The sequence below is a fragment of the Lytechinus variegatus genome, chromosome 3, assembly GCF_018143015.1.
Source record: "Lytechinus variegatus isolate NC3 chromosome 3, Lvar_3.0, whole genome shotgun sequence".
NCBI classification, from domain to species: Eukaryota; Metazoa; Echinodermata; class Echinoidea; order Temnopleuroida; family Toxopneustidae; genus Lytechinus; species Lytechinus variegatus.
In genome coordinates, this window is record NC_054742.1 from 9,707,980 (window position 1) to 9,829,875 (window position 121,896).

The 121,896-nt window shown below is 36.5% G+C and overlaps 2 protein-coding genes and 1 long non-coding RNA gene across 10 annotated transcripts in view; all 3 read right to left on the minus strand.

Moving 5' to 3' along the window:
• The window catches only part of LOC121410177, a 6,777-nt gene extending 2,059 nt beyond the window's left edge, over nt 1-4,718 (minus strand). Inside the window, exons 1-4 of the long non-coding RNA XR_005969283.1 lie at nt 4,413-4,718; nt 2,944-3,090; nt 1,856-1,980; nt 1-473 (exon numbers count right to left, since the gene is read on the minus strand). The exon at nt 1-473 is cut by the window's left edge and continues 2,059 nt beyond it. This is a non-coding gene — a long non-coding RNA (uncharacterized LOC121410177). The remainder of the gene's footprint in view (nt 474-1,855; nt 1,981-2,943; nt 3,091-4,412) is intronic.
• A 33,872-nt stretch (nt 4,719-38,590) lies between these two features.
• Nucleotides 38,591-69,812, minus strand: LOC121410178 (heterogeneous nuclear ribonucleoprotein A3-like). Of its 8 annotated transcripts, XR_005969284.1 has the most exons (11): nt 69,674-69,811; nt 59,312-59,433; nt 56,422-56,566; nt 53,715-53,898; nt 52,613-52,714; nt 51,104-51,175; nt 50,329-50,475; nt 49,920-50,057; nt 49,340-49,512; nt 44,954-45,033; nt 38,591-42,456 (listed from the first exon to the last, which is right to left on the minus strand). XR_005969284.1 is itself a non-coding variant. In XM_041602087.1 (10 exons), exons 2-9 carry the CDS (start codon nt 59,431-59,433, stop codon nt 49,343-49,345), a joined length of 1,071 nt encoding a protein of 356 aa, XP_041458021.1. In that variant the 5' UTR covers nt 69,674-69,812; the 3' UTR covers nt 46,327-48,256; nt 49,340-49,342. The 8 variants fall into 8 exon arrangements, 6 of the variants coding, with proteins under 6 accessions (XP_041458021.1, XP_041458018.1, XP_041458020.1 ...); XR_005969285.1 differs by lacking the exon at nt 49,920-50,057 and having other exon boundaries at nt 69,674-69,812; XM_041602087.1 differs by lacking the exons at nt 38,591-42,456; nt 44,954-45,033 and adding an exon at nt 46,327-48,256 and having other exon boundaries at nt 49,929-50,057; nt 69,674-69,812.
• A 9,034-nt stretch (nt 69,813-78,846) lies between these two features.
• Nucleotides 78,847-110,306, minus strand: LOC121410179 (nascent polypeptide-associated complex subunit alpha-like). The gene is made up of 7 exons (XM_041602091.1): nt 110,199-110,306; nt 101,136-101,215; nt 99,492-99,689; nt 96,963-97,075; nt 89,194-89,334; nt 81,399-81,521; nt 78,847-79,370 (listed from the first exon to the last, which is right to left on the minus strand). Exons 2-7 carry the CDS (start codon nt 101,188-101,190, stop codon nt 79,353-79,355), a joined length of 648 nt encoding a protein of 215 aa, XP_041458025.1. The 5' UTR covers nt 101,191-101,215; nt 110,199-110,306; the 3' UTR covers nt 78,847-79,352.
• Nucleotides 110,307-121,896: the final 11,590 nt, after the last annotated feature.

Genomic DNA, 121,896 nt, shown 5'->3' on the forward strand with positions numbered 1-121,896 from the left:
TGTTATACATGTATTTTGTTTTGAGCTTTGGTCTACCTAAAGTGTCCTTCTTGGTCTCTAAATGCAACAAGAATTTACCAATTGCCCTTGACAGAAATTCACAGTTAATCTGTTATACATGTATTCTGTTTTGAGCTTTGGTCTACCTAACTGTCCTTCTCTGCCATGAAAACATTTTAGACCATATCACGTGCTCTTTACAGACAATACAATATACCAGTCCAAATAAGAACTGATATATTGTGTTTTGAGCTTTGGTCTCTGAAGCAACAAGAGTAGTTATCACATGCTCTTGACAGTAAATACAATATCAGAGTTATTGTGAAGACTGATGTTTACTGTCTTGAGATCTCTCTATCAATATCCCAAAGGAAAACAAGTTCAGTCAAACCACAAGAAATGTATACCTTTATCAGAAGAGATCGTGATTTTCCTTCATCTTCAAAAGTGGAGTCTCCAAAAATCTCTGAAACCTGCAATTGAGCAAGCAAAAAAAAAGAAAGAAACAAAAGATTATTGAATTTACTTGTTTAGAGCAATACAGTGCAATGTGTCATTAAAACATTATCTACACATATATTATTTCAAAGTTACATTAAAAATCACGTTACATTAAAAATCACAACTCATTAAGCAAGTTGAGGTGCTTAGTGTGGCAGCATACGATAGAAGGCCTGATATTCAGGATGAGCAATGACTGCTGTTTCACCAATGCAGAGGGTCATTAAGTCTGTGTACTTTCCTTGGGAGAGCTTGGGGTTTCCATTTCTGCAGCATTTAATTTACGCCATTTTGCATAGTAATGAAAATGGAGAATACAAGTTTGTTTTGCTCTATTTGGATGCAAGCAAAGTTGCCAATATTGATAAATTGACAATTGAATATAATTATGAATAATTTTTTAAATTCTATTTTACTACTTACTGTTCTTTTTGCCTTATAAGCTGAACAGCTTGACAAATCAAGTTTGTAAATTTTTACTGATAATCAAATAGAGATAGATATGGTCTATTATCAAAAGGTACTTAGACCTATATATAAACATTAATGAAAGCCACTTTTTTGGGGGAAGGGGGAACTTAATATACATTCGGTATATAAAGTGTGGAGACTAACATTTCTATATCAAAAAATAAGGTAAATATAACCATTCCAAACCATTCCAAACCTTCCGTCCATCATTCTTTATTCCTTTGTCATCATTTGATAATTGAGGTCAATACAAAACATTTCAAAGATTCATTTTTGCAATATGTTGACTACAACTTCAAACTTAATATCAATACTTGCATGAATGATTCCTCGGGATGGCCTGGGCTATTCACACTTAATAGAGCTTGATTATGCACCACAGACATTTGTTCAGAATCCGCCATTATTCCCCTATACAGTGTGATGTTCTAAAAGACCCTCTTTTAAATCTTTCACTTCTTCCATCTTCATGTGTTCCAGGATGACCTACATACATGTACTTACCACTTCTTATGAAAACTACACTGCCCAACTTTGGCAAAAGGAAGTAAGTGACACATCAGTCAAATTTGAGTTATTGTTGTTTCTGAAACACCCTTTATATGCTGCACATTCAGGCAAAATTTGGGGAAGAAATGATTGTTCTATGGAAAGATATTGAAGAAAATATGCTGTTAAATTGCATGGATGCCCATGTAAATGACCAACACACGTTGCTCATTTCCAACAAATAATACTCTTGTAACTTGCTTCCTTTTGCCAAAGTACAGCAGTTCAGATTTCATCCAATCGGCCAACATCCTTCTGGTGAAGATTAGTTTAATGGTTCTCAAATTTAGAAAATCTTGATCAACACAAATGAGTACAAAATAAAATCACTTACATCTTTCACTCCTGGAATGCTTCAATTTATGGAATTTCAGTAGTAGCCCTTCACCAGACAGTCAGACACTGAGCATCTCGTCCCCAGTAGAATGAACAATTGGAATAGAAAGTAACAGTCCACCACTGAAAAGAAATATGAAAAAAAAAAATTGACAACTTTTCAGCAACTTTCTAATATTACTTAGTCATGGAACATTGGGGGTGTAGTGATTCGGACTCTCGTCTCTCAACCAGAAGGTCATGGGTTTGAATCCCAGCCATTGCATGTTTTTCTTCAGCAAGAAATTAACCCACATTGTGCTGCACTCAATCCAGGTGAGGCGAATGGGTACCCGGCAGGAATACACTGAGTGCTGGAAGGCAGCTCATGCTAAAGCTCAGAAGTGGTATTGGTGCTGTTTGATTTCAGTGCGACAATGGATACAATTGATTACTTTTACAAAGAACGAGGACTTATTTTGTAATCAGAGGAACTGTTATTCCCATATAGTATTGATAAGTAACTGGCAAATGTTTTTCTTTGCATGATCAATTTATAAGTCATGCCTTAAACAGGCTTATTTTTGTTTATATTTTTATACATATTTTTCTCTACTATAAAGCGGATAGAGAAACATGTTTTTTATATAGCATACTACAAAAAAACGAGGAGATTGGTGGGGCTAAGAGGGGCCTTAGCACCACCAATTCCCCGGGGTTAAGCTTAGCCCACTTTGGTTTCCCACTGCATTTTATGAAAGAAGGCTAGCATGGTAAAGAATATTGTACTATCTAGCCCTGCTAAAAAGCAGGTTTAGCCTGATTATTGTAGTGCTAAGCAATGCAGTGTGAAACTGAACAGGGCTAAGGAAAAAGGTGCGAAGCATTATCACAGATAAACATACAAAAAATATTCAAAAACAAGTCTGTTATTTCTTCGAGTGAGAGTTTGAATTCTATTCCAAAAGGAAATTTACATTATTTTCCTTTCAAACCCCTACCCCCCCCCCTCCCCCAAGTGTAATTTGGACATTGTACAATGTCAATTCTCCCATATTGATGTGGAAGTAAAGACAATAGCCAAATCTTTGTTGATGAAATACTCACCAGATGCGTTTGAAGAGTTAAGAATCTGTTCACTCTTAAAATCAGGCAACAGCTCTGGAAATCACCAAACAATGAACGGCGAATTAACTGTCGAAGGTATGGTTTGATGAGACACCCATTGGTCTACCTGAAAGCAACAGTTTCCAGCTGAAATACAAAGAGTATTTATAAGCATTTAGGCCTAAACTCTTAGCATTTAGGAGATATATTTATTCCTTTGCTATCTAACTTTAGTCTGTAGATCTCACAAGTCACATTAGACTAATAATGACAGTTAGGCACAACTTTAGGCCTACTATCCCACTCCAAGTACCAATGGGGTCCGAATATACATGTACGGACCTCATAGGTGACAATAGCACATGAACGGGTCGATGAATTCACCCGCGGTAACACAGTGTGTTGGCGAGTGGCGACACAGCTTGTGGCGGGGTAAGCTGTCTAACTTAGATCTCTAAATCTACGACTAGTGACTTTAATTTTTTCTCTCTTTTTAGTTCTGCACTTTTTTGAGTGAAATTAGATCTAGTTAATGTCTAGACTGTCTAGATAGATCTATCACAAATTATATCTAAAGTGAAAATTTTGATGAAATATCTCGGTGCTTGAGTGTGAATAGGTCTAACTTAACCATGTTAACTGTTAGATTTAACTTAAAGTTCGAGAATCTACATGTAGATCTACTACCACTGCCAGCTTTCTTTCTGGACACGAAGCAATGGCAATGTTCCCTAGAATTTATTATCCTACAGAGTGGAGTAGCCTAGATCTAGTGTGAATCATTGCCAGTTAATAATACATAGGCCTACAATAAGGTTACATAAGGTTCAGTTCTGGACGCAGGATCTCCTGTTCCAGGGCTGCAAACTCTCACTCATTTAGAGTGAGACTCACTCATTTTGGTCTTTTCTCACTCTCAAATTAAGTTCATTTGCATGTGTTTCTATTGATCTCACTCATTTTGACCCCAAAATATATGTTGTTGTTGTTTTAGCTTATACGGCGCGTGTCATTCAGTAGTGAATATTGGCCTATGGGAGTCTCACTCTAAACTATTTTAGTATTTATCCAATGTTGGCAGCCCTGACTAGAGGTCGACGTCTATCGAGTCTAGATCAGCATAATTCTAACAGCAAGTAGATCTTACTTAGTCAGGAGACTTCTAAAGAATAAAAATCATTCACTAACATGGGCTTACTCTTTAGAAGTCTCCTGACTAAGTAGATCTAGGCCTAGCTCTGTAGACACATATTCTACCGTTAGATGCTTAATAGTAACACAGATTAGTACGCATGGGGCTGGACTATAAAAAAACTTAATGTCAGTTATTTAAGTGGTTTAATTTTCGTCTTATTTTGATGATTTTTAAACAGAAAATTATTTGATTTTGATCACAAGTATTAAAAGATAACTACCAGCTATTTTTCTCCAAATGTTTCCTTTTTAAATAAGAAAAATAAACAACTTACCTGATGCAAGTTTGAACAAGCTGACGCCTCAGGCCAGATCGTAAAAACGAAGTTTCAGCAAACAGACGATGCGAGTCGGCGAGCTAGCTGCGGCGCGCGTATCAAGCCGGTTCGTAAAAACGGCATTCGTCCATTCTCATGAACCCAGAGCGTCTCATGACGTCAAAAATGACGTAACGAAATGGTTTTAAGACCTACAAATTTGTGAAATAAAAGATATTTGACTATTGAGTCGAAATACTGAAAAAAGTCATTTTATATTTTTTCATCGATTTTGGCTTCCAGGCCGGTTCGTAAAAACGATGACGACATGTATTATGACAAGAGCCTTAATGTATGCTCTCTGACGTCACGAGTATACGAATACACACCACCCACCCTCCCCCCCCCCAAAAAAAAAAAAAACACACACACACTCACACCCTATTTATTATAAATGATTTATAGATTCCCTCGAAGTAGCTGTATAACAAATTAGTTTATCATGGTAGCCTCTCATTTGTTTTCATCGTGCTTGCTTTTAATCTATTCTTTATTTTTTCCGATTATAAGAAAAGGCGCGAACATTTTACAGCTTCGCAGACATATGCCAATACGACTAACCATTTTAAAACAAAATTTATTCATTCAGAAAGGAGAAGATTTCTGAGCAGAGGAATGGATGTTATTTTTTGCCGCAGCTTTCCTAAACGAACAATCTATCACAGTTGTCAAACAAAGTTAATGACTTTGATCTCAACTCGAGAAATTCGCTATTCACAAATATTCAACGTTGGGAAGAAGCAAAACATGTTTCGGGTTTTATTTTCGTTGGTATTGAAATCAAAGAGAAATTTCAAATTTTGTCTTTTATTGGAACAAAAGGTAGCCATCTTCATGCCATTTTCCATGGAACAATAATTTAGTAGATGTTTTGATCGCAAGTGTGTCAATTTATCTCGATGTGCTGTAATGGCGATGCCTCCTGGGGCTACTGTCTTGACATTATTCCTGTGTGATTTTAAATCAATAATAAGATATTCGAGAGCGCCAAGTATTGGCTTTAACATTGTCATCTAATTACCTTTCGTTAAATGAATAAACCTACAATCATGAGGATTGTCATCGCATAGTCAAGATTTCCTTTTACTCCAGGCGATGAAATTATACTTTGATGTTCAACCATAACTCCATCTGTACGCTCGATATCAGATGTGTATTTTTAATAAAAAAAGTGGTAACAATCGTCTTTCTTTCGTAAACACCTCGTTGGAGAAAAGCTATTCGGTTTCCATGAATCTGATTCTTCACATCTTAGGTTATCAATTATTCATTTTCAATTCGAGGACAGCGGTCAGTATTCAAAGAAAGCGTTTTATTTTTTTTCTAATTATACAACTTTCTAGCAACAAACTCCTCGCACGAGGAATATTATTTTTGTAATCTGTATTCAAAAGTACTTAGAAATGAAATGTTAACATGTCATGTTTTTAAGAAACGAATGATAAAAGAAAACAAACACGAAACTAGTCCTATCTGATATTTTTTATACTATATCGGGTTGTTTGAGATGATTTAAGACGACTTTTTTTATAAGAACTTTTAAAGATGTTGTCCACACCTTGTGACGTTAAGAATTTTTTTTGGATACAGACAAAAGTATGAATGAAGGTTTCCAGAAAATTAATCTGAGAATAAATGAAAATAAAAGTAAAATAAGGGTTTCAATTTGTGTCGTCATATCATACGAGCAGCTTCCCTCCTTAGTACGCCATGTAACATAAAAAGAAGCCATTTCTCGGAAGGTTGAGCATTATTTTACCCTTATAATATAGTACTGTTATTTGATACACACGTTGGCGATTACATTCAAATCACATTGACCCGTTACAAATTGGCATGATTACCTACCATTTTGTATTACGCAAGTGACGTCACAAAATGTATATTTCGAAAACTCGTATTGCCCATGTCCAGCTAGAGGACAGGGTGGACTTCCTGTTTAAGAAGATTTGAAAAACAAGATTAGTTAATTTTTTTCATTGAAGTCAATCAAAATGAAATCCAAAATGCAATTCTAAAGTGGAATTGACACAACATTGAACATGTTGAGAGGACCCTAGTGTGTGTGCGTGTGTAAGGTTTGAGGATGTGGGTGGCTTTGAAATCGTTTAAACGGTCACACCTTCACTTAACATTTTGAGCTAGTAAAATAATTTCACGCTCTGTATGGTATAGAGCGATCCTCATCGTGTTGGTGCATAATTCTATATTACCCGACATCGATTGGGGTCGACATTAATACCGCATCCGTACATACCCCGTTCGCACAAACGAACAGCGGGCGGAAATCATCGCTGACACTTTCTTTTCTCGCGGTCTATGATTATGGCACAAATATAGCAGAATGAAAAGTTCATATGAACTATCAACTGATCATGAATGTCCATTCAGAAAGATTCTAGAGCTTTCATGTTTCGAGAAAACTCATAGATTTTTTTTTCTAAAATCATTCATGATTTTAGGAATACTGAGCAAGATCAAACCTGCATTATTCCAATCGATCCGATCGGGCTTATGATTATTCTATCCCTTACACAAGTTTTAACGAGGGCAATGTTTAGTTTTACTATATTAATTTAAAAATATCAAGTATAAAGTAGATGATGAAAACACAATACAATGTACATTAAAAACGTTAATCTTGATTTAATACGTTGAAACGATGAAGCATCTTCATTCGAAGAAAATCTACCTTGGAAAAGTCTTATCTAGACAGTCATTGCATTATCTTAAAAGGCGTAACCCAATCGACATTGCTGCCCTGAGAGCATTTTGGGGGAGCATTTTATTTAAAGAACAGTCAGTGACTAATTGTTATAATCTACTGAAGTCCTTGTATGTGATTGGCTTACTGCTAATAGTCAGTGCAAATTATCTTTTTTTTTCCAAGAATGCTTCCATTGTATATGTGATTGGCTCACTGCTAATAGTCAGTGCAAGTTATCTTTTTTTTTCCAAGAATGCTTCCATTGTATATCACTGACTCATAGCCTGACCTCTTTCTTTTTATTTATTTAACAAATTAATAATCAACACTAATCCCGTTGAAGTTTAATAATGGTTGAGGTAATGCTTTGATTCAATTTGATCTGTAACCAGTGACAACATGCATGCCTTAGGCCTTGGGGAAAGTTAAAGCGTTGTTGATGGATACAGAATATCTAATCCATAAAATAAGCCTTTGAAACGTAATCCGAGAGTGTTCGCATTTAATCCCTATATCCATTTGGTTTGATTTCCAATATCAATTTTGCTTCCGCGGTCGTATTGATTATACACTCAATTTCTACACAAGCTATTCTTATACAGATCGTCTGTTTGCCGGTAAATCAATGTTTTAGCCACTAATTGGCCGGTTCCCACGTCACACCTAAACGTTAACAATTAATTAATTGCAATCAACAGGGTAGAAATGAATATTTTGATGCAATATGAAGTTCAAGTAACCGGCTGCTAAAATCATCTCTACTATTGAATGAAGTAAAAATAACTTGTTGTTAACAATTAAGTAGGGAGAGTGAATGAAAGAGTTAAATAGTTAAATGATTTTTTACTTTACAGCTTCAGAAGTTAAGCATGTTTAGAGAAGTGTGTGATCTTTATCCCTTATCATCCCATAAATACAGTTTTTATACCTCAATAACAATGAACATGATGAATAAGCAATTCTTACTTTCATCATGGCAAGCTAAGATCCCCTTTCTGTGGAAAACAGAATCACTGTAATGATGACCACGTTTACTTTAGAAGAAATAGCATTAACTTATTTATATTATTCAAGGTAGAACATAGTTATATGGCAAGGAACGTGATGATAGTCACGAATAATGTTTACCTGTCATGCAGGTCATATAAAGTTTATTCAAATTGTCATCCATACTATCAACTTAGTATGTTACTTCCCTATAGCTCTAGACAGTGTCATCTTTTCTGGAGTTAAATGGTATCATAGAAGTGCAATCAAAATGTAAACTCGAATGCAATTAATGTTATATACATGTACATGTATATTCACTTCGTCGTTTATTATTTGACGGCGAACCGTAAAGAGACATTATCAGTATGTATCTTGTTCCCCCAAAACCTTTTAAGCCCTCTTAGTAGATAAAAATGGTGAGAAAATGTCACCAAAGTGCATTTTATTGTATACGTATCGGAAGATCAGGAAAATAGAAAGAAGTCTGATCATTATGTCGCCCACATCTACTCTGAACCTATCAGATCAGACAATAATGCACATTCCTTCATATAAGATTCCATTATCATGTCGAAATAATTCATGAGAGCCGAATATTATTTTAGTTGTCTTTCCAAATAACACATTATAAATCATCACACCTATTCTATTTCCCACGATGGTGTTACCCGAACTCTATTCTACAGATTCGGTATCCATAATGATTTATTTGAGAATGCCATGAAAGATTTAAAGGTGCATGATTATTATGATTAATGTGCTTTTGCATGCAAGAAAATTGTACTCCATGTTTTTTTTAAAATAAGATATGCAGTTTTATCAGGTTGAAGTGACTGCTTGAATTCGTGGTTTCAATCGACTCGAAATTATTGTTCCACATGCAAGCATTAATTTCGTTCAACTAAGAGAGAAAGGAAGGGGGAGAGAGAGAGAGAATAAACACAAGCCTATTGTGTTATAACAAAGTATTTCTGGCCCTTTTTTATCAGTACCTGAATGATATACAAGCATTGGCGGCGGAAGCCAAAAATTTTAGGAGGGGACAACAAAAAAAAAAAGTTCTCGACTCAAAAATTTTAGGGGGAACGTAGGGAAATAAATTGACAAGCAAAAAAAAAAAAAAAAAAAAAGGTCATCAACAACAAATTTAGGGGGGGGGGGACCGTCCCCCCCTCCTCAAATTTAGGAGGGGACACGTCCCCCCCGCTTCCGCCGCCTATGTATACAAGTGAAGTATGGCTGTTTATTATTATGCAGACTACGTTAAGAATGTTTTGTGCTTTATCCATGTAATACCACAGTTTAATGCGAAATGTAATTCATTGTAAAGATCAAAGACGAAAGTCATACATATATGTTGCTTCATTTTTATGTTTAAATAATGTTGATGCTGGAGACGTTTCAAGAATGTTTGACGCCCCGTGTTTAGAGATACATTTATTAATATACAAGTTAAACAAAAAGAAATCCTATTTCAACGAGGAATAGATCAAATGAAACTGTGAATAGATACATTTAATTATTGCATTCAGCAAACCTTCACGCGGACATTTCTGGCAGAATTAGTGGTAACCTTAGTGCTTATAACATTATGCTGCAATACGCTTAAATCGAATTATCTTTATTGAGCTCAGTTTGACGTGAGAGATGGTAAGTATTACAAATTCTGATTTATTAACCTGAAAATTACTCACACCGAACTTTTCAACCCCCATTATAAATTATTTCATCATTTGCGTGTATATTAAACAACAAAAACTATTCTTAGCTTTTTTGTGCTTTCAGTATCAATTTTCCAACGCAGCGCTATAAAACACATTTTGAATGGTTAATCAAGAGGTTATGTTTGTTCGAACCAACTGTGTTGTTCTTTTATAGATAGTAGTAAAGAATGTTTATTTCAATGACGGTGAAATATCTCCGATCATTAATTGTTTCGATTGGTTATTAAATTGAAAAATATTTAGATTTTCAATAGACAGAAAACCTACAAAATTGATACAAATATCATTTTATGAACGTCATTAACCTATATTGAGGTAGAAAATAATATAATAGCAAACTTCTTAAAGACATAAGTGATGACGTAAATATTAAAACCCTATAGCAAGGGCATACGTGGGTGTTTTATAAACTGTTTGAAGTTAAGAGCGCCTTAAAGAACGACTGGTTAACCTTTCTTACGCGCTAAATACTCACCAAAATAATGGTAAATATCACTTACCACAAGAAATTATCACCAGTCGTTCTTAAAGTCACTCTAAACTTACAAACAGTTTTATGAAACGGCCCGGTCTTGTTACATTTAAAAGATAATCCTTGAAATAAAAAAAACATGGTCCAACCATTCACAACCGATCGGGGTTAATTTTTAATCCTTGAAATTAAACGTGTACTAATATTTAAAATTATCTAGCTATAAATGTTCTTGTCGAAAATTAATACACCTTGTGTAAAATTGATTAAAACATTTCGGTAGGCCTTACACAAGGGAAGATACGTGTTCATGGAACATGATGACCTTCACTCAGGATATCAATGATTGAAAATAAAATCCTTGGCCATGTTGCCTTCCGATTGTAACTACCATTGTAACCAGACCCAACAGCCAATCAAAATCCAGGATTTCATGAAAATACCATTGGATTGCGTACATACTACAAATAGTAAGTTATATGCAACGGAGCCTTGATCGGCTTTGAAGAGTGACCAGCCGAATATAAGATTAAGATTTCATTTCTTGTGAATTGTAATTCAAAGCTAAGAGATTTGAATCGAAATTCTTTGATAATTAGAAGCATAATTATTAAAACTAAATGGAATTTTCGAATTGTAGCTATTCACAGCTGATCCTCAGTTATTCAGTTAGATATATGACATTTAAAATGTAGTCAATTCATTCAGATTTGGTCATTTTCACAAGAATTGTTACTTTTTAAGGTCATATTAGCACGCGATAGATCAGCTAATATTATAGTCAAAATATCGGTTTATCATATTTTATATATTTCATTATGAGCCTCAGATTTTAGGGTATACGCCTTCTTCTTTAAACCCGACATGTACATATTTATATTTTTCATGACAAATTTATTTTTGTATGAATTAATGTTTACGAAAATAGTACTGAAATGGAAGATAATAAATTTTATTTGAAATGAATTTGAAGTGAGTTAATTATATTTTCTTTAAGAAGCCAAAGTGTCGCTTTATCTGAGGTAGCATATAAATTATTACACAATAGAATTGGGCCATAAGTACAATGGCAAGGTGAAGATGAACAATTAATGCATGCATACAGGAGGGGGGGGGGTACGGATATTGCTTTGTAATTTAAGTCATAATTTCATTTAAAGAATTATATAGTTTCGTAGAATAAAATTATTACATGTATCTGAAATCTATTTGTAAAAATGACGTACATGTAATTAAAAATATGTACTAATTTTTCAAGCTCTATAAAGAATGTTTTATGTCATGGCCTCTTTTCGTAATGTTGATGCATCTAGAATTAATTTCAAACAAAAGAGCCTATTAAATCAGCTAATAAATATAATGATGGCTATTCATATCAAACTTATCATCAAGATCCATATTTTTTTCTGGTGAGCCCTTTTTACTGAAAGGAAAATAATTAATATCTAAATCCACTATGACACAGTGGTTTGAGCCAAAACGCGTGTGAAAATTTATTGCACTTTTTGTTATAGCAAGCGATTAATATGCATTTGTAACGCACCGTTGCATTTTTTTAAAGGAATAACACTAATCCATTATGCCAGCCTGTTGATTTCTTTTATTTGTCGGTTTAGCAAAGGAATATAAGAGAGGTGAAATTGGTGAATTAATTTCTGTTCTCTTTGGTAGACTAACAATACAAAGACCCCCAAGGCGACGTAAGATATTGATCTAAATGGGTCTTTGAATGTACCGAGATACGCTACAAATTAGTTCCATACACTCCTGATGACGATGGCTTGATCTTTGCTGAATTTTCTCTAGTAATATCCGAAATGGTCTCTACCATCCAAGTTATATGAGTAGATACATGAGTTGGCGCCTATTTCATGAGAAGCGAAACAAGAAAAGAGGATAGGAAATAACAATAAGCGGGAGAGATACACTCCCCTTCGGTTGGACACGAAACTCACTTTTACCCAAGACAACGATGTAGTTCCATGTATTTGTCATCAGGATGATTTTGATGATGATTGGTTACTTATATACATAAGCATATTGTGTCCTTTTTACAACTTCACACAACTCCTTTCCTCGTCATTTAAAACATTTTAGACTATTTCATTGGATTTTGGTATCACCTTGGAACCTTTTACATTTTTCTGGTGGTCTAATTATATGTTTTCCCTTTGTGCCTTTTGAAATTTGCATCTGGAAGCATGAAAACAAAATCGAAATATGTAGGAAATTGTTTATTACATGTTTCCCTCTCCCATTTGGACCACGGTTGTGATAATGATGATTAATGTGAGAGTTCTAAAGAACTAATGTCTTTGAATAAATATTAGACTCCTATACGGTGATTATGACTTGGTGATAATGGCATTTCCCGCTACCGTCTGTACATAGAAATGGGATGTGCAATGTAAATGACAGTTCAGTTCTGACCCGAAATAAATGGGGATATGACACCCAAAAAAATATCTAGGGTAAAAACGCGATAAAAAAATAATAAGGATGGTTTTTCAAGTTCACATGTACGGTTCTGAAATTCATCACTTGCGGACGCTTTAAAGGTACATAACGAGATGACGAGATGTTTCATCTTGTCAAATCCGACTTGATAGCCTTATCATGTCGGTTTATTGAATAAAGTTGAAATTCAAACAAGTTGCATGTCGCCATGGAGGTAAAGAGTAAAGAGTTGTCAAGTCAACTTACCCCGCCCATTCGTCAAATTTACAAGATATCTTGTCGCCAATTATTAGAGGACACGACATATGCTCCTGCGACAATATTGCTCAGGGCTTAATATCGTCTAAGATTTAGGGTCAGGTTTAGGGTTGAAATTGTTTTGTTTATGGTATAGTGTTAAACCCAGGGTTGAAGTTGGTCATTCGATTAGTGTGAGGAATTTAGAGCAGAGCAATTGTCGCCAGAGCAAATGTCATGAAACCCATTATCTTTTTAGAAGTCAGTATAGCAAGCAGTCTCATATAATCATGACGAATATTTAACTCTTTAGAAGTCAGTATAGCAAGAAGTCTCATCATGACGAATATTTGACTCTTCAGAAGTCAGTACAGCAAAAGTCTCATATAATCTTGACGAATATTTGACTTTTTACAAGTCAGTATAGCAAGAAGTCTCATAATTGTAATCATGACGAATATTTGACTTTTAGAACTCAGTACAGCAAGATGTATCATGTCGTTTTGACGAACATAATTATGACTTTTAAAGGACAAGTCAACTCCAACAAAAAGTTGATTCGAATTAAAATAGACAAATCCAACAAGCACAACACTTAAAATTTCATCAAGATTGAGTGTAAATTAAGAATGTTATGACATTTTAAAGTTTCGCTTAATTTCTCAATACAGTTGCATGCACATCCCGGTCGGTATGTAAATGGAGGAACTGATGACATCACTAACTCACTATTTCTTTTGTAATTTTATTATATGAAATATTCTAATTTTGTCCTCATTGTTCGGCGAAAAAAATGCCCTGAACATGTGGAATTACCATTGTTGAATGGTTCCGTCAATTGGTCCTTATTGTCAAATCTGGAAAAAATTGAAATATTGTGTAATTCAACCAATAAGAAACAAAAGAAATAGTGATTGAGGGACTCCAAGGAAATCATCGATTCTCTCATTTGCATGTGACTAAATAACTATGTTGTGAAAAATAAGCGAAATTTTAAAATATTATAACTTTCTTATTTTACATCCGATTTTGATGAAATTTTCAGCATCATGCTTGTCTATTTTTTCTCTATTCTTTTAAATCAACAATTTTGGAAGGAGAATTGCTCTTTCTTTAAGAATTAAGTATAGCACGTTGTATCATGTCGTGACGAAATCAAATTTTATCGAAGTCAGTATAGCAATACGTTTCATGTTGTGCTGACGAAATTTGACTTTTCAGACAGGGGCCGCGGAAGCGGCGGTTTTTCCAAAACCGTGTACAAAAACGTAAAAATTACCATAGGATTGTGTTTTTTGCATGGTCAGCCCCCCCCCCCCACTTTGAAAACCGTTCCGCGGTCCCTGTCAGAAGTCAGTATAGCAAGATGTTTCATGGTATAGCGAATATTTGACCGTTTTAGAAGTAATTATAGCACGATATGTCATGCAGTCATGTAACTTCTTGGAAGTCAACTTGACACTATAGTACCTTGTCGCTAAGGTGTAGCTTTTTAAAAACATTATGTCGCCAAGTCGCCATGTCATCTTAGAAAGTAAATAAGTCGACATGATAAAATTATTCACCTTGACCATGTTGACAAGATGAACATGCCGTCATCTTGTCAAGGAGATGACACTGAAGTTTTTGTCCATTACATAATATACTCAAACAATATGAGTTAGATTACAAGCTTTTGACTGCTTGTCAAATGCAGAAAGTTGACACTTGTCAATAACAATAAATCGAGCGTTTTGTTATTATTACGAGTTCGTTTGTTATCCTATTATCTTGCACAAATCAAGAATGATTGCAAGCTGCCTTCAGGCCAGTCTTTCACTGTTCGAATTCTTTGATCACTAAGATAGATTTTCGCGGTGTTGTACTTCCATATGTTAAGCAAAGTGAAAATGTTTATTTGTATTTTCTGCAACGTTGTTAATTTTTATACGGATTTGGCCATTGGTTGCCTCTTTTTTTTAGTGAATCACAGCTATTTTATTTTACGAGAGTAGAGGGTGCATTATATTTATTCTTGTTTTATTTATATATTCTTATCTACATCGTCGCTGTCGGTAAACAAAAGAAAATAAAAAAAAAGATTATTCATTAAGATTTAGCAATAAAATAAGTGGTTGATCCAGGTAGGAGCATAGCCGGTCCTTAAGGAATATTGCATTTGTGCCTCCCCCATCTGTGAAAAACCCTGAATCCGCCTCCGAATAAAATTTTATCCTATTATAAAATAGATTATGAATGTTGAATGTCGGTACCTCTACAATGCTGCCTGCCAGTTTCTGTTAATTATTTTACCAACAACAATAAGAAACGAAGAAGATTAACGATTTAAAAACTGCTCCTTTAATTTTGGGATATGTTTCAAACGTTTACAGTATGTCTTTTGCAAAGATGTTGATTTTTTTTTACACAAAATATTCTCATTAAATCGATTAAACAAGATTCGGTGTGGAGAATGTAAAGACAAATATGATCATTTCAAATAGAATATGACAGGCCTAGTACAATATTTTGAGAGAAAATGGGCAATGATAAGAGACATATATTTATGCATTAGGTTTACCAATTCATGATTCTACCGTTTCTATTGGTCATAAGAATTGAGGCTTTTTATCGGTACGCTTTCTCCGATGGGATTAACGTATCGGATTAGATGTGAAATTCAATCCCGTATTTTCTCGTCAATTTTTTGAGGCATTTGGATGGAATGTACAATTCAGGGTGACCGATCGATGCTGATTTCCTTGTTTGTTAAATATTTCCACTCTAAGCGCAATCGCTCATTAAATAATTCTAAGAAAGAAAATAAGATGACTTATTAACGTTTTTTTTTTTAGTTATTTTTCTTTCTTTTTTATTTTCTCAAATTCTCGATTCTTTTCTTTCTTATTCATCATCTCTTTTTTACCTGTTTAGAGTTTTCGCTTTCTTCTATTCTATTCATATTTCTGTTCCTCATGTAAGACTTTGATATTGATTTTATTGATACATAATCATATTTTGTTAGAGTAACATTAATACAAGTACATAATTATAGTGCATGTGATTAGTTTAGAGTTAAACGTTTTTAATCCACAGGGCCGGGATTCGGACAATATGCCTAGTATGCATGGAAATATAGTCTCCCCTAACAATTTGTTTTGCCACAAACATTAAAGGAAGATGACTCGTAAGATAGGTTTCTGTGAACGAAAACAAACGAAAATCCATATTTCATTGTTCGAAATAGACATGGAATGAGATAATCCGAAAAATTTGCTTTGCCCAATAAAGGCCCGGCAGCCGCTGTGCAGCGCCAGATCGACGAGGCTCTATCCCTTTAATTCTTGGACAAACAAGGTAGCAGCAACTCCCACCTTTTAGCGTCTTTTGGTCTGACACGGCCGGGTTTTGAACTCCCAACCACCCGGCTATGAGACGAACGCTCTATCAACTGACCAACACACCGATTAAAGCGATGAGTCGTATATGGTTAGTTTCCCTAAACATTACACAGATGGTAGCTAAGATTAGCTTCCTGTTAAACTATCTAATGAAGATGTGAAATAATTATATTTCATTGATTAAAATAATGGAATATAGTAAGCGGTAAAAACATTGAAGCCATATAGCGTACCATCTATTTCAGGAAATGATATTTCAAGAAATCACATCAGGAAGTGATGGTAAGGAATAAAGTGGAAACTGTGGCGGAAACAGAAGAGTTTACTATGAACAAACGAAACGAAAACTATATACCAGTAAACTATGCTGATGAGAAAATAATGCATTTTTATGGAATGTTAACTTGATTTAAAATTGACTCAAAAGAGGTGCTACGTCCAATACCACTTCATAACGACATTTGCTGGAGAATGAAAGGCTAAGAAATTATTTGCTATGTTGTTGTGCCTTTAGCTAGGTTTCAACTTTAAACTGAAACTAAAGAAGATGAGATGAAATAACGATGGCAAACATACCTTGACTATCGTAAAATCTCTTTCCCCATCTCATAAATTTGTGTGGTTTTCCACCAGGTGATCTGATCTCCTGAGTCGAGGCATTGCCAGACCCACATTGAAGGAGCAAACAGGTGAGAAGGAGAAGAAGAAACATGATGGTAGTAGATGACAGGTGATGAATCCTCCATGAGAAACCAGCTCCAGATAGATGATGTCTGTGACCATTAACTGATGGGTACATTGTTGGGATGGAAGTATTGGACAAAGCGGATTCTTAGAGGGAAGTTCGGAAGCTAATTTGGATTCGTATTCCTAGCAGATTGATATGGTCCAATTATTATTTCATTAATAATCTATGTTTGAATCAGGCTGGTATAGCTTTCGCGACTAATCTACAATCCGCTTATAAGGATAAAAGTGTTAGAGAGATTGGAACTCCTGGCTAGGACCCCCGTATTAGATTTCAAAGAACCAGACCAAACCAACTGTTGAGTGCTCTCCGCATTAGCATTTACTGATATTGAACGGCCTCTCTTTGCTTCCAGCTCGTTTCTGCACGCTGAGTTTCCGCGGCACGTTATGCTCTTCTTATTGGTATCCCCCGTGGTGTGCGTTTTGACGTATTTCGTTTCTGAAGGGCCCTCAAAAACAGAGAAATCAATGAACTTAGAAGCCAAAATGTCTTCTTGAGGCTTGCTAGCTCCCTATCCCGGTAGATTTAAACTACAATCCCTTCTCTTTTTGTGAATGTCGTCTTGTTCGATCACTGTTCGCTTCTACTTCTTTTTTTCTAATACTGCGACCCGTATTGGTTGTTTTGCGGAGACGCAGATCTGTCCAGGTTCCGTGTCTTTATATACTCTTAGCAACAGTTTGTCCATTATGTCTTCGCTCTCGCTTCTGATTGGTGGAGATAAAGTTTGGCTGATTCCAACGTTGTAATATGGTGACGTTGGTAATTAGCCTTCGTAACTACAGGCCTCTTCCGTTAATGAATGTCAAAACATGTCACTTGACATTCTATTATAGTCAAATTCAATTGGAGGAGACTATATATGAAATGAAGATGAAAGGGTATAGGTTTATAAACAATTTTATTTATGCAATATACATTGTAATACATGATAATATGTGATACAATCCAAATTTCTCAAACCTACATTTTCATCTGATATGTCTTTATTGCCTTAGAGATATGGTAATTTAACTAGCACTGGCGTAAATCCGGGGGGGGGGGATACATCCCCCTACTTTTCGGAGAGGGGGGAGGTTGCACGTACAATCACCCCCACACATACACGTTTCAAGATAGCAAAAATATATGTATTTTTTAATCATCAAATGGTGAATACTAATGTGCGGATTCGTCTTTAAATGCAGTCAAAGTGCTTAAATTGGCCTAGTTTTGCATTCTACAAATGCGAAATTTTTAGAATTTTGGGGCAACATTCTTTCTTCCACCTATTGAAAATTTGCTCGCTCACTTCGCTCCCTCGCATTTGACTATTAATTGTAGTTCAGTAGTTTATAACACAAGAAATTAATTATTTTAGGGATTAAAAATAATCCTTAGAGGCCTTTAACTAAAAAATAAAAGGACCCAGTATAGCCTCAGGTGTGGGGGTGTTCCCCAATTTTTTTTTATGTTTAGGTCAATATGTTGTTTTCACTCCCCCCCCCATTGCTCGGACCGGATTTACGCCAGTATTAACTAGAAAGTGATTTTGGTTCCAGACGGGGTTCCAGAATGATACAGATATCCAGTCGATATAGGCCCAGAGGTGGATAATTAAAAAAATGAATTGAAATGTGAAAAGACAAGTACAGCAATACACAAATAAGCAGAGCATACCATCAACATTCATGGTGTAGGCCGAGTCGAGTGTGGGAGAATGTCAGTTTTTAGGTCTTAATCTCAGCGATTATTATTGTTCATTGGATACATATTGTTCTATTTATTGTAAAAAAATGCTTAAACTATCAATTTCTTCATATTATCGGAATATTAAAGAAAGGCAAAAGTCAACTCAAGCTTCACGCTCGCATATGCTTTAATGATATTGGTAAATCCTTGTAACAAATATGCTAAAAATCTTCGAATATTTGGTATCAAGGACTAAATCTTGAAAAAAAAAATTACCTGACGCTTCGCGCTTGCATCAATAATATATTGTTTAATTGGATACCCATCCTGATCATGGTTATAAACAGTGCTTATAATGTCAAGTTTTCAGGTAAGAATGTCAACAAATATCAGCGCTCGCTTCGCCTTCGCACATACCCATATCCTGTAAAACTATTAAAAAGGTGCCTAGATTGTCCCGTTTTTAGATCTAAATCGCCCAAAATTTCACCTCGCGCTCTGCGACTGCATCATGGTTCGGTTAGATTATCCAGTCCCGACTATTGTTACAAAAGTACTTGTAAATTTATCAGGTTAGATTAGCAGACGTTTTCAGCTCACCTGTCGCTCTTGCATTATTTTGTTGGTGAGATGTAATTATATATCATCGTCATGAGTCACTGCAAACGTTCCGAACGCAGATCCCTTTTCAGGTCAGTATATTAAAAAAAAATTCAGCCCTCGCTTCGCGCTCACAATAATATGAATCGGAAACTATAAAAGGATCACTTTTTATAATTCGGTACCCCCTCCTAAATGGCTACGGGCTTGTTCATTCAGCAAGGTTTGAAATGACAGTAATTTATATTTATGACTTTTTGATGAATTTCATGAACAGTTGCAGATTCTTTAAAGTTTTACTTCCATAAATTAAATCTATAAAATTAGGGTTGCAGCCATCCATGACCACTTATGTATGTTTGCTCTGATGTCAGTGTTTTTTTAAGCAACGCTTGACTTACGAAAATTTAAAGCCTTCTAATGACATATACTTAAAAATGAATTATTTAATATTTCGTACAATATCAGAGAAAATGTAAATATTGTTGGGTGATATTATCGGTTTTGTGAATAACCATGGACCTCAACAAATACTTCATACCATTATAATTTTCTTAACTTCGGATTTCGATGTAATTCTCAGTGTTTAAACTTGTTCTATTGTTTTCTTTTTATTAAAATTGATTTAATTTTGGAATGAACTTCGCCTTTTAAAAAAGTTTTTTCCTCATCTACAATCATTTTACGCATTAAGAAGTAAAAGAGGAATGGTTGAAAGCTAATTGAAACAATATTATTTAGATTCTCGACTGAATGATATCATTCCAATATTCACTTTTCTTTCTGGACATAAATGGATGGATTAGCTAGAGGTAGTTATGATAATGATTTTGGTGTACAAAAATATGAATGACTATCTTATTGTGATTTTTCCCTAATAATTATCAGCCCCCACCAGTGCTAGGGTGGATATTGTTGTGTGGGAGGTAGAGAAACAAATGATTTCCCACACTAGATCAGGATACGACATTAATATAGGCCTATATACATCCGGCACATCAGTGCTGATATATAACCATATATTACTTTTGATATTTTCACCAGGCAACAATCTCTTTGTTATGTGTTTAATGATTAGAAGATTTTTACACTTTCTTAACAGACTCTCACATCCATGCAAAGACGGTCATTTCTTGAGATTTTGTCCGTGGGGGATGGCCCTTTCCCGAAGGCGCCTTTACAAAATTTGAAAATTGATGGGTTCCCCGTCCCCCCCCCCCCCGATCCTCGCCAATGTTCACGCCCCCTCTTATCATTTACATGCATGACTGTAGTCTTCTTCGACCATGTTGAATTGACATGCGCTTGTAGAGTCAACTTGGAGTTGCGCTCACCAGTATTCTTCGTGTTTAACGTTTTCGGGCAATGTGCCAAATGAGCCAAAATCCATGCGTTATACATTCATTTTAATATCTTTCAATTTAAAAATTCATTGAATTAAATATTCAATCAAGTGAGAAAAGTAAAGGATCGAAGATAGTGGATAGTTCTAAAGCAAAACTTAACTGTGGTGTAATCATGTGAATTGGTCCCCTAGGAGTGTAATATTGTCGATAATTCGAAGGAAACTAGCAATCGTATATTTTAAGTGGTCTTGAATGAATGATTTCTCTTGTAATCGAATCTCGTTCAAACGAGTCTGTATATTAATATTTTGCAACAGTTTCCATCATAAAGTTTATTTAAAGATAACAGTCAATAAGAAATTCTCAAATTTTATTCGCATCAATTTCTTGCGATAACTCCTTTTCATTAATAAAGATTAAGAATAAAATATTATGTATATAAATCAAGAAAAAATATATGAAGGCAAACAAGAAGAAAAGAAACTTAGCATCATATAGAGGATTCTTAGCAAAGCATTCCAGAAATGTTGAGACAGAGGCAAATGCCATATACACATTTTAGTGTATAGTCCTGAGATTAAATTCGAAGCATTGATGAAAGCCCAGCCGGGCATAGAAGGGAAGTGAAGAGTCGACGGGTAGTGTAGGGAGATGAGAAGGAGGCATAATGATATTGAGAGAGTGAGAAAGAATGTGACAAGACTGGCAAGCTAAGGGTAGGCTGTGTATTGGATCCTTTATTTGAAGTAGACCCCACCCCCTTCACTGAATCAATGTATTCATATAAATATAGTCCAATAAAATGAGTATAAATGCTTCTTCATCTGGTGAAAAATAAGGAGCAATGACATTAATATGGCTAATTTCATAAATGTCATTATAAGTACTCATTTCCTCTTTTCCACATGTTCCAGGAACATAACAACAAGCATAAATTTCTTTATTAGTATATGCTAGGCCTGATATATCCCCACCCCTGGCGAGCGCTGGTATTGATCAACTAATTACTTTAAATGTCGATGGTCATACGTGGTTCATAAATAACAGCCATTGGAGTCCAGGGCCCTGCCAAGAGATTGATCCAATCAATCGTAAGTCTATGGAAATCCATCAGGATTTTTTTAAAAGGAGAATTGAAAAAAAGCAAACACACCAAATTGTCAAGAAAACAGTGGATTTATGAATATACATCATAATCTAGAAAAATATTTTGAACAAACATGTAATTTAAGATGTTGCTGGCTTTCAATTGTTTCGATTGATCCATCCATATAATTGCGACTGATCGGACCAATCGAAACTCTTTGTAAAGGCTCCCCTCACACCTAAACAAATTGCCTGAAAAATGCCTTGCGATGGCTGGCGAAAGTTCTTTTTTATAATCGTTCTCAATGGTAACTGATAGTAAATCATATTTAATTAGCAACATGCGAATGTATTTAAAGTCAAAATGCAACATATACCTTCATAAAGCATTCATTGATGTGCTAGTCACAATGGTCCATATATGCAATTTATACAACCTGCTATGTCAGGCTATAGCTTACGTAATATCTTGCTTTGAAATTTGCCTAACCTGGTGGAATATAGGAGAGGTTGATTGGGCAAACTTGCCCATGAAGTAATTCCCAAATGTTCTATCATTTTACGTTGGTCCTTTATTTAAACTTTTCATTTCGCTTTGATTATACATAATCTACGCTCGTGATGCAGACGCAGTGGTGGATACAAACTCTGCAACGAGGTTAGTTATAATCTTTGCTATACCAAATTTCTACAAATTGATATAATGTTATATCATTTAGTTAATATATTATCATGATCATTGAATAAATGCGAATTCTCTACAGGAGTATGCCTCCATTTCTTCTGTTTGCTGACATGATGAGGCAAGATTTATTTTAAGAAGCGAAACCTTATATGCCCTTAATATGTTTTACTTTTCAATTTTTGGTTGATGATGTTTTACGTTGTTTCATTTCCATGGTAACCACGACGCGGTTGCATTGACCTGACTATAAGAACACGTCAAATAAGACTACTGAATCAATATAGGCCTATACCTTTACCTTAATTACTTTCTGTTGTATATTTGGAATATAAAAATAAAAGAAGAAATGATAATAATAAGGTGAGTAACCATGACTGGTATTAAATATTTGTGTCATCTTATTTTTGTTGGATATACACACATACATGTTCATAAAAGCAGAAACGCTTAATTCATACAGAACACAGTTTAAAAGATTCCTTCTTGAGAAATATAGTGGGTGAACGTATACAACTTGTATTATTATAATTATATATATTTTAGGGCATGATATTTCTTTGTGATTTGGTTTATTGTTTATGTGTCTTAGTTATTTTGTTTGTTTTAAAACATGTTTTTGCTATAACTTTTATTGCCTTTTCTATGCCACATGTTGATTTGAAAATGGGTCGGCCTGATAAAGTATAAGTACCTTTTTTCCCTTTTTGGCTGCTACCCCTCAATACGATTCTGAACCATTATGCAATTTCAGACTTATACACTGAATACATGTATTTTATTTTGATATTATTTTGATATTACAACACATTTTTGCAACCTAACTTAAACTATTTACCACTGTATCAAAATTTGCGGTGTATGCAATATCTGAACATATCTACATTGAAATGGAATAGAATAAATAATAATAATGATAAAGAATCATCCTTCATATGTACTCCCGGGTGTGTACTGCGGATGAATGAAGATGATTTATATGTCATCTACTGGTTTCTATGCACTAGACTTTATGCAAGTCAGAGAGCATTGAGAATTGTGTGGGTTAAAATGTAAAAAGTATGGAAGTATGAAGTAAATAAACAGCATGAAAAGAATAGAGTCAGAGAGATTTGATGGTGACAAGTTTGGAATGAGCATTGTTCCGCACTGGCCCGCATACTTCACGACATAAACGACATGGCAAGACTCGATACGTGAACTAGTCGTGAACTATTCGGGCCTCAAAATCGTGCAAGTGTATAGCTGCATCAGTCAATGCTACTTGGTTCACGACAAAAATTTGCACTTTGCAAGACAAAAATTTCAATATTGTATATAAACGGAAAATCTAAAGCATGTGTAAATGAATCTTAATGTCTCGGGGTCATTATTGATTCTCTGATCTAGACTTCAGAAGCCATACAAAGTTGCAAAATATTTTAAGCAAAAGTTAGATATATTGAGGAGGTTGAAATCTACCTTCTTCGCAGAACAATTATCACAGATTTACTGTAGATATAACATGCCATACATTTTCCATTGTTGTTATTATTGTTGTAATGTATGGACAGGAAGAAGTTATGTCAATTATGATACCCTTAATCGCCTCCATAAAAGAGCAGTATACTTAATTTCACGCTTTACCTGGAAAACCCCGTCCATTGAAGCATTTATCGAATTATCCTGGCCAACATTGGACAAACATTTTTTATAAAAAATGCCTGCATGTTGTACAATGTTCAAAATTATTCTTAAACTTGCCCAACTATACTTTCATGCAGAGTTGTACTTCTACACACAATATGACGAAAAATTCCAGACGGTCCAATAAAATGATTTGAAACTCCCGAAATTTTCCACTTCTTTCAACCAAATCTCTTTCCTCTATTCTGATGCCACAAAGTGGAACAATCTACCCGAATATACGCAACTAGAAAATCGACCAGCATCCTTTGTATACTTCTTGGATAATCTTTAATACAATCATGGATATAGTGACATCGTTTCCCATACTTTACAGCCCATGCTTATACAGGGGCGAATCCAGCCTTCGCCAATAAAGGGGGGAGGGTGTGGATTTTTTTTAGCCATATTTTCCCCGATCGTCCGCTCGAAGATGATTTTTGGCCTTCTGAAGGGGGTAGTCCTAATAGTCACCTCTTAGTTTCATTCTTATAAATCAACATGAAATTTGATCATTCTGGGCAATGTTTGTTATCCTGAAAAAGATGTGATGCAACTAGATATTTATTACGAACGCGAAGCGCGAGCAGAAATGAACTGATGAAAAGGTATCTGTTAAAAACTGCATATTCAGTTAGCCATGAAGACGTTACATATTAAAAAAATCAAATAATGCGATTGCGAACCGCGAGCTGAAATTTTTTGACATTCTTACCTAAAGAATAGAATTTCTAAGCACTTTTTTGTAAACAGAATAGGTATATATCTAAACAATTGATGCAAGCGCGAAGCGCGAGTGGAAAATTTCGAGATTTAGACCAACTGAACGAGACACTCTATTCATGTTTTGTGAATCATGAAAAGGATGAGTATTGGGGATCTTCCTTACATTAATAATGCGAACACAAAGCGCAAGCAGAAATTTTTTAATATTGTGATCTGAAACTGGAAATGGTTTAGATAGAGAACAAATTGAGTATCTGAATAGCATGCGCGTGCGTGTTTCATATTTAGACCTAGAATTTGGGCATTCTTAATACATCTTTTATCATGAAAATCAAATTGAGCGCGAAGCGAGCTTAAATTATTTGATATTCCGATCTGAAAAAAGAGTCAATTTCAGCTCTATATTTCAAGCACTTAGTAGGCAAATTGTGAGGGGGATATGGATCACACTTAATAAAGAGCTGATATTTTTCACTATAATTACTTTGAGTTTTGACATAGGACCGGGATATGTCATAATATTATGAAAATGATGAGTCTTCCTATTCCGCTTACTAAGCGCGAGATGAAACAAAAGGGACAATTCAATCAATATCTTGTAATGCCTAATGAGGGCGCGACATCTGATGATATTATGGCCTGAAAACTGGACATTTCAAGCACTTTTGTAATTACAAATAGTGTGCATCAGGTGATATATTTTTAACTATTAATGCCAGCGCAAATTGCGAGCCTAAATTTGTATACACTGTCATGAAAAGGGTATTTTAAGTAGTTTGTTGTATAATCACTATTTAGACATACATAACTCGCCAATCAAAATGCAAGCGTGCAGCGCAAGCTGATACGTTTTGACAATCAGACATGAAAAGGGATATTTTGAAAACTTAATGGAACACTGGCGTAAATCCGTGTTGATGGGTGGGAGGATGACTGAAATATTTTGGCATTTTTTTGCATTCATGTTTTTAGATATGCAAGGAATTGTCATTGATATGTCCACACTGGCGTTCCGTGGGTCACGGCATTGTGGGGGCACCAGCAATTTTTTTTGAATCACTGAGTGAAAGCGCGAAGCGCGAGCTGAAATTTTCGTATATTTTGACCACAAACAGCGAGATCTTAAGGAATATATTTTAGGAATCCATTAAAAGTATGCATATCTCACCATAGTAATCTAATGCAAGTGCCAAGCGCTTGCTGATTTTATTAGAATTACATCTAAACACATGAAACACTCTTTGTAGTAATTGCAATCATGATTATCATACGCATCTCACCAATCAAATATTGCGAGCGCGAAGCGCGAGCTGAAAATTTAGATAATTCAGACCTGAAGTGGGGCATTCTAATGTTTCTTTGTAGGAATCAACTAGGACCATATATAGGTATTTATTAACCAAATGATGCGAGAGCGAAGCGCGAGCTGAAAATTTTTCATATTCAGATCAGAAGAAGGGACATTTTAAGGACTGATTTTAGGAATTCACGAAGAGCAGACATATCTCACCAATCCAATAATGCGAACGTAATCACGGACAGGAATGTTTATATACAGAGACCTTAACAATGGGGCAATCACTTTTTGAGTCATGTAAAAGAAGCATATGTCAATATATGACAACTCAAGTGCTAGAAAATATATTTGGTTTATATTGACTTGAAAACGTGATGTTTTAGTACAACAGGATTATATATCTTGTTAAACAGACAATGCGAGCACCAGGAACAATGAAGACGTAGGACCTGGGCAAATTATGTTTCATAAAGTTATGATAAAAATGTTTCTTATGTAATGTAACATAAATAATTATAATATAACATTATAATGAATTATATTTTCTCTTTCCCACTACGTTTCTCCTCCTTTCTCCCTCATTTCTCCTTTCCCCCGTTTTTTTTTTTTTTTTTTTTTTTTTTGGGGGGGGGTGGTCAGCCGATGGGGGGGGGCATGGGGGCACATGCCCACCCCCCGTAGTTACGCCACTGTGTGTCTATATGGCAAATATCCCTCCGATATTGTTATCTTTTTTACCCCATGATGGTTTAATGGTTTTATTAGAAATCACATTAAAAATGTTTTGACATTCCATCTTATTCCCTCCCCCAAAACCCCAACATTGATGAAATGGAAGAAACGGGTGTTTCTATTCAGTGTTATAATAAGGACAAAAGTATCCCCCCACTTTTTACGGAAGAAATGAAAAAAAATCACAAGAGATAATTGTTTTGTTGGTGAAAATTCTTCCTAATATACCGCTTAACAAATAAAACAATACCATTGGATCATAAAATGCAAATAAAGAGCCAGTTCACCATTTGCAAACGAAATACTTTTGTCCTTATTATAACACTGAAAAGAAACCCCCGTTTCTTCCTTTTCATCAATGTTGGGGTTTTGGGGGAGGGAATAAAATGGAATGTCAAAACATTTTTAATGTAATTTCTAATATAACCATTAAACCATCATGGGGTAAAAAAAGATAACAATATCGGAGGGATATTTGCCATATGGACACACAGTGGCGTAACTACGGGGGGGGGGGGGGCATGGGGGCACATGCATGGGGGGATGTTTGTACAGGCCATCCCCCCTCCTCGAAAAGTGGGGGGATATATCCCCCATCCCCCCCCGGATTTACGCCAGTGTTATGGAATACACGGAAATAATAGGTACCTGATAAATCAAAATTGGCGAGCGCGTAGCGCTAGCAGAAAATGTTAGAGTCCAGACCATAGAATTAACATCTTTACTGAGCACTTTTTAAAAATCAATTTGTAAAACATATTTAACACATTCTGTAAAGTCTATGAACAGAATAGGTATCTCACTAAATTAATGCGGGTGAAAAGCAAGGACTGAATTTTTTATATTTTTCGTCAAGTTTTTAGCACTTTCTTATATAAATATCCGTGTGCATAATAGTTAAATAGGTATCTAACTAAAGAACTAAAGAAAATTTTCATTTACCGACTAGAAAAGTTGATAACTTATGAGTAGGCCTACTTTTTGTAGGACTGAAGACAAAGAGTACCTGATCAAACGATTGACATGAAGCGTGAAAGGATTTATTTTTCAATTTTACAACCTCACAAAGCGGACATTCTGACCACTTTTGACAGGATTGATACCTAAAATAGAAAGGATAGGTATCTTCACTAAATTAATGATTAATTTTTTTATATATTTCTATCTAAAAAAGACATTTTATTTGTCTTTTTGATAAAAACACACTGTGTAACCCCAAATAAAAATACAGGCAAGCGCGACCTAAGAACGACTCTTAAGCTTTGATTCCTATTCTAATTGTTTTTCACAAAAATTATTTCGCTTCTTTTTTTTTGCACCGCCGTGGGGAGGGGGGGGGGGCGGCCGCTTTTCTCCTGTGATCATTACCTAGTGAAAACTACAGTGAGGCTAAGGCTTAAAGAGAGCGCCAAAAGCAAAAAATGACATCAGCAGAATACGGTTTGACACTAACAAGCACAAGCAAGAAGTTTTTAGAGCCAGATTTGCCATAACATCAAGGAACAAATTCGAAACTCTGGAGGATGAGGGGGAGGTGATGAGAAAGAAGAAGATAGCCATAGGATATAGAGAAGTATTACATTGAAACAGCGAAAGGTGTACTTGGAAAGAAACAGAGGAAGAAAGAGCCATGTATTTCTGAACAGTCTTGGGCACTAATTGAACAGAAAAATAATCTGCATAAGAAAATCGTCGGGACAAGATCTGAAAGAATCAAACAAAGAATGAAGGATGAATACAAAAATGTAAACAGAGAGGTAAAAATGCAAATTAGAACTTGTAAGAGACTGGGCTGATACCATAGCATCAGAGGCAGAAACAACAGCTAATAGCATCAAATGAGAACACACTACATGCTCACAAATGTTATGTGTAACAAACCACCAAAACAAAGTGTGACGGTGGAGGACCAGAATTGAAACTTAGCAAGTGAGACAGTGGAAACCCTGAAGAGGTGGAGGGATCACTTCAAGGAAGTTTTGAACAGAGAAGAACACAACCAACCCGTCCGCGACGATGAAGTAAATGATAATCACATAGGTATTGAGGAAATTGATACAAGAGAACCAAGCAGATTAGAAATAAGTAGACATTGAACTTGCAACAGACAAAGTAAAACAACTTATCGATAAGATATGGAATGAAGAGAGAATCATATCTAAGAAATGGAAACTGGGCCTGATAATAAAACTACCCAAGAAAGGAAACCTCAAACAGTGTAAAAATTGGAGATGAATAACACTATACTACCAATCATGAGCAAAGTCCTTAGCTGAGTTATCATTTACATAATAAGGAGAGGAGTTGACGAAAGCCTTAGACGTGGAACAGGTTGGATTTAGGAAGGGAAGAGGAACAACAGAACAAATATTCATTCTACGTAATATAATTGAACAAGTCAACGAATGGCAAGCAACATTATACCTTAATCTTCTTGATTTCGAAAAAGCATTCGACTCCGTGCAGAGACAGCCTATGGAGTGTAATGAGAATGAATGGTGTACCAGAAAAGTTAACCAACCTTGTGAAAGCTTTTTACGATGACTTTAAATGTGCAGTGATACATCAAGGGGAAACATCAGAATGGTTTGACATCAAAACAGGAGTAAAACAAGGGTGCAATATGTCAGGGTTCTTGTTTCTCATGGTGGTTGATTGGGTCGTGAGAAGTGTACAATGCGGTGAAACAGGAATTAGATGGAAATTCACAACAAAGTTAGATGACTTGGACTTTACAGATGATTTGGCCCTATAATAGCATCCACAAAACAACACATCCAATTGAAAAAAAAACACAGATTATGTAGAGAAGCCCAATGAGTTGGCCTAAAATAAATTCGCAGAGAACAGAAGTATTAAGAATTAATGCAAGAAATGTTGACAGAATTCACATCAATGGAGAAAAGGGTCGAAAATGTCGACAAATTTGTGTAGCTGGGTTTAAAAAATCAGGCGGAGGAATGGGCGACATGGAAAACAGAATTTCAAAAGGGAGAAATGCATACAGGCAGCTCAACAAAATATGGAACAGTAACAAAATCAAGAGAGCAACAAAACTTAGGTTATACAAAACATTGGTAATCTCGGTGTCATTTTTATGGATCTGAAACATGGAAAATGGCAAAAGGGGACGAAAGGAAACTCAATACTTTCCAGACGAAAATTTTAAGAAGAATAATGAGGATAAAATGGCAAGAACACTTAAGTAATGAAGAGCTCCTAGACAAGACCAAAATGGAGAAATTGAGCACGACAATAATGATCGAGGAGAAGATAGACATTTATTAGGCACACACTAAGGGGGGAATCTGCAAGCATCTGCAACACAGCATTGACCTGGGCACCAGAAGGGGAAAAGAAAAAGGGGCAGGCCCAAAACAACTTGGAGGCGAACAGTGAAAAAGAAAGGACCCTGGCTGGATGGAGGAAGTGGACAGAATCCAGAGCTGTGGCCTCTGATATAGGCAAAGGTGGAGACGTTCGGTGGAGGTCATGTGCCACTAGGCATATGTAGGATAGGAAACAGGTATGCCTTACATAGCAGGATGCAGAAACTGCATAGACCAGATGTCGACAATAACACAACAATGAACTTTCCATTAAGGTATTTGTTGCATTTCGACTTTGAATGTATTGGCAATGTGCTTTGCCAACTGTGACATACCTGTCGCTAGTGCGGACACATTGTTATTTTTGTGGATCTAAAGGCCTGGTCATACCGCCCGAGCGTTGTTGGAGCGGTCGTGGAGCGGAGAGAAAAAAATCATCACCGCTCGTTACCGTTCACCATTTTCGATTTCTATTCCCCCCCCCCCCCCCAATTTTGAGTGCGAAATTCGACCCTCTTTCCCTACCGCTCCACGACCGCTCCAACAATGCTCGGGCGGTGTGACCAGCCCTTAAAGTGGTGGACACACTACCAGAACTTTGCTGGAGCGGTGAAAAAAATCATCACCGCTTGATATGTTACCGTTCACCATCGTTTAACCGAAGTTGGCCACCGTTAAGGCAATGCCGTATACGCTCGGCCATCGCTGATGATCTCTCCGAAAGGTTTGAGCTGCACAAAATATTGCGAGCGGTGAGGAGTGGGCAATTTTCCGCTCCCACAAAGTTCTCTCCTCACTCCAACAAACGCCCAGTCAAAGTTTGGCACCGCGATACACAAGTTCGTGGACGCTTGGGTCCGCTAGGCCAACGCAGAAATATTGAAAGCTGGATCACCGCTGCGGTGATTAAACGTTGCACAGACTTTGGGAGAGCGGTTGTATGTGTTTTACGAGCGTACAGGGGATTGCTGGAACGGTTTCGGGCGTTGAAGCAGCGATCCATTGCGGGGATGTACTTTGGTATGGAGTTGTCACCGCTCAACCAACACTAAAGCAACACCGGCTTCAGCGGCACACTGCTATAAGGCAACGCCCGTGTTTTCGATTTGTTTTCCATTTTGAGCGTGTTGACGAGCGCTGTCGAAATTCAACCCCCTCTCCCTACCGTTTAAGGACCGCTCCACTTTTGGTGGTGTGATCACTACATGAAAAATACAATTCAAAAGAATATATGAATAATCAAGACATCAAAGTTGGTGCTTATCTCATTAAATGTTAAATCACCATGCCACTTAAATAGTACGAATTACCTTCTTCTGATCATGCGCAAAACGGAACTCCGAATATTGGCTTATTCGGCGCGCCCCCTAGTTTGAACATGAATCCGGCGCTCACTAGTTCGAACATCAGTTCGAAGCCCCTTAGTTCGAACATCAATTCGGCGCCCCTTATTTCGAACATGAATTTGGTGCCCCCTAGTTCGAACATAAATTCGGCGCCCCTATTAGTTTGCACATGAATTCGATCGACACCCCCTCGTTCGAACATCAAGTTGGCACCCCCTCATGCAGTTCGAACATTAATTCGGCGCTCCCCTATTTCGAACACAAATTTGGTGCCCCCTATAGTTCGAACATCGATTCGGCGCCCCCTAGTTCGAACATGAATTCGGCACCTCCCTAGTTCGATAAGAATTCGGCGCCCCCTAGCTCGAACGTGATTTCAGCACCCCCTAGTTCGAACATCTATTCGGCGCTCCCTAGTTTTTGAACATCAATTCGATGCCCCATAGTTTGAACATCCAAGTCGCCTCCCCTAGTTCGAACATTGATTCGGCGTTCCCCCCCCCCCTTTGTCCGAACATCAATTCGGCGCTCCCCAATCTTGTACATCAATTTGGCGCCCCCTCCCCCGCACTTAGTTCGAACATCAATTTAGCGGTTCCTCATTCAAACGTCAAATCGGCGTCCGGTCAACACCAATGGGCATTTCCGTTTATTATTTCCCTCCCCCTCTCTTTTTTCCCTTTTTCTTTTCCTCTTTCCCATTCTTTTTTCCCCTTCCCACTTTTTTTTACCTTCTCTCTTTCTTTTACTTCCCTTCCTTTTCTCCTCTTCCCGTCTCTATTTGAGGGGCACAACATATGGGAACATGTCTAAAACGTCATGAGCGAACGAAGCGAGCGACAAAGTTTTTGGCCTTATGAAAATGAAATTTTGATTATGTAATCAAAGGTGCCTGTCTAGCCCATGGCTAAGGACTTGCACGTAGGCGATGCTTGGGCGGTATATCCGAAACCTCTCCAAGTTCAGTCATTTTTTAAATCCTGATTGCGACAGTTATTGCATGAAAATTTTCAAGCCATCCTATTCTTTCTCCCGTTATTTATCTATAATCCTAGGCAACCCGGTTGTGTTCTAAAATTCTTCTTTATTCCGCAGATCTACGGATATGATCGAAATGTTTCTCTTGATATAATAAATGCACAAGTTGAAGGGTATTCATTTTCAATTTTCTGAGAAAATGGCATTTTAATGAATTTTATATTACACTACCATCTAGGAGCTGCTCAATTGTGATGTCATGAAAAACAAATTTTTTAATAATCCTAACTCTTTTAATCTTTGATGGATTTCATCAAACCCTTCACCAATGTTTTTTTCTGTTTTCATTAAAAGAAATCACAGCAGGGTAGATTACGTCTACTTCGATCCCTTTTAAAGAGTGAAAACAAACTCATATAGAAAGGCATGATCTTGATATGATCATAAATAAAAAAAAAACGGAAGCTACATGCACTGATTATAGGGCTATAATAATTAGATGGTTCGTTTATTATTGCTGTGGAGTTGTGTTGACTCATCACTCGCCAGCGCAGTATACATGATATACTCACACCTGCCAATATGTACACAAACGTTCTTGACGTCTATCTTAGAATACAAATGGAAGCAACACGAAAGTAAACTTGATCAGCTGAATATGGTTTTATTGGCTGGCCAAGACAATGCCAGCAGCACAAAACATCAAAACGATTCATAAAGTGAGAGTCACCCATCGATATAGTTTTCTTTTACATGCCGCCTTTATTAAAGGACGAGTCCACCCAAACCTAATGTTGATTTTCTTTTAAAAGAGAAAAATCCAACAAGCATAACAATGAAAATTTCATCAAAATCGGATTTAAAACTAGAAAGTTGCAAAATTTTAAAGTTTCGCTTGATTTAAAAAAAAAGTTATATGCACATCCGTGTCTGTATGCAAAGGAAAGTGATGATGTCACTTAAACACCATTTCTTTTCTATTTTATTACGTGAAATATAAAATATTCTAATTTTCTCCTCATTGTCCTGTGAAACAAAATTTAATCCCCCCTCCCTGAACATGTGGAATTACATTTTGCTTTATGGTTCAGTCAAGATGGTCCTTATTGTCAAATTGGTAAAAATTGATTTATTGTATAATTCATAGCCCTGGGGGGGGGGGGGGTGCTGAAGCACCCCCCCCCCGATTTCCCCCAGGAGGTGTTGCGTGTATTATTTCCCAGAGGCAGCATCCTTGGAATTCTGGTAGGTGTGACACACTGGAGATATATACATAATGTTTGAAATGGCTATTTTTCTGAAAACATTTATACCCTTCCAAAATCATGTTGGATGATATGTAATACACACACACACACACACACACACACATATATATATATATATATATACATATACATGTCTATATATACATTTCAAAAATATTATTGCCACCACGCAACGTGTCAACATAATTTTCCCCACAGCTATCCGTTTGGTGAGGCCGAAAAATGTCTCTGCCAGAAATTGGACCAGGGTGGTGTTTCATAAAGGTGTTCGTAAGGTTACGCACAACTTTACGAGCGACTGGAACATGTTCTTATACATAAGTCTGCTACAAAGGGATATCACATAGCAAAAGAAATGGTCACCAAATGTGCGTAAAGTCATTCGTATCTTACGAACAGCTTTATGAAACACCCACCAGAGCCCCCATCTTAGAGCGCCGCACAGGGGGCCGGGGCGAAACAAAAGTGCGCCAAAAGTCATTTTGGGCAATTTCAGATTTTTAATTTTTGTCATGCCCAGCTGAAAGACAATACTTTGAAGAATATTTCAGCAAAATATTTCATTCCGGAATTTGCATATAGGTTGTTAATTTCCTACCTCAAATCGTAAAATGTGACATTTTGCGAAATGTCGCGTATAAAAAAAAAATTATGACATCCTAGTTGAAAAACAGGCCATTTCACAGGATGTTTTTCATGTAGGAATCTGAAATGACTCCCACATAATCCTGATATATTCTTTTCTCGTGTGAAAGGGTTCAAAGTAGATAAAAGACACCTTTTAAGAGGTTTATAGGATGATTTTTCCTCGAAATAGGCTGAAAATTCATGTTTTTTGCATTTACAATATAGTTTAAATTTCCGTGGATTTCCGTCTAAATTCTATAAACATCGTTTTCCCCGATGTCTAAGTTTTAAGTCGATACCAAATTTAGCTGCCCGTTTTTATATTAGAGCCGATTTAACTTGACACAAGACCCAAAAAACTTGTTCAAAAACAGTCATTTTTATAGTCATCGAAGCGCACCGCATGGGGGTACATTGCCGTTCGCTTTTGCACAGCGAGGACGATTCCCCCTTCCCCTTCCATTCCGTTCCGTGAAAATTACATGAATTCCGGGCTTAATGTAAACAAAATAAATGTTGCTTAAGCAAATAAGGGCTATACCCACAACCAGGGGCGGAAATCTCTCCCAAAAGGTAGGGGGACAAAGGTCTGGAAAATTTGACAAGCCAAAAAAAAAAGCTATTACCAAAAACTTAAGGTCATTTCGACGAAAATATATTTGACAAGCAGGCAAAAAAAAGAAAAAGAAAAGGTAATCTCGTCCCAAAACTCACGTTTTATTCCAATTTTTAGTGGCATATTTCTTAGTATCACCAAAGGCCCAAAATAGTAAATTCATGTAATTGTCCCCCCTGGGATTTCCGCCCATGCCCACAACTCTTCCAGGGATAAAACTTACTTGTAGAATAATTTCAGCCCAAAACCCTCGTCATAGTGATACATTTGTGATGTTATATTCTCTGCGTTTTACACAAGTCAACACAGCTTGATAAACATGATAAAGCACGGTTAATATTTTTTCAGATTTTAAAGTTTTTTTTGTTTATAAATGTAATTGATAATCATTTTTATGCAGTCAAAATTATTTTTCGGCATCTCTTAAAACACTTTTAAGGCATAAACTAACATTCACTCTGGCCAACTTTAAAATAGCACATAACACAAAGTTTATATACACAATTTACCTATTGTAATTTGTCTTTTCACAGATATTTCAAGTAGCCAATCAAAATTTGGTATCAAGGTGACGTCATATCGACTTAAAATTATGTTCAGTCGATTCTACGCCCAAAATTAAGCACAATCAACATGTTAAAGTAAAAATCTAACACGGAATATAATTTTGGCGCACTCATTCTGGCCCACTGTGCGCCGGTACGTACCACAGAGACGAGTTACTGACAAGGGCGAATCCGTCAGATAAATAGATTTTCGACCTCACCAATTTGTCGGATGTAGATGAGTTTTGAACAATGACAACCTCCATGCATCAGCTGGATCAAAGGATATGCTTAGATACAACGTGGAACTATGGTCACACCACCCGAGCGTTGTTGGAACAGTGGTGGAGCGGTAGGGAAATTTCGCTCTCAAAATTGGGGGAAAAATCGATAACAAAACAAAACAACTAACAATCAAAATCGAAAATGGTGAACGGTAGCGAGAGGTGATGATTTTTTTTCCCGCTCCAAGAACGCTCGGGCGGTGTGACCGAACCTTTAGTAGCCCATACATGGAACAAAATGTGAGAAATAACACATGGGAAGTTCCAGCGTTACGGACATTACATGTCAGACAATTTTTTGCAACTTCAAAAGGTGATAAAAATAACAACTTCTTAATTCTGAACTCATATCGTGAAATCACTCACATAGAACCATGATAAACAGTGCAAGTTTCAACCAATTTCAGTACTTGTCGTAGTTGCAGCATATAATGTTCGCCGTTACGGACATTATATATTTTTGGGGCAAGGCTTTTTGCATATACGTAAGCCTATGCATTTATTGAAAAGTCTGAGTTTAGGTACACAGTTAAACAAATTTACCCATAGATTTAAAGGTTAAGAAATTGTCCATTGTATCAAAGTTAAATTTAGAGAAACATTTAAATGAGGTATATATCTGTCTTTATTTTTTTGTATATATTTTAAAAAATATATCATTGTGGACCTAACCCCTTTTGCAAGTAAACTGAAATAAATCCAATCTCTTTTGATAAAAAAGGTGATTTTTCTATGCCACTTTCATTCACGTTTTCATTGAATTTCAAATTGTCTTTGGAATCATCAGATTGACTAAGAATTCAGAGGTTTAGATACAGAAAACAATACAATTTATGAAAAAATGGACCCAACCCCTTCTGACAAATGAGTTCTTCAGAGGAGTTTGGTTGCAAAAGGGGTTAGGTCCACTCCAAGAAAATATATATTTTTTTTAATTCTCCCATATTGCAATATTCTTATGCGAAACTGAATTTTATGGTACCCTACCATGAGAACATAAAATTGGGTATAAGAGAAATCTGTCTTAATATTTTCAAAGATATTCTTTTCCAGAAAAAAAATTCTGTGTGGACCCAACCCCTTTTGCAACTTAACTGAAATGGACCTAACCTCTTTTGAAAAAAAGTGATTTTTCTTTGCCATTTTAGTTCAATTTTTAAAGGTAAAGTCCACCCCAGCAAAATGTTGATTTGCATCAGGTATATTCAATGGGAGATTCTCTCAATATAAAAGATCCCTGTGCCCCTGAATGGATCCACCACTGCATCAGGTATATTCAATGGGAGATTCTCTCAATATAAAAGATCCCTGTGCCCCAGAATGGATCCACCACTGCATCAGGTATATTCAATGGGAGATTCTCTCAATATAAAAGATCCCTGTGCCCCAGAATGGATCCACCACTGCATCAGGTATATTCAATAAGAGATTCTCTCAATATAAAAGATCCCTGTGCCCCAGAATGGATCCACCACTGCATCAGGTATATTCAATGGGAGATTCTCTCAATATATAAGATCCCTGAATGGATCCATCACTGCATCAGGTATATTCAATGAGGGATTCTCTCAATATAAAAGATCCCTGTGCCCTTGAATGGATCCATCACTGCATCAGGTATCTCTAATGGAAAGCATTATGGGAAATCTCACTTTTTTCATAATGGAATGTTTTGAATTAGAATGCCCACTTCAACAAACTACGAAAGAATAACCAAGATATAATAAAGAATTTAAGATATAATCAAATCTCTCATTTTTTTGCTCAAAAGTTAGTGAACCACACCAGAAAATGATTAGAATGTTCAAGCTCTGCCATGTTATAGATATTTAATTGTGAACTCGGGTGAGAAAATGTTATACTCAATAAATTTTGATTCTCAGGTCTAGCCAAACATTGTAGTTTTGTTGTCTACAACCTTTAAAAAGGGAGTGAATTTTATGGTGGGATTCACTAACTTTCGTGCACATATTAATTTTTTAACATTAATGTATCTTCTATGGTGAGACCCCCCCCCAAAAAAAAAATCACTTCTAAAGTACAATGAAAGTAAAATGATATAACAAAAGCAAGTTTTTGCTGTTGAAATAATTATTAGCATCATTAAATATTTTAATGACATGCATTGATACCAAAATATACATAAAGCTCTCAATTCAGTCGGTAACGCGTCTGCCCGTCGAACCAAAGATCGTGGGTTCGAGTCCACCCCGGGCGGATGACTGAAGCCAGTGCGTTGTGTGTAAACGTCTCTCCCATGTTTCATAGATGCAGGCTATGTTACAATGGAAAACACTCCGTCCCTCGGATAGGATGTTAAATGGAGGCCCCGTGTAGAGGAGAGTCACCACCTTTGCATGTTAAGAAACCACTACACTATTCGTATAAGAGTAGGGGGAAACCCCGGTGTAGTGGTCCACCTGCATTCCCCCAATCAGTTATATCGGGAGGAGAGACCTGCGGGTCATAGTGATTCAGTTCGCTTTTCGCCTCCCAGGCACAGGTGATGCCAAACAAATAATAATAACCCAAAATAGGATAAATCAAATATGAATTCTAAGTTGTTACAATTATCATGAATATAAACAGAATTTTACAGAACACAACCAAATTAATTCAATTCAATTCAAATTTATTTCCACAATTAAAAATATATGTATATACAAATCATTGACATTAAAAGATATATTACACGTGGATGGGTCAAAGAAAGCATAACTGCTTGTATAAATTGGCCCCTAAAGTATAGAATAAATCATATTAATACATGTAAAGTAAACAAACAATATAATCATAACATAATTACAAGTCTAAGAAAAGGGGGGGGGTGAAAACAAATCATTACAATAAATGGAAAGCCGTGTTTAAAAGTGTTTTGTTTTGAAGACATGCACGTTTAAATTGATTTAAAGATTTTGATAATTTAACAGAATTCGGTAATGAGTTCCAAAAGAGTGGTCCAAAATAAAAAACAGATCGTCTAGTTAAAGCTATGCATGGCAAAGGAGGGTGATAACTTTTACAATTTCTAGTTTGATATAAGTGATATAAATTATTCATTTTAAAATAATCTTGAGGAGACTTAGGTAACATATGGTTATGGCATTGGTACATGAATAAACAGGTCTGTAATGATATGATATTCTGAATCGGTAAGATATTGTTTCGTTGGAAAAGAGGTGCACTTTCAGAGATGTAATTGGAATGAGTTATTAGACGGATTGCTCATTTTTGTAAAGTAAAAATTTTCTGTATATTTCTTTTAGTTGTAATTCCCCATGCAATCACTCCATAGTTAATGGTAGATGTGATAAAAGCATGATATAACATTTTTAGAACTGAACTTGGCAAAAAATTAAGTTTAGCTATTATCCCAATCTTTTTAGCAATCTTATTACAGACCTGTTCAATATGAAAGTTCCAAGATAAATTGTCATCCAAATAAATACCTAAAAATTTTACATTGTGAAGTTGAGTAATTTCAAAGCTATTATAGTATAATTTTAAGTTGTCTATCTTATGGCTGCATGTGCTTAACAACATATAATTGGTTTTTGAAGTATTCACAATTAGATTATTGACTGACACCCACTCATTGATCTTTTTAAGCTGTAAATTCACATCTCTGAACAGAATATCAATATTACTACCAGACATAGAGACACACGTGTCATCAGCAAATAACACAAAATTTAGCATATTTGAACATTGGGGTAAATCATTTATAAATAACAGAAAAAGGAGTGGGCCAAGGACTGAACCTGGGGCACTCCATATCTCACTGTCCTGGAGCTTGACTCACATTTGTTAAATATAGTAATTTGTTCTCGATCGGTTAAATAATCTGGGATCCATTTGAGTGGCAAGCCCCTTATTCCATGGTAATCTAGTTTTTTTTAACAGAATAGAGTGGTCAATAACATCAAAGGCTTTAGAGAGATCATTAAATATTGCTAGAGTATGTTCTTTGTTATTAATAGAGTTGTGTATCTTATGTGTAAGCTCCAAGACAGCTGAAGATGTGGAGTGCCCCTTCCTGAATCCATACTGGTTGTTAAATATTATATCATTTTCATCAATAAAACTAATAATCCTGTTATACACACATCTCTCAAGTATTTTAGCAAATATATTTAGTACAGATATTGGACGATAATTGTTCATATTTTCTCGACTTCCACTTTTGTGTTTAGGAGTGACCTTATCAATCTTCAAATATTTGGGAACAGTACCTGTTGATATGCTTAAATTAAAAATATTGCATAATGGAATGCATATCAATGAGATTGTTTTTTTCAACAACTATTGAATCCATACCAGGACTAGAGTCGTTTGGCATATCTTTCACAATTTCATAAATTTCTTTGCATGTTATTGGTTTAAAAAACATAGATTTCAGGTTACGTTGTGGAATGTAATCCTGAAATGAAGGTACAGATGACGAGTTAATAGCAGTATGTTGATTTATCAATTTTTCACCAATAGTTACGAAATGATTATTAAATGCATTCGCAATAAGTGAATTGTCAGACTATGTTTGACCATCAGGAGTAATAATTGAGTCAATAGGTTTAGAATTAAGTTTCTTACCCATTATATTATTTATAAATTTCCATGTAGAATGGATGTTATCTTTGACCTGTTTGAATTCTTGTGTGTAATAATTAGATTTGACTTTACGCAGCTGATAAGTCACAAAATTTCTATATTTTTATATTTGATTTCATTTAAATTTGTTGGATTTCTGATATATTTCTTGTATAGATTATTCTTTTTAATACATAATTTTCTAAGTTCCCTAGTCATCCATGGTTTTTTATTCCTTTTCTTTATGGAATAGCTTCTCATGGGGAAGCAGTCATTGTAATGACGTAAAAATATGCCTAAAAAATGATTGTACTTCGTTTCAACATTGTTACTTGAACTAACATCAAATTGAGAGTTAGACAACTTGATAAAGAAGTTCTGTAATGATGAGTCATCAAAGCTTCTCTTAGTGTAATGAGTATCAGCAGGTTTGTCATTATGATAGATTAGCACAAAGTATTTGTATAAATGAATATCATGTGCAAAGTTGATGCATGGGCCCGTTTCATAAAGCTGTTTGTAAGTTACGAATGACTTTTCGCATGACTGGTGACCCTTTCTTGTGCTATGTGATATATCCCTATGTAGCTGACTTACGGATAAGAACATGTTCCAGTCGTTCGTAAAGTTTTGCGGAACTTTACGAACAGCTTTATGAAACACCACCCGTGTAGAAAATTAGAAATTACTCAGTAACCTGCACAATAAGCATGGAATTCTGTCATGATTCAAAAGAGATAAGAATTTGAAAACAGCTAATGAGTAATTATTCACAGAAGAAAAACACTAATATGATAAAATATGATGTCCATTGACCCAAAATGACCATGATCATGTGACCTAATACATGCGCATCATTCATACTTGATTACCCTTACGTCTATGTTTCATGAGCTAGATCCATAAACTTTCTAAGTTATGATGCCAATTCAACACATACTCTCAACAACCTTTGAATGATCTTCGATCTTGGCCAAGTCCCTGAAACGTGCACAGGGTATTATATTTAACATTGCTGCTCTTATATCCAAGTTTCATGAACTAGATCCATAAACTTATGACTGTCATAAAGTTAGGACAGTTCCACAAATACCCCCAACATTACCAAAGTTTGTTGACCCTAAAGGACATTTTCCTAAATCAACATTTTCCTGAGGTGGACTTGACCTTCAAGTACATTTGATCATGATCCTACAGAGAGTCTGAATAAAAAAAAATAGCAGTTTTGAGGCAATATGATAGTTGATTTGAGAAAATCTATCTGCTATCTGAAAATCTGAATAAATTAGCATAATCAAGTCATTAAATTAAAAATCTTATTTCAATATAATTAACCATACACCCTTGTAGATTATATTGCACACTACCCCTGTGCAAGTTTTTGAGGTGCTCGCGCAATTGAGGGCCGAGTTCTCAGGGGGGGGGGGGGGGGGGGAGCGGCCCCAATAACCTGGCTCTTTTACAGTTAAGAATGATATTCTTAATGAATCTAGTAGCAGTTACTCTAAACTAGGTATAGATGTAACTGAATATCAGAGGCATGTACTACAGGGTGGATTTTAGCTGAAAGGAATAGGTGAGTGGTAATGAGCTATAAGCTGGTGCATTAGAGATATTTTGTGTAACTGAAACGTGACATTTATGTTCACATTTGCTTAACACACTCTCCATTCTAGAACCTTGATTAGTTTCAGATACAACTGAACAAAACAGTTTATCTCCCTTATCATTGATAAACACAGGAATAGTAAATGTCTTTATCCTGCCTTCAGGTTGTCACTTGAAATGAACCTCATGGACATGATGTTAAACATCAGGGTTATCCTCTAGCCCAGTTAGGTCAATCTTTCAACACCAATGAAGCTATCTTCGACATTCAGGAAAAGCATCTGAAAGGATCTGGGAAAGAGAAAGGGATAAGATGATAAAAAGTGTTATAATAAATGACAAAAATGAGACTGATGGATGACTGGATATCGTAATGTCTCTGCCAACCACCTTTGGTGGACATGAATCAAAGAAAAAGAATATTTCCTGGTATATCCACTTACTAAAACATGGACCGATGAGAAATGGACATTCATCGGTTAGTTAATGAAATCACATACATGCGACTAAAATACTCTTCATATTTATCAAATTTATCCTACCATGTCTGCCAATATTTATTACACCATGAGTTAAAAGAAGTTGTTCATGAGTAGACATTGATATTGCAGAAACAGTATGTGTAGACAATGACAAATCATGTAAATCCTAAACAAGTAGAGCACCTCTGGCAGTCTCACCTGCATTAAGCGATTCAATATAGCAGCAGTGCTTACTTTGAAAACTACTATAAAATAATTCACAAAAAAAAAACACCATTCAATGATACAATACTACGTTCATTGACCTTAATGACATTTGACCTTGATCATGGGGACCTTTAGAAGACTTGTCAGTGATACTTGATTACCTCTATGTACTGTCCACAATTCATAAACCACATGTGTATCCATAACCTTTGAAAGTTATGACAGCAATTTAATAATTACCTCCGAAATGGCCGAAGTTCATTGACCTCAATGACCTTTGACCTTGGTCATGTGACCTGAAATTCCCTGACAGGAGTTCAGGGATACTTGATTACTCTTATGTCCAAGATTCATGAACTAGATCCATAAAATTCTACGTTATGACAATTCCTCAAATACCCCCAACATGGCCAAAGTTAATTGACCTTTAACCCTAAAAAGACTGGGGGGCTGATTCAGCCTCCCCCCACGATATTTTTCGCGCTAAATCCGCCGCGCAAAATTTTTTGACCGCGTCGCTCGCTGACTTTTTACTTTTAAGTCTCGTGCAACTTTTGAGACCAAAATTATGACCCCGGGTAAGCGGTTCCGAAATTACGCAACATTTCGTAAGTGCATGCAGACCCAAAATTACTCAAAAAAAGTTAATTTGGGTACAAATCCAATGCAAATAGTGTTTTTAGCAAAAATTCATAAATGTATCATTATTTTTCCTTTTACTTCTTTAAATCAATTAATTTTTTTTTTTTTAATCAAAATAAAGTCCCCGACAATTTCCATTGAAAAAACAATAAAAAACAAAAAGTCGAAAAACAAATACATAAGAAATTTAAAAACAATAGAATACATAAGAAAATAAATGTGATGTTGAAATTTTTTAAAAATAAATTTGATCAGATGCCTATCTACAGTATGTGAAACAAAAATTAGCACTTCAGGGGCATTATTTTATTAATGAGAGCAAACTTATGATTTTACGCATAAATTAGCATAATAAATGAGACATGAGATTTTTTGCAGAATTTGATGTTATAGTTTTGTAGATAATGCCATGGGTAACGCATGTGCCAATTTTCGTCGTGATCGCGCGATCGACGGCCGAGATCATAAGGGGGGGGGCTGAATCAGCCCCCCCCCAGTCTTCTTAGGCGTCGAAATAGCCCAGTCTATTTAGGGTTAAATGACCTTTGACCTTAATCATGTGACCTGATACTCAGGCAGGATCTTCAGTGATACACTATTACCCTTATGTCTAAGCTTTATGAACTAGGTCTATATAATTTCTAGGTTATGACATTTCAAAAACTCAACCTTGGTTAAGATTTTGACATCGAGTCCCCCAACATGGTTTAGGTTCATTGACCCTAAATGAACTTTGACCTTGGTCATGCGACCTGAAACTGTAGCAGGATGTTCAGTAATACTTGATTACCCTTATGTCCAAGTTTCATGAACTAGGTCTATATACTTTGTAAGTAATGTTGACATTTCAAAACTTAACCTTGGTTAAGATTTTGATGTTGACGCCGCCGCTGTTGGAAAAGCGGTGCCTGTAGTCTCACTCTGCTATGCAGGCGAGACAAAAACTGCTAAAATTTTACATCCATGAAATCACCATTTTTTTTCAAAAATTCCTTGAAATTATTTTGATTCAGTTGAAAACTATCAGGAAAATGAATTACATTCAGCTCTTTTTTTTTTACAACAATCGGTAAATATTGTAGTATTACATCAGGGTGCTACATAAGTACTTGCCCGAGGCAAGTAAAAGTTAGAGTAGTGCAAGTGTTTTGAAGTAAAGACCAAAACTACTAGCCCGAATTGGGCAAGCAAAATTCTCACAGTAGATTAACCAAAATTAGGGTTGATATGATGTTGACCCTAATTTTGGTCATGGCAGGCACGATAAAATCACTGGAAAAAGAAATGCAATAACAATATAGATCTGTCAAAAGAGAAAAAAGGTCAATGGTTTGTAAAACCACAAAACTTTCATTTGAAGACGTAAAACTATTTTTTCAAGAATTTTTTGGGGCATCCTAGTACAGGACTAAATGAAGCATATCATGTATCAGTTCTAATCAAAATAATTTAATTACCTGCCATTGGAGAACTTTAACAAGTGCAACCATCTGCTGTACCTCAACTGGTTGGTCTATCATTGTTGGTCAGTTATCAACTAAAAGGAAAATCATGTAAACCGTATTACTAATCAGATCATATTCTTGCATTTATGAACACAAAACATTCAATATTAAACCAGGAACTCATTAATGAATTATGGGAGATTAAAACTGAACTCGGATCTTTAAACTCCAATTTCAAATTTGCTTTCTTTTAACAAAATTTGATAATCAGTTCCTGGTTTACAGTTCTATACAAGTCTTTGTGGAGTACATAGATCTGGACACAAGAATCATAACTATAGATGCCTATATACCTATGACCTAAACATATTCATATACTCTGTATAAAAAAGAAATTACTTTAATTTATCTGCAGTTGTTAACTCTATTAAAAAGTATAGCATCTATTGTAGAAAATTAACAAGAACTTGCATAAAACTTGCTGGCACAAAGTCTACATTACACCTAGACTACCGGAACATGAAACTAACCTGTATTGTGACCTACAAAAGGCTTGATAAACATGTTTTTCATGTATAGTTCCTGTGGTGGGATACCTTTCTTGCTACATTAAATTCCTGGCAATAACTATTCCTGGTCTGACGAGACTTGGAACATAAAATGAAGCACTAGGTAACGATCCCTTCCATAACAATTCCTTAACTTCTGGGGTGGCAAGGCGAGACGTTGATTAAAAAAACTCCAATGAGCTATTTGAATGAACCTTGGTAATTCTTGGCTTGGTAAGAAGAGATATCCTTCACTCAGTTGCTATTCTATGCGACTTTCCACTATTAAAGTAATCACTCAGAATATGCATATTAATTAAATTAAAGTTCTGAAGACTGATGATATATTTGTGCAAATGTCGACTAAACTCAGAGTTTATATTAATTTCAAGACCTCTACTAAAGTTAATTAGATTTCAAGTAAAAATCAATTGAGGAATAGGACAACTGAAAACTTGTAAATAAATAAAATACACATATATCATACTTGACGAGGAAAAAGGAATCAATTAGAATCATGTTAAACTTGGCAATTCTTTAAAAATTACAGGTGTACACTCGACTGTAAGTGTAAAAGTCACTAATGAATATTAAGGTGAAGCATCATTGACTTGTAGTCTCATATGGAGGCAAATAAATAACCGTTTTGACTACTTTGTGGACACTAAACAAGAAGTCGAATAATCATACATGTATACAGGAATTACAGGTTATTGCATAAGTGCATCCCTTTGAAGGAAAAAGAAATAGAATTTGTTAGCAAATGGATAGATATTTCAGGGGGCAGTATCAAGGTTCAATAGGGGGCAATATCTACTCTAAATATCTAAAAAAAAATTTCCACTTTCATGATCACTTGAAAAATAATTGATTTCTTTTTATTTATATACTCTGCTTAATTACTTGATGTATTCCTTTCTTACTTTTTTTTTGGGGGGGGGTTTGGATTTTGCCCCCTATCCCCTTACCCGCCATTCTTTTCTCCTTTGAAATATTACAAGATTAAACTGACATTACCAAGTATGACAGTCCAAAATAAAGAATGTGTGACAGGTCTTTGGCGAAGGAAGAAGATAAGGAGTAGTAAATGATAGTTTATTGAAATCCCCGCCCCCAACCAAAACTTTTAACATGGTATATTTATGCAAGGGTCTGTTTCCTTCAATAGCCTAAAACTGGGAAATCTTTAATTGTAATTCAATTTTAAAGGAAATAAGACTTTCTCTTGTTTATCGCCACCTCCCAATTACAACCCCTCAAAATTACTAGTGGAAACATGTCAAGCCTTACATGTAAAGTCTACAATATCTGGGACAGACTATTAACTAGAAAAAGAAACAATATTCAAATTTTCAATGATTATCAAACATTTAATTAGCACAATAACTCACACTTAAAACACATGATTATCTAAGTGAAACTTAGTAATATGGACATATGACTGTATCTGTAAATAAAAAGTATTTAAAAATATCACAGATCTCTATTGGCCCTCATGAAACAAATATTTTTTTTCTTGAAAAAGCTACATATGAGAACTTGCTCAACCATCATGTGCATTGCTGTCTATTACATATATATACATTAACAACAATATCCAGATATTTTTTTTCAAATTGAATACATGATGGACAAATTGTACCAATAATTCATTAAAAAACATTATTAAGAGTATTAAAATGGATATCAATGGGCAAGTGGGATGAAACATCAATCCATATCACTATGATGAACATTACCATAAATAACTGAAGTAGATGAACACATACATAATCCCAAACAACATATAATCAAGTAATTTGGACAGATATTATTTACACTGTACAGATCCAAGATTTTCATAGGAAGATAGGTCCCCTAATAGTTCAATGTAAAGCTTAGGAAACAACTAGTATGAGGCTATCATATTGTTTTCTTTATCTGAAGTATGACTGACTTAATCACTATTTAAGAAAATTACATATTGAGAGTATTTACCATAGTCTACAGAGAAAGGAAAATGACTGTACATCTTAAAGAATTGTGAATTTCATTTTTTTTTCATAAGTACATTTCTAACTGACAATTACCCAACATGACATTATGCCCAAGTTATTTTGATGGATCAATGCATCAATTATGCTAATTCTTTTGCAGCTACATAACTTATACAAGACCAAAGTCTATGGAATGAAGGGGGAGTTCCAAATAGTAACAATTTCTCAAAATGAGCAAAGAGATAGCACTTAACCATAATCAGGTGTAAATGTTCTCACAATCCTTCAAGAAAAAAGAATGAATAGAAATTTTAAAAAGCAATTTATATTTTTTACTCAATGTGATATGCTTGGATTCTGTACAGAGGAGTTGTATGCCTTAACATGTAGGCTTCATTCAAAAGTCTTGCCAGTTATCTATGCTTGTTTTCCAGATAAGTGTTATTGTTCCTTGCACGGTGCTTACAGGGATAGTGGTCCTGTTTTCGCTAACTGGTTGTGGTAAGGTAGAGAAAGAGCTAACAAGCTAACTTTAAGCTTATGATCCTTGCTCGTTAATGTCTGTTAACTTCCCTTATAGTGTCAGTGTAGACAAGTTTTAATAAGCTAATGGGAAGCTCTTGATCCTTGCTTGTTAATGGCTGCTAACTATTGATCGTGTGAAGTCATATTAATCAGATTTCTTCCTTTCAGCCTAACTTATGTACAGGGGAGCTATCAATATGTGTGTTCCTGTTCCGGGCTTCTAGCAGGTGTATCCTCGATGGCTACCATATAAAACAATTCTCTACCTGTGATGAATAGTAAGTAAACCATACAATACTTGTAAAAGAAAGTTGAAGAAAATTTAATCCGTGATCTTAACTTTTTCGAAAAATCTTTTATTAAAACTTATGGACATGGACAAAGAAAAAGAAATCTAAATGAAAATAAACACTTCTGCATAAAGATAGGCAATTAGACACCCCTCTATCCAATGCCCTCTGCCTCAGACCCCTCTTTAAAGTACAGGTACCCCATATCCCTTTAGCACACTGATAGACACTTTTAACAAAAAAAAACAAAAAATAAGATCTTGCAAATAATCTACATATATATCCTAGACGAATACTGCAGCATGGCCCATTCAACATTAATATGGAATGTTTAAAAGCTTTCCGTTCCCATGTTACAACTTTCTGATAAAAAATCAATACAAAAATAAGGATGCTGCTACATCAGGCAGGGTTGGAAAGTGGTATTTTTATTTCATGCTGGCTACAATACTACTTATTTAAGTGTCCTTTGACCTTGACACCCCCCCACTTTCTCCTCCTATGCCATTGGTTGCTATTGCCTTGCTGTGTGTTCTACACCTAAATGAAACTAGAGGGTCATTTCATGATGCCAATTCTGAATGGTGACTGATATATTTGCCTGTGACCCATAGAATAGACAGCTGTCTGTCTTTTTTTCACAGAATGGCAAAATTTTAATTTGGGCATCAACTCCTGTAAAACTAAGAGAAAATTAATTCAATATCCCAAAGATTGGATTTCCTTGAGAATGGCAGAACAAACATCCTAATTCACATTTATTCTTAATTTGATTTTAATGTCAATAAAACAAAGGCCTGAAGATCAAATAAATATAAATATTTCTCTGGTTGGATGGATGGAGGATTGCAGATAAGTATAAAACAAACACGAGAGTGTGTAGTAGAAAAATATGACAGGTTCAGAGTCGGATAGCTAATGTGGGCATAGAATATCCTTTGAAATACTGATAACTTTTAATTGCCACAGATTTCTCCCTGAAACTGTAACATCACTTGCATCACAAACTCCTCCAAGAAATTGGTTTGCCTTGATTGATAGGGAATGACCGATTCTTACCACTTAGAATCTCTTTCCAAAGCCACCACCACCACCGCCCTGGTAGCCTCCACCACCTCCACTGTAACCGCCACCACCTCCTTGTCCACCACCGTAACCACCACCTTGGTAACCTCCGCCTCCACCTCCATAGCCCTGTGGTCCACCCTGTCCTCCACCACTGTATGGAGCACCTGTAAGAGAAGCCAAGATTTAAAATTACATGTTATACAAGAAAATAAAGTATTCTTCATGTGCACATTTAAATATCCCCCAATAACAATGTCTATCAATTCATTACTTCAATTGACAACCCCCCCCAAAAAAAATTAAAAAATTTAAGTATGGGGTTTATAAGAACTTTTCGTATTGTCAGTGTGACAAAGGCAAAAGCCCCAATAGAAAAGATTGAAAGGTGACTGGCCTTTCTGCATCTTCATATATATATATATACTATAAGTGTGTGCACACTTTCTTGCCACTGCAAACTGGTTGCCTCTTATGGATAGAATCATGGAGAATGAGTTAAAACAAACTTTTTTTCATAGTCCATACAGTAAATAGATTAATGGCTAGATGGATAATGAAAGATTTCTATCACCATTATTACTTGGATAAGGCCCTTGGTTGCGCCCTCCTCCATAGTTTCCTCCTCCACCGCTGCCTCCACCACCTCCTCTCACAGGTCCATAGTTAGAGTTCTGTCCTCCATAGTTGGAACCAAAGTCATTGAAATTGCCTGGACAACAAAAAAGGAATGACTTTCTTCCACTAAATTGGTAAAACCAACATTAAAAGTCATAAATCAAGGACTGATGTTCTATAACACTAACCCTTACACTCATTCTCCATTTACCAATACGATCTGTTCTATAAGCTGATATGAGTACATTTGCTTGAATCTAATGAGGCTCTAAGATAATTAAATATATATTCTACTTATATCCTTGGCAACAGAATTACCAGCCAATTATTTCAACCAATAAGTATGAATTGCTGAGAATACTAACCGCCGCCACCATAACCACTACCGCCACTGTAGCCGCCACCGCCACCATAGCCACCGCCTCCTCCGAAACCACCTCCTGGTCCTCCACCATATCCTTGGTTATAGCCACCTCCTCCTCCCTGGCCACCGCTATATCCACCTTGGTAATCTGATTCAAATAAATAAAACAGTAAAACCTCCATCTCATTTCAAAGGTACAAAAAAAAGACATTATCTTCTATGTTTGCCATGAAATTGACGTCAATCTGTGTCCTTCACATCCGAGAGGGAGTATATTATTGTGTGAAGTGCATAATAGAAATTATGCTACCATCACTAAATTCGCACATGCCTAAATGCAATTACACAAAAGTGGGCCGGCTAATTAATTGCTCATTAAGAGTACACATTTTGATGGTCCATAAATGCATTACAGGTCTATATAAAGTTCATTTTGTTCTGATTTTTTAAAAGTTCTCTTATTAGTGCTTGGGAATGGGCTAAACACAAGTTTCAAAGTGTAAAGATACTTGTAATAGATTTACAAACAACGGTTTATGCCTACAATTATGAACTAAGCCTGAAATGAGTATCAACAGGGTTTTAACATGTATCGTGTTATTATACAACAGAATCCGTTCTCTCGTACAGTGGATCTCTTAGGCTCAAGTAATATGCTTTGTAAGAATGGGGATTGACTCCTCAATACTGGTTACAAGAATCAGGTAAATTGATTACTTGACTTCTTGAATACCCTACTTAAATAACTAACCATGCTAAAACAGACTAAGACATACCTCCTCCACCATATCCCCCTCCTCCTCCCCCTCCTCCAAAGCCTCTGTAGCCACCAGGTCCACCAAAGCCACCTGTCAAGTTGTTAATATCAATAATACTAAAACCTTTAAGGGGGGGTACACCCTACTTGTTTTATTACCTTATCTACGTAAAAAATACAATTCATACAAATAATCATAAACAAAAACAAGTCAATCAGAAGATATATATTTAACCCAGTAGGCTGCAACTAACAATATTTTTGCAATGATTCGTGACATATTTCCTATGAGTCTCAATCTTTTAACCCTATCTAGGCCGGGGTATTTTGGGAGTTCCTATGGCGGGGGGGGGGGGGGGGGCCTCCCAGGCCCCCCCTAAGATCTCGGCCGTCGACCGCGCCGAAAATTGGCACGTGGGTTGTCTGGGACATAATCTACAAGATTGTATAGTAATTTATTTCATGCGAATCGCTATTAAGTGATTATGCTAATTTATGCGTAAGTAGTATGCGAAATCATACTTTTTCCTCTAACTCCCTAAATAAAGCTCCAAATGTACTAATTTGTGGTATTGAAACTCTTTGTGGTGTCTTAGCAAGTGTACATGAAAAAAATTGTGATATCAAATCATTTTCTTATGTATTATATTGTTTTTTGCAATTTCTTATGTATTTCTTTGTTTTTTTACCTTTTGTTTTTCATTGTTTTTTCAATGAAATTTGTTGGGGACTCTTCTGTGATCATAAAAAGCATAAAATAAATACATTTAGACCAGCAAAACTAAAAATAATCATGCATTTATGAATTTTGGTTGAAAACACAATTTCCATTGACTTTGTACACGAAATCACGTTTTTGAGCAATTTTTGGTCTGACATGCACTTACATAATGTTGCGTAATTTCGGAACAACGTACCTGGGTGACGCAAAATTGGTCTCAAAAGTTGCGCAAGACTTGAAAGTAAAAAGTCAGTGAGCGGCGCAGTCAAAAAAAATTTGCGCGGCGAAAATATCGCGCGATTCGTTGAGGGGGGTGGGGGGCCTCCGAGGCCGCCCCCCCCCCGGCCTAGATAGGGTTAACACCAAATAAGCGATTGAGACATCCGAAACATTGAATGTATGTTAGATTAAAAATTTCTCAAAATGTAATATTGGATACAATTTCAGTATAAACTGTTTTCAGGCAAGTACCATTAACATAAACATCTTTTTGCATTCACTGATTCAAATTACTTGATTTTAAGCTATTAATGATTCTATAAGTCACTTATAGAATCATTATTAAATATCATAACATCAAGTAATTTGTTGGCGACACAAAAGAGTTATGCCCAACTCAGAACTATTTGCACGGATGAAATTACAGTGGATGAAACATGTTCGCAATGAGTACACAATAGAAATAGCGTTTTCCAACGGATGGCAAGATATTAGGGCAGTGGGACCAGGCCTGAAACATGTGTGTGGAAACGCTCAATAAGACATTTTTGAAATAATGCAAATGACAAGGCTTGAAAAACAAAATACCTTGTTGCTGCTGTTCTTTCATCTTCATTTCATTCATCTCTTCCTTAGAGTATGCCTTCTTTCCTTCAACCTTCTTGCCATTAATCTTATGGTGCTTCTGCACTAAAAATAAAAACAAAACAAAGTTTAAGTTAATATAGTATGCCCCCAGCAGTCTCACATACATTACACAATGCCCTTCTTCTTGGCCACAGAAACTTTTGTTGTTCCTTTTCATTTCCTTATGTGTTGTAATAAAGTATTGTGCCCTATAGCAGACCAGCCTTGCATTTTGAAAAATCACACTTGATCTACTTTCAGGTTTTTGTAACATAAACTTACATGTCAGATTTTCTTCTTTTTTTTCAGTGAGTAGACCAAGTTTATTGAAGGGCCCTACAACTCCATCTTAGTTTGGATTTGATTTTTTAGGGGGGGGGGGAGGGGTTAATGCAGAACTTTACAGTGCACTTCATTGTTGTCAATACGTGTTGAACTTAATATGCAATTCTGTCTCTGTCAATAAACGGGGGTCCAGGTCTGTGAATTGCATTGTGTGTTTGTGAATGTGATCGAAATGATATGACAGTGACAAAAACCTAAAATGAAATGTCTTTATAATATATGTTTTAATTTGTTATGCTTTTAACCATCTGTAATTATTATCCAGGTTAATCATTTATTCTAACTGATCTTTAAATTATTTCTAATCCATGAAAGTGTACCAGTACCAAAATGGTAAAAGTTAAGCATTAATAATAGTAAACCTGATTTCTGACCATTTTTAAACATTGTTGGTATCCATGGTTGAAGCTATACATATAAACTTTGAAAATTCTAACTTCTATTGTGATTCAACATGCCATCCCATGGTCAAAACTTATTGACACTGATGATTGTGCAACCTAAAATTCATACCAAATGATTGAAAGATGACTTCCACTCCTGATTAACTATTTAGAGATAGTAAGTTAGTAACAAGTGATCTCTTGCCAGTGGCTGCCAATAGAGTAGTCAATTAGGGATGACAATGATAAATGAAAGTGGTGGTTTGATTTACTTCCATAAACATATACATTGTAAGACACTTTGCATTTGAAGCTTCATCTATCTGAATACTTACTGACAATCTGATCAACACAGTCTGTGTCATCATAGGTGATAAAACAAAATCCTTTGTTGAGATGTGATGCAAATTCAACGATGTTACCGAATTGACCAAAGTACTTTCTCAAGTCCTCCTCTGTGGTATCCCTTGGGATGCCACCCAAGAAACACTTGAATGAGGGATTCTTTGGTCCCTTCTCCTACAAAAGTAAATTTAACAATATGACAATAAGTAGGCATCACAGGGAAAAGTGCAAACTCATTAAACTCTGGGGGTTCAGGTCCGTAAACAAAAATTAGTGATAAATCTGAAAAGGGAAAATTTGTGATACGACTGGGTGTTTTTTCCATGTTGAGCGCAAATTTTGGAGACAAATATACATGTACATGTAAGTGAATGTCGGACCCAAAATTCATGTACAATCCAATGCAAATTCAGTTTCTAACCAAAAATCAAAACTACTTACATTTTTATAGTACTGATTAAAATTCCATGTTTGTGATTGGAAAATGTCACCTTCAAATTACCTCAGTCTATGGTTAAGGACAGTGTTATAGAGTAGACAGCAGTGGCCTGGCCCAATCACCACAGAACGTTTCTGACTGCCACTCATGAAGGACTGCTTTCGTCCAATACTTATTTAAAGGTCAAGTCCATCTCAAAAAAATGTTGATTTGAATCAATAGAGAAAAATCAGACAAGCACAATGCTGAAAATTTCATCAAAATCGGGATGTAAAATAAGTTATGACATTTCAAAGTTTCGCTTATTTTAACAAGTGGAATGCCTCTGGCCGTCTCACCTGCATCACGCGATTCAACATAGCAGCAGTGCTGACTTTGAGAACTACTGTAACTCACACAAGATGTTCAGTGATACTTAGTTACTCTTATTTCCCCGTTTTATGAATTAGACCAATACACTTACAGAGATAGGATGGTAATTCAACAAATACCCCCAATTCGACCGAAGTTTATTGACCCTAAATGACCTTTGACCTTGATCATGTGTCCTGAAACGTGCACAGGATGTTCAGTGATACTTGATTACTATTACATGTATGTCCAAGTTTCATGAATCAGATCCAAAAACTTTTGATTGTAATTCAAGAAATGTTGGGAATTTTCAAAAAGTAGCAATTTTCTGATATTTATATACAGGAATTGAAAGGATTGTTCTGGCAGATGATGCTTTGTCAGCAAGTTTCAAGCAAAATATAAATGCTAAGACAGTCAGACAAGGCAGAATTTCAATGAATTTCAATGAATTTGATGTAAAAGTTGATTTACTGTTTTACTGGTTGAATGGTATGTGCGATGGCAGTACATGTACACTGCAAATGCTTTACACTAATGCCTCTTAGATATTCTCATCTTTTTGCAGATGAGAATCATCATTAATAATAATTATGGCATTATTGTTGTTATTAGCATTATATTCTATTTCTCATTTATTTCTGCATAGCAGAAGTGAGAACTTTGTGCAGTTTGTAGCGTTAATTTTATGAGTATATAGTTTTCTGGCTCAAGCTTAAAGTTAACTTCAGTTCAATTAACCCTCTTAGAAATAAACATAGTATTTTTACAATACTAGATCAAATTAAATGAAACTTTGTGAGATTGTCATTTAATGTCACAAAAGATATGAAATTGATAACAAGTTTCTCAATCTCAATCAAGGTCAAAGGTCATTTGAGGTCAACAAACTTTAATAGTGCATTTTTTTTCTCCCTTTGCAAAAAATTACTTGTCTTGATTTGTTTTCAAAGTCACCCGTTATAATAATGTTATTTCTTGCCCCCCCCCCATGTTTTCGGGGGGCATCTCAGAAATGAATTAGTAATATAATGTTTTTTGTTCCTGGACCTGATTTTCCCATTTTTTAGACTCAAGCCAGTGCCATAGCTGCTGGTGGGATTAGTCTGCTGTGCAAACCTAGTCTGCAGGCACAGACCCTGATTGAAACTTTGATCAAAAAAGGGTCTCCATGCAAAGACTAGCTTATAAAATCTTGCCGTTTCCTGAGCGTTAGGGCCTTCTGTACACAAGGCATGAGTAGGCTGCACATTCAGACCCTTAACTCGAGTGAAGGCTTTGCACAGCAGACAAGGGCAAACCCTTCACTCAAGGAAAGTGGTCTGAATAAGCAGCCTAAGGTTTCTGCCAATGACTTGTGTACAGAAGGTCCTTTTGTTCATCAGAAAGTTGTATTCTTGCTAGTCTTGTATGAAGTCCCACTTGTGGATCAAAGTTTCAATAAGGGTCTGTGCATGCAGGCTACATGTAGGGGGCAGTGTTCTCTTAATAACACATTATATAATGGCAGGTTCTCACATAAAAAACATTGTAATGCAAAGTATTATTTTTTTCATGTTGAATTTGAAAAGCTTCATTTTGTACATAATGCTCCATCATGTAACTACATTTACATATACTATAATGTATTTATGTAGTTTGATGGATATTTTATACCATGGGCAATTTAAAGAATGAAGAATAGTATAAATAAAAATGGAAAATATGATATTTTAGATTATCAATTCATAATTTTGTATCTAAAAACAGAATTCATCACTTTTTGTGAAAAAAGGAAAATTCCAGAAAATTCCCAAAATTCCCGGCAGCTTAAAATTCCCGAAACTTTCCATGGAAATTTTCCAAAATTTCCGGAAAGTTTCCAGCCCTTTGCAACCCTGAAGACAACGCTTGCAATGAAAACTTACATCTCTTGACATGGCTCTTCTCACATCAATATCTCTGTTATCAAGTCGATGAGGATTTTCTTTTCTAGCTTTCATAACATCATCGACTTCCTTTCGGCTGGAGAATGTGACAAATCCAAATCCTTTGGACCTCTGTGAATTTGAACTGCAACAGACACACATGAAAACAAATTATTCATGTTTAAGCATTATTCCTATATAGTCTGGGGTGTCTCTCTCCACACCATTTTTCCAGACACCACCAAAATTTAAACTTTATTCTTTGAAATCTGGCACATTTGAGAAAACATGGGTAGAGCCTTGTGACACCACATGGCATTTTACCAGACAAGGTCATGAAGTAAAAGACTCATTTTTATGCTATGTGTACAAAGCCAAAGGGAGGTGAAATTCATAAAAGGGTGATTTTTCATTTCAATTAATCTGCTTTAATTTAGGGTTAAATCTAATTGTTAAATGGTCCATAATAATCTAATTTAAAACAATTAAAAACACAGTAGAAAAAATATATAGCCATGCATTTTGAGTTGGGCCCATTTTTTTACAACTCAAATCACCCCCCCCCCATTGCATTGTTTTATTCAATCAAATGTTTCCCCTATGTTTGACATCCTATACCCATAAAAGTATATATATTCTGAATAGGGGCAGACCCGGGATTTTCCAAGAGGGAGAAGCACATTTTCCCGATGAAAAATTAGACAAGCAACAAAACAAAAGTCTTTACTTTCAAAAGGGGGGAGGGGGCACAATTGTGATTTCATGTAATTTTTACATTACAAATTTTCATTGCGCCTCTCGTAAAATTCAGTAAATATTGTAGTCCCACATGCAGACTTCCATGGTGTTACCATGAAAATCTGCATACATGTATAAGAATACAATATTAACAAAGTTTAAATTTATATACATGTAGAGTCGGGGACGAAGTGAATATTCTTTATTTTTCTGATAGTTTTCAACTAAATCAAAATAATTTTAAGGAATTATGGAAAATATATGCCATTTCATGGATTTAAAAATGCAAAATGTGAAATTTTAGCAGTTTGAAAAAAAAGAAATTATCTTTTATTTTCAATTTTTTTTAGGAGCGTGATTTTTTGTTATTTTTTTAGGAGCGCCTGCGCGATTGCGCTCCAGGAAAATGAAGGCCTGAAATATGCAAATTCCTTTATCAAAAAATATTCTTATTCATAACAAGTGGAAGCCTCTGGCCGTCTCACCTGCATCACGCGATTAAACATAGCAGCATTGCTGACTTTGAAAACTACTATAACTCGCACAAGATGTTCAGTGATACTTGGTAACTCCTTTTCCACGTTTTATGAACTAGACCAATACACTTACAGAGATAGGATGGTAATTCAACAAATACCCCCAATGTGGCCAAAATTCATTGACCTCACATGACCTTTGACCTTCATCATGTGACCTGAAACTTCCACAGGATATTCAGTGATACTTGATTACTCTTTATGTCCAAGTTTCAAAAGTCAGATCAATAAACTTATAAAGTTATGATGGTAATTCAACAGATACCACCGTTATGGCCAAAGTTCATTGACCTTTGACCTTGGTCATGTGACCTAACATGCGCACAGGATGTTCAGTGATACTTGATTACTCTTATGTCCAAGTTTTATGAACTAGACCAACATACTTTTAAAGTTATGATGGTAATTCAACAAATACCCCCAATTCGGCCAAAGTTCATTGACCCTAAATGACCTTCGACCTTAATAATGTGACCTGAAACTTGCACAGGATGTTCAGTGATACTTGATTACTATTATGTCCAAGTTTCATGAAACAGATCCAAAAACTTTCAAAGTTTTTATTGTAATTCAACAGATACCCCCAAATCTGCCAAAGTGCATTGACCCTAAATGACCTTTGACCTTGGTCATGTGACATGAAACTCATGCAGGATGTTTGGTGATACGTGATTGACCATATGTCCAAGTTTAATGAACTAGATCCATATATTTTCTAAGTTATGATGACATTTCAAAAACTGAACCTTAGGTTAAGATTTTGATTCCCCCCAACATGGTCTAAGTTCATTGACCCTAAATGACCTTGGTCATGTGACATGAAACTCTAAAAGTAATACTTGATTAACCTTATGGCCAAGTTTCATGAACTAGGTCCATATACTTTCTAAGTTATGATGTCATTTCAAAAACTTAAAGGTAAATGCTTGTTTTAGTAACGATATCAAAATGAGTTTGTACAGAATCCAATGAAATGGAACCACCAAATTGTCTGTTTGTATAAATAAAACACAAGTGCCAAAGGATTGTGGAAGAAATTGAGTAATTGCTGAGAAATCAGCAAATACTGCTATAAGCACAGGATTCGGGAAAAGCAATAATTATACATTGTCCCACGTGCGTAATCTGTGTTGGGGATCTTCGGTGTGAACATTTTTCAGCTTAGATTTCAAGATTTCACAAAGTTCAGTTAATGTAATTGTATCAGATCTAGATCCTCGATGATATACTGACAATTAAGCCTTGTTTTACAGACTTTCTCATGAAATCAGTGTTTACTGCAACTACTGGAATTTCTCTTAAACCTCAGTTTAAGATTTGATGTTGATGCCGCCGCCATCGCAAAAGCGGCGCCTGTAGTCTCACTCTGCTATGCAGGTGAGACAATAAAAACTATATTAGGATTTTCTTTTTAATACTGACTTAACCCTTAAACAAAGTGGGGGGGGGGGGGTGAAATTTCCCGCGACCATTCTGCTACATAAAATTTTTGGGACAATAGAATGAATTTCTGCAATTATATATCAAAAGCAAATTTCTAGCATGCATCATTACCTGGCACAAAAATGTCAATAAGCCTTAAAATACTCAGAACAAAATTACCAAAAATAACTTACTCTTTGATAACACAACAGTCCACGATTTTTCCAAATGTGCCAAAATATTTCTTGATGTCTTCATCTTTTGTGTTGTAATTCAGCCCACCTAGAAAAAGCTTTCTTTCCTGTTCAGACTCCATCTGGTGATAAAAACATGAAAATAGTAATTAGCTTTTTTTGCCTTGCCCACATGCATTGTTTCAATAGCATAAGTTCATAAACTTTGTTTTCTCCAGAAAAAGTAGAGCAAGTCACATTATTATAATTATTTATAATCAAAAATTAATTTTTAGTATGTGTTCAAAAATAATTTTTCTCTATGAATTGTTCTTCAAAATGGCATATTGTAACATCGCTAATCAAAGGTACGTCATAACAAAGCGGTTCACGGGTCAGACCTATTGTATTTGCTTTACTGACAAATGGATCGAGGGATCTACACGAAATCGGTCCGGTAAGAAAAAATATATAATGAGCAAGTGTACAAAATATCTCATAAAAATTTAGAAGAAATTATAGGAATTTCTTGGAAAAACGTAGGGCGGCGATTTTCAGATTGAAAAAAAATGGTACCCAAAGTCTGCGCACCCATTCACTTTGCACACGATTCAGGGATTTTAATGAGAGGCTGCATTTTGAAACCGTCACATGAAATGCCCAAAATTCATTTTTTCCAACCATTTTGAGTCAGATTTTTTAATGAATATTGGTCTATGTATTGCATGTGTAAAGTGTGTGTTCGTTGCATATCTTCTTTTACTAGAATCGCACATGGGGGAACTTGCCATAATCTCAATAAAATGTGGAAACAGAAATTATGCACTTACCACGCTTAAAATAAGGATGAAGGTCTATCATTATGACACACAAATCCTGACATCGAGGCACAGACTGGAACCTAAAAAACCCCCTAAAAGTTCTGTCACGATACCTCTTCTTCTTTCAAAATTCAAAACAAAATGGCTGATCGAGACAGAGGCTAGATCTAACTTTAGACCTACTGATACATATATTTTTTTGAGGTTCCAGTCTGCATGGTCTGTTCTGTGCCTCAATGTCACGATTTGTGTCACGATAGACCTTCTTCATCCATATCATTATAATTGTGTAACTTAGGCCTAGGGTAGCCAGGAGGCTTCTAGAGAGTAACAAGTGGAATGCCTCTGGCCGTCTAACCTGCATCACGCGATTCAACATAGCAGCATTGCTGACTTTGAAAACTACTGTAACTTGCACAAGATGTTCAGTGATACTTGGTTACTCTCATTTCCACATTTTATGAACTAGACCAATACACGTACAGAGATAGGATGGTAATTCAACAAATGATGCACCACGCCGTACACCGGGGTACCGTAGTACCCCGGGGTACGGCGTTGTGCAGCGCCATCTTGTGTTGTAATAGTGTACAGTTACATTGTTGTCATTGTGATCACGGTCGTACGATCGGTGCGACAATCATGACAATGATGGGGACAATGATCCCCGGGGGGGGCCACTTCCATTCACGAGTGGATACCATGCGCGACCATGGGGTCTCGAAAAGCACCCTAAACACGTAATTTCCATATTCTGAAAATGCACCCCTTAACAAGTATTGGCGTGTGAAACCCTACCCTTAACAAGTTTTGGAAACAAAACGATATACTCTTTGCAAATATTCCCTGAAATGAACCCCTAAACAAGTACAGGAATGTTTTATTGTTACGGTCCTTCGGTCGTCGGCTTTACCTTATTTGGTTTAGTACGACCCCATCTTCTACACCTCGCGCAAATCGGACTCTAAACACGAAGTGTTGGTGCAAAAAGGACATCCTTTATAAAACATTTGAATTTTGTTTTATCATCCCCGCAAATTCGAGCCTAAACACGTAATTTTCCTAGCGAAATAGATACCCTTTTTTCTTCATTTTTATGTTTTTGACACCCTTATCACGTTACGTACGTAACGTGCCCTATCGTGAAAAAGACATCCTTTTTACGTGTTTTTTTGGTCGCGCATGGTATCCACTCGTCAATGTAAGTGGCCCCTCCGGGCAATGATCACAAAGCCTATTTCCTTTCTTTGATACAATCTTATGCCAATAATAGTAAACAAATAGAATAAAGTTATCATTTGCATGCATTAATTGTTACATAAGATCACTAAAAAGAAAAAAAAATCTGTACAAAACATTAAAATATACTTGTACACATTTTTGGTAACCCAGGGTACAGCGCAAAAAATAAAATAAATAATTCAACAAAATGGCGGATTATCATTTGGTACCCCAGGGTACCAAATACTGCATCAAATACCCCCAATGTGGCCAAAATTCATTGACCTCACATGACCTTTGACCTTGGTCATGTGACCTAAAATGTGCACAGGATGTTCATTGATACTTGATTACTCTTATGTCCAAGATTTATGAACTAGACCAACATACTTTCAAAGTTATGATGGCAATTCAACAAATACCCCCAATTCGGCCAAAGTTCATTGACCCTAAACGACCTTTGACCTTGATCATGTGACCTGAAACTTCCACAAAAGTTTCAGTGATAATTGATTACTCTTATGTCCAAGATTCAAAAGTCAGATCAATAAACTTGCAAAGTTATGATGGTATTTCAACAGATAACCCATTTAACCAAAGTTCATTGACCTTTGACCTTGGTCATGTGACCTAAAATGTGCACAGGATGTTCATTGATACTTGATTACTCTTATGTCCAAGATTTATGAACTAGACCAACATACTTTCAAAGTTTTGATTGTAATTCAACAGATACCCACAAATCGGCCAAAGTTCATTGACCCTAAATGACCTTTGACCTTGGTCATGTGACATGAAACTCATGCAGGATGTTTGGTGATACATGATTGACCTTATGTCCAAGTTTAATGAACTAGGTCCATATATTTTCTAAGTTATGATGACATTTCAAAAACTTAACCTCAGGTTAAGATTTCGATGTTGATTCCCCCAACATGGTCTAAGTTCATTGACCCTAAATGACCTTTGACCTTGGTCATGTGACATGAAACTCTGATAGGATGTTCAGCAATACTTGATTAACGTTATGGCCAAGTTTTATTAACTAGGTCCATATACTTTTAAGTTATGATGTCATTTCAAAAACTTAACCTCAGGTTAAGATTTGATGTTGACGCCGCCGCCGTCGGAAAAGCGGCGCCTATAGTCTCACTCTGCTACGCAGGTGAGACAAAAATCATTTACTAACGTAGGGACAGTGATTTTCCGCGATCGCGGAAAACGGACGGAATTCACGAAAAAGGCCTTTTGAAACGGAAAGTGGCATTTCAAACGGAAAATCACGGAAAACGTATTTTCCATCAAAATACACAGAATAGCAACAGAAATTACTCCAAAATAACAACAAAATGAGAATATTAAATGGCCACAAAACCCCAGAAAACACAATCTCACTTCGCTACAATCATGACAATTCACACATCGTCATTGCTCTCGACATCAGCACACTCGATAGTACCCCGCGATCGTACCCGGCCGGCCGGGTTGAGCTTTACATCGCTTCAGATCGCTCAACTGCACGGTCGTGTGATGCTGCCCTCTACGTTTGAAGATGTAGTTCAGCACGATATCGTGGTCTTAAAATCCAAGATGGCGGATTGGCGAAAGTCGTTGACCGATGATAACGATGTCCAAAAAACCCCAAAATTATCGATGAAATTTAATTTCACCGTAAAATAATGCCAATTATGTGAAAGGTGAGGATGTATGCATGCTAAATCAGTTTGAAAAATCATTAAATACACCAGCATAGATCCGATTAGAACGGATTCTATTGTGTTGTTGGTACAATAGTAGATCCAAATTTTGACCAGTGCGAGTGTATGCGCTTTGATTTTGCTATTCAATGTGTAAACGGAATTGTCACTTTTCCGTGTGTACAACGTCTATGGGGAAACGGAATTTCCGTTTTCTGACGTGCTGAAATGGAATTTGAGATTTTCTGAAACGGAAAAGCCCATTTTTTGAAACGGAAAATCACTGTCCCTACTAACGTAAGGTTACTCTCAACGAAGCCATGTCTTCCTTTCTATCCATTTGCATGTACCACCAAAAAACCTGAAACTTTCGCCCCAGGGCAAGTCTCTTCCGTCTTTTCATGAACTTTTTCTCATTTTTTTGATGAATACTTGTTTAAAAATAAAATCCAGTGTAGATATGTCAGAAATGAAGTTGTATCCCATAGGGTTAGATCTTTTAGAAAGAAAGTAGAAATCTCGGGGGCTAAAGTTTCAGGTTTTTTGGTGGAACACGCACATGGATAGAAGACCTGGCTTTGTTGAGAGTAACCTTATGTTACTAAATGATTTTTACTCTCTAGAAGTCTCCTGGCTAGCCTAGGGCCCCGATGTGCATAATTTCTGTTTCCAAATTTTATTAAGATTACTATTGATAGGCATTGAGACCCCAATCTACCCCATTCCCGTCTCCCTCGTTTTGCCCCGTTACGCGACCCAAGCGTCCATATCGTAGGTGAAGAACAATAGAAAACAAGATGGCGGTGTAAACATCGGGCAAGTCTCTTCCGTCTTTTCATGACCCTTTTCTCATTTTTTTGATGAATACTTGCTTAAAAATAAAATCCAGTGTAAAAATGTCGGAAATGAAGTTGTATCCCATGTACATGATTTAGGGCTAGATCTTTTAGAAAGAAAGTAGAAATCTAGGGGACGAAAGTTGCAGGTTTTTTGGTGAAACACGCAAATGGATAGAAGACCTGGCTTTGTTGAGAGTAACCTTATGTTACTAAATGATTTTTACTCTCTAGAAGCCTCCTAGCTAGCCTAGGGCCCCGATGTGCATAATTTCTGTTTCCAAGTTTTATTTAAGATTACTATTAATAGGCATTGAGACCCCAATCTATGATTATCTACCCCAGTCTCGTGTCTGCCTCGTTTTGCACGGCCGGAGCTCCCTGGGTTAACAGTTAAGCCTAGCCCTAAGGCCTAAGTAAAGTTAGGTCCAACGTTAATTAGGCTAGTAATACCTAAGGATACCTAGGGAAGTTTCTGAAGGTAGGCATGTTATGCCTCTGTATTCAGTTCTAGGCTTTTCCTCCTCAAGATGGCTGGCTCACTTCCGGGAACAGGGCTTTCATAGTCATATTGGCTCATTTTTCCAGCATCTATCCAGGGCAGTTTCAAAACTGCAAACTTGGGGCAGCAACAACATCATTATTTAGGCTATTCCATGTCTTACGTATTCTTACATAAAAAGAATTCCTATATTTTTTGGTCTTTGTTCTTGGTACGAACAATTTTTTACTTTGACCTCTGGTATGTTCACTATATTTTTCTTCTAGATGAAGTTTTGTACATTGATCATAACTATTAAAATGTTCATATGTTTCAATCATATCACCCCTAACTCTTCAATACGCCAGAGTTGGGATTTTTAACTGTTTAAGTCGTTGTGGATAGGAAAGCTTCCTTAATTCTGGGACAAATTTTGTTGCCCTTCTTTGTACGTTCTCTAATGCATGTATGTTTCTTCAGTACAGGGTTCCACACAGCATGGGCATACTCAACTTGTGGTCTGACAAGCGACTTATATGGCAAAGCAAAGTTATTTTTGTGTAGATAAACAAAAGTTCGTCTGATCAAGCCCATAAGCCTGTTGGCCTTTGTTTATCTTTGATTCCATGTGTTCTTCAAAGCTGAGTTTATCATCAATTACAACACCCAAGTACCTTTCGAAGGTGACATGTTCAAGAGCATGTTCGGTCGCCACCAGAAATTCACCTCGGGCAACCATTATTGAAAAAATGTTAAGTTTTGGTGGCCCGAATCGGGCAACCAATAATTTTCAAAGCAGCGCAATTTTTCTCCCGATATTGCACGCATTTATCAACTTTCTACAGTTGAAATTGCAAGCCAATTCGTCATGCGCCCTTTTTGTCAATCTACACACAAATACACACACACAAAGATTGCATAGTCATGACAGTATGGAGGCCTACCACTGCACTACTGCAGCATACAGTACTATTCAGCCCGCTGCGCCGGCCGTCTGGCGTACGTGAGCTTGCATGCATGAAACCACTGCAGCTATAGCTAGCTGTGCGCTAGCAGACTATTCAGAGCTCTGCGATACAAAATGTTACTGCTAAGAAATCTTCCACAGAACTTTGAAAATCTACGTCAAAGTCACATTTTACACCAATGAAATGCCCTTCTACAGTCCATATTACTAAATCCTGATTATTAGCAAGCATTAAAAAGAGGAATTATGACCTCTCTTTTGACTCAAAAAGTCCGATTTTCCAAATGCATTAATACACATAAAACTCATAGGTGAGTACATCAAAGTCCCACGTGTGCATTTGTATGTATGTTGATATTTGGTTTCTTTTGAAGCTGTGTCGTTTCTAGCCAAAAATAACAGACAGCTTCTTTCTTTTTTGTTTATAAATGACTTCTTAAACCACTCTTAAAGGAAGTAAATATTTTGGGAAGGCATTTCATTGATATGAAATGTGAATTTTCCATCATTTTGTCAAATGTAGGAAGGACTTTTCTCACTGTTTTTCCAGATATAACTTTTGCCGTTTTCTTATTTTTTTCTTTCATTTTTTTTATAGTGACTAAACCATTTATACCCCTTCCCATTGAATATGCCTGATTAAAGAATATGTTTCTACTGAATAATAATAAAAACAATTTTCCCCATTTTTCATCAATTTTGTCTTATTCATTTTTCTTTCATTTTCTTTTTTTTTTCCTGTTCTTTTTTTTTCTTTTCGTTGTATTTCACTTATTTATTTTATAATTTTTGTTTTCTTTTTTTCAATATACAATTTTTAAGAATTATATTTGTTTCCCCCTTTTATGCATTGTTCTAATTTTTCAACATATTTTTCTGTGATTTTCTCCTGCTATAATAATACCTGGGAACAATACAATTCTTTTGTTCTCTTTCAATCATTTCATATTTGCAATGATAGAACAATTTATATATTACCACAAATCAATAAGCATAGTAAAATGACTGCAAGCACGATTTACATACAAGATGTGCAAAGTGGAAGTAACTTAGTGGTAGTGGCTGCAGAATTAATATTTCAGAAATTTGTTTTATTTATTTTTAATTATTGTTTTTATTTATATTTTTTGGGCCATTAAACTTTAGTAATGGGCCACCAAAAAAAATTATTTGAAGGTTTTGGTGGCCCGAACGGGCCACCACCAAAAAAAGTTAATGTGGAGCCTTGTGATAGACATATTCTCTTCAACCTCGTGGTGATAGCGGACCCCACTGTGAACTTTTAAAGATCATACTACTGACGGAGCTCATTGCGTAACACTCTTACATAATTTTTGATGATATAAATCTTCTCAACCTCAATTTATTTGTCTTTGCAACTTCGTCGGGAGATGCTTCTTTGATTTGAAAACATGACCTCCTCAAAACATTTTAATAACATATTCCGAATCATCGTGCGTGCTTGCGATTTCTATTACATTCGAATTGCACTTGCGACTTTAAGATGTGTCGTACGAGATCAAGAGATCATTCCAATAATTCTAAATCGCTAGCACCTAAAAATACTTTTTAAAGATAACCAGCCGATCATTAACCTGTGATCTACATGTATAAGAATTATTTTCATTTTATTTTCCTTTGCTCGGAAGATGCGTCTTTCGTTTACCTTACTAATAAAAATCGCTAGGTTTATTTTAAAGCAACACCTCAAAACCCCTTTAAAACATGTTCCAAACGATTGCGCATGTTGGCAACTTCCATTCCAATGCATTCGTCTATGTGACTTTGTCAGGAAGATGCGCGCGACCGTGAACAAAATTTTGATTTATTCCTTTGTTTTTGAACATCGCCGATTAGTTTTTAGAGGCTGAACTGTCGATCCGATTTCCGATCTGATTTTTTATCCGATTTACATTAGCTTGGTATCATCAGCAAAAAGATCAAAATTACTTTCAGTAACATCTGGAAGATCACTGATGTATAACAAAAAAAAAAATCATTGATGTAAGGACACTCCCTTACGGGATTCCGCTATACATGACCCCAACTTGAGAACTCGCCATTCACACACACCGTCTTCTTCCAACATGGAATTCCTCGATCCAACTAACGGTTACTAACCACATGTTCATTTATTATACCAAAACTATGGACCTTTTCAAGCAGTTGGCAGTGAGGTACATGTACCTTGTCAAAGGCCTTCATAAAATCTAAATAAATTACATCAATTGTACCGTACCCCACTTGTTCACTGCTACCATCCTGCCTGTGGAGAATCTACAGGTAGGACTATGGTAGTCTTGAGGACGCAATGATGATGATTTTTTTAGATATGTCATATATTTCTTCATCATTGACGTCTTGACACTCCATAGTGCCTTCAGCGAACGACCAAAACAAAGATGGATTCCCCCCAAAAATCCATCCTTTTAAACCGAAGTCAACAGCATTCATTTAATTTTATTAATTCTTACACCTTCCTACGCCTAATGCGTAGGAAGGTTTTAAATATTACTATTTAAAAATGTAAAAAAATGAAGATTTCTTACCTAACTGATGCCGCGTAGACCCCTCGTTCCACATGTAAACAACGGAAATACAATAGCGTCGACCCTTGAACCGCTTATGTATGACGTACTTCCGGAAAGCAATGCCGTCTTAACAAACAATTTAGAGATAAAAAATCTTATTTAACAAATATTAAAATTTATTTTGTGATCATAAATAATTTATATATATTGATATGAATTATGATCACGAAATAAATTCTAATATTTATATATAGGCGTGTAGCTGTATAATAATGGCATTAACGGCCTGCCATACCCGGCATGTACATACGCACTACATGCACTAGGACACCCATGGGTTCATATCGTCTCGCGAGTGAAGGATTATCAGTCATACGCACGCGACACACCACTACACTTCGAAAATACAGTGGGCTTTTGCCCACATAAAATATTATGTTTAAATAAACATTCCACATCCTGCTATGACACTTACCGAATCATTTAGATCCTTCCGTGACTTCTCCTTGAAGTTTCTTTCTAAAAATATGTATATTTTCTTGATCTTTAGTGAAGATTTTACGGAGATAGAAATCAGTTAGCGTTGATATCAATTTTCTCCTGAAGAGGGCGCGCGATTTATATTCATATCAAAGACACGACAAGGGAAAGAATAGGGACCTACACTATTTTACACGCATATCGATGCAAGGCATTACGCAAAGTCTGTGAAGTGTCCAATCTTTTCATTGTATAGACTTTGGTACACCGTATACGTATTATTGACGTTCGTCAAAGCTTGTACTGCTGGTTTCTTTCCAGGCACGTATATTATTTTCTTTTTTTTTTATCAGTCATCTTTTTAAATTAATGCAAATGAGTGTTATCATCACCAAAAATAATCATTAATTATATTTTTTGAAGGCATTTCATTAATTGGTGCCCATAATTAGTAAATTAATCATGAGGATTGCGCATTCAAAGAATTTAGATACAGTTATAAAATTACCGAGGAGCTGAATCAAGGTTGTGAAATTATTAGCGCCACCAACGGGCTTCCTTGTATTTCCGTGGAAGAGACAAGCGAAGTCACTTTCGAGGCCGAGGTAAGCAAAATGTGCTTTTTTTAATCGGATTATTATTTTATTATTATTTTATATTCAACAAACTCTTGCTACTTACCGGCAAGAGCCCCGGTGCGTAGCGAGAAGGAGCTTCGGCAAATATTACTTCAGCAATGAAGCGATGTTTGCCGACTACTTCGAAATCCAGGGTCAAACACGGTCTATTGTACGAGGTTAGTACGTACTAACCTCGTACAATGTGTGAGTGGCACTAGGACTAGATCTACTGAACTAGAAGTCTATATAACAGCGGTCGTGGAGCTGTTGCCTGAAGTTAGCAACCTAAAATAATTTAGACCCCTAAAATACAGGATTGCCTTGTACTTGTAGCCTAGGCTATTTGTCGTTTGTGGACGAACCGGTTCTGGAATTCGAGTGGAAACTCGCCTAGGCCTACTACACAGCTTTCTGCATTTTTCCAGTAGGCCTACCGGTAGGTAAATCAGCAAGGGGGCCCCTATTCATAATTTTATTTGGCGAAAAAATTCACATGACTGACTCAGTGACTGAGTCTGAGAGTAAGACGAGTCTGCATGAGAAGAGAAATCATGCCATCCATGGACATGATGGATGTGACAGTCGATGCTAACTTTATCAACAAGATCCCGCCTGATCATGCTGATGCCGTGATGAAGAAAGCCATTTGAATAATCAGTTACATTTCCACCTCGCATCTTCAGAAATAACGGAATAAACGAAACAAAGCAATAGCCAGCGAATACTTACACCTCGACCTCGTGATGAGAACTCACTTTAACTAAGCAACTGCACTGCACTGCAAGCAATTTAACGTCCAAATCTTCTAACCAAATTGCACATATACGTCCACGGTCGACACTACACTAGCTGTTATTACACACGTACAAATGCATGCACTGTACTATTATGCATGCTGCATGCATAACGCGACCCACGCCACGCTGTACTTTGTCTTTAGCATACAGTACATCTCTATCTGCGCAGCTTTTACGCAGGGTTTAAACCAAAGGTTTAAACTAGTCTGCACGCACAGACTCATATGATATGTTTCAAAACAAAAAAATATTTGACAATGTTTAAACCATTAAAATAATGTCTAGTGTGAAGGAAGGACGTCAAACTATCTGACTGTGTCATGTAAATGTTAAAGCCAGCATCAATACATAATAAACCTTGTCTCACTACTTCGGACTCTTCATGACACGCAAGTAGGCCTATATGTTTCTTTTAAACCACACATGTAATCTCCATAGTAGAAAAATGTGTAAGGGAGATCAAACAGTGGTCCACATCAAATGGTCTGAAATTGAATGATCAGAAAGCAGAGATTTCACATCTGTCATCTCGTTTTCGCAGAAGTATGTAACTTCCAGTTGTTAAAGGACAAGTCCACCCCAACAAAAACTTGATTTGAAGAAAAGGGAAAAAATCAAATAACACTGAAAATTTCATCAAAATTGGATGTAAAATAAGAAAGTTATGACATTTTAAAGTTTCGCTTCATTTCACAAAACAGTTATATGCATATCTCGGTCGGTATGCAAATGAGGGAACTGATGACATCACCCACTCACTATTTCTTTTGTATTTTATTATATGAAATATGAAATAATTTGATTTTCTCGTCATCGTCATGTGAAATGAAGTTTCATTCCTCCCTGAACACATGGAATTCCATTATTTTAACATTTTGTGCTTCAGGCAAGGAGGTCCTAATCATCAAATTCGTGAATTGAAATATTGTATAATTCAAATAATAAAAAACAAAAGAAATAGCGAGTGAGTGACATCATCGACTCTCTCATTTGGATGTAACAGGCTCGTTCATAAAACTATTTTGTTAAAGATAAGCGAAACTTTTAAATGTCATAACTTTCTTATCCGATTTTGTTGAAATTTTCAGCATTGTGCTTGTCTGATTTTTCTCTATTGATTCAAACATTTTTCTGAGGTGGTCTTGACCTTTAAGTTTGATACATCATCAATTATGCCCAGTCAACAGCCAGAAACCTATATAGGTGTGATATTTGTTGAAAATATATGGTCATGAACGAGTTTGTTTCTGCAAAATGTAAATCAGCATCATTTGCTCTCAAACGTATAGAGTTCGGCAATTCTTAGATGCAAAGCCTCCAAGCAGCTTGTCCAGGCTGTTTTTTTACCCGACTGCTACGAAAGCACTTATGCATGTGAGCAATTAAGGTCCTCTCCATAAAGGGACCTGGTATTCCCAAAGGGCTCTAGCTAGCGCACCGACTTGGGAATCGAACCGGAATCCAAGGGCCCCGCTCTAGCGACTGAGCTATCGCGCCTAGATTACTGCAAACTCGAAAGGATGCCCGATTCCAAAACAAATTACAATATAATTGAAAACTCTGCAGCACGACTAGTCACCCGTACTAAAAAAAAATCACACCTATATCAGGCTATCTTAAAAGTACTACATTGGCTCCCAGTCCAGTCACGCGTTGTTTAAAGTCCTGCTTGTAACTTGTCAGTGCCTCCATGCAATGGCTCAAAAATAGTTTAGTTAAGTATGTGTCATCTCGTAATCTTCGATCAGCTCAAAACGATCTTTTTAAACTGTCCAAGTTTTATGGAGTACAATCCTTTGCACAAGCTGCCCCTTCACTTTGGAATACCACCCCATTATGTAGGGTTAAAGAACTTTTCTCCACCCAAGTTTATATCCACTTTGAAAACATATTTATTCAAAAGGACTTTTAAATTAGTTAATTTAGTGCCACAATTTCCAGCAAATTTTTCTCATTTTTTCTTTGCCTTTTCTACCTCCTTTAAAAGCGCATTGAGGACGCATTTGGCAGGGATATGCGCTATATAAGCTTGTTGGTATTATGCATTACGCACTCCGGTATGCACTAATATGCAAAACGCGAAAACCAAGGTTCTGTGTCTGCAGACTAGATTAAGGTGTCTTTGTAGTCACGTGATTAAAGTCGCGCGTATTTAGTTAGTCTAACTAAAGCGACTCAATTTAAAAATCACCCAAGATGAATAATGAATTAGGGAAGCGAGTGTGCTGGGGCACCCAGCACCCCACGATATTTCATTGGGGTGCTGCGTATATGTCTTGCATACTGTTCATCTGAATAGGTAGCACGCCTGGAAATCAGGTTGGTATGCTAATACGTAACAATACCAACCGAAATCACCTTGACCGGCCGCCGGAGCTACGCCTTTTTTTGCTTGTCCATTTTTCTCTTTCCATGCAATGTCACCCCAATGTACGTCACTTTCATTTTATATATAAATATAAATATATAATATATATATGTATATATATATATATATATGTATATATGTATATATATACATACATATATATATATATATATATTGTAAAGAAATGGATGAAGAGAACAATGGTAGACGTAGCTTAAATCAAGGTTCCCCAGAGCTATCTACCCTTTGGAAAAATTGGTTATGCCGAAAAAATGTCCCTGCCGGGAATCGAACCCGGGCCCCCAGCTTTGAACGCCGGTGCCTTAACCACTAGACCACAGAGACGGGCTAGTGGCTAGGCCGACCGTCTACCATTGTTCTCTTCATCCATTTCTTTACAATATTTAAATAAAGGAGTTGCCAAAGCTGTTGTACATGTATAGCTTCACACATTTATATATATATATATATATATATATATATATGCCTTTCCAAGGCATTTACTAAACCTTTTGTGATTACTTTAATTATTCCATATGCCGAAGCAGACTATTTCTATTTTACTCAGGTACATTTTTACTACTAAACTGATTGTTGGCGGTGAGGTCCTTGATTTTCCTGTTTTGGAGCCGGAGAGTTTGCCATTATCATCTTTGCAGTCATGGCAACGCGTCTTTAGATGAGAGAATATTCGATATAACAATGTCCCTAACTCACCTTAAACCTTGAAGAGTAATCCATTTTAGCAGCTTTAAAGCTATCCCGGGATGCCATCACTATTTCTTTTGGGTTTAATTGTGTGAATCCACAATATCTTTTTCTTCTTATTATAATTTCTTATTTTTATTTTTACAGATTTGACATTAAGGAGCAACTTCACTGAAAATTGTAAAACAATGATGATTCCACGTGACTGTTCAGGGAAAAGTAATAAAACTTTGTTTTACTACAGGACAATGAAGAAAAAATGAAAATCTTGCATTTCATGAAATAAAATGCTAAAGAAACAGTGAGTGCCGTCATCGGTCCCTTATTTGGATGAAAATGGGGTCCGTATACAACTGTTGTAACTTCGCCATAATGGCACCAACCCCGGGTTTAGTACAACAGGATTATATAACTCGTTAAACAAACTATGCGAGCACCATGGACAATGAAGACATAAAAAATCTTATGTAATATAACATAACAATCATAATATAATATGTAATGAACAATAATTTCTTCTTGCCTACTACATTCCTCTTCCTTTCATCCTAGCTGCTTTTCTCCTTTCCCCCGTTTTTTTTTAGCCAGCCGATAGGGGGGGGGGGCACCCCCCCCCCCCTATAGTTACGCCACTGTCCAGAACAACGAAACTTATTTCGTTTTCGGATGAACGTCGAGGTATTGGCAATTTATGTGTTTCGGAATAACAAACTTTCAGAATTACGAAGTGTAACCGTCCGGGGGGGGGGGGTGTAGATGTCCTAGGGGCCGATACTTGTCCTACTACTTCCAACGGATGGAAAGATTCGTTTTTCTGTTTTACATCCTCTCCATCTGTAATGCGGGACCAAGCCTTAAAGGACAAGTCCACCCCAACAAAAACTTGATTTGAATAAAAAGAGAAAAATTCAACAAGCATAACACTGAAAATTTCATCAAAATCCGATGTAAAATAAGAAGTTATGGCATTTTAAAGTTTCCCTTATTTTCTACAAAATAACTATATGAACGAGCCAGTTACATCTAAATGAGAGAGTTGATGACATCACACACTATTTCTTTTGTATTTCATTATATGAAATATTTTTATTTTCTCATCATTGTCATGTGAAATGAAGTTTCATTCCTCCCTGAACACGTGGAATTGTGCTTCAGGCAATTAGGTCCTTATCGTCAAATTCGTAAAAATTGAAATATTGTATAATTCAAACAATAAAAAACAAAAGAAACAGTGAGTGACATCATCGACTCTCTCATTTAGATGTAACTGGCTCGTTCATATAACTATTTTGTTGAAAATAAGCGAAACTTTGAAATGTCATAACTTTCTTATTTTACATCCGATTTTGATGAAATTTTTAGCATTGTGCTTGTCTGATTCTTTTCTATTGATTCAAATCAACATTTTTCTGAGGTGGACTTGACCTTTAATGGACATTACAGTAAAGGATGTAAATCATTACCCATTCACCTTTCCACGCTAAAGGTTGGTCACACCCACTGATCTCTCCCTACCGCTCCAAAATCGCTCGGGCGGTGTGACCAGGCCTGTCATGGTCACACTGCCCGAGCGTTGTTGGAGCGTTAGGGAAAGAGGACCGAAGGGGAAAAATCGAAAAAAAAACCCCAAAACAATCGAAATCGAAAATGGTGAACGGTAGCGAGCGGTGACGATTTTTTTTTCTCTCCGCTCCACCAACGCTCGGGCGGTGTGACCATGCCTTAAAACACTAACATCAAACACATGTTGTGCAATAGCCATTCACCATGTCATTACTTGAAGAAAATTGAAGATAAATCGTGCAGGATTGCAAGGCTACAGGTCAAATGGTGGAACAATGAATTCTGACCTTTTCTGAGAACAGCCCTGTAAATGAAAAATTATGTAGTCGATTACAATAAAAAATTCGATTTCAATTATTTCATAGTCCAGATACTCTATAAGACTTTGATCAAATTAATGTACTATTTTTCTTATTCATATTATAGTTTTTAGAATTACACATGCATTCCTTTGCTTTTGATGTCCATTTTTTCCAATAAAATTTGTTTGCGAAAGCATTACATAAACAAGGCAAAAGCGATTTTGTGTCTCGCCCACTTATGAAAATAACCAGAAATGTCGTAATTTGCGAGGGCATGCAACAGAATTGTATCGAAACTTCATTGTGAAATGACTGGTATGGAATAACACTTGTCATAAGAGCATTGCACATACACTTTAATGTTGACATGAAAATGACCTTTGACCTTACCATGTGAGCTCTAACTGCAGCATAACATGCAAGTCCATCTACCATCCAAGTTTGGTTGAAAAGTGACTTACGGTTGCGGAGTTAGTTAGGTGTCCTAAGAGTCTTGCATGTAAACTTTAACATTGACCTGAAAATGACCTTTGACCTAACCATGTGACCTCCGACTGCAGTATAACATGCATGTCTCTCAAGTCCATCTATCATCCAAGTTTGGTTGAAAAGCGACTTACGATTGCAAATTTAGGTGTCATAAGAGAGTCTTGCATGTAAACTTGAACGTTGACCTGAAAATGACCTTTGACCTAACCATGTGACCTCTGACTGCAGCATAAGATACAGGTCCCTAAGTCCATCTACCATCTAAGAAAAGCGACTTACGGTTGTGGAGTTATGTGTCATTAGGTTTGTGACGGACGACATTTGGATCCCTATAAATGGCATGGAATTGGTTATCAGGGAAAAACAAACATTTTAAAACAGATAAGTGATGAAACACAATACAGGCTGCTATATGCGTTGCACATGTTGTGAAACAGACATGCCCCCCCCAAAAAAAAAAAGAGAAGACAAAAATGAAATAAAAAATAGAACTGAACACAAAGTCATTTTATTTCACTACAGCATGTTTAATGTACAAGTACATTGTAGTACTAAATCACACAAATTTTTAGATTCTTCAATGTTACTTGAAACATATTAGAAATAATCAATGTTGCCCACACAAAAAATGAGTTACAGATCAAGATAAATAAAAGTAAACAAAGAACTTTTTCAAATATAGATTTGAAAAATAAAAGATTAGGTCAGGACATAAATGAAACAATGTGGTCAGCCTACTCATGTATGGGTATTTCCAAAAATAAGGGACCCAATTTGTGACATGCTTATTTTTGCCAGAAAAGCAGTGAATCATCTTATTGTTGGAAATTACTATTAGAAATGGTCTTATTGAGAAAATCCCATCAAAATGGGATTAAACCAAATGATGTATGAATAAAAAACAAGAGCAGAAAACAATCACCATACTGGAAAAAGGGGCAAACATTGGGACACCAAAATGCAAAATTTGCATTTCAGCACCCCAGAACAAGTATAATTTTAATATTTTAAAAAGAGGCCATGATAATGCAAGTCAGTAATCCATTCAGCTTATAACAAAATACTGATTTTTTTCAATGTTATATTATACGTGGGGACACCAAATGTTTATTCGCAATTCTTTAACGTTTCTTTCAAGTGGTGAATGTATGTATAATAAAAAATAAAACATCAAGAATTTTATCAAGCAACATATGATTACAATAAGAAAATGTAAGCATTGTTATCACAATGTAACATTTGGGGGACACCGAAGTAATTGTTTTGAACACCATCCTTGTAGTATTGTCAAATGATAGATGTTTAATGAATAAACCCAGACCATGTTTGTTCTTGTAAAATAACACGATCTTTCCAACATCTCCCAATATAAAGCAATGAAAATACTACACACAAGAGATCAAATAAAATTATGGACATATACTTACATGGCACCAACTCAAGCGAATCCATAAACAACTTTGTGACTTTTTATAAGTCCGCATAGTGAACTTACAATTATTTTCAAGCAATGTCAACAAAATTAATCCAGACAATATTCTCCTCACTTGAAATTAAAAGGATCGTGGAGTTTGGAAACAAAATTTATCAGTCAGTGCAGGGTTTTTAGCTATACACCCAACCTATACTTTGAATATTACTTTCTTTACTTTTTTTTATTACTGTTGTGAACAAATGTGAAGCAATTACAAACAAAACAACTTCATATACAAAGAATTATAAGCTTTTAAAACAATTGAAGGGACACAAGTCATAAATTGTTACTTAAGGAAATGAACATTATTTTGCACTCTAACTTCAATGATGTAATCATTGAAAAAAATATTATTTAATTCAAATCACATTGACACAGTTTTGAATTAAATCTAAACCAATTCTCATTGTTCTATTTAGCAAGTTATTTTACTTGGCAAGCCATTTTCTTTTACACAGTGCATCCCACAAAAAAACGAAAGCGATATTTAGTGATGATTTATTGTAACTTAATCATAAATACAATAGAAAAATGACCTACTTATGTAAAGCATATAAGTATCTCCTCTTTCATCTAAAATTACTTAGATTATTCCTCCTTCATGCATGAGTGAGCAAAAACAATTTAAAGGATACCAAAAACTTATTTGGCTGGGGTATCTGAATTTCAAGAAGAAAATTACACGCCTAAAAAGTTCAATATCTGCCCTTTTATTTGATACCTTAATCACAGAAAATGGTCAAGAACTAAAAATTCTGTTTCCTTGAAACAATGCTTGTATTTCCATACTTTCATTAAAATAAACATGTTTTACCAGTTTCCCAAAGAAGCTATTGCATGGTTAACAAAACACTTAATTCATGGCTAATCGTCAACAAAACAGACTGTTGAGTGAGTCCTAACACAAGTCTGTAAAGCCTCTTTATTTTATGAAATTTTTGAAATTCAAGCCTTATTTTAATTAAATAACCAAAAATTTGTTGACCGTTTTCCATAATTGAGGTATCTGATCAAAGAGCAGATATTGAACTTTTTAAAAATGTGGTTTTCTTTGTGAAACCCAGACACAAGTGACCTTTTGGTTTCCCTTATTCAAATTGTTTTTACTCACTCAAGCTAAGTGAGAAATAATCTTAGTAATTTCAGATGAAAGAGGAGATTCTAAGCTTTATAATGATAGGTCATTTGTTTAATGTATTTGTGCTTAACCCTATCTTAACTGGGCTTTTCAACAGTATATACTAGATCTAGGCTGGTGATTGCGCTATCGCAGTGAAAATTTGCATGCCCGGTAGCCAGAAAAATGCAAATTTTTTGTGCGAGTATCAGTTATCACATTTCAAACAAATATCTAAAAAAAAATGCAAAAATATCATTACTTTCTTATGTATTTTATTGTTTTTAAAATTCTCATGTATTTCTCTGTTTTTTCAAACCTCTTTTTTCATTGTTTTTTTTTATGAACTTAATAGGGGACCCTTTAGGAACCATAAATGGTATAAAATAAATCCATTTAACCAACAAAAGTAAAAATAATCATATATCAATAATTTTTGTTTGAAAAACGAAATTTGCATTGACTTTGTACAGGGAATCACGTTTTTCAGCATTTTCGGATCGGACATGCACCTAAAAGTGTTGCGTAATTTCAGAACCAACTACCCGACTTCGCAAATTTGGTCTTAAAGGATGCCAGGGCTTGAAGTAAAAAGTCAACGAGCAGCGCGATCAAGACATTTTGTGCAATGGCGTAGTGACCAAATTTGTCGGGGGGGGGGGGGTCAAATCCCCCAAATCTTGGTTTCGTGTTTTGTGGGACGCACTCATTCTCATTTGCCAATTCATGTCCAATTGTCCCACATTTTCAAAATGTTAATGGTAATCCATCCAGAGACATAAATATCTACTACTTCATATTAGAGAGAACTGTATATTACTTGAACATGTATCATGCATTAAAACTAGGGCTAAGTCAGAGTGGAAACTTTTCTTTCCATATTCCAACAATGTGTGACCACTGAAAAACTTGTATTCAGATAGATGATGAGCACTTGAATACACCAATTAAATGAAATGCAATGGTTTTTAATTTCCCCTAAAACCAAAATTGTAATTCATATTTTAAGTATTGAGCAACATTCATTTCTAAGCCTTAAAATTAAAAAGTAGGATCGTTGTACTTCACAATACTTTTTCAGTGCTATTAGTCTCAAAGTCAAACTATGATTGAATGCATAAAAATTGTGCAACCTATAAATGATAAAGTGTGCATTGATTGGCGACCAACTTATCAAAGGAATGATGAATCAGGACAAGAAAATGAAGAAACACAAGATTCTGATCCGACTTATCACTTTCATTGATAAAGTTTGAAGTTGAATTTCAATATTTTGAATAAGTTTAAATACAAAAACATTTATTGATAAAGTTTAACCTGTTCCATTGGAATAAAGCGTTGGCAAATCTCAATCACATTGGACATATAAAGTTCTCTGGCAAGACCAACTCAGGCCAAAATAAACCTCAAGTGATCAAGTAAGAAATTTGCACAACAGAATCCCTATTATCCATTTGCTCTCTATATACCCATTAATATGTTCCTCTATGAGATTGTGTTGAAAATGTTGATGATGTAACACAAGGTATTGTGGATGTTGATTAGTGTATTCCATTGTCCTCTGCTTCCCCTCTTACCATACCATCACTGCTAAGTCATTGTCAGACACTGTAAAAAATAAAAATCAATTAAAGACAGTGATTAGTGATTTAATCTGATTTCAACACAAAGACGATGAGAAAATTCAATATTATTCTATTTCTTTATCAGATACATTCCAGTATTCCAGCAACCCAGAAAATTGTCTTTTCTTCATCAATTTCTATGATTACTTTGGAAATTTCCAACAGAAAAAAGAAATCATGCTGTACAATTAAAAAACATAACCCTTCCTACTTGGAATTTCTTTCAAATGAGGAAATTGTGAGCCATGACATATTGTCAATTTTATTGTGATACAATGACTGTTTAGGGAGCCAAGGAGGGTCAACCCCCAGAGAGGGTTAAAAATCAAACAAGCATAATGCCAAAAATTTTATCAAAATTAGATGTAAAATAATGACATTTTAAAATATAGCTTATTTTTTACAAACCAAATAAATGCACAACAAAGATGTAAGCAAATTAAAGCACAGGTCCATCCCAACAAAAAGTTGATTTTAAATAATAAGAAAAAAAAGCCAACAAGCATGAAACTGAAAATTTCATCAAACTTAGATGTAAAAGAAGAAAGTTCTGACATTTGAAAATATTCGCTAGAGGGTATTCATTTGTCTCGCAATCTACTATGGTCAACAAGGAAATTCGTGATCACTCTCGCAAAAAGTGTTCACTGGCTTACAAGTTCACGAGCTTTCGAGTGCCGCTGCAACTCTTTATCAAGTGACAAGGATTGTCCGAAACTAGCGAGCCCGCCAATTTTGGTCTCATTTGCATATTGCCGACCCACGGCGTATTTGCATATAATTTGCATAACTCCTGACCAATCACACAACGGATCAGTGCCCACCTATTGTTCTCGCGCTTGTGCGTACGGTCTTGGAGATTAGTATAAATAGAGTACGATATCGGACAATCCTTGTCACTTGATAAAGAGTTGCAGCGGCACTCGAAAGCTCGTGAACTTGTAAGCTAGTGAACACTTTTTGCGAGAGTGATCACGAATTTCCTAGAAAGCCAGTGAACACTTTTTGCGAGAGTGATCACGAATTTCCTTGTTGACCATAGTAGATTGCGAGACAAATGAATACCCTCTAGCGATTATTTCAATCCGCAATAATGAACCTATTTAGTATTTTTGAAAATATTGCTTAATTTCACATAATAGTTATATGCACATCCTGGTCAGTATGCAAATGAGGAGACTGATGATGTCATCCACTCACTATTTCTTTTGTAATTTATTACATGAAACATGAAATATTCTAAGTTTCTTCTCACTGTAAAGTCAAACAACGATAAATTCCTCCCTGAACATGTGGAATTAGCATTATTTAATACAATACGGTTCAGTGAAGGTGGTCCTTATTGTCATCATATTCTGGGGCGGTATTCTGAACATTGTCTTTTCTCTATACTTTATCTTATCTCAGAGATATGACAAAATCGGTATTCTGGTGGATGTCATAACTTTTGTCACAAAAATTGTCATAAATTTTGTCTCTTCTCTTTAGTGCGCTCCAAAAATACGCGGCTTTAAATGGGCGTAATCCTTTTATACAAGCAAAAGATATGACAAAAGTTATGACAGGGGGTAGCAGTCATAAGTTTTGTCATATCTTTTTATTACCAAATATCCCGATACCCTGCCGACTGAATGTCAAGCATATAATATTATTTAGATTAGAATGTGGTATTAGTTTCACTCATCATCTATGACAATTATCATAATCATTTTTTTCATGCTGCAATTAGTTAGGCCCTACATATTAATTCCTCCTTTTTCTTATCTGTTTTCCTTCTTTTTCTACTTCTCTAAAATCCTTCACAGCTCAATGTCTCTCTTTGTAATTAAGCGCATCAATATTTGTGTACTTGCGCCCAGCAACTGTATTGGGGATACGCCCTACCTGTCATGGGGCCTTCCTATTGGCTAGGAAGGCTCCCACCCCTGGCTCCCCCCCCCCCAATATTATGAGAGAAGTAGAGGTACCCAAACCCTTATTTGACTTAAGATAAAACAAACATTTGACTTACCATTATTGCATTTACTATGTCGTTGTTGTTTTCTTGCAATGCTTTTGTTGCCTTTTTCTTTGACACATTAGCTTGTTGCATGACTAATTCGATGTCTTTAGGTTCCACATGGCTTGCATCAATCTGTCATGAAACAAATAAAAAAATTAATAAGTTTTGCAAAATTTCAAGAAATTCATGTAGTTCAAGTATTTCTCCTTGAATGCTTTTGCAAATTCAAAGTTAAACGAGATATTCTGAAGAGGTTCAAACTTGTATACACAATACTTAAAACCTCATGTAAACTATCATACACACAATCACATGCATATTCTTATTTCATCTCATATATGATGGTAAAAATATTCTCAGTAGATGGCATGTAATAATATGAAGCACAAGTGCATAGGAGAGATTTTGTAGATATCTGAAAATGATTTTGTCACCCCTGAAACACCCCCTCCTATCCCTTCTCTTTTGCTAGGATTTTGGGTGAGGAATTCTTGGATTTTTCAAAGAAAAACTTTGTTTAACTGTCAATTACTTTATAAATCAAATGACCCAATCTCTGATCTATATATTAAATAGAATGTATTCACCAGAGAGTCAGAATGGTGGAGGAATATAGTATGTAATGCAACAAGAGCCTAAAATAAAGAAAATCAATAATCTATTAGCATAACATCCTGCTTGCTTTGTCTGGTAATTTGAGTGTCTGACCCAGAAAGCAGCTCAAAAGACTTCTTTTGTTTAAAGCTTTGGTTATTTCATGTACTGTACATTTGACCCTTCCATAAAATACATCCATTAGTCACTGGTCACAATATACATGTACACTGGGGCTGAAATTATATCATCCAGTGAATAGCTGGAATGATTAATCTGTCATCTTTTATTAGATCATTATATTTCTGGGTCAGATAAAGGGATGCTCCAGACTGAAGATATTAATGTTTTAACCCTTATTAAAGGAAACCAAAACCCAAGAAGAGAAGCAATCTTATTGGAAAGAGTAAAATGAGAGGAACAATTTAAAAAAGTTTCATGAAAATCGGTTATGAAATAAGCAAGTTATGGACGATTAAAAAGTCTTGTAGTACTTACTATGTAGATCCTCAAATTGGCAAACGTGCTTCAAAATGGCTGATTTTGTGGACAACTCTCCATTTGCTTTGTACACATATTTTCAGATTTTCCCCTTTATTTTACATTTTTCACATTATCTCCTCCTGACCTTGACATATATGGTGTGGATTATATTTTGCCATGACATATGTTGTGCTCAGAAGGAGCCAAGATGCAATTTGAAAGATAACGAGGAAAATCAGAAAATTTGTGTACAAAACAAATGGAGAGTTGTCCACAAAATCAGCCATTTTGAAGCACGAATGCCAATTTGAGGATGCCCATAAAAAGTAAAACAAGAGTTTTCAAACTCCCATAGCTTGTTTATTTCATAATCGATTTTAATGAAACTTTTTTTAAATTGTTCCTCTGATTTTACTCTTTCCAATAAGATAACTTCTCTTTTTGGGTTTTGGTTTCCTTTAAACTGGGGGGGGGGGGTCAATTTGACCCCCCTTGACAAATTTCATCACTGCGCCATCGCTCAAAGTTTTTTTCATCGCGCCACTCACAGACTTTTTACTTTCAAGTCTTGCACATCTTTTGAGACCAAAATTGCGATGCCTGGGGACGCGGTTCTGAAATTACGCAACATTTTGTAAGTGCATGTCAGACCCGAAATTGCTCAAAAACATGATTCTGTGTACAAAGTCAATGCAAATTGTGTTTTTCAACCAAAAATCATAGATGTATGATTATTTTTACTTTTGTTGGTTTAAATGGATTAATTTTATGCTATTTATGATTGCAGAAGGTTCCCCGACAAAGTTCATTGGAAAAACAATAAAAAACAAAGAAATACATACGAATTTAAAAAACAATAAAATACATAAGAAATTAATCATATTTTTGCAATTTTTTTGTAGATATTTGTTAGAAATGTAATAATTGATACTCCAACCAAAAATTAGCATTCTACTAGCTATATGAAATTAATTAACAATATAAAGGAAAGAATTTAAAAAAAATTTTACCATTCAGTCTTGTAGTTTACATCCTGCTTTATGCGCATGCAAATTTTCGCTGCGATCACGCTATCAGCGGCCGAAAAATGAGAGGGGGGGGGGTCAAATTGATCCCCCCCAGTATATATTGGTCTGAAATAGCCAAGTTAAAGGGGAATCCAGCCTTGGCCATAAAAAGTTGTGTTGGGAAGGCGAAAAATAAATTAAATAGAATGGCGAAAGTTTGAAAGAAATCGGACAAGCAATAAGAAAGTTATAGCTGCATTAAAATTGAGATCACTAATAGAATGTAGATTTCAAATTGGCAACTGGGTAAGTAAATTATGACAAGGGGCAAGGACAACTTTCCCATAGGCCATGTACTTTATCATCAGGGATTTGTGGTTCTCTCCTAAGTACCCATTCCCCTGGGGCAGTAATCTAAATATAATCCAGGCAGTATATTGTTTTATGTCCTCATGAACGAAAAATACAATTTAAAATAAAACTTTTTGGAAAAATGACATTTTAGCCATAATATGTATTGGAGTACATGGAAGAGTAGTCCTTGCCTTACATCACTATGACATCCCATATGCGGCCAATTTGAAGTCTCTATGGGTATAGTGATTACCAATATTTACAACATTTAAAAATTCATAACTTTTTTGTTGTTTGTCCAATATTGATCAAACTTTCACCTATCGACTTGTCTGATTTTTCTTTTTCTTATAAAAGCAAGTTTTTATTTGGGTTGGATTCCCCTTTAAGATAGGGTTAATACGGAGAGTAAAATCCGCAGAGCAAATTGTACAATGCCTACTTTGCTTGTTGTACACAAGCAAATTATGGGAAACCCAATGTAAAACATTCATGCCATTGCACACATGACGTACCATCCAAAATGTAACGTTGCACGGCTTTTGGAGGTGACGTCACAGTGAAATACGCATATAGCCTGCTGGCTAAATGCGCAACACTGCCTGAGGTCATGTGCGCTTGTGGGATTTTCCTTTTCGCTTTCAATATTTTTGCTCCCTTTTCATAGATTACTGCAGGGAAAAACTTTCTCGGAGGCGTTGTACAACACAAATTGCAAATATTCTTATTCGTGCAATCAAGGTTTTAAATGAGATTGAGTAGCAGCAAATAATGAGGTTAAAAACTGCCAGCATAAAGTATGTCAGGCATGCACTTTGCTCAACATCTCTTGCAATTGTGTAGACAAATGATTCCCACATGACTCTGCAGCTATAGGTCTTTATAAAGGGAAATATGCTATTGTGATAATTACTTTTTCGCCGCATTTTGGTCTGGTTATATGTGTAGTTCATAAGTTGAAATAAGTTCACATTTGAAATTTTCATTCACCGCAAACGATCAGAAAAGTGTTAAAATCTGGTTTCAGTAAAGGTAAAATTCTTACTTTTTTCACAAATTAATGATTAATTGATATAATCTTGGCAAATATCTTGGCGCTATAGTGATTGGTTATTAGTGTCTTGTCATGCATTCATATCTCAGTTTGTTCATTAATCTCAAAAAAGGAAAATTTAAACAAATGGATATTCGTAAAATTTCTCTCCTCTGATTTCTTTCGCTGAAACTGGCGGCTTCGAAGGCGGACATCAAAAAGGTCCTTACTGCTGTTCTTTCTTTTGTGCTTCTTCAGAAATGAACAGCTGCTTGAATAAATTTGTTGCCTGTTGGAACTCCAGTCATATAATCTTCTATGTGCAAGATTTCATATTTGGTGACAGGAAGATACGCTCTATTCAACTCAGCTAACGCCTCGTTGAATAGAGCTTCTTTCTTTCACCTCATGCGAAATCTCGCACCATCGCACTCATGCCTATTCGCTATTTGTATAATGCAGGGCTCGACACTAGCGGCGGTCCGACGGTCCCAGACCGGTAAAAATCGCTGTCGGGCCAGTAGATTTTCAGAAATTGGAAGATTTACTGGTCCGACATGACCAGTAAAAATATCATTGTCGGGCTAGTAATTTTTCCAAAAATAGCAAGATTTAAGGGTCCGGCATGACCAGTAATAAAAACCATTGTTGGGCCAATAACTTTTCCAGAAATGGTCAAATTCACAGCAAACCATTTCCCCCCGTTAAATTCTGCCATTCACACACAGAATACACACAGAATGAATCGCACGTAATGTATACAGCATGCATACAGTGTAATATTACATACAGTGTACATGTAGTCAGCCACACAACTCACATGGTAAATTCTCCACTGGCCGCACGAACGAAGCCTGGCTAAACTCTGGCAGAAATCTCTCACAGAACTGTCAAAATTCAAGGTTCATACTCATGAAAGGCTCTTATAATGTCCATATTTCCTAAAAATTGGAGCAACTCTGTCATTTGTAAGCAGTAAAAGGAGAAATTTTCACTTCTGTTTTGGTTCAAACAGATCGGGTTTCGGGTGATATCGTCTGAATACATAATAGCCCCACATATGCATTTATGTGTGTGTTGATACACTTGGTATCTGACTTTCTTTCGTAGCTATTTTAATTGAGCCAAAAAGAAACTGATAAATTATTTATGATAATAGTTTTAGCTTTCTTCCTATCTTTCTTTCCTTCTTAATCTTTCTTTGTTTCTTCCCTCGATTTTTTTGTTACTGTCTTTTCTTTTAATTTCCATTTTTTCTTTTAATTCATTTTTTCTTTCTATCCTTTTATAAAATATTTTCTTTATTTCCATTTTCTCTCTCTTTCTTTCTGATATTTTCTTTCTTTAGTTTTTGAGTCCATCCATCCTATATTCATCTCTTCCTTTCTTTCCTTCCTTCTTTTTACCCCTTTCTTCATTCTTTGTTTCTTTCTTTCTTTCTTCCATCCATCATTTTATTTACCCTTTCTTTTTTATTTCTTTTCTCAGCCCTTTCTTTATTACATTCATTCCTTCCTTCTATCTGTCTTCTTTCCTTTTTCCCTTTGTTAATTATATCCTTTTACCTTCCTTTCTTTTTTTCGACTGCTTGCTTTTATTATTCTTTCGTTCCTTTCTTTGTCTCTCGGTCTTTCTTTTTTTTCTTCCTTTCATCAATTCTTTTACCTTTTCTTTTTTATAATTGCTTGCTTCTTTCCTTCCCTTTCTTCCTTTATTTATTTCTTTCCTTCTATCTATCATTTTACCTTTCCTTCATTTCTTCCTTAATTCCTTCCTTCCTTCGTTCAATCCTTCTTTTCTTTCTTTCTTTTGTTTGTCTTTCCATCTCTCCTTTTACACTTTCTTTTTTATTGCTTCTTCTTTCTTTAATTCCTTTACTACTTTCTGGATTTGTTCTTTCTTTCTGTATTGCTTGCTTCATTTCCTTCCTTCTTTTCTTTCTTTCTTTCTGTCTTTCTTATATTTGTCCTTCTTTATTCCTTCCTTTCCTTTAGTTCTTTCTTTTTTTCTTCCTTCACATCTATCCTTTCTTTACCTTTTTATCTTCCTTCCTTTCTTTCCTTCCTTCCTTCCTTCCTTTCTTCTTTCTTCATTTCTGTCTTTCTTCGTTTCGGTCTTGCTTTCTTTTTGTCCTTCATTTTTTGTGGGGGGTAACGAAAGGCTAGAAAAATAAACTTGCGCATTTTCTTAATGTTTTCTTTGTTTTTGGGACCAGTAGATTTTGGGTTCGGACCAGTAAAAATTTGAAAAACTGGGTATCTACTGGTCCGACATGAATAGGTTGGACCAGTAGAAAAAATGGGTTAGTGTGGAGCCCTGTATAATGCTTAAAATTTGTTTAAATTCAGATAAGTTTATAAAGTTATTGAATTTTAAAAATTTGCATTATTCCAGTGAAACAGTTCTAGGTGTGTCTTCATGAATATTCATTAGGTGGGCTGATGTAATTTCCCCACTTGTTCTTTTGTATTTTATTATATGAAATCGGTTTATTAAAGATTTTTCTTGCAAGAGCTAAAACAATTGGATTGACAACTGATTAAAAGTCAATTCCACCCCAGAAAAATGGAGATTTGAATAAAAGAGAAAAATCAAACTAGCACAATGATGAAAATTTCATCAAAATTGGATGTAAAATAACAAAGTTATGGCATTTTATTTAAAGTTTCGCTTATTTTTTACGAAAGAGTGATATGCACAATTCAGTGTCATGCAAATGAGTCGGTCGATGATGTCAATCACTCACTTTTTCTTTTTTTCTTAGTGTTAGAATTATACCATTATTTACAATATTTCATTTTTTGCAGATTTGACAATAAGAACAAAGTTGATTTAAACATATAGTATTAAAACAATGCTAATTCCCCATGTTCAGGGAAGAATTAAGCATTGTTTCACTTGACAGTGAGAAAATTAGAATATTTCATCACATGTAATAAAATACAAAAGAAATAGTGAGTGGAGGTCAGCATCAGTCTCCTCATTTGCATACCGCCCAGGATGTGCGTATAAATGTTTTGTGAAATTAAGCAAAACATTAAAATGTCATAACTTTCTTATTTTACATTTGATTTTGATGAAATTTTCATTATGCTTTTGGTATTTTTCTCTTCTTAATCAAATCAACTTTGTTGGGTTGAACTTGTCCGTTAAGTGCATTAGTTATTTACTGCCGCAACTTATTTCATCATGATGGAGGCACATCATTTACCCATGTATGAAAAAATGAAACAATCATGATTTCATGTAATAACGAAAGAAAAAGGAATGTAGGGATATGACATCAGCCAGCTTAATGAATATTCATGACAACATGCATATAATTGTTTTCACAAATATTGCTAAACTTTACAATGCAAAAACTTTGTTACTTTTCATCCGATTTTGATGAAGTTTTCAGCATTTTGTTCTGTGAATTTTACTCTATTTAGTTAGATGTAAATACATTTCAGCCCGGAAACATCCCTTTATAAAAAATTTTTAGTGGGTTGTAAATGGACAAATTCTCATGAGCCAGAATAAGACAGAATCTAGCACACAGTTTAATCAAATGACCAAGGCTCTATGAAAGGGTATAGTCAGTCTTTAAAATTGAATACAATCAAATAAAAGGATTCAGAATTCATAAGTTGTGAAAAACTGCCAAGTTTCAATATAATCAATCAATCTCGCCCCCATTGTTCAATATTGATGTTTGAACAATTTTGAAGTATGGTCATTGATTAAACCCTGATTTGCATGCTTGATTGATCTCACTCTTTAACCTATATTTGGAAGTGACTTGTCAGACTTTCTCTCATTCAAAATGCTTATGTACTTGAATCAATCAAGTACACAAATACACGTGTTTCAGGCTTTGAGATAATATAGCAGGAATTATTTATCCAAGGTTGGACTGGCCGTTGCTATCGAGGAGCAAAGCCATGAAAGAAAATAGTAATATTGCCAGCCCAACCGAGAAAAAATAATTCCCTATATTCGTTTGAAAGAAATGTGGGGTATTTTTGTTTTAGAATCTATGTGCTGCACTTGCTGAGTCCTGTTATTTGAGCTGACCATGGCAATAGGGCACTTGGCAGCGTAAGGTTTGATTACTTTTACTTTCATTTACTAAAATTGATTCTTGCATAATTATGATTGAAAATGATAGTGTAATAAATTTGGCGAAAAACAACATAAGCTGTGTACCCTAACCTGGTTGAATTAAAGCAAGGAGTATATAATACACGGTAATTGCAAGTTGCTGCATAGAGCTGCTTGAATCTAATTTTTTTTTTCGGGGGAACCCTAAAATTGAGGAGGGATGGCAATAAAGCGTTGGTTCAATACTTACTTCCTCTGCATCTTCACCATCACTTTCTTCTGCTACAGCTGGTTCATTGGCTGCTGCCTTCTCCGAAGCAGATGGTATCTTCTCTGGAGCTCTAAATTGTTCTGCAGCTGCCATCTGGGCTTGCTGACTCAAGTCTTCAATCTAAGCGTTTAAATGATATAAATCCATTTCAAAATTCATTGTGCACTGTGTAAACTAAACAGCTATAAGTATTAGTATTGTTTTACATGATATACAGTTAAGTACACAGCCAACACAACAAGTGAACCTACAGCCTGCAATTCCATACAATGCCTGCTGATTCATGTGAACACTTTCTACCTATAATCATTCACTTTAACCGATGGATACAAGCAGAGCACAAGGCACATCAACTTTATTAATCTCAACTTTTCTGCTTTCAAGTAGTACCACAAACAATACACCTAGTACCCCCCACAACCTCAAAGTTTAACCCTAATAGTTAAAGATCAAGTCCACCTCAGAAAAATGTTGGTTTGAATCAATAGAGAAAAATCAGACAAGCACAATGCTGAAAATTTCATCAAAATCGGATGTAAAATTAGTTATGACATTTCAAAGTTTTGCTTATCTTTAACAAAATAGTGTTATGAACGAGCCTGTTACATCCAAATGAGAGAGTCGATGATGTCACTCACTCGCTATTTCTTTTGTTTTTTATTGTTTGAATTATACAATATTTCAATTCACGAATTTGATGATTAGGACCCGTCCTTGCCTGAAGCACGAAATATTAAAATAATGGAATTCCACATGTTCAAGGAGGAATGACACTTTCATTTTGATGTTCCTGGATCGTTCATATAACTTTTTTTGTGAAATGAAGCGAAACTTTAAAATGTCATAATTTTACATCCAATATTGATGAAATTTTCAGTGTTAATTGTTATGCTTGTTGAATTTTTCTCTTTTTATTCAAATCAAGTTTTTGTTTGGGTGGACTTGTCCTTTAAACCCATTTTGATTCAGACTTTTGCATGCTGATAGAGAATGACATTTTCTATGGGGTTGCATCTAAACTTCAATAAATTAATATCTTATAATCTTGAAAATCAATAAAGATCTATATATTTGTAAACTAGAAATTTGATGTGTCCAAAGGACACAGATACCCCTGCTTAACGCGATTAGAAATTCATTCAATATGATTGAACTTCATATTGTGCAAAAACCAATATGCATATAATTAACAAATTTAGACCTTTGACCTCAAGACCCATCTTTTCCATAATAATCTCTGACAGAAAATATGAGTCAGGTCAATTGACCTGACTGCACTTTGGTGTCATCTATCCAGACACCAAATATTTTTTTAAAACCACAGAATATTTCAAAAGTTATCATACGGAAACCACCTCGCATATTCAATGAGCTGTGACCTTTGACCTGTGGACTCCAAAATAAAAGTTCGCCTGTATTTTGGAGTCATTAACCTACACACCAAATTTTTTTTAAATCCATTGAATATTTTTCGAGTTATTACCCGGAAACCAAGTGGGGAACGGATGGAAGGACAGGGGCAACACTTTATGCCCCCTCCAGACTTCGTCTGCCGGGGCACAAAAATCATGTATTTTATTTCATTTGAATCGTTTATGATACAGGCAAAAAAAATTATATTTTCTGTTACACTTCGTAATTCGAAGGTTCTTTATTCTGAAGGTTCATAATTCTGAAACACGTAAATTGCCTATCCCTCAATGTTCGTTAATCCAGAAACGCATAAGGGTTTGTTAACTCAAACATTTGTGGAGTTATTCCGAAGGTTCGTTATTCTGACAGTTTGATAATCAGAAAATGAAATAAGGTTTGATGTTCTGAAGGTTCGTTAATTCGAAGACGAAATAAGGTTCGTTGTTCCGAAGGTTAGTTAATCCGAAAACGAAATATGATTCCTTGTTCCGAGGGTTCGTCAGTCCAAAAGTGAAATAAGGTTCGTTAATCATTTCGTTTTCGGGCTAACGAACCTTCGGAATTACGAACCTTGTTTCGTTTTCGGATTAATGAGCCTTCGGAATTAGGAACTTCACTTCGTTTTCGGACTAACGAACCTTCGGTATTACGAACCTCATTTCGTTTTCGGACTAATGAACTGTCGGAATTACGAACCTTCGGATATACAAACCTTCGGAATAACGAACCTTCTGAATATCCGAAATTACGAATTTATGTTTAGTTTACAAACGATGTTGTAGGAATAAGCGTGTTCATCGATCAAAGTAGAAAAGTCTGTTGCTGCTCTCCTTCAGACAAAATTAGATGCGCTACTTATGTTGGCATGGAGGAGTGGCAGGGGTATTGTAGACAGTGAAAAATTCCATGGAAACACACAAGAAACAAAAATTACTTAAAGTCATAGGCAATCTTCTCCCAATGCATATCCAGTCTATTCTTAAAAGCAATCACTGAACAAGCAGCAACTACATCTTCTGGGGGACTGTTCCACACATCTATCACTCGGTTAGCAAAGAAAAACTTATGCACATCAAGACGCGGATATCTTTTCTCTAGCTTTAAGGAATGACCACATGTTATACCACGTCTCAGATAGAAAAGCTCAGAACTTGAATCATAGTAACTATGCAGATATTTGTACACGTCAATCATGTCACCTCTTTTACGTCTGTGACCGAGTGATGGCAATTTCAGGAGGGGAAGACGTTCAAAGTATGATAGGTGCTTAATACCTGGGATACATTTAGTAGCTCTACATTGGACACTCTCTAACCGCCTCTGCTCACCCAGCTTATACGGTGACCACGCAGCCTGGACATACTCTAAGATAGGGCGAATAATACCCTTAAACAAAAGCTTAATAGAGGTCTTATCCAAATGTACAAAAGTTCTTCTGATAATACCAAGCAGTCTATTAGATTTTGACAATGTTACGCCCGATATTTTCAGGGGCTACTTTCCACAACTTACTGACCCAATCAGCAGCATTGGGTAAGCTTAACATGGCAACGAATGGGAACTTTCATTTTTTTTTAGTTTCAAGGGCAATGAGCATTTCGAGGTCTACATTGCCCTAAGCTCCACTGTATTTCCCCCATGGTATGCTAGGGTGATTCCATACGTGTCGTACGGGACATTTAGAGAGCATTTGACAGTTTTTGACAAGAAAAAACTAAAAATATTCCAGTAACTATAGGTGATCATCAAGTACTACCAGAGTGTTAGAAAAACCAAGACTTAACATGACTTGAATTCACATCCTGTATGATATAGATTTAAAATAGTAATGTGTCGTACGGACGCAGAAAAAGTGGCTTTTTTAGAAACCTCAAGTTTGTACTCAAAAGTCTGTGAGTTGGGCAAATAAATTTCATAGAAACTGAACTCAAATTGACACTAAATTACCCAAGAACAAATACATTTATAAAAGAAAGCAAAATAAACATTCATGAATAAATAAAGCAAATTAAAATTTTGAGAACATTGTGGCGTACGGGACATTCAAAATGTGTCGTACGGGACATCTCTAAATTGAAGCCAAACTTACTTACTTTATGTCACTTTGACTTCTTCAATCACATTATTTGGCTGATGATAATGATAATTCTATCAAACTAAGACATTCATTGGGTTAGAAACCGCTATTAGTTGAATATTTCTGTCAATATATCATAAACAAAATAATGTGTCGTACGGGACAATTGTGTGTTGTACAGGACACTTCTCGTACGGGACACTTGTGTGTCATACGGGACACTTGTGTGTTGTACAGGCACTTGCGTGTTGTACTGGGCAGCCTGAGTAAAAAAAAATAACTTTTTATCAATCAGAAGGAGCATTGCCCCTAAATTTTTCCCTTTTTATGAAAAAATATAATAATAAGTAGTCATTCAGGACAATATAATTGAGTAACCTCAATATATACAATTGGGAGCAATATGTTATAATTTTTTTCATAATGGGAAATGTACAAGTGTTCACAGCATTTTTACGAGCTGAAAAACTTGAGGTTTTGTGTGAAGTTATATTTTAGAGAATTAATTGATGATTTTCAAACACTATTTAAACAATGAATGAATGAAACTTTGTGAAAATTATGGGGCAAAATGTTATAATTTTTTATATAAAATGTATATCTACATGATATATGTCACAACTGTCACTTGTAATTCCACAATTTTGTTTCTAAAGAAATGCGGTTCTACTTTTTCAAACCCATCTGCATTTAATGAAACCATATGGTTTGTCTTATTTTCCAGATTTTGTTTACAACTTGAAAAAGTAAGGAGTTTCAATACTGTATATAAAAAAATAGTGATCATCAAGGGAAGTCCAAATAGATGATCATGATGATAGATATGTATTTTTTACATCTTATAATAATTCCACATTAGCATGCAAGAGGAAGTCATCTTCCAGGCTAGGTTAAAATAATTATAAAAGTTTTCTTTTCATGCTCAATGAAAAGAAATTAACCTGCTCTGATCAGTGAAAATCACCAGTTTAGCTGAAGGGATTCACAAAAGAATAAGCCTACATGAAATCAATTAAAATGTTTAGAATCACATTTTTCATGTTCTATGGAGATAAACAAAGGACTTTTTCAGTTCACTTTATGTTAAATCAATTAAATGAATTTAAATATGCCTACTATTCATGGTTTCTGAATCCAAATCCTGCAATTAAATGCATTATTATATTGTGTGTCGTACGGGACATGTCCCGTACGACACAGCGTGTGTCGTACGGGACAACTTTTAATAGGACAATAATTGAAAAATGAAAGGCAGTAATTAGAACCTTATGGGATAAATCGATCACCCATGGGTCAAACAAAGAGAAACTGATTTTATGAAATTGCATCATCATAAATAAAATTGTAGGAAAAACTTTTGCATTATCATGTGTCGTACGGGACATTGCAAAAAATAGGTTAGGAAAAATCAGGGCTGCCCCCATTATGGATCATGATATTGTTGTAGATATTATTTGGAACCATCAATGATATATTATTCTATTGACCAGCAATATATTCAATTTTCTCTTGCTTTGCAAATAATTGTTTCAGGCGGTGTTTGTACTTGACTATTCAATGAGCAAAATTACTGAAAATTCAAAATTCCATTGTTCCCCCCAATTAAAACTATATCTGTCTTCACTTTTGGTTAAAACTCATAATTTTCATAAAATTTAGGTATCATAGTAAAATATTACACTACTTATGACTAATTGAAAGCATGTTGAAATTTATGATATTTTTGAAGTTCTAGTGTGGAATCGCCCGCTAGCTTATTCATGAAATCAGACTATTTGATCTAATTCACTATTACCTAAAGCTCCTGGAATGGTAACTGTTGGTGTAAATATTCTTTATGATATTCCTCACAATCGTTCTCTTAAAAACATTTCTGGTAATAAATCCATTTCATCAGTGTATTTTATTGTTTATCTTTTATTTCAAGTTTTTGTTATCAAAAATCACTGGCCATTATTTTAGTCATAAAAGATATAAAATCAAATGAATAAATCAATAAAATGAGAAATAACCTCTTATCTATGAATGACAATAACCGACATTTGACTCTGATCATGTGACCTAAGACTTGTCATTGATACCTGATTGCCCCTATGCCCACACTTCATTAACTATATCCATAAACTTTGCAAGTTATGACAGTAATTTAAAGGGATGGTCTTGGCTGAAAATATTTATATCTAAATAGAGTAAACTTCCCTGAGCGAAATACTGAAAATTTCATCACAGTCAAAGTCAGACCACAAATAACAAAGTTACTGAATTTTAAAGTTTATCAATATTTTGTGATAACATATTCATCATGAATATTCATTAGGTGGGATGAAGTCATATCCCCACTTTCCTTTTTCTTATGTTATTACATGAAATCATAATTGGTTCATTTTTTCATACATGTTTAAATGATATGCCTCCTTTATGATGAAATAAGTTGCGGCAATGGACTTAATCAGTTGTCAATCCAATCATTTTAGTTCTTCATAGAATTTTTTTTGAATAAACCTCATTTCATGAAATAAAATACAAGAGCAAGTGGGGATATGACATCATCAGCCCACCTAATGAATATTCATGAAGGCATGCCTAGAACTGTTTTAACGGAATAATACAAATCTTTAGAATTCAATAACTTTGTTATCTGTTATCCAATATTGGTCAAATTTTCATCACTTTGCTCTATGAATTTTACTCTTTATTAAGATATAAATATCCCCAGCCTGGACCATCCCTTAAATAATTACCTCCCACATCGCCAAAGTTAATTGACCTTAATGACCTTCGACCTTGGTCATGCCACCTGAAACTCGCACAGGATGTTCAGTGATACTTGATTACTCTTATGTCAAGGATTTATGAATCAGATCCATAAAATTTCAAAGTTATAATGGTAATTAAACACATACCCCCAACTTGGCCAAAGTTCATTGACCTTAAATGACCTTGGTTGTGTGACCTGAAACATGCACAGGATCTTCAGTAATACTTGATTACTGTTATGTCCAAATTTTATGAATCAGATCCATAAACTTTCAAAGTTATGATGGTAATTCAACAAATACCCCCAACATAGCCAAAGATCATTGACCATGGTCATGGTGACATAAAATTCATGCAGGATGTTCAGTAATACTTGATTGACATTATGTCCTAACCTTATGTCTAAGTTTCATGAACTAGGTCCATATACTTTCTAAGTTATGCTGTCATTTAAAAAACTTAACCATTAATATTGTTGACGCCGCCGCCTTTGGAAAAGCGGTGCCTAGTCTCACTCTGCTCTGCAGGTGAGACAAAAAGGATGGATATATCCTTATCATTTGACCCCTATGTCATCTTTGTCCTCATCATTCTCAATAGCTCACCTGCGGCATTACCCAAAGATCATATGTACTTAGTATGAACATAATTGATGAGAAAATAAAGAAATGAGAGCAAGTTGAACAAAAACTTGAACATTTTTGTAACAGAACTACAGACTAAAGCCAGGCTGACACTTGCACGACTTTTGGCCCAATTTTGTAGTGGCAAGTCGTGCCATTTTGGGGCACGAACTGGGAGGCTCCCGCACTGTTTACGACTTGTTCACGCATAGTTCACGACGAGTTCACAAACGGCGCCCGTCAGTGTCCTTATTGACACAAACTGGCACGAGTTCACGCATAGTTTACGCACTTCCCGCATTGGCACGACGAGTTTGTGCAATTCGGACGGTGTCATGCTGAACTATTCGTGAACTCGATGTGAGCCGTTCGTGAACTATTCATGACAGTCGTGGCATGGCGCACACTGCCACGCATCCTCCCGACGAGTTCACGAACGGTTTACGCATAGTTCACGACCTGGTTGCTAAATTTAGTCGTGACCAAAATTTTGAACATTTCAAAATTCTCGTCCCGACATGGCACGCAGTCACAACGTGTCAAGGCATGTTTACGCACACTTCACGCCAGTTCACGACTAGTTTGCGCACTGGCACGACTTGAGTCGTGCCAATGCGTGACACAAAATCATGCAAGTGTCAGGCTGGCTTAACAGACCAAAGGACTAACAAACGAACAGGAAAAGTGATTACAAGGTCTCTGCTGAACTTGGTTAAGGCAAGACAAAAATTTATGAGAATTAGAGTATGCGAAGGTTAACCTTTTTTTTAAAGGTGAGGATTGCATGTTTGGCTAACATGTTGATTCTCCCTGGAATAAAAGAACTTGCTGCCAGAACAAATGCCATGGAACATAATAAACCATTTATTGATACAAACCTTTGCCTCTCCAAATACTATGTACGTATCAGATGCAGGGCTTTTGAAGACTTCCGGCCTCTGGATCACAAATAAAATATTTTTTGATTTACGTATCGTGACTCTCTGAACACCTGTAAGAAAGAGAATGGTGAGAAAAAAAGTTATTTTTTTGTACACCAGTGTCGATGCGTCATCACATTTTTGCTACAAACAGAATTTGCATTGGATGTGTACACAAATTCAAACTCATGACCAGACATACCAACCTCTGGGAATGAACAAGTGGAATGCCTCTGGCCGTCTCACCTGCATCACGCAATTAAATATAGCAGTAGTGCTGACTTTGAAAACTACTATAAATTATAAAATAATTATTCACAAAAAACACCATTCATATAATGATACCATACTACGTTCATTGATATTTGACCTTGATCATGTGACCTAAAACTTGTCAGTGATACATGTACTTCATTACCCCTATATCCACATTTCAAAAACTATATCTATAAACTTTGAAAGTTATGATGGTAATTCAACAAATGTCCCCATTCGGCCGAAGTTCATTGACCCTAAATGACCTTTGACCTTGGTCATGTGACGTGAAACTCATGCAGGATGTTCGGAGATACTTGATTAACCTTTTAGCCAAGTTTCATGAACTAGGTCCATATATTTTTAAGTTATGCTGTCATTTCAAAAACTTAACCTTCGGTTAAGATTTGGTGTTGAAGCCACCGCCGCTCACAGTGCGTATCAGAAAAAAAGGGACAGTTTTGAAAAGTCTATAAATTTTTTTTTTCAAATTATTATATCTATATTTTGATGTTAATAGATGCTCAGAGCTTTTCTTTGAAATGCCATTTAAAAAAAAAAATTATTCATGCTTGAGTGAACACGGGACGTATTTGTCGGGGGTTCAAAACGAGGCTTGCGCCAAAATGGCAGAAATGAGAAATTTGATGATTAGACTTGTGGCTAATCAGCAGACTTCCTCTTAATCTTTTAATTATCTTTGTTATAATTTTCGAATTATGCTGTCAAATTTCATTTACAAATTTATTCATATACCTGAATCATATTGTTTTTCATTTAAACTTCTTTTACCTTTGAATTTTCCTTCATAAGTACGAAAAGAAGAGACTTTTTGTCAACCCAAGACTTGCATTATTAATTGGGAGAATTTGTAATTATTTAAATCCTTTCATATGTGAAACAGATTATGTTATGGTACCTTTAGTAATTATTATGTGAAACAAATTATGTTATGGTACCTATAAAAGACATGAATCCTATTTTCAAGGGGTTATTGAATCCTTCACCAAGTTGAATTATGTGCTTGACAGGACAAACAGGAAAGGATTCATGTCTTTCAATGGCAATGGTATATTAAGTCCATTTTGAAGGAGCAAGATATGGCAGAATGGGGAAAATGTATTAAAAAGTTGTAAAGCGAGCAAACAAAAATTTCCACTTTTTATCAAAATATCCAATTTGTGATTTTGACATAATATTCAGAAAATGATATCGTATTTCACTTTCTATGTTTTCTGTTATTTTCCTTTCCACTTTTTTTTCCTTGGTCATATTTTTTTTTTTTGGGGGGGAGGGAAGCACCCCTAGCTCCCATCCCTCAGTATGCAACTGTTCAAAGACACCATAACCTTTGTAGCACACAATGAAAGGATTTGGAAAAAAACATGCTCTCCCATACTCCATTTTTTTTTTATGTTCTTGCTTAAAGAAGGAATATTCAAAGCAAAAAGAGAACAAATTAAAAAGGAACAACAGAAGTATTAAAGCAAATAAGTAGATTTGGAAATGAGTTTTGACTGCATAATTCAAAAATTATGGCAAAGATAAGGTAAAGGTTAAGAGGAAGTCTGCTGATTAGCAAGAAGTCTGACCATCATATTTATCATTTTATGCCATTTTGGCACAAGCCTCCTTTTTTACCCCAGACGAAAACATTCTGTATTCGCTCAAGCATGAACGAAACTAAATTATTTAATGGCATTTGAAGGATAAGACTCCAGAGCACGTATTGACACCAATAGAGATCATAATTTGAAACAAAAGTTTTAGACTTTTCAAAGCTGTCCCGTTTTTTTTATGACACGCATTGTTGTCTCACTCTGCTATGCAGGTGAGACAAAAACAAGTTACCTGAAATTACATTGATCCAATTAACATATTTGAGAAAGTTCTATGAAATATAGAGACATACAGAAATGATTTTTCTCAAATTATGATTTAATTTTTTTTTTTACAAAACTATATCTTTTAAAGAAAAATCATACCGTCATATTTTGGTTGCAAAAACGTACTAAATACACCAAAAACATACTGGTTGGCAGCTCTGCAGACCAATTTCGGGGTCTGACATGCATTTTTTTTAGGAGACTTGAGAGAAAAAAAACCTTATAAATGGAATGTCACCATGCAATCTTTTTGCGTTTCAGATTTATCACAAAAATAGTGATGAGGGCTAAACAAGAAGATCCCCCCCCCGCTACACCAAGGGTTACACTGAGATGACCTGCTAACCTGTTATAGCTTTAAGACCAAGTTTTGATATCGCTTTTCGTGCTTTCTTTTCACTTCTGCTCTGCCTTGCTTTACTACTTGGCTCCTCTCCTGATTCAAACTGTGCATGTAAGTCGGCCTGTTCGGAGGAGACAGGGGTGTCCTGATCCATTTCATGTGTGGAATCCTCGCTGTCAGTATCTGATCCTGATGAATCAACTACATGTAAATAAAAAGAACAAATACAGATGCTATCAGTCAGGATCTACTAAATTCAGGAAAATAAATCTCAAAAGTTTAATTCACAAAATGAAATGCAGGGCATAAAGATTTTTGGTTAGTTCGAGGACAGGAATACAGAGTTCAACTCTTGATCTAGCCTCTTGTCGATGCCCTGGCAGCTGCTTCCCAAGCGAAGTGAGAGATATTGTAATTAGCAAAGCGAATTTGGCCTGGCAAGCACAGCGAGCCAGGGCCCCTTGACAGAACCGAATTCAAGCTCACTGCCACCTTGTAATCATTAACTAACTTGTTTGCAATTTTGTTTGTGTAACTGACTTTACAAAAAAGCTCCCATATTTGCAAAAGTCTACAATAATCTGTATACACTTCCCTAAACAGTCTGTCCTATGGTTATGAAGTATGTCAATCCCAAATTAGAGAATTTCAATGAAATTTTGAAATTAGACAAAAATATTAGTTTTCAGGGAAAAGTGGCAGCAATCTTGGATTTATGCCATGCACAAGTTTTCATGGCTGCTAATAAAAAAAATCTGTCACCTAAAGTGACCTAAGCATAATACACATCACAAAATCATAGCCCACTCTCAAGCACTAGACTGACAATGAAAAAAAAGCATTGTCTTCAGTGAAAGTATTTCAAGCCCGAGTAAAACCAGGCGGTCCATACATGTAGGTGCCAATTATGATGGCAGTCACAGGTGTAAATTTGTCCAGACCGGTGCATCAACAAAAGAAATACACAAGAAATTCAGTATCACCAACGATTGAGTATATCAACCACTATAAGACTTATTTCCTTATCTAGACCTACTTAAACAATTTTTCAAATAATACATTTCAACCAAGAATGGCTATGTAAATATTGGTATGAAGCAGGATTTCTCAATTTCCTTGCTTGAATTTATCAGCCAGTAATGTTATATATCCTGATAGTGATCACATCAAGGTGCATGTGCACAGCAATACTGATTTTTTTGCAACCAACGAAAACAGAGGGCATCAACACTTTGCAGCAAAAATTCGACCAAATGGAACAACATGGCTGCACGCATCCACCCAAATTATGGAAAATAAATTCAAGAAAATTGAGAAATCCTGCTTCATATTTTTCCTAGCTCTACTTGAAAGGTTTTGAATAAGGTTTGAAAAATTTGATAGACATGTATAAATCGACATGTAGATCAGGAAATATACCCTCAAAGCGGTTGATGATAATTCATGGTCTTTGGCAACACACAATGTCTTATGTATTTCTCTATTTAACATTCGAACAGTCTCAGCTGAAAAATCGTAAGATCAGCGATCAAAAAAAAAAGAAGGGTTAACTCAGGTTTAAACTTTATTTTCTTGATTAATGACCCCAGTATCCTATAGATACTTTCATCAATTACATTTCTTGGAAAGAATAGATATGCTACTTACCATCATCCCTGTGTTCTTCTGGCTGCACAACAGCCTCTGTTGTTTCTGATGGCATATTTGGTTTGTTGAATGAATATCTCCTGAAAAACATATTTCCAATAAAAAATTAATTCAATTACAGCAACACCATGGAAGTCTACATGCTGGCTTCCAGGGAGCAACATTGCCTAGCTATCATTCAGCAAATGCTGCCTCCCCCTCCCCTTAGGATGCTGTAAGAGGGACACACACGAACCACCCGCACACTGCACCTAGCACACTGTATATAGTGCACCAAGAATACTACCACAGGATCACCACATCACCTGAAGCACTGGCAGCACCTGACACAGCACAACCCTCTCCAGGACAGCGTGTACGCATTTTGGGAGAGTACTTCTTCAAGGTTCAAGGACTACAATATTTACCAAATGAGTTGGGAAGAGGTGAATATTCTTCATTTTTCTGATAGTTTTCAACTAAATCAAAATAATTTCAAGGAATTATGGATAATACATGGCCATTTCATGGATTTAAAGACGTAAAATGTGAAATTTCAGCAATTTTAATATTTTCTTTTTTTTAGCAGGAGCGCGATATTTTGTAAACGCAGAGATGCAAAGTTCAACAAGTGGAATGCCTCTGGCACAAAATGTTCAGTGATGCTTGCTTACTATTATGTCCAAGTTTCATGAATCAGATCCATAAACTTTTAAAGTTATGATGGGAATTCAACAGATACCCCCAATTCGGCCAAAGTTCATTGACCCTAAATGACCTTTGACCTTGGTCATGTGACATAAAACTCATGCAGGATGTTCAGTGATACTTGATTAACCTTATGTCCAAGTTTCATGAACTAGGTCCATATATTTTCTAAGTTATGATGATATTTCAAAAACTTAACCTCAGGTTAAGATTTCGATGTTGATTCCTAAAACATGGTCTAAGTTCTTTGACCCTAAATTCACGTGGACGGAAAATGGTTTTCATTTTTCGGGTTTGGGTATCCGTGGACACTGATTCACCACTTTCCTATAACAAAAACACATTAAATTTAGTAAGACTCACCAACAAAATTTTTAAGTTTTAGTTGCCAATATAATCGCCAATATCAATTAATCTTCTTCAGTAATATATTCCCGCCGAAAACCAATGTTTCTATATCAGTTTTGAAACATGACCTTACATCAGTTTTGGAGCATGACCGTCCGTGAATGGAGTAAAATTCAGTTCTGACAATGGCAATTTTAATATGGTATCGCTCAAGATCGTTTTTCTTTCCCTTCTTATGTTTTGATGATTTCAAATGGATAACCCATTTCATGCGATTGCGTGCTGTCGCCAAGCGGAAGACAAAGAAATCAAGATGGTGACGTAAACACGGCCGTAAGCTCTTCCCATCTTTTCATAACATTTTTTTTGTTTTTTTAATGAAGTCTTCTTTAAAAACAAAATCGATATCGCAGAAATATTGGAAATGAAGTTGAACTCTATTTACATGTTTTAGGGCTAGACCTTTTAGAGGAAAAGTAGAAATATCGAGGGCGAAATTTTCAGGTTTTGTGAACCTTCGTGGGTGAATATACCTTAGTGTCCCAGGCATCAGTGGGGAGTAAGCCTACGTATAGTAGATGACTTTTACTCCCCAGAAGCCTCCAGGCTAGGCTAGATATATTATTCTGAACCTTCTCCATGTTTTTATGTTCAATTTAGTGGGGGGTGCATATGGAACTCTAACCGATTGCGCTAGAACTTCGGTCTCTGTATTTGGTGAGTGAACAGTAGAGGCGCACGACCAATATGGGAGACTCTCTCCAATATGGGAGATAATCTCCCAATACCATATTAGAGACTTGTTTTGGAAAAGGACAAAAGAAATAGCACCAACAAAAGCGTAATTTTTTCCACCTCAAATTTTGTCTCACTGAGGTCAGAATCCCATTTGTTTCAAATCCTTATCAAAACAAAAGTAGACAGTGAATTTTTTAGGTAGACGGTGAAAAGGGGTAATTTTTCATGAGGAATCTGCTTATCAGTAATATCAGTTTTATATTTATACATTTACGAATAGTAATACGACTCGAGTTATGATCATATAAAACAATAACTTAATATAGACTACCACTGTTTGACTGTACCACTACCAGTTCATGACATTTTTGAGTGTGAATTTTTCTGGAATTTATTTACCCTCACATTAATTCTAACTGTCCTTTAAAAGCACTGAATTTCTGAAATAAAAAAGGTGTCCAGCAATAGGATGTATTACCGTAAGTAAAGGTGTATTATCCGCACCTTTTTCTCGGCGGGATAGAAGCAAAAGTCAGGGGTGCGGTTTATACACGGTGACGGGTCTGGGCCTGCCTGCCGTAACCCCTCCCGTACATGTACAATGTCTGCCAGTTCACAACACATCGAGTGGTTGGGCGTAGCCGCCCAGGCAATGTCGTTTAAGGGGTATGAGACGCGAGTAATGGGAAGCGATTATATCTTAATTCAGCGTCGGAATTACACGGGGGCGACGGGCGATTTCGCCCCATGACAGCCCAAATCGCCCCTAAAAATTCTCAAAACCCAATGCTTTGGGGCGACTATTTGTTTTAGAATCGCCCCAATAAAATACCATCGACAATGTTAAAAATACTTCACACAATTACGTTCTCCGGCGGCGGAGCAAGCGCATCTTTTAAAATTGCCCTTGCCAGCTTCAAGTTGAACGGTCGATGCATTATCCGAGCCTTCCGCAACACCGGAAGCTTCGCGATTGTAAATAAACGCGCAATGCAATATGGGATGCGGAGTACGCATAGTCTTTAGCACAGGCTTTTTAAATTGTTGACGCACTTGCCGCATGGCTTTATGTACGCGTGCACGATTAGACTGCACAGCTGGTAACGAGACCACATGCATCGTACGGTATGTGTACTAGGCGGTGTAAGCGATCAGCTGGTGATTGTGACAGCTCTGCTTATTGACATCGTCGAGTCGGAGTGCGAGATGGATAAGCAGCGAAGCCATATCCTACATGTATAAATTTAAATATCTGGAAAGCTAAAATCAAGTAACTTTTAATTTACGATAAGCACAGTTTCAAATTGCCAAGAGCGTCTCTTTTTCAATACCATGGTTTTTCCATACTTCACCATGTGCAATATCTAATGCACACATTTCCCCTTTGGGATATCACAATTCTGTGATATAGTAATTCTAATTGCTCAGCCTCAGGAAATAAATCTGTTCACAGCACATACGATGTGCGAGTCTTTTATCCTCACAGTCGCTGTCTTAGCTTGTCAAAACGGAGCCTTAATAATCCAAAATCCCTTCGCTTATAGTTGTGAATTATAACTTTTTAATTTCTTTCTTGAAGAGGGGTAAATATCAGACAATAAATCATCAAACAAGGCTCAATCTAAAAAAAAAAGGAGGACGCCGTGCGCTTGAGTGTGGTACTTGCATGCTGTTAGCTAGCCAGTTAGAGCTCACGTTCTCTGCCAGAGCTCTGGGTGAGAATTCTATCAGTAATGGCCTAAGTGATGGTGATTTTTCTGTTTCAGATAGAGTTTAGATTTCATGTTACTTTTTGAAAACTGTCAAAACACTTTATGATTTCTTCATTGTGATTAATATTTAAGTTATTAATGAATACATTTTCACCGAATTTAGACTCTCCCAGAATGAAAGGCATTTTCTGTGGAGATCTGCGTTTTCAAAATAACTTGCGAAAACTTAAGGTACATGAACCTACAATACATGTACATATAGCCTGTGGCTATGCGTTGGAATTTGAATAGACTGAGTAAGATATTGATTTCATTCCTTTAACATAATTTATATGCAATCCAAGTGCATCATAGTCACAATCACACACAAACACTCACCCACACCCGTGATTCTAACCATGAAAAAAAAACTATTTTTTTTCTAAATTTATTATTTGATCTGAATTCTCTTTCTCCATCTCTCCCTCTCTCCTTTATGTTTATTTTATTTAGATTTTTTTTTTGGGGGGTTCATGGTTCTTAAAGATGAAAAATAAATAAGCCCATATGTGTGTGTGGTTGTAAAGGGGATGTGGAGGGTGTCAAAACACACTTAGACATTTAAATCTGATTTCTTAAATGTTTGAATAAGCCAATGAAGTCTTGGGGCCTCGATTGGCTCAAATCTGAAGTGTGTGAAGCTGAAGGCAACTGTGGGATCACTGTTGATTATTGTAAGGCCTGTAGGGCATTCCCCCACCACAGGGAGCAAAAAAAATGTTCTGAGCTGTTAGGCGTCACAGTGAGTCTCGTAATGTCAAAAGGTAATTGCTGATAAGCGATAAAAAAAGTAGCCCCATGAATTTGAAAATAACCCCAAGATATTCAGTGGTAGCCCCAATGTAAAAAAAAAAGTAGCCCCGAAAAATTAATTCCTACCCTGTCTTAATTAAATGTTGTCCATAACAAACGCACCCACCTTCATGACACTAATTTTGACTTTATTCTCGATTCAAAGTAGTGAAGTTCCCTGGGTAATTTAAAAGAGACGCCAAGCATACTCGGTAATATTTTGTTACCGAGCGGAAGACAAAGAAATCAAGATGGCGACGTAAACACGGCCGTAAGCTCTTCCAATCTTTTCATAACAAATCTCTCGTTTTTCTAATTCTTCTTCTTTAAAAATGAAATCAATATCGCAGAAATGTTGGAAATAAAGTTGGACCCCACGTACATGTTTTAGGGCTGGATCTTTTAGGGAAAGTACAATTCTCGGGGGCGAAAGTTTCTGGTTTTGTACCCGTATGTAGCCTGGGGCGTTTTGGGAATCGCAAAATATTTGTTTTAATCGATAAATATCATATAAATTACTTTATGATATTTATCAACCGAAACAAATATTTTACGTATCGTGATTTTTATTGACAAATGCAAATATTTTTTAAATCTAAGTTGCAGCTCTGCACGCGTGTTACCACGTGTGTATCTAGGTATCAATAACAAAAGAAATCAAAATGGAGTAAACAGACGGGGTAAGTGAACGCTCTTGCTCTTAACTTCTTTCAATTTTTATCACTAGTGAATGAAAAGTACTAAAGAATGCTTAAAATGGGAGTAAACATAAAACTTGCCCATGTACATAACTTTGGGCGAAAAACTAAAACTAAAATTAGTGATTTAGGTCTAGGTTCAACACGGGTAATCCTGTCCGCTACGGAAAGGCATGTAAAGCAAATCCAGGCGTTTGTGGGGAGTGACTCCATACGTACAGTATACAGGCCTCGAAATAGGATTTGGGGGGGGGGCAAGGTCACTTTTTTGAGGGGCACTTTTTCACTGAGGCCAGGCAGCAGAGGACACCAAGGCCATTCAGAGGGGCACCAAGGCCACTTTTTAAGGGGCATGTAATAAATTATTTGTAGGTGTTACAGTTTTGCGGCGTGGGGGGCTTTCCATAGTCGATGTTATAAATCAGATTCATTACCAAACCACATTATTTACTTAAGAAAAAATGAACTTTAATAGTCTGACAACACTCACTGTATAAGGTTTTAAAAGAAAGTTTCATTATTCTTCAGAATCACTTCAGGACAGGATAACACATCATTGCATTGCTTTGAGTCTTGAATTTGACATCCAACATGTAACATGTACATATTAACAAATCAAGTAGAAGAACCTCTGGTAGTGTACTTGTACGGATATATCGGAGGGAGGGGGGGGGTGTTTCATAAAGCTGTTCGTAAGTTACGAACGACTTAACGCACGACTGGTAATACCTTCTTGAGCTACATGTAATTAAATGTGAATCTGATTAGCACCCAAGAAAGTATCACCGGTCGTTCGTAAGTTGTTCGTAACTGACGAACAGCTTTATGAAACACTCCCATTCAAAGTACTGTACTTACGCATCGCGCGCGCTCGCCAGGACAGTACAGCGCGCGCGACATTTGTGTAGTACACATACGGAGCTCGCGCTCATCCATTATGCTGCAGCTTACATAGCATATGTAAAGCGCGCTAGCGGCCGGCCGGCCGGCCAGCTGTGTATAGCTAGCTCATCGTTCGGCGGGGCCCACCATCATACAGGAATGTTTGTTACGGGGCCTTCGGTCGTCGGCTTTACCTTATTTGGTTTAGTAACTGGTACGACCCTAACCCAGGGAACTCCCACCCGCTACGCGGGCGGAAGCCCAGGCACAGTGAACAATTGTGTACAACGGATAGCGGAGCATGAACGTAGCGGTCGTGTACATTTTTGCTTATTACATGACGTCATCCAGCCACTGCCGAGAACCAATTTATGAATGAAAGTACAGTAAGCATGCGCAGTGCAAGCCTTTTATTTCCCCACACAGAATTCCACCAAAACAAGTGTGCAATTCCCTATCACCTCGTACCAAAATCGACCTAGAATTTCACTTTCCTATATTTTATATAAATTATGAAAGGTATTCTCGGAGGATCTATTTTCTCACCGATACCACACAGGTAAGCAAATTTCGATTACTTCTTGCTTTTCCGTCAAAATCTTACGAATTAGCGTCTATATGCCATCGTGTTCGTTGGAATTTGTAGAGTCTATCGCAACATGCACAAAGTCAATTGGCTTCCGGGTTTCGGAGCGTCGCGTGAATGAAATTGCAGAGTTTCAATAATTTTTGATCGATACCGGAGCGATCCGATCACGAACCAAGACCATTTACTGCGTACACAATGTGACCGGAATCGTTATCGCTATCGATACTTCCGCACGCATTCCGAAGGAATTATTTTTGGGACCACCTGGTCATGACATGATCTGAGCGATTGACCAATCAGCGGTCTTCGAATCGCTGTGCGGAGACGATCTATCAGTTGTACACAGTCTATGGACAATTGTTCGTTGTGCCAGGATCTTACATGTAAAGGCATACTCACCTAACAAGTGTGAAGTATGGTCAAAATAATTCTCCGAATAAATAAATAGTTAAAACAGAAATCAAGCACTTACCACGATTATATGGATGATGGTCTAACGAGTGGCAGTTTTTCTGACATCTGGGCACAGACTCATAGAGTCATAGACTGCACTGGAACCTCAAAAAACGAAAAGTTCTCTCCTTCTACCCGTTTCGATCGGCCATATTGTTACAATTCATAACAAAAATGGTCGATCGAGACGGGGAAGGAGAGAACTTTTCGTTTTTTGAGGTTCCAGTCTGTGCCCATTGCAGATGTCAGAAAAACTGCCACTCGTTAGATCATCATCCTTATATTTTTTTATAGGCAGTGTATACAGCCACACGCGTGTCTTTACCATCCAGCCACACGCGTGTGGTTATATCCAGAACACCTATCTGTGGATACCGCCACACGCCGCCAGTAATAACAGTATTTCTTTAAATTGTTTCAATTTCATTCTCACCGTCTTCTTTCCTTGCTTTTCTTGTCTTGTTACAAAAGGCCGCCTGTTAAATAGCAAATTTCCACACTTTTTCTACTTGTGCCGATTCTCTACTGACTCTAGGCTATGTGCGCGTACGTGCGTACGTACGAAACCCAAACTGTGTATGTCTACTACTGCGCTAACGCTGTATGGGTCTGCCACCGCGAAGGAAGCCAGAATCGACACAAGTAGAAAAAGAGAATTTGCTGTTATTAACAGACGACCGTTTGTAACAAGACAAGAAAAGCAAGGAGAGAAGACGGTGAGAATGAAATTGAAACGATCTAAGGATATCAAAGGGGTTTAGAATGTAAGAATTTAATGAAGAAATGAGGTTATTTTGATCGTGATATAGACGGTCAGACCTACATACGTGTTTTACTGTTATTACTGGCGGTGTGTGGCGGTATCCACAGATAGGTGTTCTGGATATAACCACACGCGTGTGGCTGGATGGTAAAGACACACGCGTGTGGCTGTATACACTGCCTTTTATTATCGTGGCAAGTGCTTGATTTCTGTTTTAACTATTTATTCGGCATGTTCGGAGAATTATTTTGACCATACTTCACGCTTGTCAGGTGAGTTTGCCTTTACACGTAAGATCCTGGGCTCCCGCCAGCTACGCGGCCTCGAGTTCCCTGGCCTGGGTTAGTACGACCCCACCGTCTACAGACTACACCTCCGACCTCGCGCAATTTGGCATGATTTGGGGCGCTAATGCAGTTTCGCACCGGCCGATTACCAGCACACCTAATCACCAATACTTGTTCCCAAATGTCATGACAAGTCTCTCAGTCACATTTCGATGTCAATATATCCACCACTTTTCAAAATATTGTGATCGGGAATGGCAGTATTTCGGCTTCGATATCAACGTCGTTGATCGACACGGCGTAGACATCGCTTCGCGGATCGCTTGGATTCACCGTGCACCGTAATGTTGATATGAACTAAAGTTAGCAACCAAATCATGCGAAAATGTGGCTAACAAACTGCCAGCATGCAGCATGCGAATCTATGTTCGCATGATTTGGTTGCTAACTTCAGTTCATATCAACATTACGGTGCACAGTGAATCCAAGCGATCCGCGGAGCTATGTCTACGCCGTGTCGATCAACGACGTTGAGATCGAAGCCGAAATACAGTCATTCCCCATCACGATATTTTGAAAAGTGGTAGATATCTTGACATCGAAATGTGACTGAGAGACTTGTCATGACATTTGGGAACAAATATTGGTGATGAGGTATGCTGGTAACCGGCCGGTGCGAAACTGCATTAGCGCCCTGATTTGGACTCTATTCTCTGAGCACGAAGTGTTGGGGACAAAAAGGACATTCTTTATAATACATTTTAGTTTTGTTTTATCATCCCCTCCAATTCGACCCTAAACACGTAGTTTTCCTAGCGAAATAGATCCCTTTTTTCATTATTTTTGTGTTTTTGACACCCTAAAACAGTAAAAGGCTTAATACGGTACTAGTATATGTTGCTAGGCCTACACATGTGAACGATGAACGTCCATTGTGCAATCGAAATTTATGACTAGACTATAACTAATCAGATATCATCAAAGAAGCAATTATAAACGAAAGAGTATAATTCCATATACATCATTGAATGATAATTCAGAAATTTATCTAATATAAATTGTGGTTCAAACTTACGATTAATTTGATAAAATGCGATTTTATTCGGTGCACCGAATCAATTTTGGTCTGCAGTTGACATCCACGTTTGTCGATGTGTAATGTAGGATATTAGAAATATTAAAAGGAAAATTAGATTTTTAGTTTTTTAGAACAAAAACAATCTTAGTATATTTTAAGAACCTACAATGCTACGAAAGATTTGAACAAATTATTAACTTATTAAGTTAAAAAAATATGATTAAAATCTTAATGATGAGGACAAAACTGCGGTATTAATAGGTGAATCGTATCTTAAATATTTAGAATGCCTTGAGTGTAAGATAACATTAATACGACGGCTGAATAGTCTTCACATACAGACCCATGTAAACAAGGACGTCTGGAGGAATGTTGGGCCGTACCATTCACCTCCTTCATTATAGGCCTACAATTTAGTACTGTAATTCAGTCATCATCATGCTTATCGTCGTCGTCGTCATCATCATCATCATCATCATCATCAACCTCAATCATCATCATCAATCATCATCATAATCATCATCATCCATCATCATCATCATCATCATCATCATCATCCATCATCCATGCATCATCATCATCATCATCATCCATCATCATCATCATTGATCGTCGTTATCATCATCTGCAGGCACCATGGACAGAAATCCCAGGGGACCCGTCCCCCCTCCGATCCGACACACACTTTTTTGAAGGGGGGGGGGAGCACATCAAATGCCCCCACTATTTGTGGTCTTTTATGATGGACAGAAATACATCATTTAAAAAAATGTGATCATCATCGTTATCGTCACCATCATCATCATCTTCATGATCAACATCATCATCATTGATCGTCATCATCATTCTGCAAACACCGTGGACGGAAATCCCAGGGGAACCCGTCCCCCACTTTTTTTAGGGGGGGGGCACAATATCAAATGCCCCCCCCCCCCCACTATTTGTGGTCTTTCATGATGGAAAAAATACATCATATGAAAAAAATGTTTGGTATGTTACACATGCATCCTTGAATTTCGAAATAATAGATATCATAGGCATGATAGGCAGATCCAGGGGGAGGGGGTCGGGGGGGGGGGGCACTCAGTATATAATGCATAGTGGGTATGTGCCGCGGAGGGACACCCATTTTCACACTCAAATTTCCGTTCCAAGGCATAGCATTTTTGCCTTGTTGAGAAAAAGAACAAAGAAAGCCGCTCCAAGGCATAGCATTTTCTTCTTATCGAGAAAAAAGAAGAGGGAAATCCGCTCCAAAGCTTCGCATAGTTTTTCGTTATGCCGCTCCGATCGCATTGAATGAGCTGCAATTTTGGTGAAAAGCGGCCGGAGAGCTCCCCCGGCGGAGGCCGCGCTAGCTGCATCATGCACGCATGACCGTTCCATAGGGATGCATACGCACTCACACGCTGGCGATCCGTTCCAAGGACCCCCGTTTTCACAAACATTTGTCGTTTCGAAGCCCGTTTCGAGGACCCTCCTTTTTACAATAAGCCCGCTCCAAGGCTCCCGTTTTTTGTCTCGCCCGCGGCACACACCCACCACATTTTTGGTCGAGTGCCCCCCCCCCCGGGGGAGGGGGTGAGGGGCCCGGCTCCTTCCTATTGGCAGGGCAAAAAAAGAAAAAAAGCGGGAAAGAAATAAAAAGAAAAAGAAGGGAAAAGAGTAGGAAAAGAAGGGGAAACATAAGAGGGCGAAGATGATTGAATGAAATACCTGAGATGAGGGGAAGACTTGGAAAATGATTTTTTTTATTAAATCTGTCATGCCCCTGTATAAAATTTTCGCTCGCGCTTGCATGACGCTCACAAATGCCTTAAAATATCAAATATCAAAGTATTAAAATATCAAATTTTATAATAATAATAATAATAATAGCGGCATATTTACCCAGGGTAGCCACTTCAGTTCCGAAAACTGTTCTCCCAGCGGGCCCTGTTATTGTTACCCCGGCTTTAGCACGGCTACCTTGATGGGGCGCTCGAGCATTCGAACTCAATATACAAAACATATTTCAACTCGAACTTTCATTATTTTGTTTGATTTACAAATTGATTTTTTTAAAGTGTTCTGTAAAAATTTTTGTTTTATGGTCTGAAAATAAACATTTTCTGCTCGCGCTACGCGCTCGCAAAATTTTATTTGTCAGGTACCTATTATTTTCGTGAATTCCATAAAGTTTTCAAAATATCCCTTTTCAGGTCTGATTGTCAAAACGTATCAGCTAGCGCTGCTGATTGGCGAGTTATATTGATTATACAACAAACTACTCCCCTTTTCATGACATGACAGTTTATCAAAAATTTTGGCTCGCAATTTGCGTTCGCATTAATTGTTAATATATACACAACAAAAAAAGTAAGTCCCCCCTAAATCAAATTGCTGTAACTTTTGAACGGAATTATTTTGAGATATGATATTTGGTAGGTGGTTTTCTACACCCATTATGCAACTCCTGGCGAGAAATGAGATTGATCGGTTGAGTCATGCATGAGTAATCAAAGATTGAATTAAAAATGACAATTTTTGAAAGTCACAAGAGTCGTGTTTCAGATTGTGCAAATACAATGTTGGACAAAAGTTGTTTTTTAGGTGAGTTTTATGGTGTTATCCTGGCTTGCTATCCATCATTTAACCACTCCACACACAATTTTGATATCGTATGTTCATGGTTGAGTGAGCACATTGTATTGCAGGGGCCGCGGAAGCGGGGGGAGGGGGTTCAGCCCCTTTTTTTCAAAAAGCATGTACAACAATGTAAAAATGACCATACGATTGTGATTTTTTGCATGGTCAGCCCCCACCCTCCCACTTTTGGCTCAGCTCCCCCCCCCCCCACTTTGAAAACTGTTCCGCGGCCCCTGTATTGTGACGTATCATCATAGGGGGTTATGGTAGTATCCTTTACAACGGGGACATCCCGATAGACCGCGGGTCCGATAGACCGCGGGTCCGATAGTCCGCGGGTCCGATAGACCGCGGGTCCGTTAGACCGCGGGTCCGTTAGACCGCGGGTCCGATAGACCGCGGGTCCGATAGTCCGCGGGTCCGATAGACCGCGGGTCCGATAGACCGCGGGTCCGTTAGACCGCGGGTCCGTTAGACCGCGGGTCCGATAGACCGCGGGTCCGATAGTCCGCAGTGCGTGTAAAATTATGATCAGATATATCAAATGTCATCGAGAGGTCCAAAGGTCAAATGATACGAGACCATGGGGTTCTATCAGGTGCGGATCCATGGGGGGCGAGGGGAACTGCCTCACCCAACCCCCCCCCCCCGCTCAAAAAAGAGGGGGGAGGGGAAAGGAGATAATAAAAAGAGAGAGGAAGATGGGAAAAGAAGAGAAAAAAGAGAAGAGGGAAAAGGAAGAGAAGAAAAGAAAGCTAGGAGAAAGGAAAAGGAGGAAAAATAAGAAGAAAAAAAGGAAGGAAGAGAAGAATATTTAAATAGAGAGGAAGATGGGAAGAAAGATAAGGAAAAAAGAGAGATAGAGGAAGAGGGGAAAAGAAGAGAATAAAAAGAGAGAGAGTGGAAGGGGGGAGAAGAAAAAAAATAAAAGAGAAAAAAGGGGAAAGGAAAGAAAAAGAAATAGGGATATGTAATGGGGGAAAGAGAAAAAAGAGGAAGAGGGAAAAGAAAGAAAATAAAGGAAAAGAAGAAGAAAAAATATGAAGAGAATAATATTAAAAAGAGAGAAAGATGGGAAGAAAGATAAGAAAAAGAGAGATGGAAATGAATGTCGAATGTCCGATTGGGGGATTTGAAATCTCATCTTATTAGGTTGGAATATAAAAAAAAAAATCAGTTTAATCGTTGAAATATGTATCGTCTTAATGACTAACTTTTCGACCAGTCCATAATATTTAACATTTCTGCTCGCGCTTCGCGCTCGTGGTAATTATCTAGTTACATACGCGTCCTGTTCAGGTTCACAAACATTGCCCAGAATGTTAAATTTTCAGGACAATATACATGAAATTTAATTTGTAGCTTGCATATGGCTTATGAGATTATAACACATTCAGTTGCTAATAAAGTAAATCTAGGAAATGACTGTTAGGACATGGGCGTTTGCCCCCCCCCCCCAACAAAAAAAGAGAGAATCAAGCCTAAGAAGAAATAGAGAGAAAAGGAAAGGGAGTAGGATGAGATATACTATTATTTTCCAAATATTATGTCAAAATCTATCACGACCTTGTATTTTTGTAATAAAAGTGTCAACATATTTGCTTGCTCGCTTCGCTCACTGCCAACTTCTTATTAATTTTATGCGATACGCCATATCGAGCCCCCTCGAAATTGTTGGCTCATTACGGCACTTGGACTTTGAGCGGCCGATCGGGGAAAATATGGGTGAAAAAATGGCCCCTCCCCCTATTAGCGGAAGCTGGGTCCGCCCCTGACTTAGGCTTTCAGGATAAAATACAGGAAAATTCTTTTTAAAAAATGAGATCGCGCTTCGCGTTCTCATTATTTAATTAGGCCTTGTGAGATACCTCAATGTGTTTTTCAAGAATAAAATCTCGGATTTTGTTTAACGTCTTCTCCCCCCCCCCACTTCATTTAATTTTTTTTATCTTGGTGCCCTCGCCCAACCCCCCCCCCCCGCACCCATGCTGAATAAATACGCCACTGATGAGGATAATTAGTCGAGACTGCATATTTCCTAGAGGTTATCATTAATTATATTGAAGGGTATACTAAAACAACAGTACAGAAACTACAGCTCCCGTTCACAATATTCTAGTTGGGCCTACTCTGGTGAGAAGTTAAACCAAATTGAAACCCCCCAAATCACTCGTGCTTCGCTCTCCCATTGATATTACATCATGGGCGGAAATCCCAGGGGGACAGGGGGCGTGTCCCACCTACTCAAAATAGTAGGGGGACACAATATGAAATGTCCTACTATTTTGGTCTTTGATAATCATAGAAATACATCATCCTAAATCGAAATAAAACACGTGTATTTGGGACGAGATTACCTTACTTTGGCGATGATAACCTTTTTTTTTGCTTATCATATTTTCCCGCCCCTTGTCCCCATAGGCGGATCCAGGGGGCCGGGCTCCCCCCCTTGGCGGAGCAAAAAAAAGAAAATAAAAGGAAAGAAAGAAGGAAAAAAGGAGGAAAAAGAGAGGAGAAAAGGAAGAGAAGGACGACGAAGGCATAAAATAAGATGAGGGGAAGACTTGGAAAATAAAAAGAATCTTTCGTGCAACTATATAAAACTTTTTCTCGCGCTTTGCGCTTACATTGCCTATTAGGTGATTTACATATTGTTCAATGTGGAGTTCGAATATCAAGTTTGGAAGTCAATATACAACACATATTTCACCTCGGAAATCGAACTTTCATTATTTTGTGTAATTTACAAATTGGTTTTTAAAAAGTGCTCTGTAAAAATGTCAATTTTATGGTTTGAATGTTAACATTTGTTGCTTGCGCTACGCGCTCGCAGATTTTGATTTATCAGGTACCTATATTTTCGTGTATTCCATAAAGTTTTCAAAATATCCCTTTTCTGGTCTGATTATTAAGGCGCATCAGCTAGAGCGCTGCACGCTCGCATTTTGATTGGCGAGTTATATAAATGTTTCAATATTGTTTATACAACAAACTACTTAAAATCCCCTTTTCATGACAGTTTATCAAAAATTATAGCTCGCGACTTGCGCTCGCATTAATGGTTAAAAATATATAAACTGATGCATCCTATTCATAATCACAAAAGTGAAATGTCCAGTTTTTATGCCATGATATCATCACATTTCGCGCCCTCATTAGGCATTAATAAATATGATATCAATTTAATAATCAAATTGCCCCTTTGTTTCATCTCGCGCTTAGCAAGATAAATAGGAAGATAGTCATCATTTTTCATATGATGGCATGTTGTAAGGATGTCCCGGTCCTATGTCAAAACTCAAAGTAATAATATTATCAGCTCCTTTTTTAAGTGCGATCCATATCCACCTTACAATTTTTTTACAAAGTGCTAGAAATATAAAGCTGAAATTGACTCTTTTTTCAGATCGGACTATCAAAGCTTCATGATTTCCATGATTAAAGTTGTATTTAGAATGCCTAGATTCCAGGTCTAAATATGAAACACGCTCGCGCATGTTTATTCAGATACCCAACTTGTTCTCTAATTTAAATCATTATCCAGTTTCAGATCACAATATCACAATTTTCTGCTCGCGCTTTGTGCTCGCATTATTAATGTAGGAAGACCCCATATTACTCATCCTTTTGATGATTTACAAAACATGAACAGAGTGGCCCAATTTTAGGTCTAAATCTCGATTTTTCTTTTCTGTTCGCGCTTCGCGCTCGCATCAATCGTTAAATTACATAGCTATCCTGTTTACGATTACAAAAGCTGATTGAAATTTTCCATTCTTTTTTTTTAAAAGGTCAAAAATTTCAGCTCGCGCTTCGCGCTCGCCTTTTTTGATTGTTGAAATATGTGACGCCTTCATGGCTAAGTGCAAGCAGTCCTTAACAGGTACCAGTTTAAAACGTATATTTTTTTGCTCGCGCTTTGCGCTCGCATTATTAATACTCATATTTTTTTAGGATTTACAAATCATGAATAGAGTGTCTCGTTCAGTAAATATTATAGGACTAAATCTATAAATTTTCCGCTCGCGCTTGCTTTAATTGTTTACTCATATACATATTCTGCTTGAGTTAAAAAAGTGCTTAGAATTTCCTATCTTTGGGTGAAAATTTCAAAAAGATTCAGCTCGCGCTTTGCGTTCGTAGTAATTATTAAGTCGCATACATGTCTTTTTCACGATAACAAACATTGCCCAGAATCAGTTCAAGTTTTAGGAAAAAATACATAAAATTTCCCCAAAAATTAGTTCGCGCTTCGCGCTCGCATCATATAGATGAGGATTATGATATTATGTATTAATTCATAAGAATAAAGCCAAGAAGTGACTAAAGAAACAAGCAAAAATTGTCTTCGAGCTGCCGATCGGGGAAAATATGGCTGAAACAAATTTCCGCCCCACCCCCCCCCCCCCCTATTGGCGAAGGCTGGAACCGCCCCTGTGTCCCCCCTACCTTTTGGTATTTATGTATTCATGGATTTTTTTTTTCAAGAACATATTAAAAAGTGGTCTTTATTTTTTTAATGTGATTATAAGATAATTTAAGTTAGCCTGGCCGGGAGGGCGTGGGCGCCATTTTTCGAAAAGTACACATGGGCGCCAAACATCAGGTCGAATTTGCTCCCCCTCCCTCCCCTTGAAATCCTGGATCCGCGCCTGGGTTCTATAACAATAACACAATTAGGGCAATCACCCCCTGACAACTACTTCAAGGAAAATATTATCACCATATTTTTTACCGCCGGGGACTGTTACCCCCCCCCCCGGAAATTTACTCTCCAGATAATTATGAAAAAAATAATTGTGAAAATGCCTTAACGTGACGACATGGCGTGGTACTTTATCTTACCATGTCTTAATTAATCATTGGCGGCCGAAGGCAAAACATTTAGGGGGATCCACCTGAAATTTTGGGATGGACACAGGTAAAAAATTGACAAGCAAATCAACCAAAATTTTAGGAGGGACCACCAAAATATTTTGACAAGGAAAAAAAAGATGGTTATCAACCAAAATTAAGGGGGACAAAAATATTTTAGGGTGGTCTACCTCAATTTAGGGGGACGTAGAAAAGAAATTGACGACCAAAAAAAGGATCTCAACTAAAAATTTAGGGGGACCGTCCTCCCACCTCAAATTTAGGGGGAAAGCACCCCCCCCCCCGCTTCCGCCGCCTAAGTAATTAATAAGCTTCTTATTTCGACATAGCGATATATTCTATCTTGCCAAGTCGATATGTCAACATGGCGAGATATGAAGTGTACAAGTCCCGGCAAGAATCCCGATATATCGCCATGTTGACATGTAACATAATTATTTAAGTCGACTTGGCAAGATACAATATCTCGCCATGTTGACATATAACTTTTTATAAGTGGAGTGACTTGGCAGGATAACGTATCTCGCCATGCGGACATAATAAGCTTATTTAGTCGACATGGCAAGATAAAGTATCTAGCCATGTCGTCAAGTCGATGGCATTTTAGAGGCTCCGCATGGCGTCTAGAGGGCATATTTCCGGGGAGGGGGGTAACAGTCCCCGACGATAGAAATATGGAGATAATATTTTCTTTTTGAGTAGTAAATGTCAGGGGGGGATTGTCCTGTGGGTCATCGTTATAGAACCCCATGGACTCGTATCAATGACCTTTTGACCTCCTGATGACATGGATTTCACTATATTGTCCTGATCATAATTTTACACACACCGCGGACTATCGGACCCGCGGTCTATCGGGCCCGCGGTGTATCGGACCCGCGGTGTATCGGACCCGCGGTCTAACGGACCCGCGGTCTATCGGACCCTCGGTCTATCGGGCTGTAACCTTTACAACTTGCTAGGTCATGTTAAAATTTGAAAATGTTGGTAACTCCCCCGATAATAGGCCCCTCCCCCATTTCAAAATTCTGGGTCCACCACTAATTTGCCCATAAATAAAGCTGATCATGAGAAATTAATACGAAAAGAATACGTTTATGCCGTATAAAGAGTATTCATTCCTAAGTTTTCGAATGTGCTCGCTCAACCATGAAAATGTTTTAAGTTCGGAAAGTGTGTGGTGATAGAAATGATGGATGATAAAACAAAAACATTTGAAACCGAATTTGCCCTCAACATTCACTTTATTACCCTTTAAAATGAGTCTGTGACATTGAAAATACCAATTTTCCCACTTTGATGCGTGCTCACTCATCCATGAATAAACATATCGATTTCATTTTTGCACAGAATTTTGCCCATAGGTTGATAAACATTACTGCCAAATGACATTGCTAAAGACCGCCTGAGAAAAAAGTTCCACCATATTGAATGAGGGGTTACTTATTCTTAAACATAATTATGCACCCATAATGTACACAAGTCTATGAGAGAAGAAGTCAAAATTTTCACAAATATGAAATGAGGGTTTTGTTTCATGGACGGTTTTTGCTACTTCTGCCAACAGTTATTTCATGAAACTTCGCATATGGCTTCAGAGTAACACTATCCAAAAGGCGCGCACACCAAAATAATCATTCAACACGGCACAGAGTGGGGCCAAGGCTTTGAACTTTCTTCTCATTTGCATAATTTTCGAATATTGTGTGCTCACTGATGCATTAAACATCGGGATTTTCATAAAAATCAAATCAAATGAACTATGCAAGGAGGTTTTTAACAGATATCCAAAGTTACGAATTGCATTTTTTCCAATAACGTAAAAAAGAGAGCATCATATTCCACATGTTCATTCAAGCGTGAATGTTTAATTAAACGCCTTTGAATCATTGAAGCATGTTAAATGGTCATGAACATAACGAAAAAGTTGAGAAAAGATCATTTTCAGTTACCAAAATGAAACAATAATTGCCTATGATAATTATTTGAAAATCGTATTTTTGGTTTTCAATAAATGTTCATTGAACCGTGAAACGAAGAATATTGTTGAAGATACTCTTCCCAAAACTAACTGTCATCATATTCTTTCATTCTTACTGATATAAATGTGTAAAAAATCCAATTATTGCAAATTTGGACTTGTGTTTATTCAACCGTGAAATTAGCCAAAAAAGTTGTATCGTACTTTAGAAAGTACCTTTTACAAGCCTTCTGACTATTTTTCATGATAAGAATGTGGAATTAGTTCCAGTAAAATGGAATGATATGTGGCTTGTGACTTTTGAAAAGTGACATTTTTGCCTTCTGACGGTGCTCACCGAAGCATGACGCAAAAGAAGTCCACAACATTTACTCAGAGAGTAGCTTATAAAATTACCTATACACGCTCATGTAAAAATATACTAAAAGCTCGCATTGGTTCGGAAATTATTGATGTTTGTTTAAGGGGGGACTTACTTTTTTTGTTGTGTATATATTAACTGACGCTAGCGTACCTATATAAGGGTACGCTAGAATCTGCAAGAATAATCCTGAAGAAGAAGGGGGGCCGGGGGCAGACTGCCCCCCCCCCCACCCCTGACGAGTCAGAAGCAAAAAAAAAGGAAGCGAAAAAAAAGGAAAGAAAAAAGAAAAGAGGAAAATGGAAAGAGAGGAAAAATCGAAGGGAAAAAGAAGAAAGAGTTTAAGAGAAAGGAAAACAAAAGCTGATCAAGGGGGCGTGCCCCCCCCCCCCCCTCTTTGAGAAGCAAAATTAATAATTTGTAAAAATGCCATAAAAACAGACATGTGTCCCCTCTTTTGAACTTTTTTTTAAAATTCTTTTTTATTATTTTTTTTGCTTGCTTTTTCTGGTACGAAATCTCCTTTATTTGTGGTTGAAGACTTTCTTTTTTTTGCTTGTCAAATTTTTTCGCGGACGAAATATCCTCCAAAAGTTTGCCCCCTTTTTGGAAAATCCTGGATCCGCCGCTGTTAACTGATGCATCCTATTAATGATGACCAAAGTGCTTGGAATGTCCAGTTTTCAGGCCATATTTCGCGCCCTCATGAATAAGATATTAATTTAATGATTCTAGGACAAGCCCTCGACATCTATCCCCCGGACATCCACCCCCTTAGGACAAGTACCCCCTAGGAAATCTACCCCATCTACCACGGACATCTACCCCTCGGACATTTACCCCTGGACGGAAAGGAGTAAAACAAAAAGAAGGATAAGAGGAGGAAGAAACGTGAATGAAATAAGAAGAAGGGAAAAATTGCAAGTAGAACATTTTTATTTCGTCTCGCTCTCCGTGCTTGCAGAGTCAGTCAAGTGAGATGATATTTTGAACAAGAGGAAAACATGGGTTTAAAAGTACCATTTTCAAGTTGATATGCACAGATCATTCTGTTCGCGATTCGTGTTTGCAATGTTTTGTGTTACCGTGATACGCATCATGATCATGATCACAAAATTGCTTAAATCCAGATTTTACGTTGGAAAATGAACAGATTTCAGCTCGCACATCGCGCCCGCATTGCCTCTTCGATTTAAGATGAATATCTTGCTCAAGAGGGTTGAGGAGCCGTGGTGTAGTGGTTCTGCAATGCTTAGGCTGCAGACATGGCACACAGGGCGAAATGTGTGAGCGAGCAAAAATTTTGATCCTTGTACATGTAAAACAAAAATAATTTTATCAAAGATTTAGACATGATATTAAAACAATTATAATTACCATTGTACATTGAATATATTATTTTCAAAGGCGATTTCCATTGCAATAATTATTATTACCACGGTCATCTGATAAAAAAAAGGTGGTAGGGGTGTGCCGCGGGCGAGACAAAAAACGGGGGCCTTGGAGCGGACTTATTGTAAAAAGGAGGGTCCTCGGAACGGGCTTCGGAACTACAAATGTCTGTGAAAACGGGGGTCCTTGGAACAGCTCGCCAGCGTGCGAGTGCGCGGGCATGCGTGCATGATGATATGCAGCTAGCGCATTTCTCCGGGTGTGCTCGCGCAGAGGCGATGGTCGGACAGCGCTCTACGGCCGCTTTTCACCCCCGGGGGGGCCACTTCCATTCACGAGTGGATACCATGCGCGACCATGGGGTCTGGAAAAGCACCCTAAACACGTAATTTCCATATTATGAAAATGCACCCCTGAACAAGTATTGGCGTGTGAAACCCTACCCTTAACAAGTATTG

Bases quoted from the DNA above. Each gene is read 5' to 3' on its own strand.
- LOC121410178 (XM_041602084.1), bottom strand. From the start codon at position 59,433: ATGGAGTCTGAACAGGAAAGAAAGCTTTTTCTAGGTGGGCTGAATTAC. The intron at 53,899-56,421 runs GTAAGTTTTCAT...TTACTTTTGTAG, and splicing joins GAAGAGCCATGTCAAGAGAT to GAGAAGGGACCAAAGAATCC. The intron at 50,058-50,328 runs GTTAGTATTCTC...TTTGTTGTCCAG, and splicing joins TAGTGGTTATGGTGGCGGCG to GCAATTTCAATGACTTTGGT.
- LOC121410179 (XM_041602091.1), bottom strand. From the start codon at position 101,190: ATGCCATCAGAAACAACAGAGGCTGTTGTGCAGCCAGAAGAACACAGG. The intron at 89,335-96,962 runs GTTTGTATCAAT...TTAAACGCTTAG, and splicing joins TAGTATTTGGAGAGGCAAAG to ATTGAAGACTTGAGTCAGCA. The intron at 81,522-89,193 runs GTAAGTATTGAA...GTTTCATGACAG, and splicing joins ATGGTGAAGATGCAGAGGAA to ATTGATGCAAGCCATGTGGA.